The sequence below is a fragment of the Corapipo altera genome, unplaced genomic scaffold (genome assembly GCF_003945725.1).
Source record: "Corapipo altera isolate COAL_440 unplaced genomic scaffold, ASM394572v1 255, whole genome shotgun sequence".
In the NCBI taxonomy this organism is placed as follows: domain Eukaryota; kingdom Metazoa; phylum Chordata; class Aves; order Passeriformes; family Pipridae; genus Corapipo; species Corapipo altera.
Genome location: NW_020884929.1, coordinates 2,638,659 through 2,782,837, shown reverse-complemented (window position 1 = coordinate 2,782,837; position 144,179 = coordinate 2,638,659). Strand labels below are relative to the sequence as shown.

The window sequence follows — 144,179 nt, the reverse complement described above, 5'->3', positions numbered from 1 at the left end:
AAGAGTTGAAAGGAAAAATCTGTGCAGGTCAATCCTTAAAAGCATTGAATCAGGTCTTGCAATAAAGAAGAAAACAAGGTGGTTCAGAGAACGAGTATGGAGAGTTTCCATGGCATGTGATTGTGTCAGATGGTAAAACTGTTTAACCTCTGCTCAATTTAAAAAATAATTTAAAGTGAAGTAAATGGTGACATTTCTCAGTGTGGCCAATGCAAAAGTGCAGAGGGCAAAGGCAAGAAGAGAGCCAAGAAAAAATCTAGAGGGTCTATTGCCTCTTTGCCTGTATTTTTCACAGTACCCTTCAAAATAATGTTTCTGTTTAACCTTTCCCTGCAGATCTGCCACAAACAGCGATTTCAAAGCGCATCAGCCTCCTTTGATCTCCCAGTATTGTTTTGGAAATTACAGCTTTGTCTCCTTTTTCCTTCAGGCTGTTTCTGACATTCTCGTGAGTTTTCCTGTTCTCAGGTTTAATGTTTCCATTTCCCTTCACGTTTTTGCCCTTTGTGCAGCGGTATCAAGTAGAATTACTTGGCAGCCTTCAGAGTGCCATCAGTCCTGTGACTTTTCAGCTGGGCCCTCAGCATCGGGGAGGAGGGAGGGTCCAACCTGCAGAAGGGGAGATTTAAGGAGCTGCTTTTGATCCCCAGCATCTGGAACAGAACTATCCTGGGAGGGAGCGGAGGTGCCCAGGGCAAAGGTGTTAACACTTGTGGTTCACTGCTTGTCCCTGGCCAGCAAAGGGCAGGTGAATGAGGAGGACAATAAGCTGGGAAATACAAGTAGAGATGCAGTGGATAAGAAACCACCTAAAAATGCCACCCAGCAGGGATTTGAAGAACGGCAGGCTTAGCTACAAAGAGTAAAAAAGGCACTGATAGAGTCTTCCCAGGGGCAACAACAAAGTAGTTGTGTAATCCTTATGATAATCAGAACAGGAGGATAGGGAGTGGGAATTGATCTATATGGAAAAGAACGCTGAATCCTATGATATTGATTCTACATAAATTCTGGATGCTATTAAAGAAAGCTCATCCTTGTTTATCTGCACATCTCGGGATATGATTTTCAAAAGCCTCCATTGTTCTCGACTAGAAGATCTTCAGTGCCTCTTTGTTTGTCTCTTGGTTTCCCACAGGTTAGTTCAGAGAAAGGGCACTGTCTGCTCTGGGAACAGGTATCAACTTTTAAGTCTGCAAGAAAAATGTCCTTGCCCAAAAGAGTAGTTTTAGAGACCAATTTTACTATTGTCTTGTATATTCACCTACAGATGAAGTCATGTGTTTACTGCCTCAGGTTTCTGAAAAGAAAACACAAGCAGGACAAGACGATTTTACAGTCAAAGGTATAACATTAGAGTAACACTTATAATTATTTTATTTTTTTTTTCCTTGAAAAGGAACAACTCTCCTGGGAGGACCAATGAGATAGTAGCAAGGAATTAAAACCTATGGTCTTCTATTGATGTTTCAATATGGAAATTACTGAAAATTATTAAGATGAATCTTGCAGTCATCCCTCTGAAATAACTGTCAGTGGGTGATCACACTTTCAATCTTTGCTCACACAGAAGTCTCTGACTAATGTTTTCAGACAGATTTTTGTACTCCCACAAATGCAGTCAGTAGTTATTTTCACACAAGTAGTCGTTTCATTTATATTTCAGCAAGAAATTTGGTATTTTGAATTTCCTTTCTCTTCACCTTCATTTTCTGTACAGAGGTCTTTGCTCATTTTTAATACATTTCCGTAGGTTCACTAACAGGGAAGGGTGTATATTCTTCTGGGAACTTGCCTACCAGAGGCAAAACCATTGTTGGGGAAAACTCAGAAGTCTGGGCAGTCACTGCAGTCACTGCTCCCGACAGTGAACAGGATTTGCCAGTTTAGAGGCTCAGGTATCCTGTATTGCCACAGCTCAGCTTTCTGGGGAGTTACAGGACAGGAGACACTCACCAGAGCAGAAGGGAGAAGAGTGAGGGAAGGAATTAAGGCTAGAAGAGGTGGGTCCATGGCTTTCCTGGCTCCAGTTGAGTGATGCAAATGTGTTGGATGTGTTTCCACATACATGACATAGCGAAGATAACTTACTCTCCCCTCCTTCCAAATCCAGCTGTGCAGACCTGCCAAATCCCCTGCATCATCATCAGCACATTCCACCCTTGACAGTTGGACTAGATGATCTTGAAGTTCTGTTCCAAACTTCATGATTCTGTGAATCACTTCACTGAAAGTAGCATAAAATTCAATTATGAAAGAAAAAAGCACACAACTGATCAATTATGTTTTTGTGGGATTCCACCTGCTTCTGCTGCAGTTCTTTGTCCTGCCTTTAGATTCTTTAGTCATGGATTTACCTTACATGTAAACTTATTTATTTAGACCACCCGAAAGACCACAGATATTGCTGGTTACCTTAAGTGGTTTATTCTAAATTACCTTACTTAGCTAGTTGGGGGGTTTTAAATCAAATTCTCACTTGGAATATTTTCATTTTATAATGTCTGTGTCATTTCCCACAGTTAGCTACTCTGTTTGCCTCCACACTTGAAAAATGCTTTCCTCTCACATCTGGCTCTCTGTATTTAATTTTGATTTCCTTCTTAGACCTTCATCGTAACCAAGAGGATCTTGATTCGTCTCGCTCTTTGAGGTCAAAACATGCTCACAGTGCATCTTAAAACTATTTCCATTACTGTTTCCACTGAATGCAAGGAAAATATGTTGACTTCATTAAAAAAAAAAAAAATTAAACCAGAGATAATTTTCATAAATTAGATGTACAGATTTCACAGCTCAGAAACAAGGATGTCAAACGTGTCCAGCCTATACAGCCACCTACACAGAAACCACAAGGTTTCAACGACAAGTCACTGAAACCACACATTTTTATCCAAGACTACCTTTACCAAACGGGTGCTGCTGCTTCAGAGTGATGACTGATCACACAATAGTTTTTCCAAGGTTCGCTTAAGGTGCTGACCTGTGAAGAAAAACGACACTCATTATGCAAACAACTGTGCTCTAGAGCTTCTCAAATCTGTATGTGTGTGCACGTAACAGATAAATCTGTATGCACAGGCACATGCATTCATATCTGTTATATATGGCTAGTTATAGATAAAGACCAGAACAGAGACATCTGAAAAAACGAAAGTCATAACGAAAAGCTGTTTTTCCAAAGATACTCACGTTTTATCTGTTAAGGATAGCATGAGCTAGTCACCTCAGCACTCCCTAACCTGCTCTAAACAATTAAACAGAAGACGTATTTAAGTGTAAAGTCATAACGAAGTGCATTACATTCTCAAAGTAATTCCTATATAAGAAACAAAATAATTAGTATTTAAGAGAATTCTGTACTGCTATAGTTACTTCCACATCAAGAGATTTTATTGACATAACTGCCTGAAAAGCAACAACAAATCCTGCTCGAGCAATACTATTATACCTGCAAGAGTCTTAAATGTAGACCAGGTTGCAGAGTTAAGATTTCCCTAAATCCTCTCCCATAAACACCATTCTTTCAGAAACTGCGCTTCAGCCACAGCTGAAGGGCTGGATGCTGTCTGCACTGGCACCAAACTGCTGTTCCTGGAACGATGCTGCAGAGTGATGGCCCCCTCAGCCTCGCGTGCTAGGGAGGTACTCGCTGCGTAGGCGATCACAGTTTTGTTCGGTAGTAAAGCCAGCAGAAGAGCAGTTTCTGACTTCCAGCAGCTCGCTGCCGTTTGCAAATCTGTCAGTTGTGCTAAGGAGAAACTAGGGGTCATGGGGAAATGATTGCAATCAAAACAAAGGTAAACACAAAAACAAGCTCTCAAGGCCTTCGCAAGAGGGATTTTTAACCTGAATCACTTCAGACCCAAGGTCCTGTGACAGAGGCTTCTCAGGATGCACTGAACTGTGACGCTGAGGAGCGGTGGTCGGAAGTAGAAAGTTCATTAAATGGCTTTGCTGATGAAGAAAGCACTTCCATTACTACATCCTGAGAACGGCAGGGGTGGCTTCTGCCTCAGCCTTCCCCTGAGTTGCGCAGCAGGACACCAAATCCTGTTCTCTGCTGCAGGAGCTGAAGTCCAAGCACCGTCTGACGGCTGACCCAGTAGTTTGCAGCACAGTGGTGGAGCACAGGAGAAACTGAGGAGATGGTCTGCAAGCAGGTACTTGGAGTCACTCCAAGGGGACACACACTGTATTCTCCAGTGCAATCTCACACTGCTCCTCTGCCCCCACTACTTCTTGCTGTGCCAGAGGTGCCCCAGCACTGCATGACATGGCGCTGTCCCTGGGCCTGGGAACACACAAAAGAAAGGGCAGGAGAACAATGTGAATGAGCTTATAGGACTTGGAACCAACTTTATCATTAAAAACATAATTCTAATAGAAACTGTGTACAAACAGTAAACACATACACATAGATGAAATAGGGTACAATCTGTAAACCAGAAAGTGAAACTATTTAGAAATAAAAGTGGTATTCAGTCATCTGCTGCTACCAATAATAAAGATAATAAAAAGGAGAAAATTGCATTTTAATTTGAATTTAACTTTATGTAGAATGTATTAGTAAGGAAGGTAAAACCAGGGCTGATTTGCTGGGGAGGAGGGCAAAGGGGCCATAGCCCCTCGCTGGCTGTGCCCTGTGTTTTGCTCTAGACTATGTAAGAGAGAACAGCAGTTCTGCTGCAGAGAGCCCACACCAGCACAGCAGCCTCACCAAACCCTGGGAGTGAATTCCGAAAGAACCTTTAATTTTGTTATGAAAACACAAGCCGTAGTCTCACACTGATCACCACGCAGGACACGCCAAGATATAGGGAGGCCCAGCTGCCAGTGGAATACCTATGGAGCACATTACCATATCCTGCAGTAGACTGTGCACCAGACATGACCATCCTGAGCTGATAATGGTTTGGAGGTTATTTGTTTGGTACTACTGAATTTGTAACACAGAAGTAACTTCTGACTTTTGTTCCTTCTGTTCATGAACATTAGCAAATGAAAAAAAAACCAACATTTTGCCTTGTGCCATTCTGCATCCTGTCCAACATCTGTGTGTATCTCTTGATTTTTCTTTCTCAACATTTTGGATGAACACAACACAAACTGTAGCTTCAGCACTAGCACCTCCCTGCTTTTCACACCATGGAGTCATTGGGAAATGTGTATTATATACAGACAACACTCCTGTGGTAGAAACCCTGTGCCCTGTGGGCCACATTTCACAAGGAGACCTGCAGACCCTCAAGCACGTGCTTGTCTTGTTTGTTGCCCCCACCACTCCCCGCCTGTGGCTTTCAGCTGAACAACTCCTTTCTGCCCTCAAATTTTTAAGAGAACTGTGGTAGCCTAACTTCCTGTCAACTGCTGCCTTGCCTTCTGAACGTGGCTGTCCTCTGGTAGTGGCGAAAGATTATTATTAATACAGTAAAGAAGAATGAAGCTGCTGTATAAAAGCTGCAACACAGCTCAGGCACAGCTTCAAGCTCTTACTGTTACAGAGATCGAACTGTTCAGGCCTTATGCAGGAGTTTTTAATGAGAAATATGAAAGGAACTGCATGACATGGATATCTGCAGTGCCAGGAGACCAGACTTAATGACCCAGTGAAGCTTCTTCCATCCTACATGCTGAGAAAGGTGTAACCCAGAAGCTGGGAGGCTGCTCCAGCATTAAAGACTTAAAAGGACATTCTCTCAAGAGGATAGCTCTGAGTATCTGGTTCTGTGCACAGGGTCTAGGCTTGTTTCAGGTTCTGGGTGTTGACAGGATGTTTTCTCAGTGCAGTTTGTTATTACCAGCTGATAAGGCTAAAAACACATCAAACTAGGTGCCTAACAAGCATCACTGGGTTGACCTCGGAATAGAAACTAGCTGTAACTTAACTCTGAAGGAACCTTATGGAGAATGTCAGTGGTTTTATATAGTTGTCTATTAATATTTTAGTGTCTGTGTCACCACATTAAGGGTTATATTTAGTCTGATTTTTATAGTAAATAAAATTTAAGTACAGATTTTTTCCCAGGTTTGGTTTTTCTCTTTTCAAAGCAAAGTTAAAAGATACAAGAATTATATCAAAGCTTATAATGAGAAAACAAAATTGCAAGGGGGTACAACTAACTTGCAAGGTTGTCAGAAATATTTTAAAGACTGATCTTCCTAAATCTGTTGTACAGGAGTCTTCTTCCTAGTCTCCAATTTTCCAGTATAACTCTCTCCCCTTGCTTTCCTACAATCCCCCCCAAGTCACAGAGAGTATACACGTGAAATTCAACATACCTAATTCACAAAAATTCTTTGAAAGCAGCCCTGCACATTGCAGACTTTTTTGGCTGAGCCATAGCAATGACTAAGCAATGGGAAAAGCCTCCCTTCAGTTCTACTGTAAAGGAAAATGTGGGTGGGGGAACTGGGCTTTCGGGGTCAAAGTCACTCAGCACTTGGGTGGCACTGTGGCAAAGAGGAAAGAGGAGGACTGGGTCTGGGATGGGAGGTTTCTCAGATTTCCATTCTCCAGCCATCCCTGTAGGGCCAAGCCAGCGACGGTGCGAGAGAGGGTGTCATTATTTGACTCAGCATGTTCCTAAGCCACAAGAGAGAAGTGACGTATGTAAAAAACTTGTTGCTCACTCTTATCTGATAAGAGGGATATCAAGGAGTTTTCTCCACTGCCTAGACATAGAGGAAGTCCTTCTTTGTCCTTGTATTTCACTTTCTCTGTCAGTATGCCTTCCTTGATGCAATTATTGTGACTTTACAGCCTCTAACACAAGACAGGAGACTTCACAGGTTTAAAGACATGATATGCAACCACAGGCTACCACATCCCCAAATACCCATTGTTTAGCTTCCTATTTACTCCACCAGCTTCAAAACTGTTTTCTGATATAACTGATTTAATTTAGTAAAATCCCAGACAGAGCCATCTCACCTCCCATGAATTTGGTGGATGTCTGCCTGGACCAAATCCATGAATTACGCTGCTGGACCAGCAAATGAATAAAGTCTGCCACATTTCTGTGATGCTTCTGGTAGAAAATGACAGTGCTTCCCCTACTGCCCAAACAGTCTTTGGTATTACTGTGCAGCTGTTCTTGCACCATCTTAGCCACAATCAATTTTATCTCCTCTAATATCATAAACTGCCTTTTGCAGAGCAGTGCTGCACAACGACACAGACCAACTCCCTGTGTTGTCCCTTCAAGCCACGTGTGTCTCAGAAGACATGGAGAGTCATATTGTGAATTAACTGAAGTTTCACAGTGATTCTGAAGTTGTCTGGATCTGCAAAAAATCTGCAGGGATATCTTTGCATGAAACAATGCCAGCCACCAAATGACATCAGAACTATTCGAGTCTCATTACACATCCACGTGGAAAGTTTCCAACCTATCAACCAAATAAAAATGCATAAAATAAAGGCTGTGATAGCAGGACCACCTACTGCAGCCCAGGCTCAAAGGAGTTTCTCAAGAGAATCCACAGGTGAAATAATGACAGTAAAAATTAGAAGCAGAAATCATTACCAGCCCTGCTCCTTGACTACCAACACTTCCAACAGTACAGTCAAAAACTGGATTGGGAATAAATGCATGTACAGTCAAGTCACTAGTAACCACCTGCAAAGATGATGAATGTTCACTTCATGAGGAGCAGAGCTAAGTACTCTCTTCCTGTAAAGAACACCACTATCAGAAATAATCTCTCCATCCTCTCAGCACCCTCAGGGAGGTGTTGAATAACAGACGAAATAAAATTTTGCAAAGCTTCACAGGAATGGAATGAAAGGAGGTGGGATAAAAAGACGTAAGTATTGGCTACCATATAGTTTCTCAAACAAAAGATGCCGCTGATTTCCACTAATAACATTTAGCTATAAATTAACACAACTTTAGAATAAAACCTACTGAGATACTCTGTACTTCACAGTCCAACTGTGCTGCTTATCTAAAATTATTTCAAGACATGCCCATAGGAAAAAAAAATTAAAAAAAAAATAAAATCACACCACCTTTTCTTCAAGAAATGACTATGTGGTAGAAGGAAATATTATTTCTTCCTTATTTCGGTTTTCATTTTTCAGGATTTCTGTTCCCTTTCACCAGGAAAGATTCTGTGTGTGCATGCATGAGACTATGAGTGCACTGTGTTATCTACACCCCCCCCCCCCCCGTAAAATCTGTTCCTAAAAGCAATCCATTTTCTGAAAGATGAAAAATTACTTAAGCACCTAAACAGCAAACACTAAACAGTCATTTGTACACAGAAAACAAAACACTTGAGTCTGCCAGACAGAGTTCTCACCAACCTAAATGTTATTTTTAAATGAACAAGAAATAGGTGATCCAGCCTGACAGCCCACATTCATCCACAGCAGAGAAACACACAGGTGCATTTTATACATGGCAGCATATTACACACACTACCACACACCAAACTGAAGTCCAAACTCTGTGTAGCTTTTGTAAAGCATCTCCAAAGCCATCTGAAATCGTCAGGTTTTCAGAGGCAAAGATTTTCTTTGAAAGACACTTGGTCATCTTTTTATTCACCACAGCGAAGGTGTCCAAGAGACTTTAACTAACCTCTGCTAATTCTACATAGGAACCTTTTAATGAATACCATGATACTGATAATAATTTGTTAATTATAAGACATATGAGCCATTTAAAGTTGTTTTTTTCCTCTTTGTGATGAAATATTAGGAACAGTGACCTTAAAACCAACTGATTCCTAGAGCTGGCGCTATGTCCCTAATGCCTGAAGAGACTTTTGCTTGATTTCACACAACACAAATGCACTTCTACGTTCCAAAGTGAATTCTCAGGTCTCAGTATCACATCTCCTTTGAAGAGATTAAATTACAAAACTAACTTCGAGCCTAGCTGCTGAAGAAAGTGTTTAGCTGCCACAAGTGATAGTGTCCCTTGGGACTCACCAGGATTCAGTCCCTGATCTTCCAGTACTGCTCCCATCCCGGTAACGGGCATGGATGCAGGGATTCACCTCTCCCAGGGCAATGTATCTCCCTGCAATTTTCAGCCCCAGTGGGCATGCCCTCCACAATGCTGTTAATATATATGGTACTGGTTCCAAGCAAATATAAACCAAAATTCATATGGCTTAAATGCCAAGATGAGCTTTTACTCGCACCTCTAACAAGCTCTAACAAGCTGAGAGTGTAAAAGTGGTGGTTCGTAGATACCAGGGGGAACTAGCTAACAAACATCCCTTGGAACCATAAAGTAAGATAAATACATTTAAATTCTGAAGAGAAGTCTTGTCATATTTGTCCAGAACAGTACAGAAGAGCTTCAGATGGGGAGATTCATTAAAAAATGCAGCATCTTTGTTTACCTAAGCCTGTGGTTTCTAAGTAGCTACTTTTTACTACGTTTATTTCTTGACTCAAAGCGAAAATGGGAATTCACCCTTTTCTCTTTTTTTCCTGTCCAATGTGCAGATGGGGCACATTTTCTCTCACTCCAGCCATCCCTGCCCCCCCACGCACAAGCTTGCATAGATGCACCTAGCCAGTGGAAAAGAAAAAAGGGTTACTCATTAATCCATTCTACAAAGCTTTCCAAACTGAAATGGGTGGGGTCTGCATCTCCAGCAGGGAGCAATATATAGATAGGTGCAGAGCATACCTGGGCACAGCTCAAACTGGAGTGTTAAACTTGGACAGCACAACTTTGCTCCTGGCCTATTTTAAAACAAAACTCATCAGGATGGAGAGAACGATTATTTTCTGTATGTTTTTCTTCTTTTCCAGTACAGTGCTGGCTGCAGCTTCACACAGAGCAGTAAAATACAAACAGATTCTCCTGGTAATTGAAAAGTTAGAACACGCAGTGAAAGATAAGGTAAGCAAAGTATTTGTCATAATACTGAAATTGTTTTCAAGCATTATGTGTTGTTTAGTATGTAACTTGTGAGGGGCATCACTTTCAGAAGTTTCCTAACTTAGATTTGTTTCATTGTAGGATGTTGAATGGCTGCATACACCTGAAAACCCTGTGGTGAGACTGCTTTACCATTTCTTTAATTTTAATTTAATTTAATTTCTTTAATCAATTTGATTTTGTACTGGTTTACTCCACTGATAAGTGGCACATGCCTTCTTCTTCCTATCTCTGACCTAGTACTCTAAACTTAGCTAGACGAAGAAAATACTTCTATAAAAGTTTCTTATTTCTAAATATTTAATAGCAGAACTGCTTATATTCTGCCGTCCTAATTACTGTTTTACTACCATATGTGTATTCTAAGCCACACACAGATTCATGTGATCCATTTACTCAAGAAACAGTGCTGAGAGTGAGGGTTCATTCAAGACCCAGATGAGCAGCAGTACTTTTGGGGATGTGGGTTTTGGGAGTGGAAGTGCCATGGGCTCCAAAGGGACTGCCTTTCCCTCCCACTGAAGCAGAATGCCAAGAGTGGCACTGTAAGGCCGTATCACAGAGCACTTCCTCTCATATGTACTCACACTGGTCTCTCTGAGACTGTATGCAAGGGTTGTGCTATCAACAGGAAGACAAAACTGCATTCTGCAAATAATTTCTGTGGATTATAACTAGTTAAAAATACAAGAACAGCTCCCAATGAATCCCTTTTTAATACTGATATTTATTTATATATTATTTATTGCTAATATTTTGCATCTTCCAAGGTCAGGAACTTCTTATACGTAGTAAATTTATAATTCCAGACTCACAGAAAGTCTGTGCATACTCAAAAGTGGCAGGATGGAGGATGTGTCACAAAATTAAATGCTAATCATAGTAATAACATGTCTTAAAAGCTTAGAGGGTAAATGCATCCTGCTTTGATAATCCCCAACATGCAACAAAGGTCTAGAGCAAACTGTGGCTAATATAATATTATACTTTTGTTATCAGCTGTCTTAAATTCTTGAGCCCTGACAACTATTTCATAACACAAACAATGTAGACTGACATATAAAAATAACCATTATGGATTATTATGCTGTAATGCTGCAAGCATTCTTACAAAAACTATCTACTCAGGACTGCAAACTCTCTTGTAAAGCAGCTTCAAGAAGGAAGGAAAGAAACTCACCTCATTTCACACAAGTTTTGGTTAGCTTCCTCCTAGGCTTTACAGTTGGCTGCCTTTTTTTACTTGCCAAAAATATACAGAAGCAGGACCAAAACAGGGACGTTCCTTTGCATTGCTGGAAAGAACTGCTGTGCACAAACCCAACGCACTCCAACTAATTGCTGGAGGTTTTTTTCATTAACACTCTTTCTAACTTGTGGTGTCAAAGTGAAAAGGAGGAGATGATTAGCTGTCATTTTACTACAGTGTTTGCTGCTACCTCTGAAACAAAGCAAATACAACTAGTGACTAATTGCTTCATCAAGTTGTTGGGTTTGGTTTTTTTTCTCAAAAAAACCCATGCTCACCTCAGGAAGGAAGACAACATTTCACTTGCAGCTTAGGGCTTTACAGTCTGATTCTGGGAGGTCCTAAGGTACCTCTGCTGAAAACTAGAGAAGACAGAGAACTCACGTATTTAGAAAATATTGAATTGATACGGGTTCAACTTCTGATGAAAAGCATTTAAAAAATATTAGTGTGCTAATAGTAATTATCACCAGCAACCAAATTAATGAACTTTTCATCCTACAGGGTGACTAAGATATGAATTACTGTGTGCCAAAGAGGCACTTGGGGGTGATTAGGTGCCACCACACCCTAATGAAACTTGATTTAATCAAAAGTTGTTCATATAACTGTATTTCAAATATCAAAAATACTGCTTTTATGATAACCTGCTTACGCCAGATGTAAATTTGGTCTTGAATATTCAAGAAGAAAACTACCTTTTGTAACACTCAAAATTAGGTGGTTTATCACCATCTGTTTTGGCTTCCTTGAGGTTCCTCTGTGTGGACTGTTAGTCCCAATACAATCCCACACAACTTCCTAGGGATGTCAGGTGACATCAACTCAAGGAAAATCATGCTGAGGCTGAAAAAGTAATTTTAATGCTGAAGTGATTCCAGAGTACAGGGAAGATAAACTTTCTTGCTGGTGATTGACAGTGCAGCTGAAGTCATAACACAGTGCTGATTTACACAGGATCAGTATCTAACCCCGCTGGCTAATTCTGGAAGTGAGGGCTTTACAGGCTAATCTGTGAAGCTAGTTTGAGTCAGATGCAGAGCAGTGCTGCAAATTGCCTCTGAGACAAATATTTTACAAGCTTGCCTAGCCCCCCTCAAACATTTCCAGTGGTCTGTGCTTTTTAATGCCTCTTCATTGAAGTGCTTAACCCGTGACCACGTACCAAACCCCACAATCCTTGCCGTCGTCTGACTGTTGGCCTGCCTGCAGCTGAGTGTTAACTCAGCAAAAAAAGAAAGGCAGTAGAGACGAGAAATGCTGGTTTCTCAGCTCATCACGGATGAGACAGAAAACGTTTTCAGTTTCAGCTGGAAAATCGTTCTCTTTTTAAAAAACGAATGGTTTTTTTCCAGTAAGCAAGACTGGTTACGGTAAGATGCTTGAAACAAACATAAATGTGTGGCTTTTAAGGAAAATAAAATGTTTTCTCTAACCAATATAAAATGTTGCTAGTAAGATTTGCTATAAGCAACATACATGGAGGTTGCCTTCTTGTTGCCTGGTCCTTGCCCAAGCAGCAAAGTGCAGTGTCATCTAGCAAACCGAAATGAGACTCCGCTTGGGTAGCAGTTGGTTAGGGTGCAAAGCAGGGATGGTGGCTTTGGAGCCTTTCTAAAACGCGCAATCAGCAGTCCTAAATGTTTCCTTCACTTAGAAACTGGCTTCAATAAACACTGCTTTTGTTTCTCTCTTGACTATTAGGTTAGTTTTGGTGGTATTTCCTGTATTCGTTTCCCATGTTATCATGTGAGAACATTTCAATAGTTCTACATCAACTCTAATTATTAAGGAGGCAGTATTAGAAATGGCACAAAAATTAGGATGAAAAAGGTATATTCCCACATGTAGCACTGAGAGATATTTGTAATTTTTTTAAATAAAATGCTCATGCTTGTGAAAACCTACTACATGTAACATATACACTTCAGGAGCATTTTTTTTTTAACTGCTGTCATGATTAATATCCAAGTGGAAATTTTAGTTAGAAAATACTAAGTGTTTAAGTAGTTAATCCAAGATCAGGCAAAGTAAAGATCTCTTGCATATCTAAAACTAACTTTAAAAAAAAAAGAGTACAATCGAATATTCTCAATTAATATCCTGGATACTTACTTTTGCACATGGACCACAACCTAACCACATGCAGGAAAAAGCGCTGAAACATTTGCTTTAAAACAGTTCCTTCTTTTCCTGCCCCAGGAGGGATGCATGGACACAGCTCTGAGCTGCTTCAAGAATGGCACACTGCAATTACAACCCTTAAACAGCCAAGTGAACACTACGTTCACCAAAGCCATCAGAGTCTTCAGAAAATACACCATCAGAAGTCCTGGAAAGGTAGGATTTCCTCACAGTGCTCAGAATGGTGATCATTGCTCCTTATTTTCTATAGCAGACACCACCTGCAAGGGTAGAATTGTAGAAAGCAAACTCGTTAGGAAAAAACAATCTGCCTTTCATTACTTCGGAAATTAAAAATGTCCAATTTTTGCATTTTTGGGAGAGGCATTCACTGGGATCCTGCATCAATCACATGTATGTACTTGGCAGCCACATGTGTGCTCGCAAAAGGACAGGGATCACTGCAAAAAACGTGAAGGAAAGGTGTCATTACTAAATTCTCTCCCTTTCTGAAACAGCTTGTGTTGAAGCTTTTCCAGTTGGAAAAGGCTCTGCTTACAACCCTCTTGGTTTTTCAGTGAGAAAGCTTGAAGCCTGATTTATGGTTCTGATGTGCTGGTTAGAAATGGCATGATTTTCTTTATTTTCCAGCAGTGTGAGTCTTCATGTGAATCCTACAAGAAGAAACCCCCCAAAGAGTTTTTGACGAGCTTTGCAAAACTAATCCAAAAGGTAAGCAGAGCTGATTTCTCCTAGGTGCTTTCTACATTTTGTGAACTATTACAGATATCCTTATTTTACATTATTTCTAACAATGCCTTGTTTTTACAGTTACTCAAGAACGAATATAGCACACAACAGAGCTGAAGGCTGCTGAAAATCTACTTCTTAAAGCAGACACTATGTTATTTAAGATGTGAAAAATGTAAATATTTTTTAGTGCTCTTATGCTGTGTTGTGTGTGTGGTAAGTGAAAGCTTCTCCCAAAATATTAAGGAGTCTTTTCTGGATGGCTATTCATAAGGTGGATGCTGTTTTGAAAGTGATCCTACAGTGAAAATTAAATTGTAATTTCACAAAAATAGGTTCTCTTAAGGGACTTAACTGTCACCTTCTGCTGAACTAGAAAGACTTGAGATCCTATATTTTTGCTTTGATCTTACATGAATCCCAAGCAGAGATGTCTAAAATTTTTTAAAGAAAATGAACAAATATACCACACACACACAATTTGATTTATAAGCTCTGTACCTTAGCTAACTATGGAAAAAATATCCTGCATTTAACTGCCTTCTAAATACTGGGAAGACATTTACAAATGTTACAAATCCATGGCATGTATGGCATGGGTCTGACCTGTGATTAATGGCACAATCTGCCTCAGGTTTCACCAGGGAGTGGAGTAACCCATGTGCTCTAAGTAAAGAGAAACAATTTTGAGTGGAAAAACACAGTTCAAAAGGTGGAATTCTACCTAGACTCCCCCAACATAACATGATAGATACAGCACAGGCATGACTGGCTGGTGTGACCAGCCACCTCAAAAGGTCCAATAAACACAGTAATTGATGATTATTCAGAGTGAAGCAGCTCAAATGCATATTGCTCTTTCTCAGAGGACAATATTTTACACTCATATTCATGTACTATATTAACATTATTCCTTCTCTCTCCATTCATTTTAACAGTTTAAGCTTTATTTACAGTTTATCCTTAAATCTGTCAAGTTTTTTGTTATGTGGAAACCTGCCTGTACAGCTTCTCAGTCCTGAATGTTTCTGTGGAACTATGGCCAGAGATACCACTGAAACTTTTTGAAGTAAAAGTGAGTATCATAGCACTTAAAAGTACTTTTAGCAGCTTAATTATATATCACCATATTCTGCTTGCAATGATTCTGAACCTCTGGACTCATCCACCTGAGCAGCAACTGCTAATTTACCCCCAGAGAGATATTAGCCCCACATGAGGGAACTGCCCTTGGAAGAGAGGGTAAAGCCTTCCAGTAAAAATTAACCTTTCAGGTAATTTTTCTCTCTACTTAGTAGAAATGTGGTATAGACAGGAAACTGGAAAACTACATCTAGTGTTACAATGGAAAGTTACAAGCTCAGTTACCGCCACAAATAATGAGGCGTATTAAAAATATTTCCATTCCTACCAACGTGGGCCTAAAGGAAAACTAATACAAAAAGCTTTGCTGCCTCTACATTTTGCTGTCCTGAAATGTGAACTTCCTAATGGAGGAGGAGGAGGAAGGAAGATCCTTAGGGCAACAACAAACCAAGTCTCCGCAGTGAACTCTCCTTGTTTCTGGTGATGGCCATTTTGATTTAGAGCATCTTTTTCTTCTCCTTTTCTTTTCTTTTTTTTTTTTTTTCTGTTTCAAAAACCGCTTTTCAGACTCTGAGTAATATTCTATCTCACATCTCAGTGTTTCCATATCACTGCATGAGAATGAACATTCTAAACATGAGCTACCACTCCTATGTACGTAATCAAGCTACTAAGTGTAAAGGATGTTCTTTCTGCACCTTCTATCCCCACTTCTGACTCACCTGCCCATTAAGTCCCTTCTCCACCAATTGCTGAGCAATATGCAAGGCTGCTGCTGAGACTGCAATGCATTTTGAAGTTACAGAAGCAGAGAAAGGGAAAAATTTAATTTCAGATTTGGATAAAAACAACTGGGAAAATATTAAAGCAAGTCCTGCAGTTGCAGTGTACCGACATTCATATTTTTATGGAGGAGTTTAACTGAATGCCTTTATTGGGAATTAAGTGCCTTTTTTGGTGATTATTAGAAGGTCAACCAATAAACTAGCACTTTTCACTTACTTCCATGTGAGTTTTGCATATTTGCATATGCAGAGTTTTAGGGAAAGAGCTTTATTTTTGTAGAAAGAATACAGTATATATTTTTTTATTTGTAAATGTCTTTTCCAGTAACTTGCTAAATGCCTTAAATCAATATTCTAAAAGGGCCTATTCTAAAAGACTGAAAAGTCTTGTTGTGCAGATGAAATGTTTTTAGCATTTTAACACAAACGACATTGTACATTACCTATTTATTAGCAATCATTATAAAGCATTGAGAGGGAAGTTTAGTATCTGGGATGGATATTTTATGAATGGAAAGAATTCCCTACGGGAATGTCATAAGCTAACTGGTTACTCCTGCCCACACTGCAGCAATTTCTGGGTTTCGTGCAGGAGACAGCACGTAATGCAGTAAGCAATGTAGCTATTTCTGTTTAGTGACTTGCTCCAGCCTTTTAACTATGGGTCTTATCACACCTAGCATAGTGCTAAAGAGGTTTTCTTCTTTGTTTTAAACATAATATACTTGCTTGTTAATTGAGGCTATTTCTTGTACCAGCAGAACAACTTAAAATGCTCATTTGTAGGATTCAAAAAACTAGTGGGAAACTGCAACAAACGTAACTTAGAGGGTTAACTGCTCTGAGATCTTGCAGAAAACCAAAAGTATTGGACAATCCAGTCCAGTGATGTATGGAGAATATTAATTACAAAACTTTCACAGCTGATGTTCATTAACACCACGCTTCTGGGCAGTGTCAGCACAGTCACAGCGGGCAACTCCGTACACTTCAAATACGCTTTGATTCACACGATCCTGTGGCTCCGTGCTAACTTCGATTTGTCAGAGTTACGAAAGGCTGAGGGTGTTATTCAGTGTGCTATTTGAAGAACAGGATGAATGAAGAACAGGAAATCTGTGCACAACAAACCAGCCTTCAAGACATCATCTCGTTCTGCAACACCGTTCTCAGAATAAGAAATTAAGACACACCAGGAGGAACCTGTGATCCTAGGAAGGACCATATCACACATCAGGATGTGTACACAGCCTTGACTTACTTCCTTGTGTAAGATGGACTCTCTTTGTACTAACTGCACTCTCTGCAGAAATAATGTATTTTTCATTAACTGAGTGTAAGCCTTTTGTAAAAGCTCATTACCTCCCAGGGAGGCTTTACAATATATTTATGACTTTGATCATAAGTGCACTTTTCAGGTACTTCAAGATGTGTTTTAGCATGGTATATACAATTCTGTGTAATATTTACTTTTCCAGAGAAGATTATTTTTATACCCACTGACTCATCTAATTTAATTATTTATTGCATTTCTGTAAAGGGAATGTTCATACTAAGGACTATATGGTCTGATTAATTTATATGCCTGTGATATTAAACAATTTTACCTAACACAGCTTTCTCTTGTTCTATTCTTTTAGAACTTCTTTCTGTAGTTATCTGAGTGAGAAGTATTCCCTGGGGAATAGTTAGGGGTCTTCCATCCCGTAAATTACATACCTGGTTTGGAGTGGGGTGACTTGTTCCTGAGTATTTCTGCTTCTCTTCACCGAGTGAACAGATGACTCAGAACTGACTAATAGCTAATTCTGGCTCCCACTGAGATTGCTTGGATTAGACTCTATCCTGGTTTTCTTTGAAAACCATTCCTACCCTGACAGTGGCTGATAAGTGAACTTTGTTAGCCTACACTGTCATCAATTTATCAGATCAGGGACATGGTATACAAAGTTTATCTTCTTCATATAACCATTAAGAAGGAGTCGTTAACTTTTTATTGCTCCCATCTCACTTGAAAATATTTTTTAAAAAAATGGGCTTTTCGGGGTTAATAAAGTCCTTCTGGCAAACTCATGGCAGGTTCAATGACATCACCCAGATTTCTTTAGACTGCCATGAACAAAAATCGGATAACATTCTGTGTAGAGTCAAAACAGGAAAAGTCAAACACATGAACACATAACTATAAAAGTAACAATTATCCAGTCTGTTTTTCACTCTTCTCTCTCCTCATCTTTTTTTTTCCTTGCTTTGAAATGTCAATCCTTTTATCACAGCCCAATTTAACAGGATGTGCTGAAGTTCAAAAAATATGTATTATAGTTTACAATGGTAGCTATGTTTTATCTTTTATTAAAATGCCTTTTCCCTGAAATGTAACAAAAATGGATCAACAACAAACAAGCACAAAGTTCTAATGAAAACAAACACTAAACAGTTCAACAGCTATTCCTCTCCTTTTTAGAAAACACTGACTCAAATAGTAACTACTTTCATTGTGTTTTCTGTCATCCCACAACTGCATTTGTTGGGCCTGATTTCCTTTAAAAAAAAAATCCTTAAAAAATAAATGGAAACAGAGAGGAAGTGTCATAAAACACTGGAGGCTTCAGGCATGAACTGCTCCTGCGTCCAGGACAGAGGGTGATGTGCTCACTCAAAAGAAGAGCCAGCAGACTCATTCCCAAGGATCTGGATGTGCAAGCTGCCTCCTGCTGGCTCCCAAACAGTTCAGTGGTGGTGAACACCCGAATCTGCACCTTAGATCTCCCTGTGAAAGGCTTTGGAAGGAAGAGCAAAAGGATAGGGTCTAATCCTCCTGTCTTGGCACACAAGAAACCAGTGGGAGCCAGGGCTGGTGGGATCCACCCAGAATTAACTGTTAGTCAAGTCTGAGTTATCTGACTTCACTCAGTGAGAAGCAGAAATATTCAGGAACAAGGCACCCCACTCCAAACCAGGTATGTATTACAGGGGACTGGAAAAACCACAGGGAATAGTTCTCACACAGATAACTACGTATTGAAGCCCATGACTAGGTATGATCAATCTCACTCAAACTATGTAGGATTCAAATGCAAGTCAAAAGGTTGAGAGTACTTTCTTTGGCTAACACAGTTTCTCCAAGTGCATATTTGCTAAATACACCACAGCCTCTCTTTCCTGATAGAACACACTTAATTTTGCACAAACACACTGCTTTTATTTCTTACTTGCACTTTTCAGTATTTCCACCTACAGCTACAACCACCTTAGAAAACACAGGAAAGAAAATATTTGGAGTAGACATTTCTTTGCTTTTAACATGGAAGGAAGCTGAAACATAAATACAGATTAAGTAAGATTTCAGAAAAATTTTTAGTGTATTTGTTGGAGCACGTCATGCAATGTACTTTGTGCACTGCATGGATAGTGCTAATGCAAAAGGGAACACAGAGCCTCCCAAATCAAAGGCAATTATTCCAACGCTAGAATAACAACTAATGACTCTGCTGAGAAGTTCAGACACAGTTTTGCCCAAATTGAGCTAGATGTCTGTATATCTGTAAAAGATAAATCTCAAATATGCTGGTTCATACTGTGTGCTCTCTCAATAAGGTTTTTTTACACCCCCTGCATATTGTCCTAACAGCTGCGGGGGCAAACACAACACAAAACTGCCCTACAGTGTTCTCTGCTTGTGCTGATAAACCATGTCGTAAGAGCAGCTAAGGAGAAAAAGAACATTTCCTAGTCAAACATGTTTGCCCAAGCTGCTGATCTAAATTGCTGTGCTGCCACCTTCTGATAACTGCACGGAAATTTAAAGCAATTCCAGACACCAAATGGGTAAGTTGAAAATCATGCTCATCACAGTAAGCTCTGAGATACACCACAAACATAATAAATAAGTCCTCTACTTTCCATTTAGTTTTCCCCTTTCCTGCTTATACAGCTGAAGGTTTCCCAGTATTCTTTTCTTGTCCAGTTGTGTTATTGTTGTAACCCCATGAAGTGTATACTAAACTATCCCTCACCACATCACTTAGGCTCTTCAGCAGCTTCTTCTTACCTCTACCTCTTTTCACTTCTTGAAGATGACCTTATTATATTAAACTTCTCTCTCTACTGTTTCCTGTCCCCTCTCCATGCTCATCCTTGATTCTCTATCTTCTTCCCATTCTTCCAATTTCCCACATTTGTTTTCCAACTCCAGTTCACTTTTTTCCTTCTGTTATGCTGCCTCAAATTTCCTTTCTGTTTTCAAAGATTTTCAGGCACTTAGGTGGTGCATAATCATCAGCTGCACAATTCCATTAAAATGGAAAAAGAGTTGAACATAATGCTAATGTCTAGTGGCATAAAGTTAAATCTCTGGAAGAACATCCTGACAAGGAAGTCAGAAAGATTTTCACTTTCAAGCCAAAGAAGTGAGGGAACCACTCATAAACCAAATGTAGTGGAAGATACAGTACATCTCATACCAAGCGTATCACAACAGATCAGACAAATGCTTTAACACTGTGACAGAGCAGCTCTCTCATCCTCCCTCAAATCCTTAAAATAAATGGAAAGACAACAAATGAAAAAGGGGTCAAGGCTTGAACCAGTTGATACAAAGATGGGACTGAATGGAAGGCAGGACTTGCAGGGAGTGAAATATAGAAGAGCATGTGAGGTTGGCACCCCAAATCCAGCACTTCACCAAATGAAGAAGCAACTCCAAGCCTTTATGGATGGCCAGGACACACGCCGGTGTAAAGAGCCGATCATTGCACAAGAGGGCAGCAGGCAGCTTGCAAAAATTAATCTCACCAACACTCAAGCACAGGGAGCTTAACTAAAAAGACCTACAATGCTCCCAATCCTGAGAAAGAACTAATGATCAAGAGTTACAAAGTTGACTTTTTCAATACAAACTAAGATACTTCAGGATTTGGTGAACTTCTCCAGGAAGAAAAGGTGACATTTGCCTGTCCTTGACCCAAACTCAGTGACACCACACCTGTATGAAGACACATAGGTATGGGACCCACCACACACACATCATCCTCCTGCCAGCTCTCCTAGTGCCTTAGGAATGCTTTTCCCAAGGGCACCCCCTCAGACAATGTGCACTTGCTAATGCTAAGGCCAATTTTAAATTCAGTATCTGTAAGGAAGCAAGTTGGAAGTTTGTACAATATTTTGCTCCCTCCCACACATATGATCCCTCTTTTCAAGGCTGCTTAAGAAACAGAGTGTATAAAGATACCAGTGAATAAAGTCAGTACAGCAAGAAGCATCTGGCTCGCTTGCTTGTATTTTAAAAGCAGTATCAAGAACATTAAAGGCTCTTTGCCTGGGTTCTGTGAGCAAAGCACACACAGGAAACTCAAAACACCCATCACAATTTATTTCACCGCTCAAACATACTCTGTGATGAGACTGAACATTTTTGCTACATGGTGATGATGGGTTTTGGGGTCTTTTTGAGTAAGACTTCATTCTGTGGAAAACTAGTATTTTGAAGCAAAAATAGCTTGAGATCAAATATACTTAAACTGAAAAAAGGCATAAAACTATCTAGTTATAAAGTTTTAAAAGTTTGTTGTTGATTGCATTATGTATTCTCTTTTACAGGCACATTTCAAAAGACATCTACTTAATAATCCCTATTTCTTCTTCCCATATTCAGTTCTTTTCCAGTCTTAATTTACTCTTCCTCATTTAGTCTTTCTTCTGTCCTCCTTCTCCCCTCTAGATAAGCCACTTAAATGGTGCCTGACATTTACAGCTCTTGCATTAACACCAGACAGGACAAAGCATTGACAAATCTTGCCCCACCTTCCGTCAGAGGTGCATTCCTTATCAACTTCCTGCCTCCCTTCCTGGTGGATATTTTTGCTTGAACTCTGTCTGTTCAGGTGCTGCACTGCATTGCTACCCTAATTTTTTCCATCCTACCTTTACAGGAATATGTTTAGACAACCATACATGAATAAGCTTTGTTTGGAGAGACTGCCTTCAGAATTATTCTTCCTTTCCTCATTCTCCTCCACCTTTTTAACTCACTCAATCTCAACCCTTCACTGGGTTCACAATTTTGGCTGGGCAAGTGTAACTGCAACTGCTCTTCCAACCTGAAGTGATTCTGGTTAAAACCAGCCGGGGGGGTGTTCTATTTTATTTTTACCAGTTCTTTGCATTATCTATTTTACTCTATGGCCCTACAAAGACCTGGACAAACACCAGGTAACAACCTGACCCAGCATTAAGAATTTTATTACAAAGAACAAAGTACTGGGAATCTACTGCCTCAAGCTCCCTTTCCAACTGTTGCACTGGGCAGGGCTGGCTTGAACCATTCCCAGTTGCTTCTTCTCCCTGCCAGTTCCCACCAGTTGCATTTCTTGGAGGGGAAAGGGTGAAGATGCAAATTATATTTGCCCTGGGTCAGTTCTCTGCCCCAGACACATGCACTGCACCACCACATGGACTTGCACAATGACAGAAGCAGCCAGAGGATGGGAACAGGGATCAAGCATCAGGAGAAAGATAAGGTCAGTCACCTCAAGCAGCTCCCACTGTGTTGAGATCACTGCCCTGGCCTGACACCGGTGGCACCAACACCAGGGTGGGCTGCTCACTGCAGCACTCCACAAAAACACAGACAAGAACCTCCCCTGGATTTACTCATGTTTAACCAATAACTGCCTTTAAAACACGTCCTCCTGAAGTGTAACTGTTCTGCATCAGAAGACTTCCCTTAAAAAGATGTTACACAAGGTAAACTCAGAAGCAGACACAGCTGGGAATTTTTCAGTGCAAGTTTTTCCATTGGAGGACAATGATTTGGTGAAACCAAAACTCTACAACTTCCACTGAAAGTCTGACAAAACTTCAAACAAAAACCATTTCTCAGGTCCAGGATGGAATTTTTTCTGTTAAAAACAAGAGCATGTACACAATAGCAGAGCAGAGAGCGGGCTTTTGGGATGGGAGGTGTCTAGTCAACAGGTTACTGATGGCTATGGATCAGTCATGCTCTTTCTTGAGTGATTTTTTATTAAAACAGTTGAAAGCTTTCAAAATCATTTCAGAGTGACATGGGGGGGAAAATAGGCGAAAATTGAAAAAGTGACACTTGTGTGAGACAGGGAAGTATTTTCTAGCTGCACTATCTGGTTCTCTGGATAAGATTTGGATTGAGTCCATCATCAGCAAATTCGCAGACGACACCAAGTTGGGAGGGAGTGTCGACCTGCTGGAAGGCAGGAGGGCTCTGCAGATGGACCTGGATATGTTGGAGAGTTGGGCTGGTTCCAACGGGCTGAGGTTCAACAAGGCCAAGTGCCGGGTCCTGCACTTTGGCCGCAACAACCCCCTGCAGCGCTACCGGCTGGGCACAGAGTGGCTGGAGAGCAGCCAGACAGAAAGGGACCTGGGAGTTTGGATTGACAGGAGGCTGAACATGAGCCAGCAGTGTGCCCAGGTGGCCAAGAAGGCCAATGGCATCCTGGCCTGTATCAGGAACAGTGTGGCCAACAGGTCCAGGGAAGTGATTCTTCCCCTGGACTCAGCGCTGGTGAGGCCACACCTGGAGTAGTGCGTCCAGTTCTGGGCCCCTCAGTTCAGGAAGGATGTGGAGGTGCTGGAGCAGGTCCAGTGAAGAGCAACGAGGCTGGTGAAGGGACTGGAGCACAAGTGCTGTGAGGAGAGGCTGAGGGAGCTGGGGCTGTTTAGCCTTGAGAAAAGAAGGCTCAGGGGAGACCTCATCGCTCTCTACAACTCCCTGAAAGAGATTGTAGCCAGGTGGGGGTTGGTCTCTTCTCCCAGGCAATCAGCAGTAGGACAAGAGGGCATGGTCTTAAGCTGTGCCAGGGGAGGTTTAGGTTAGATATTAGAAAGAAATTCTTTACAGAGAGGGTAATCAGCCATTGGAATGGGCTGCCCAGGGAAGTGGTGGATTCTCCATCCCTGGAGGTTTTTAAGATGAGGCTGGACGTGGCACTTAGTGCCATGGTCTAGCAACTGTGGTGGATCAAGGGTTGGACTTGATGATCTCAGAGGTCCTTTCCAACCCGTCTGATTCTATGATTCTGTGATTTATGTCAGTTTTTGAGACAATTCTCTGGGAAATTTCCCAGTCTGACACATATGCCTTTTTTAGGCTTTAAGTACAATTCAGTGGGCAGCAGTGATAAAGGTCAGATGAAGAGCAGCAGAGGTACAAAGCAAACTGTAAATCCCTTTGGGGAATAAAAGAAACTGTAAGTTCTTTTGGCATTGTTATGAGCTGCCCAGGGAAGTGGTGGATTCTCCGTCCCTGGAGGTTTTTCAGATGAGACTGGAGGTGGCACTCAGTGCCATGGTCTAATAACCACGGCGGTAGTGGATCAAGACTTGATGATCTCAGAGGTCCCTTCCAACCCAGTTGATTCTATGCTTCTATGATTTTAGTCAATGGAAGAATAAAGACGGATAGTGATGTCATTTAAAACTTCTCCCTCTCTGGAAGTTTCTGTATGAGGACTGATCGATCAATAACCCATTTCACAATCAAGGGTACCCAGGGTGCTTTCCCAGTCCCCACAGATCTCTATTTTCCATCAAGACAAAGCACCAACACAACTAGTTCACTCCAGTGAAACTGCTCTGCACCAACAGCCAGATACCAGCACTCACATGGCTTTGGATAATTCACGCTCAGTTTTTAAAGTTAAAGAACAATGATTTATGTCTTTAAAGGCACAACAAATGTATTTTAAACTCTATAAGACAGATAGATAGCTTCAAATATTTGTAACATTTGATGCTAATTACCAACTTTATTTTTTGCCCCTTTTTGACATTGTTGTGTTTACGTAGTTCTAAATTCCTCCTTCACCACACCCAAGTTAATGGTAACCAACTAAAAACTGGTCATGGGTTCTAGCACATGACCTTAACAGGAGTCAGACAGTGATTAGATCTCAGACTTCTGATATGCAAAATCATAGCAGAAGTGGCCCATCTTTTTATTATTTACACAGATTTAATATAGTTCAGCTGCTTTGCAACAGAACAAATATGGAACCAGCTTCCCTGTTACTCTATATTATCCTTATTTTGCACTGCATGGATTTTAATTCCTACTCTATCATGAAAGATTTAAACGGAGAGAGTAAGTCCTCACTGGCAAAACAAAAGCACCACTGTCAACATCTCCCACTGAAGCCTGAGGGCAACTGCTCCTGTGCACATCTCTAGCCTGAAGACTGCAGCAGTAAAATATTTCAGTGCCAGAAGGTACCTTGTTTCTGCTAACAGCCATGGTCCCAGCATTCAGTACATACAAGTTCTTAGGTTCAGGAATTCCTTGGATTTTAGTACCTACAGACAGGCTGGACAGGCTGGTATCCTGGTATAGAAGCAGTGCATGTTTCTTCGCTCCTGTAAGCTGATATGAAGCAAGACAGCTGAAGTTTTATGACTTAGGATTTCAAGTTCCACAATTTCAGACTTCCCTGCCTGGCACTACAACCTCATTACAATCATGTCCTCAAGCAGCAATGATTTTTTATTCTGCCTGTATCACTATGGTTGGAGTCTAACCAGGCAATAAGCGCTAAGATGAAGTGATACTTTGCAAGACAAAGCCTGGCAAGTTGTTCTTCAGCTAGGGATCACAGCAGAGACAGGGGTATTTGGGAAGTGGAATAATGGAACATTAAGCAACAACCTCGGGCCAAAGTGCCACAACAGTCAATTCTTCTGTTCCTCTCTCCTGTAAACTCACTCAGAAACCATTAAAGCATTACTGGTACAATATATTAGTAGACTGAAATAACACCCAGTGGCCATCACTTCTTTGCTGTGGAGCAGACAAGGGACATGATTATACAAGAGGGGTAATGCCAACCCTTCACTGAAAGCAGAGGGATCTGTCCCCACAGAACTGCCATAGGAGAACACAGAGCACACCCTGTACCTGACACACAGCCACGGGCAGCAGCCAGAGGAGGAGGCACCAGCAGATGGGGCCTCACAACACGTACTGTACCCTCTCCTGGGGTTTCCTGAGAACCACACACCGGCTCAGCCTCAGAAGAAATGGCCTCCTCTGCACAGCTCTCTGCACGGTGCTCATGCCACTCAGTGTCCCTGAAAGTCAGGAGCAGATCGTTTCAGTTTCCATAGTTATCAATTTCCAAACTACCAATTCACTTAATTTAAAAAATACTTTCATTAAAAACTAATCACAGGAAAAGCTTACAAGCAGCAAAGTTCCTTTACAAGAAATCCTTCAGAGAATATGACTAATGTACCTGTACTTTTTAAATATAATAAAACATTGAGTCAAGGCCTACTCATATTCTTATTCTGATTTTTTTTCTTTTGTTGTTTTCTCCTTACAACCTTTCAATCCCCTTCTGGATGGAAAAAAACATCAACTTAGTTTCTGAACACAAGTAAAAGTCCTTTCACTTCTACTTAGAATTCAGGATTCTCACAAGTACTGCAGTGCAAGAGGCCCCACGCAACCCTTTTATCTGCAGCAGAAAGGGAAATGCTTTTCATTTTCAGGGCACTGCAGAGTACATCTGGAGTTCTCTCAAACACAGTGATCTTGAACTTGCTGTTTGCTTTGTTTTTTTCCCCTCTCTGTTTCTACTGATTCGCAGAGAATGTCCAGGTATACAGATTTAAAAATATTATTTAGACCTGTGTGTCCAAATTCTACAAATGGAAAACACAAAAATCATACTAATTGTCTTTGTAGAACACATTAAAACGTACCAATTAACACTGCTATTCATGAGTTATTACAGAACATCAAGAATAAGAAGCTACATATACAACACAAACTTCAGATAATATTAGTGTTGAAGTGGTCAAAGAGTAAACACAACCCCGTTTTTAACACTGGCTAAGCTACCTGGCTACAGGACTGGGTGATGTTCCTCCCACTAAGTGTTTGGCAAACACAGATTTTTCTTCTTGTTATTTCTTTTCACTCACATAATTTCCAGTTTAAATATTAAATTAGGTGGCTTAGATCACTTTAAGTTTCCCATGAAAAGAATAATAATCCTTGGGGAAAAATGAGTGAGAAAATTAACACGTGTACATGTGTAGAGTTCTTACTGATGCTTTTGCAAACACTTCTGCTGAATATTTGTGCTTCCTGTTTAACATCAGAAATTTCTCTCCCACAGATCTTAGTTTCACTCTTCGTTTTTTCCTTAGGCATTTAAATGGAACCTTTTGACATTTTTGTTTAGCCACACATTGCTAAGAGTTTCGGAGGCAGTAATAATACTGTTCTATGAGATATGTCATAAATTATATGTCTCATAAAATAATATAAAATATATAAAACATTATATGTCTCATAAAATATTGCTCCAGTTTCTTTCAATGTAGAATCTAAATGTACAGATTTTCATAGATACCAGACAAGTAACCACATGTAAAATTTTACATGGATACAGAAACCAGCATTAGGGAAAAATCATTTAGCCATATAATAGAAAATGCTCTGAAAGCAATGTCATAAACACAAGAGCTAAGTTGGGAAGGTAACTGCCCCTGGATTATGACTGGAAAAGCCCTCTGATGGTCTGAAGCTGGATATATAGAACTGGTTGATCAGATACTTTTTGACCACAGCAATCCAGGAGTTAATTGTAATAAAGCAATAAAATGACTTTGGGAACGAAGGGAGATAAGGTCTGGAGATGAGTGTATTTTTTCAGAACTATGTGTCACCCTTACTTGTATTATTAAGAAAAAGTGCATTATTTTATCACTAATTCCACTGGGGAAAAAAAAGTGAGACAAAATCAGGAGACAGAATTTATAAGGTAAATGCTCCAAAGCTGTACATCAAAATGAAGAAACTCCTCAATGCAAATCACTTCTTGGTTTCTGTGAGATCAGGATTAGGACTGGATTATGCAGAAGGAGGCAAAAAGTTCCTGCAAAATGTAGCAGTGAAATTTCACTCTCATTTACTCATGAAGATGTTTAAAGCAGAGTCAGCACCTTCCCCAGGTAACGAGGGAGGCAGTGTCATAGCTAGAATGACAACATGGGAGCCTCTAAACCACATCTCTGTTGAAGGTCACACTTCACCACACCTGGTAATCCTACATCAGGACTCGACAGAAAGGGAGATATTAATATACAGTCTCCTAAGAGAAGAGGAAGAATTAAGACTGTACACCCAGGTAAAGAGGGAAAACCATCCATTGCCCCACACAAGGACACACTACCCAGCATAGGGGGAAACCCCTGAGTTCTACATATGAATCACATTTGTTAATAATGAAATTGTAACCCAAACCACAAAAGGTATTCTGCATTCATCCTTTTTCTTAAAAAAAAGATAGGAAATAGGGACAAAACTACTACTGTTTCTCGCACTCTAAGAGAAGCATGTTTCAATCACACAGGTTTTGTACTTCAAGTTTGGGAGAACCTGGGAGATCCGTTTGGGCATGGAAAGATAACATTTGGAACAGTAAGTATTTAAAATGAAGCCCTTGGTCCTTCTCTCATTGTCTTGCTTCCTGTCTCACACAAGTGGTTGTGGAGCCACGGGAACAACTGCTCCCTTTAGTCCCTAAATACCAACATAACTTAGGTTGTGCTGTATTTGCAATGTGAAGGAGAGGATCTCAAAGACTCTGAAACTGTTTTACTTAATAATAATCATGAACACAGCTGCAGAGAAAACCTGCAAGCCAGTACACCATGAACAGTCAGGCCAGCCTCCACCTGCCCTGGCTGTGGCCAGGATTAAAAGCAGTGATTTTCTCTTTGGAAAATGCAGCCCATGAGATGAAAGAACTAGTCTCCACGCTCTTGGTAAAACATCTCACCTGCATGCTGCACTCCATACTCACACTACCCATATGCATATCCACTTTCTAAATGACCCTCCTGAAACTACACTCATTGAATAGTGTAAGATAAGCTACAGTCTTTTATTCCACAGACAAATGCACCAAATTTCACGTGCAGAAAGGTCCAAGGTGAGAAACTCCATCTAAAATTTGATCCAAATTTCTACTCCGTACCATTTCTGCATTACCACTGCCCTGTGCATTATCAACTAGAATTCCTCAACATAACTGGGTTCCTCCATGAATCTGGCAACACAGTTCAGGTCTAGGTTTAAAGAGTGGAAAGGCAGTGAACTCCTGAATTTTGAAGCCTCAACCAGTGTTTTCTAAGGAGTGATATTTTTGGTTTGGGAGTAAATGCACACAAACAAACAAACAAATCTACTATGATCTTTTGTATCAGTGTCACAAAAGGCTTCAGAAAAGCCCACTGAAGACTCTTACTATTCCAGTTGAGTCCTGTTTAACATAAAGCCAAATCACAATGGTTCCAACGTGACAGTCACTTCTGATGGTTTTGGTAGCAAATGCAGTACGAATCTTGCTATTATACTACAAAAAAAAAGGAAAAAAAGACATTTTGTAGCCCCAGTGGTTCACTGTCACGCTTCCTAAAAAAACACGGAATGGACTCTTGGATAAAAAGAATCAGAGAATCCTCTTGCCATCCTCTAGATGCTGGCATCCTGAGAGGTGACATCTTTCCAAGAAGTCCATCCTATCCATTACATTTGCTTTTTCCTCTACTGCTTTAAGAAACAGTTGGTCAGTTCAATTCAGCAGTAAATTTTCTCATTTTCTTGAATTCTCAGTATTTTCAAGAGATTTTAATGTCCAATATTATCAGCTGATATCATCTCCCTTTTTCAAAGGATAGAATCACTTGCCTCTGCCATCAGGGGAAGTAATTTTCAGCCATAAAGTGTTTTACTGAATTCCAAAATACTCAGAATTCCAAAACTAAAAACATCTCACCAGAAAGAGAAAAAAAAAAATCAACAAAACCCACATATAATTCTATCAATAAGTTTCAATTTTCATATGCTTGTGCTAACAATGGCTAAGTCTGACACTCAGTAACCAATTGCACTATCTTGACAGGACAAGAAAGAATCATCAGCATTAAGTGTCCATTTAAAACAGGAGGAATCAAAATCTGAGAGTAATTTCACGTCAAAATACAAAAAAAAAAAAAAGAAATAAAAATCATATTACACCAAAACAAAATCACAAAATCTTTCAAACAGGAGATGTTTTACAGTGATAATATTTCATTTCCTTCTGGAAACATCAAGAGCTTTTTCTGAGGTCCTCAAAAGCTGCTCAAAGCCTCCAATTTTGCACAGAAAGCTAATTACCAGAAAGGCTTCTGCAGAGTAGGGATTGGGAACCAATGACAAAAGGCTGCTGCTTTACTTCAATACCTGGTTCAAATCTTTACACCTCAATCTAGGAAAAAATGGCTTGTGTTAGATCTGCTCATTAAAGGCTGAAAGAAGAAGAATTATTTGCAATAAAAAGAATATATTACATACATTCAGCATCTAAAGGTAACTATCCCTATTTAAAATCCTGAAGTGTCCAGGATATTTACACCCTATTTGTATTTACAGTATTAATGGGCAACATCCTGCATTACACTGAACTCCTTCACTTTTCCATTGTCCAGAGGTGGACAGTACATTTACAGTCACCTGTTTTTATCTGGGTTTTTTGGTCCATCCTGTTCTCCCTTCCCCCCCTTGATTCTCCCCTGTGCAGTGGGGTCATTCCCAAAGAAACGTGTTAATGTTTGGATGCAAATGTCATTCCACTGACAGCAGCACGATGAGGTGATTACAGTCCAACAAGCCGCAGTCGTTTTTACACATCTGTGACTGGTGTTCTCTGTGGTTAAAAAGGGAACTTTTCACTGGTCACACATTTACTGTTCCCCACTTTACCTCATGGTTGTACTACTGACATGCCAAATCCAAATCTTTTTTTTTTGAAGGGGCACGAAATGACACGTTCAAGGACTTCTTGGTTCCTATTACATCAACTCCTTTATATAACTAAAACTTTTAAACTGGGATCTGAACAGCGCAGGGGGACAAAATGCTTACTCTCTCATGCATTTGGTTATGGAATCTATGACTGAAGTTGCTATGATGCATTTGCCACCAATAAATCACTGTCAATCTTTCCTGCAGCGAGATATGGAAAATGAAAAGTACAGTAATTTGAATAACGGTGGGAAGGCCAATACCCCAGAAAATTTCTCCATTGCTTTGGCTTCCACTGCCAAATCTGTCACTAAGAAAGTCCAGAGACCAAGTGACAAACCAGCACTAAAATTTCAACCTCGCTTTCCACAGTACATTCTACTGACCTTCATATCTGCCTGCTGAAGCAGAGAATCATCCAGAGCAAGGCTACACACTGAAATTGTGTAATTTAAACTTGCAGTCTGTGGTTTAATAGGCTTCTCATATGCTATCGAGATGGTGAAAATCGAGCAAGAAGAGTATAAACCCTAATCAGATCACTGTGGTCCTTTGTGAAACCTCTAACTACATGATCGAAGTTTCAGTTTCCTGCACTTTTTATTACTGGTGAGCAAAAGTTAACGGTAACAGATATGATGAGGTCACAGAGCAAATGGCTTTACGGTATTTGGATACTTTAGCCCACTTGCCTCAGATTATCACCCATTGCTTCGGAAGAGCAATTGTGAAAATCAGTCCTATTCTTTCTGCTACTGTGCTGTTCAGTCTTGCATTTCTGCACACTGCTTCCAGAGCTGCAGAAATGCAAAAACTTCTTTCCCAAACTCCAAAAAACTTCGATGTGCAAGGCTTAACTCCGCTGAACACAACTTTTCCAGGAATCGTTATTACCCATCACTACTTAGGAGCACATTCAGTGTAACACAAAGCAGCTTCTCTCCCGTATTTATACAGTTAACAGAAAGGATCTGGATTTCACTTGTCATGGCTGGGCGTTATTATAACATGAATAACAGGAATAGTGCACACATTTAAACTGAAAACATGTTCTAGGTCTGAAGGATTTCCCACCTCTTGCAATTCTGCCACCTAACCAGTCTCCACTGGTTAGGAATTTAATATTCCAGTCTCCTCACTGGCCGAGTACTGCAGACATTCACTCTCCCCATTACAACACAGATCTTGGGAAAAGTTGTTTCTACCAATACCTACAGATTTTTCCAGAGCATTCCATGATGCTCTTTCGGCACTAAAGGCAAGAACTGCACTGTAATTTCTGAGTTCCCCATTTAGACTGAGAGATGGGCATGAGCTGATACAGGTGCTACACTGATGGTCCAGATCACGACTGAGTAAGAACACCCAGATCTCCTCCCAGCCCACACAACTGCATTTCCTTTCTGAGAAAACCAAGGCACAGAGGGAAGGTGACGCACGTACGGGTCCTGCACGGCCACGGCGTCATGACGTGGCTGGGGCAGACATGTAGATCTTAGGGCAGCTGCTCTCCTGAAATCACCACATGATGAAATGTGCTCTTACCACACTGGGATCTGGAATTTTTATTATGTGCTCACACACACTGTTGAGATCTTGAGCAGCTCTGATCACTGTACTGACATTCTTATGGACAATCAACTGACTGTGATTTTTCTACACATAAAACACTTGTGTTGAGTTTATGTTTTTTAAATGAACTAGGGATACTGAACTGCTGTGCCTAATACGAACAAATGCAGAGTAAACTCGTAAAACTTATCAAGACAGGAAAAAATATTTTAATAGTAACAAAGAATTGCAGACACATATGAAATTCAGCTTGTCTACTACAGCACTTGTGTTAGGACCAAAGATGGCTTTGCTCCATCTGTGTTAGTAAAACCACCTTCAACATGAATGAAAAAACCAGGAACACTCCGTAGCTCTGAATCCCCCTGACACCCACAGAAGATTTTTCTACAAAAAGATACCTTTTCTTCAGTTTTATGTTTAAACTGATATCATGCCAGTTCCCTAGTATGGAAATTTGCCCTTATAATCACTATTAAATTTGCATTTATATTCATTACTTCTGTGGTGTATCCCTTAAAACTCTCACTCTTAAAAATGAAGCAAATTACAACTATTAGTTGTTTTTGGTGAAATAGGGGAAGGGATGCAGTGCCCTCATTTCCAAAGATGAACAGCAGAAATTCAAAGGGCTCAGGCAAGGACAACAAAACGAATCAAATTTCTGTTGTTTGGTTGGTTTGTACAGTAAATAAGTAGAACAGGAAAAAAAGCCTAGAAAGTTCCACATAATTTTGAGTGTCACAGCACAGGTAGACAGGAAGACTCACCACCTTTCCCAGTACAAGGACCAAAAGGTAAAACCATCAAATAAACCAGGATCAAAACAAGCAGAGCTGCAGTAGGTTGGAACGCAAACCATTTGTGCTGTGAATCTAAGAGTGGTTCAAGGCAGAGCCTGGACATACACTGTGGGTTAGTTAATACAAAGGAACCACTTCCAACTGAGTAATTCCTCTGAGCTGAGAACAGCTGGCTTTGGGGATAGTTCTCAGGAGCACCATATGCCCTGAGTTTCTGACTGTGGCTACCTCTGGAGAAAGATCCGAATGAAATGGACTCTTCAGTTGACGATGCAAAGCTTCAGAATTTAAGAAAAACAAACTGTTATTCTCCTCCCAGTGTTGTTTAGACTACGTCAAAACAAATCCTTTGCCACTTCAACAGAACTCCACTACATTCCACAGAGAGAAGGTTTGGTTAAGATGGACAGAGTAAGAGGAACACAGTCTTTGATCAGACACTTCTGCACTAATGCTTGTAACACTCAAGGCAGTACAGGAATACAGTGCTGGCCTTGGGTTTGACAGTAGGCAAAATAAGTACGTGTGGGGAAGCCCCTGCTCCTCCCCGGTGAATTCCACACAACCGATGCGAAGCAAGTGGGAAAAGTGAGCAAAGGGAAAATGGAGTCAAGAAAGTGAACTTGAAGAGAATGGGTACATTGACATAACAATGCCCATATCCAATTCTGAGCCAACCAGCACTGAGGTTGTGCCTCAAGACCTTTTGCCCCTATCTAGTGACAAATCTAGGCCATCTGCTTGGCACATGCATTATCAGAGCCCTCACTAAGGTGAAACACCACTTTCTCTCTGTGGTTTGTTAACTTCCTGTATGCTTATAACCTGACACTGGCCTTTTGACCCAGCAGGGCAATTGCCATTTGCATTTTACCATACATTTCTTAAACCCAGGCACAGAGAAGAGTTTGGCAACAGCCTAGCCTGTTACTGTATGTGCCAGTCTCTTCTCTACTGTTAAACAGTAATATTCAAAAGCAGAAATCTTTTGCCTTTGGGCTTTTGTCCACTTCTCATTTCAAAATTAAAACAAGTATTGTTCTTCTAATTTGACCTACACAGACTATTTGACAGACCTCAGCTTCTTCCCAGCCACAACAAAGCACCTCTTTGTCTATTAGGTTGACCAGGATGCTCTGATTTGATTTCCTCTCTTCAGGACACCTCCACTTTGCTTTCCCTCACAGAACTGTGCCTCATCAGCACTGTGTTTGGGTTGGTCTCTGCAGTTCTGCATCTAAAAAGAAGTGTGAAAGAAAAACTAGCAGAGGTTAACACTTGTATTATTTTGTGGGCATACCACGAACACTTTTAGCAGTTTTGGTGCACATTGCACTAAATAGGAAACTGGTAACTAAAGTTTTGATATGGGCAACACTTCGCCGAGGAGACAGTCTAAAAAAATCCATTTGGATATAAAAGGAAAACATGAGAATACAGAACTACTCATCCTTGCAAATGTACGCTGGACCTACCGAAAACAAATTATCCCTTGACAAAAAGAAACCATTCAAGTTCACCCAGAAATCTTGCAAAAATTAAACTATTTCCTCTGTAAATACAGCACAAGTGTTACATCCTGTCCTAATCCTTCCCCTTTATTAATGAACCTTCCTAACTTGACATTCAGCTATAACTCTCTCAGTAATTCACTTTGTCATTCAGACTTGCAATCACCCCAAATTTTACCATAAAACAAAAGCCCTGACTCTGAAGTCCACAAAAAGCAGACTATAGTGAAAGGAAACACCAAGGCTCCCCACAGCTTAACTAAATCCACAGCTATTAAATAATTACCAACAAGATTTTTAGAAGAATGAAACTTGTGCCAGTTCCTAAGACATTAAATGACTTTCCCCAAGGACAGGCTAGTCTATAATCAGAATTTTTTTTCCTTCTAAAGTGTTCCCACTTACTGTTGGTCCTTTCAATGAAAGATTACTCCAAACACAGGTTTTGTGAAGAGATTTCCAATTGTCAACTATTTTCAGATCATTTTAGTTAACCCTCCAAAATGAAAAGTCTTTCTCACAAAAAAAAAAAACCCACTGACACTCTTGCAGGGGAAAAAAAAAATCCCTCTAAGAATTACTCACTTTGGGATCGGTTATTTTCGGCATTTTCTCCTGAAACGGGGGTACTTACCCTAATCAGGGATGACATTCAACTAGTTTAATCCACTATCCATTCGTATATTTAAATACTAATACATTGTGAAATCCATTGCATTTATCTGAAAACTATTCTACTTGTAGCATCTATCAAACAAACACACTAACAAAACACTTCCTTGGAAGTGTTCAAGGCCAGGTTCAATGCGGCTCTGAGCAACCTGGTCTAGTGGAAGGTGGCCCTGTACAGAGCAGAGGGACTGGAACTAGATGATCTTTAAGGTCCTTTCCAAGCCATTCTATGATTCCATGAAATACAGACTGCAACATGGAGACACAGATTACTGGCTTAACTCGGATACTGCCATGGTTGATCTTGCTCAACAAAAAACACAGCAGCCTCCTATTTAGCAGGTTAGAGATTTTGAGTTTCACAATCACAGGGACTTGGGAAGTTTCCATTTTTTAAAATGAGAAGGATGGCAGGATCACGAACCTCTGCTAACACTTGACTGAAGAGAAAGATCTGCAAGCAGAAGTCATTCAAAAATTCTTCAAAACACAGCTAGAAAGCACTAAATCAACAGACCATGACCAAAAAGTGATTCTAACCTTCACGAGACACGTGAACTCTGCTGTGGTTGCTGTGACTCTACGGACAGTAACCTTGTACGAGCATATTACTACAGTAGGAGTCTGAAAAAAGCCTGCCCATGAACTGAAGTACCAAACAAGACATTCACAGTGACTCTAGCTGAATACTGCTTTGTTCTGCTGGTGGAGAAAAGAGGCAAGCACCTTGATCAACAAGATGCCAAATACCTCAATGAAACCACAACCTGAATGCAAAATTCACCAGTCATCACATTTGCAAGGGGAGAAAGAGAAAAAAGAAAAAAAAAAAAAAAAAAAAGAGATGCAAGCTTTCAGATCAGAAAGACACAAAAAAATAAGTCTACACTGAGAAAAGTCAGATCCTATGTAAAAATATTTCCAGGCTTTGAAGTTCTACAGACCAGGGGTTTAGTCAGCATGTGTCATTTACTTTTACTCATTCTCTAAAAGAGAAAAGGAGCTCTTATTCTTTTTATTAGGCACAAGCACTACCAAAAGGATAAACAATCCACTAAAACAACAGCAGGAACAAACATTCTTCTCCCTTTCCCGCTCCCTTATCCACAAGTACTGCTTTCCCTTTAACATACATGGTTTAACTCTTCCTTGAAAATTTAGGTGAGGCTTTTAAAGTGTTTCCTAAAGCTTTTCAGGTAGGGTGCATTTTCTTCTAACAGTGTTTTAGTGTAACAATATTATATTCAAAAATAAAATGAGATATAAATCAACTAGCCTTTCATATTAGTCCATTAAAACCAAAACCAAAACAACCACAGTTATGACACGGTCACTGTTACCTGCCCCCAAAACTTTTAAAAGGTAGGATTTGGGGACTTCAGCATTCATAGAGGCATTTCATTTCCTGTTAAAATGCAATCAACTCTGTGAAGTTGGGAGAACTATCTAAATCGCTGTACTTCTGAATAAAATCCCAAGTAATTCCTTGCCCAGTTATAAGTGAGCTCAGACTGTGATTCCTGAAATCTGAACAGCACAGTAAATTGAGTGTTTCCAAATGTATTTCCATGAAATATTTTATAAGGAGAGAAACCTCTGCAGTGTTATAGAGTTGACACAGAAAAGACTGAATAGTGCTGAAAACAGTAAGAAAACAGTAAGAACAATTACAGACAAAAATGTGTCTTGTGCTTAGTACTCAGCTATTTTTTTAATGCTCTACAGAGTCAGAACACAATAATTTAAATCAAACACCTAAAACCCTTGAATAAAATGGCCTAACTTTATAAACACCCTGCAGAAAAGCTGACAGTCAAGTGCACAGCAGGTCACCTCTGCAGGTATAACTCCTGGTAGAAATTGGTTACTATTAAGAAAGAAGAAACAAATATAAAGCGCCAGAAAAAGTTTCATACTGCACATGCACTACATACTGCAAGCTACAGTAGCTACCAGGACTTCTGTGTGACCACACACATGAAATGTTTGTACTTATTTCAAAATGAGGGAATTAAGACCTTATCCAGGAGCTTGGATCATGCTGATATTGACACCAATTTAATGGTTAACAGACAGACAATTGCTAATAAAAAGAATTACAGAAATGGACTGTGTTTAATCCAAGCAGAAGCATATTCTAACCAACTTCCAGCAGCTCCACTGCCCCTCTGATGACATGACCAGAACACGTAATGTGGGTTTGCACATGTAGCTTTATATGCAATGGCGGATGAAGGAGTTACCCCTGCAAGTCCTGCACATCCTAAATCCTACAAAACTTCAAACCACAGCAGTGTGCAAACCCAGAATGTATTCCACACAGCTTCAGCAGCTGAATTCACTGAGCAAAAGAACCATGTTTCAGATAATGTCAGAGACTGCCGGGCAGCAGGAGGAGTATTTGGCTCAGAACTACACCCAAAATGAAGGAAATCTTGAATTCCAAAGGTATCAGCCAACAGACTCCTGAACCAGAAAAGAATTTAGCAATACTATGCAAGAGTTCAGTGTCAAACGAGTGCCTGCTCTGAACTTCAGTACTGTGAGACACACCACAAAATGCAGTGGGTTATTTATCAGGAAGAAAATCTGTAAATACTTTAGAGCGGTGCATTTTCACTGCAAGCTGGAGAAAAGTGAAAGTCGCGTACAATGAAGAAAAGAACAGCATTAAGATATACAGCAACAGAGAAAATGGTTTAACGTCCCAAAACAAGGAATTCTGCTGGAGTTTGTTTCATGAACATCTCAAATTTGGGCACCTAGGCTTACGTTGTCTTTGCGAACGATGACAGGTAAAACCACCTTCAGACAGGAAGCCAACTTTCTTCCTGTTGTTTAATCAACAATTACTAAGATTAGAAGGCTTCTTTCTTCTTAAATAATGCCCCAGGATATGTGAAAGGGTAGCTATATACAGACAAACAAACAGAATGATTATACATCTTTAGGACAACATTTTGTGTACTGTGGTAGTAGTTTATGCTATGGCATGTTCTCTGGGGGAGTGGGACATCCCAAGAGGGAAAAAGTGTTTCATGCAGAAAGCACAGACAGACTGCCCAAAGTGAGTGTGGGCTTCTCTTACAGCAGTCAATGTAGGTAAAATCCCTCTTGCTTGATAAAAATTCCAAAGTGTCATCAGGGGAGGAAAAAGAAAACTAATGATTCTTGCCATACAGGTAGAAGACATGAAAAAATGTGTAATAAAACCTCTTCTACATGACGCCCCCAACTTTTTCCCCCCCCCAAGAAAGAAGAGTATAAATACACTGAACAGCCTAATGCCAACTTACCAGCTGTCATCATATACCACAACTCTAATATTAGCACCCACATAACACTGACATGATGTGCAAAGTTCTGATCTTTAGCTGTATTTCAGCTGTAATTCTCATGACTGCAGCTTATGGAGCACCTCTTATGGCTGAAGATTGTAAAGCACATCTATCAACTGCTGAGAAAGTGGGCCTTCTTAAAGCTTTAATAAGTGATTTAGAACTTCTGAAAGACATGGACGATGTAAGTGGGGATTTTCTTTTATCTGAAGATTCTTTCCTATTTATTTTTTCCTATGTAATTTTGTTTTTCAGAAAAACTAATTTTTTCTCCCTCTTCTCCACAGATGGATCATCTTGACTTTTACACACCAAACGACAAGCAGGTGAGTTGAAATTTTCTGTTCTCAGAAGGATCTCTAGGGTATGGCTACTTTAAAATGATACATTATTGAGTTAGATCGAAATAAGTTGCTCAGCAGATAGTCAGATATAAAAGAAAAATCCAGGCAGTTTGAAGTCAATGTAGGGAGTGCAGTTTCTTAAAGAAACTTCCGCTTTTCATTTTTATTTTTGAACATTAACAGGCTGATACGCAATATTATCTCATTGTTTTGTGCAACGTAACACAGAATGAGTGCTCCCTATTCATCCTGCTTAGTACATGGCTGAATTCACAGGAAAAACGTGTTTTATAGATTATTTAAAGCTGTATAAGACTTGCAAGAGGCAATACTGTTGTATTAATTCTAGTACGAGAAGAATTCTGAGAATGAAATCAGACTTAGAAATGGATTAAATAAACCAGTGTCCATATGAAAATGCCCATAGTTTATCCAAACTAGATCCAGAGCCACCAGCAGGTTCTGTTTAAGACATTTCATGTCTTCTATATCCCTCCAGTGATGAAACTCAGTTATGCTCTACTTAATTCTTTTCAGGAACAAAACTTTATCAAGCCCTTCTGGACACATAAAAGTGATATATCATATTTTATGGGACTGAGTTACTACCTGAGACTTAGTTCCATAAGAATACCATTGTGGTCACTTCTTTGTGAAACACTGCACATCAGAGAGCAGACAGTGTTCTAAGTGCGGCTTTACTTCAGACAGGCTGCTGATTGTACTGCTTTTCGTTCACTATGCAAATAGGCCAGTGAACAAGAGCATCAATTATTTAGAATTGGGAAGTAGTTAAAATCTTTACAGAAATTATCTGTTAACTACTTTGAACCTCCAGATAATTTTTTAATTCAGAAGGATTCTCACTTAACAGCAATTTTGTTTCAGTGGAGATCTTTAGTCAGATCCTGCAACCACTTCCTTATCTGCATCACTTTTCTCTCATGCCAGCAACATGAGAGAACTGGCAACATGACATAACTATCTCAGAGCTCCAGTGCTTCAATGCAAATGCTTGAGTCTGATTACTAATACACTGTCACTGAGTGCCTGAAACAGCTTGTAAAAGTGATGTGTAGAGTTATTTACCCTGTTCAAAAGCCGGGTCTGATGCAGATATTAGACAGAGTAACCAAACTGCACTAATTGGAAATGCCTCTAAGAAAGGCCACCTGTTTGCTAAGACAAGATTTCCAGATGACAACCAGGAGTGAAACTCAGTTTAGGAACAAATATTACAGCTTTTTGTTCCCAAGAGATATTCCAACTCCTCAAGTGTCCTGTAAGGATTACTCACTTTTCAAGAGCTACAACAATCTACCACAGAACTAAGGTCACATGTAACATCTCATAACTTTAAGGGGAACACGCTGTAGAAAACAAACAGCTCATTTCCTGGTACGAGGAAAAAAAATAACGGGTAATTGGGATTTTTCAAATGGCAATAGTTCCACACATAACAATTTTGCTGACTGTTTTAGGAGTGTGGCCAGACAACTCTACGCTGTTACCAGAGAGAACTGACACTCCTGGAAAAGGAAACTGAAGGCCAGAACCGCATACATCTTCAAAATATCCAAAAGAATCTCAGGTGTCTTGAGGTAGGCAACGGTCTTAAATTGATGCATTATAGTTAAAATCAGCTAGCAAGAGTTATCACCAACAAACAGAAATATCTGTATTGCAGGCAAATACTTCCTCAGGAACTGGATGCAAGAAGTGTGAAGCTCATGACAAGACAAAGTTTCCTGCATTTCACCAAGAACTGCTCACCGTTCTGCAATCTATGCTAAAAGCAATCTTATAACCATTTTTATTTTTACTGCTACGTTATTTATTTGAATATTTAATTATGACTAATTTATATATTTTGCCCTGGGGCATACAACTGGCTTGCTGTCCATTTTGGGACCACTGTATGTTCTTAGTGTGGATGATAAGACAGTCTGTTCTAAGACCGTGCTTGATCCTTTCTGTAAGCCCTACGGGCTCAAAATGTCCTTTGGAAAACTTGTCAATAAACTGAGAAGCAACTATTTATTGAAAAAACTACTGAAAGTTTTTTGTGGATTATATTTAATAAATTTCAATAACATAAAAAATGTCTTGAGTCTTCTTTGTTAAACGATACAGTCTTTTTTTCACTAGTGACTTACTACTCTACGTTTTTTAACACACTAAAAAACCCCAATGAAGTGTTTAGCAGCGTATCAAGTGTACAGATACCAAACTCAAAGCAAGACCCCTGCAGATATCCTTTTTAAAGCAACATAAAATACCAGTTTATGCTGGCATACCAGCACAAAGCGTAGAAGTAACAGCATCAAGTTGCTTTCCCCCCAAAAATCACCAAAACCCTGTTTTCTGTGAGCTGTACTCCTCAGCTACACAAGCTTTCTGCAGGACACGTTTCTCATTGGCGTAAGCAAAACACGTACTTCTCAAAAATCTTCAGAGACAGGAAAACATCACAAAAACAGTAAAACAACTGAAATAACTGTGCAGGTAACTGAGGTCCCAGAACACTTAGATACCCAATTCTTTCCAGTTACAACTGATGTAAAATCGATGACTAAAGCGATAACTCCATGTGAACGCGGTACTGCTTTAGGTATTGCCAGAAACCTTTCTGTGGAAACTCAGAAATGTGCTTACTTCAAACGCAGATGCAGTCAGTTATGTGACATTGTAGCTTTACGCAGAAAGAAACAAGTAAGAGCGTGTTTTACAATGCAAAAGCCACAACTCAGCGCTAACAAGGCAGGCTACAATCGATGAAAGTAAGCCTACTACTAGTTATCAGCCTATCGTTTAGTCTTTGATGTGTTTTCCTGGTGGGTGCGGTATGGAGTACTTACACTTCAAACCAGACTAACAGTGGAAAGAACATCAGTTTCCTCGCCTGCTGCAAAGAGAAAATAGGCGTTAATGACAGCTTTCTGCCAAAACTGGGAAAATACTTACAGCACTGCTGTCTGTTGCTCTACTTTTCCTCTCTTCCCACAGCGAAGGAGTGCTCTGTCCCCACCCACAGGGACTCAGGAAAGCAAAATACTGTCAGTCACCTCAGCCACAAACAGAGAAGCTCCACCCTCTTCTCAAATCAGATGACAGGAATAACAGAAATACCTGAATACAGTATGACACACAAGACAGGCAACAAGTGTCTTCATAATAATTCTACCTTGTCAATCTTTGTAGAACAACCCTTCTCTTTACATACATTCCTTCTTACTCGATAAATTGTTAAAAGCAGACTGCAAAAATAATGAAATTTTAAACAAAGTGAGACTATAAGTACTGAGCCTCTGAAATAAAGAGAAATTAGTCTTCAAAACATCTGTAAGAATGTAAATATTGCATGAACATGAACTGTATGAACGCTACTGAATTCTGGCTACCACTGCCACCTGTGGAGTTCAGTGTGCAGAACCTTGGAAGACATCCCACACCTAAGTGACCACAACAATAAAACTGAGTGAGGTCGAGATTGCCTAGCACTGGCACTAACCTGCAGAGTCAAATCCAGACAATCCCTTGAACACAGTTGCCAGCCTCCCCATCAGGTCTGTGCCTGAAAGATTTAGTGGGAACCTGATCCAAAGGGTGCTGACTCGCACTCTATTGTTCAGTATTAGGGAGAGAATGGGAACAGAACTGTAGTTCAACAGTATACTGAAAATATATACGTTTTGGCATTTGGTCTGCATGAACTTCTTTGGAGTTGGGATACGATATTTGAGACAGCTGCAGACTTACAGTCATGGAAAAGGGAGGCTGTGGCTGTCCTGGTCCTAGTTCTGGGGACTGACACATCACTTTTCCTCAGTAGCCACACTCTGCTGTGAATTTTCAAGACATTTTCAGGTTGGCTTGCTCCCCAGGTAGCAACTCCAAAAAGTGCTTCAAGACATCACTGCTGATGTATACAGCTAACTGAACTGTGAGGAAGATGCTTGTGATACACATGGTTGTAGTTGCTTTTGTCTGTCAAATTTACACCTAAATTAGAGGCAGGTTCACATACTTTAATAGTATTTCCATGATCAGCTCGTGTATGGCCCAAACTGTAAAAGATGTCTTTAGAGAAAAAGGATATTAAAAGCATCTGAAAATGCCTAACAAGGTGAACTTTAGCACACATACCTTTACCCTGGAAGTTGTAAAAAAACCTCAGTAGAACCCCTTAAAATACTTACAACAATTGGTTTCCTGAGCTTTTTTCCTCCTGCTTGATTCCCCAACTCTAGTATCACACAAAAATGTATGACATGCGTGTGACATGAAAGGTGTCACGTATGTGGCATGTGACATACATGGGACATGACATCCATGTGACATTTATATGACATGCATCTGACAAGCGACGGTGTGAAGCCTGAGATGTGGCGTGACATTACACACGTGACACCTGTGTGACATGACACGACGTGACATGAGATGTGGCAAGATCTCTGTGACCTGTGTGACATGCCAGATTTGCCAAAGACGTCAGATTCAGCAAGTATGGCATGTTAGAGCTATGCTGCATGTATGTCAGACCTGACGTGTGCCCTGCCTGTGGCCAGGGCAGGGTTAACTTTCGCAGTAGCCAAGAGGGGACACAGCTAGGACACAGAGTTTGGTTATTTTATACCACTTCACATTCCCAGGGGCAGGGAAAAAGGTGACTCCAGGGAGAAGGGGTTCCCTCCAGTCAAGAAAACACGGCAGAGGGAGCTGTCCAGTGCTACCTATTAGCGTGGGGTTTTTCCCTTGTGTGAATAATTTCTTTTCTTGTACCCACTGTCATCAGCATTGGTGCTGTTTCTGTTCCTTTTCTTACCTCATTGCTGTTTCCGACAAATAGTTCTTACCTCAAACCATAATCTTTTGTGCTTCCAATTCTCCTCTCCATCCCCCCGGCAGCAGGAAGGGGAAAATGGGAGAGAGAGAGCAGGGTATGGTTTGGAGTCTCAGGGGGGACACTGAATAGGGGAGCAGTGTTCCTAAACCATGCCAAGGTGTGTCACTTAAGACGTGAGTTACGTACAGTCAAGTACAGGTGCAGCAGGTGTGTCTGTACGTGTGTGTGCATACAGAAAGGACACACAAGTGCCCACCACCACCCCACCCTTCCCCATACACATGCATGTGTGCACGTGCTGTCACCCCTGGACCTCAGTTCTTCTCAGGCAGGGAGAGAATGAGCTCAGCCCCAGTGGCTGCCGGGGCTGTTCGTGCTGACAGACCTGTGTAAGCACCATCTGTGTGATGCACACCTGCTCTGTGTGCAGGTACCCGCCAGGAATCCATCCTCAGCCTCATTACCAGAACTGCAGCACTCCTGCTCCTTCTATCTCAAGCTTGCAGGATCACACTCTTTGGAATTACTGAAGCAGCTGAGGAAAACCTGGATACAAGACCTACATGCTTCCATTTACTAGCTCAGCACATTCCACATATGCCTTTACTTAACCGAAGAACGATCCAGATCCATGCTGGTGTCATGAACTCGTTCCTCAAGGATACAGCTGTCATGCCCAGCTCAACATATTGTTTTCACAAGCCTCTGTCTTCCTAAGGTAGCACCTGACTTCTGTGGAAGTTTCAGTTCGCTGTTCATTCAACAAAAGCAAAACTGAGCAAAAAAAGCTCAGTACTTGTACATATTTAAGGCTTCTAAGGCTTTCTACAGGAAAGAGTTTGGTGCTGATATATCAGCAAAACTCTAAGCCCGTGTGGAAAACCAGTCCAGAAGTGTATAGAACACTAACACGCATGTGGTATGTTACATGTGTGTCAGATTTGACATGTATATGTACGCAGATATAGTTAAAACATTGTCAAGGAAATTTATTGAGCTTTTAACACCCCTGGAAAAAGGCAACACTCTGCTCTAGCCTGGAATATGATGGCCATGCTCTGGCATTCTTAGAAAGAATTACATGGAGCCAAGTGCCACAAAAAAAACCAGAACAGCATCACACAATCTCCCAAGTTAACCAAGTAGTAAAACAAGTCAGTGAGTTTCAACAAGTTGAAAGTCAGCATAAGATCATTCCCAGAAGTGACTCCACATGCTAGTTACAAAAACAGATTAAGGAGAAAAAAATACTAGAAAGAGGAGTTTATTTACAACAAACAAGAAGCTGAAACATGACAACAGCACTAATATCGATGCAAAAGAACACTACATAACAGCTTTCCACACTTGGATGACGCACAAAAGTCAAGTAACATAATAAAAGTGTATTATCTAGCTTAAACACACTAGTATTTCACAACACCACACAAAGCCCAAGTATGGCATTTAACATCCTTTTCAACTTTATCCCAGTGCTGCCATATTCCCACCAGAATTCACAAGGAAGCAACTTCCCCCTTGACAGGTACCATTTTTCAGATCATTATGTTTGCAGGCAATTTCGTGAGGACTCATCAGCACAGTGATGAAGTCATCTGAGAGCGGAGGAGTCCAGCTCATCCACAGGCACTAACATTGATGGGTTCTGGGGCAGCCCACAAAGGCTGAAGGAGCCTTGTTTCTGGTGACTTCTGTACCTCATCGTGTTATTTTCTTATTTACAGCTGTAGAACACTTTAAATCTGCTACCAAAACCAGTGATTGTCGCTTAACAGCTGATTAACAGCTGGTAACTCCAAGTTCACTGGAAGTACACAATTACTTTTTAACCCTTCAACCACAAACAGTACATGGTAAACTACAAGCCACTTGGCAAATCCACACTGAACAAAAAACTCTTAAAAGAACTAGCAAAGGGTGGATGCCTACAGATAAGGTACAGATTGTTCATTTTTGTTTCTGAGAAAGACACTCTCATTGGGATGCCTTTTTTTTTTTTTTTAAGAAATCCAGCTTTTACTGATCTTTTTTCTTTCTTAAATGAAATATATGAAAAAGGTAGGGAAAACAAAGAAATCAGGATACAGAAATCCTGAAACCATCAAGAAAAAAACATGTAACTCCATAAAGTGAAAGGAATTCACCCCCACTGGGTGAGGGTGAGGGGGCTGAAATGAGGCAGCACTGGGGAGCAAAGCAAACCAGATTTACAAAGCCTCTGGATGCTCCTGTCTATGAGAAAACATCAACTTCTGGAAAAGACTGAACTGTTACAAGTGATTTAACAACTGCATTTAAACTGAAGAGAAGCAGTTCTGGAATTGTTTTCTTCCTCTAAATACCAACCTACAGTTAAACATTTTACTAATCAGAGCATTACTTCACCGAAATAGATCATCCAAACTGACTTCACACACAACCCACCTCACGGTCAGTTACTGAACTGCTCAATATGTGGAGACTTCACAATCCAGGATCCATAGCTGTGCTGCTCTAAGTAGCTCTGCAGCAAGCTTTTAGCTTCTTGGTACAATTGAGATTGAACCTAAAACAAGAAAAAGGAAGACCCTGAAAAATCTCAAGAATGATGGTTACAGAGATGATGGTTACAGAAACCTGTGCTCTTTACCAGCAGCACATAATATGCACAAGCACAAACACTGTAGAAAACAGTAACTACAGATCTTAAAATTCCCTCAAATGTTGACAATGGGAGGAAGTTTTAGACTCTAAAAACATATTCCTTTTATATTTTTGTGCATTTACGGGGACGAGAAAATTGTTCTGATGAACTTTTTTTCAGTGTGTTTTCCGTTCCAGTATTATCTTTATACAGAAAATAAACATTCACTATCATTCAATACAAACCTAAACACATCAAGACTCAATTAGCAAGTGATTTCTTTCTGAAGTAGTTTTTGAATCATTTAAAAAAATGGTCTCTTGCGTGTTTTGACAGGAGGAAAAAAAAGATACAGATTGTTTACAAGCTGTTCGGGTGAAGTTGTCAGCAAAACAGAAAGTCAGCCGTGGCAATCACACGAGCTTTGAGAGCAGACAGTAAGAGAGGACTCACCCCAGCTCCCCCTCCCCGCAGCAGCTCACCTTGGCTTCGCGGTACGTTGCCATCTGAAGCAGATCACTCCGTCCTGCTTCCCTGCAGAGCAGCCTGAAGCGACTGAACATGGCTGCCTTGCAAAGGCGGCTGGCCATGCAGGTGCCGCTCCGGAACGGGGAGCTACGGCCACGGGGAGAGAAAACAGTCAAACTCAGCAACAAAATCATCACGGGGAGATTGCTCTGATCATCACAGGGGTTTTTTTTTTCTCCCTCTTAACACGTTGTGAACAGCACCGAACTGGAATTTGTCTCAACCAGGATGCTAATTCACGTACTGTGAAAACTAAAACATGCACTACAAGAGATAACAGACTGCAAATATCTCCACTCAAAGAACTGTTTTGTTTCATACCTTGGTATATCCCACTGTGGAGTTACAAGAGCTCTAAAACTGCATCTAAATCATAGGATGCATTCAGCCAACACAGGAGAGAACGTCTCTCATGCTGTGGCCTCCATGCACAGCTTAAAAACTGAATACTCCAGTGAACCAGTACAGAACAATCGGACTAACCATGATTTCCAATGACACCAAGAGAAATCCTGACCTTTCAGTGGTTTTTCCACTTATCCCATCCACGACCTCCACGGATGCATCTGTCCACGTCCAATTCAGACTAAGAGACCACCGTTTTAAATCTGTTTGAACTGGTTGTGCAGCTTTCACCAAGTAAATATGAGATCTGTTGACCAGGTAAGGCATGGGAAGCTTCGACACAAGCTCATCGTCAAGACGCTTCTTTATACTTATTTCTAGTCCTTTTGTATCCTTACAATTTCCATTTCCTATTAAACAGAACAATATCAGTCACACGTGAGTACACCAAATTGAAAAAAAAAAAAAAAAAAAAAAGCTAAGAATGCAGGTGTTTTGCATTCTTAGAAACTACACTACAGTTATTTTTTGACATAAAATCAATGTGTGGAAATATCAGCAGATGAGTTCCAATATTCAATTTTACAGAACAAAAATGATTTCACACTTCCTTCTCCAGAGGCATCATTATTTTCACTGGATGCCTTCTTTTTTGAACAATTATTTTTCATCAACCCTTCTTCTGTTCCCTGCAGAAGACACCACTAAAACAGAACTTGGATATTCCAGATCTGAAGATATGCCAGGGAGCTTGCCCACATTACTCCACATCCAACAGCACTGCTAAATAAATATACTTTGGTCCGCTGCATGTCAAGGAAGGGTCAACATTTCTATTGTAAGGGCAATAGTAATTACAGATTATTATGTTTACTTTGAATACTACTTAAGTAAGCATTTGAGAAGTTTTTCTATTGCTTTCAAGTAATGAAATTACTAAAACTGTCACCTTAAAGTCACCATTTGACTGAAGAGTAGACGCAGCATTTGTCACATTTGATGTTTTCTCAGTATAAAAAATGTAACTCATTAGAAAAAGCTGAATTTCTTCTGTCACTCAAATACACAGAAAAGGAAGGGTTGGAAATCTGGCAAGCTACAAGAAACCCACAGTGTCTGAGTTTTACATTAGGGCATTTCAAAGATGAGTAAAAAAATACATACGCCCTTAGTACACCTTTTCAGAAAAATACTGTAATTCTTTAGAGAATCATCCAGTTTAGTTAATGGTTTATAAAATGTTCATCAAACCGGAACACAGAAACATACAAAGACCGCACTGAAATTTGCACTAAACTTACCCACAAGAATATTGTTGATATACACTGGTTCAATGAAGTGACTCAGCAAGGCCCCCTGAAGACCAACCACCTCCCACTTGGTGAGTTTGTCACTGCCTGACATGCTGCTCACTCTGACAGTTTTAGGGGGACAACAAACAGCCAGGTAAATCCTGCCTTCCAGAGCGACATGGAGACTCAATTCTTCACTGGCTTCGTAAGCAGACAGAGACTGTGGACCCAGATATCTACAGTAAGATGAGAATGGCTTTCAGTGACAAAGCACTCTGATTAGAGATTATTGTAAAGTGATATCTAATACATTGCTAGACAACAAATGCTTATTTTTGGCTTAGGTAACATAACATCACCTGATAGTAAGCGGCCACACTTTGCTACTGAATGCATTACTTGCAAGTAGCTCCCTCCTAAAAATACCTTTAAATAACTCTACACATAAGCCAATCCACTGTATTAGAAGAAAATACTTCTCTGAGTTTGTCTCGAGATAGGACACACCAGAAGGGGCAAAAAGAGAAAGTGGTGAACCTGTGACCCATCAAGTATTTCAGGGTAGTTTACAAATACATCCAGTCTCATCAACCAAGTCTGGGCAGGAGCTACAACACTGAAAGTCACCTAAAACCTCCTGCAGTTCTAACAGAAGGAGCTCCTGCAATGAACTGGCTGTTTCTTCCAGGTCACAAGTCTGCCTTCCCAACCCCCCAAATTCAGCATGAAAGCAACTACCTGGATGTACGTATGAAAAAGTTACGATAGTATGACACTACCCTACCAATAAAAGGGGACACAAAATAATGTTGTCCACAACTTGGTAAACCAATGATTGCTGCTGTTAAATATCGAAACCATTCCAAAAAATCCCAAACTTTCAGAAATTTAACAAAAGTTAGAAGTGTAAAGATAAGCATAGGGATTCATCAGGGTTCTCTCATTACCTTTTATCTACAAAGCACAGCAGTAGACTTTGGTTTCAATTCAAGCCTTTTTGTACTCTAATCTTGTGGTGCAAAGGATGACATTAAGTCATCACATCCACTTGATCAGTGGTTAAATTCATGATTTATTAGTATTTTAACTGATGAGAAGGGGGCACATAGTTATCTGTAATAAACAAAAGCTCATCCTGAATCTTCCACTACATCATCTCTGAAAACCATGGTACTTACACATTTGACTTTAACTGAGCAGTTCCTTTTGGAAGCTGGTTCAGGTAGAGAGAGAAAGTTGTGTTTTGCTTCAGGGTGAGCAGTTTCGAGCCTGGTGTTGCACAAAATATGGATCTCTCCAACTTTGCTGGATTTTTATTATAGAACAGCAAGAGATTCCTATACAAATACCTATGAAAGAAAGCGTTTAATAGCAGTAAATGTGAAAAAAAACTACTTTGCTTACTAACACGCAGACGCATTTAATTCACGTGATTTGAAAACAGTCTAAAAGATACTAGCCACAAAATGCAAGTGCCAAGGTAAAACTGAGGAGAACTGGCTGCAAGGACACTATTTTTGCAGGCACCTCCTCACCTAAGCAGGGAACGCCTGGCGGTGACAATGGCGTGGCTGTCGTGCAACACTCTGCCACAGGACTCGAGGCGCCGGCTGTAATTACACTCCCCTGTTCCCAGAGCCACAACTTCGTGCTGCCCACCTGAAAAGAGACATTGGGGGAGGTTCACCTCCTCTGGCAGCCAGGTGCCCACCAAGCTGCTCTCTGGGAACAGCCCAGGTTTCCGGCTCCCCAAAGCTCACAGTGAAAACAGACTCGCCTTTTTCGATGATGAAGGCAGCCAGTGAGCTCCCACAGCTTTGGTACTCGGGATGTTGGGCAGTCAGCCTGGTAAATACTTCTTCCACTGTCTGTGAAAGTTTTGAATATATAGACCATCCCCCTAAATAGAACAACAGAAAACAGTAGGACAAATTTGCAAGTGGGGGGGGGGGGGGGGAAACACACATGAGCAACCACTTGACAAATTTTAAACCTGACCACACGGTGTAAGCACTACTATCAACACATACTTTTGGGATTCTGAAGATTATCGGAAATAAAAAATAAGTTCAAGAATACCTAAGCACTTTATGCTTTTATCAGTCATTATAAGGCAGTATATTGATCAATTTTGATCACCTACTGCACACTAGTTCAAGTAAGGACAGAAATACTTTTTATTTATACTGTTTTTACTTCTGTCATCAGTTCACCACCTAAATTCAAGCAATTTAATGAAGTTTCCATTTATGCAACCGACCTAGTGACACTAATTCTTACAGCCTTCTTCAAAGAGAAGATGTTTAAAATAACAGTACCATATGGAGGTCACTAAATGTATTAAAAGAGGAATTAAAAAAGGGATCTGCTGGATAATTTGAATCAACAGAGAACAACAAGATCATTCCTTACCAACACAGGTCCTTGAAACACAAGCAGAGTTTGCTGGAGTTTGGAGGTCGGCAGGAACACAATGAAAATCTAAGAATTTAAGAAAATTTTGAAGCGGGATGGACATTGCTAATTTCTAAACATGAATCTCAGGCTTACTTCCAGCAAGTCAAAGTTTCTAGTTCCCTAAGAATTTCCTTTTCTATCTGAAATCCTTGTAAACTTACGACTTTTTAGACAACAAACCTTGAAAGAAGATAAACAGCACAGTAACTGAATTCTATTTAAAGCAGTACATCAGTGGGGAACCCTTATAAACATAAAAATTCAACACCACTTGAGATGTACTTCATGTTGCTGTACCCAGTGAGTAGCAAATCAAGTGAAACAACAAGTAATTCCTTCAGTATTCTTGGTTCTGTACTACCAACTGATAATAAACAAATGACAAAGGAAAAGACCAGTTTCAGAATCAAAAGACATCTGCCCAAAGGATTCAAAAAACCTGACAAAGGCCCTGATGCTGAAGCATTTAATAAACCCACAGAGGTTTTTACACAGGAAACCTTTAGGCCCAGCTTTTAAAATCCTAATTAGGTGTTACAAGAATATTTACCTGAATCTTCAGATGATTTTGCCCCTGTATTCTCCAAGCTAAGTAGCTCAGCAAGAGCCAGTTTAGCTGCATTTAATTTAGATTCCTTCTTGTTTTTTCCCAGCCCAGTCTTGTAGGAAACACCATTTATCACAGCACAAAAGGCAAAATAAGGCCTTATGATATCACCTTTAAAGGAGGAAAAAAAGCAGCCACAATTACTGAATTTATTTTAAGATAATTTATCCATAGCTTTATGCCCTTATATTAATGCCCAGAAAAAATACAAGAGAAAAAAAGACAATTTTGGCAAAACACAATTCATATCTTTCACCTCCACGAGAATTTCAGTGGCTTTTCACGTCATGCACATTTCACAGAGTTCTGGTAGCAGCCAGAATTCTACATAATTCATCTGATCAAATTCTGTGGTACTTTATCATGAGATACATCTGTGTAGACAATAAAAGGGCAGCCAGAAAGCAAAGCAACATGTGTGAAGAGTAGTGCAATCAACAATAAAAAAAAAAAATCATCTGTACTAGTGCCACCAATACTAACTGGAGAAATTCAGATAATCTCAAGGATAAGCAGGTAATACTTTATTTAGGAAAAGAAATATTTACCTGCCACACTAGTTTCTTTCAATTCAAGTTGCATGTTATGCATTTGGGCAAACTGATGCAAGGCAGATACTGAGTTTATTGCTCCCTCTTTATATTTTGCGATCAACTCCTTTAGCTGCTTCTGTGAAGGAGGTGCTGACAATGGTGGTGCATGTGCCCCTTTAAAAAGAAAAGGTTATTAAACAAAATTGAGAACTGAACACACTCTCTGACAGCTTAAATCCGTTTACAATAAATGCTTTTCAGACGCTTCTTAGAAGAACAAAAAGCAACAAGATGTACTGTAGAGCACTGTTGCTTTGTATGGAATCCTACATTAACACCACCAGCAATTCCGAAACGGTATGCATATCCTCTTTTAAAAGCAGCAAAGCTCTTCCTCCGAGTAGTAAACCCAGGAACCTCTGAATACAGACAGCTATTACAAATAAACACAACCTATATCCCCCTCCCCACTCTCGTAAACCAGTGATCCAACAGAAGTTGCTGACGGCAGATTCAAAACAGCAGAGCCTGTGGTTTTTCACACTAAACTATGCAGCAGAACTCCCTGCTTTAAGACACTGTAAAAGTTTCACCAACCGCTAGATGGACAGAATCACCAGCTTCAGGGGTGTGATATACTCAGACACAAGTACCTCCCAGCCAAGAAGAACTAAAATAAATCCTTGTTTACAAGTCTCATAAATAGATGCCTTTATCTCAATACAGCTATTCGAAGTGATGGAACTCAAAACACATCCTGGGACATCTGGAACTGCAGTTTTCTCAACGATATCTACTAAAACTCATGCAACAGAACATTGCCAAAACATAGCCTATACCTCTACAGTACTTTCAATGTCTAACTTGAACTTTATAATTATGAAATGCTGCAGACTATAGACAAACTACAAAAGCCTACAACAAATCAGTAGGCAACTTCCAACACGCTAAAACATAGCAAGAAGAGGAACAAGTAGGAGAAGATGCTAAGAATGTCACTAAAGAAAACACAGTGATAAGAAAAAGCAGCAGAGGGTTGCAACACTATTAGCAGCTAATCCCAGTTTATAACTGAAAGCTATACCTGGATTTTGCATCACCTCTGGTTGCCTGCGCCACTGAGAAGGTGGAGGATTCAGCCCTGGAGTCACGGGCTCCGAGAGTTTCTTCCGAACTGGCTGCCTGAAAGCCTCAGATGGCAAAATCCTTTTTGGCGCGGGGTCGAAGGCGGGCATCCCAGCACCCTGAAACCAGCCATGGCTGCTCGCCATTTTCTACCAACCTAAGGAACTTTTAACAGTAAACCCGTGAATGGTAAAGACACCCCGCAAACTGCAGCTTTCCTAGCTGAGCTGCTTCGCAAGAGCACTACAAACAACTCGCGCTCTGCCCCCCACAGGCCGGGGCAGAACCCAGATCTAGTGTCCTTCCGACCCCTTCCTTCCCTGACCCGGTGTATCCCTCCAAACCCTCCCTTCCCAACCGGCACCAGCAGGCTGGAAGCCACTTCACCCTTTAGTTAACCACCTTCCCCGACGCGACCAGCTGGAAGGACACACCAAATCCTCAACCCGGCAAACCAAGAATGCAGCAAAGCAGATCCCTCTGAAATTTCCGGGACGAGTTCAAGGGTTTGTACCTGCGCTCCTCCTTTAACTCGGAGAACAAACACCCTCACCTGCCGGGCTCGTCCCGCCGTGGGTGGTTCCTCAGCGCCTGCACCCGGCGGGCAGGCGGAGCGCGCCTGAGGCGAAACGAAGGTCGGGGCACGGGGAGGGAGGTCCCTGCCGCCCTGAGGCGATGGGTTCGGCCGGCCCAGGAGCCCTCACGGCACCTCAAACGGCCCTGACAGCACCTCTGCCCGGCGGCGCTTTAGAGGCGGGGACGCCGCCGCGTAGCCCCTCCCGCCATTTCGTGAGGGGCAGCTCCCGCCAACGGGGAGCGGCTGAGGGGAGCACGGGGCTGCGTAACCTTTCCTTGATAAAGGGTGTTCTTTAATGTTTGATCTGTGTACACGTTCAAGCCTAATCAACGAGAACGGGGATGCACTCCGTGCAACAGCAGCTAACAAGCTCAAAGTGATGTCCAGCTGTTAGGAAAACAAATCACTTGTTGGTAGAATTGCCTTATTAAGGTTTGGGGCGGGGCATGCTTCGATCGTCTCAGACCTGGGCGGAGGTAAACAAAGCTGGGGGAGAAGGATGTTCCAGTGGTAGTGGGCACAAAGAATGCAGAATTTATCAGCAAGTGTGGTGAAATCTGCCCCAGCTGGGTAAAAGGTAATTCCAGCGTGGGCAGATCATGATCACCGAGTCACAGACCACTGACCCAAGAAACTCATTAACTTAAAAGTCAAAAGAAGAGGAAAGACTGAGCGTGCGGAATGATTAGCGTGACAGGCGACAGAATAATTAACCAATAGAAGACAGAATACTAATTAATAAGAGAACTATGTAACTTGTAGCCAATGAACGCTAATTCCTTTGTTGGATAAGATGTATAAATAGTAAAAAGTTTTGATAGTTGGTATGACTGATTTATGGAATACCACCGAGCACCCAGGCTTGCGCACCTCTGAAATAAATAATCAGTGTCTCTCTTGAGTGTGTAATTATTGGCTTGTTGCACATGGGGTAAACAAATCCGGGGGTTTTTTTATGGTTGGGGCCACACGTCCTGGCTGCTTTCCAAGAAAGCTCCTGGCACACAGCCAGGATTGGGATTTACCTCACTTAAATCACACTCTGTGCAAAGTTACACTTAAAACACTTTCTTCTTGTTGTTCACCTTTCTTCACTGAAAAAGAAAAAAATAAAGTCCTGTACAGTAGTTAAATTTTATTACAAGTGTAATAAACTTCATGATTTTTAGCACTAAGGCAATCACAGTTTCATAAGTTATATATATATGTATATATATATATAATTTACACCAGTCTACATTGACAAATCAATTACTGGTCACATCAACAAGGGGTTTGTGTTATGGCAAATAAAACTTTTAAGAAAATTCACAGTTAATCTGCAAGTATTGTAAAGATGCAGGATCATATTGCACATAATAAAACGGACGCTGAGGAGCAGATTTACAGTGTTCCAGCTATTCCTTCACAGAATTTACATTGGTCATCATCATCATGCAATAACTTCAAATACAGAATGGTATCAAGTACCACAGTAAACAGTTACTCACAATGTAAGTTTTAAATAGAGTAGCAAAAAGCTGTTAGGTTTCTCTTTAAACCATATTTAAGTTCTTAAAATATAATAAAACACTTTGATAAAATCAAACGGAGTTACGGTTGTCACATTGTATTTTTAATATTCTTCTTTGTCTTTTCCTTTCTTTTCCTTTTCATCCTGTAGTGCAGTACCAAGTTTCTTTATAAGGACTGACAAAACTTTGTCCAAAGGATCCATGACACCACGCTGCAGCCATTTAGGGATAGTAGTCCTTGCATGGTGAAAGCCCAGCTTTTGGAGGATGTAGTCAACACCAACAGGATCAATTTTTCTCCCAGTCCAGGATATTAATCTGAAAAAACCCAAATAAATAGAGGACTCGATCTCAAATATACAAATATAGCAAAAGGCATTTGTATAAACAAAAATCGATTTTCCCACTGTTACTTACAACCAACCTAATCCCAACAAGTATGGTTTCAAATTTGATTTATACAGATAAGCTCAAGATGATCAATGGAACATCCTCTCGAAGGAAGAGAATGTTCAAAGAGATGAAAAACCAGACTGGGCTGCCTGCAGATCACGTTTAAATTGATTTATTACCACTGCTAACACAAAATGCCAATTGTCAAGATTTGTTTGGCCTGATGTGTTGTTTTTATATGTGAATGAACACTCAGGTGCTCCAGCAGAGGTTAAAAAAACATAAACAAAACCTACACAGAGAAAAGTCAGTGTCAGTGATTATATACAGAGTAGTGAGTTGCTGCCATTCACACTATTCTTTTGTGCTAAGTTTGAAGTACCATATAGCAACAAGTATATTATGCTTTTTTTATTTTAAGGTGTTTAAAAACTAAAACTGGAATGCTAAAAATGAAAAATGAAAAACTGCATGGCTGAAAGTGAATGGGCTATTGTAGGACAGAGTGAAATTAATGAGTTTAAGCTTCCTGTATCCTATTTTTGAAGAGCCTTCAACAATATCCTTAATCTGCATAAATTCTGATCTAGAAGTTTATGCATAGCCAAAGAGACTGCAGATAAAGCAGCTTATTACCTGAGTGTGGGTTCCAAATGCCAAGTATTGCACATGAATTCTCTCCAGTCGACTGTAGTGTAAGTAATGCTTTCCTCTGCCTCCTTGTCGGCGGAGCTGTCCTCCAGAACACCAACTGAGTTCTTCTGCCCTGGTCGAGCAGCCAAAATGCGAGGAGGAAAAATTGCTGCAAAGTGGAGATAGGAAAAACCCCCACACTAGTCAGTCTCAAGCAGCTCAGTTGAATTCTCTTTGAATTGAAATAAAACAGAGGCACAAATCTCAACAAAAAGAGAACCACTTTGTGTTTTAGTTTTACAGAATTTCTGGTGCAGACCACATATTATTTAAGAATGAACACACCAAATTTGAATGCTGCAACTGAACATATTCATGTATAAAAATAAAGCATTCTGAGGTCAGAAAAATGCATGTCTTGAAAGGACTCTGCTGGTGAAAGGATTACAATAAAAATAATAAAGCTTCCTAAAACAGTTTGCCATTTGTCTATACCAAAGAGAAAGTTAAACTAAACACCAGGTGTCAAAATAGGAGCAAAATTATGACAGACTATATTTACTGTCAAATAATCTGACAACTGCAGATTGTCGGAGAAGTGTTACCTCATAAAACAACAACTCACCTTTTTCTTTTTCTTTTAGATAAGCAGACACCAAGTCATGCAGAAACATGATCAATTCAGCATCCATAGTTACACAGATGTGGTCTGTAAATTCAGTTACTACACTGCATTCCACCTTTGGTTTAACACTTGTATCTACAGTCAGATAAAAACAGTATTAATACACTTACAAGCACATACGGTATATGCAAAAGTACATAGAATTTGAATACAAATCATTTAAAGATTTGAAGTCTGAAGATACCATTTTGAAAACAAGAGCATAAAATTTAGGTTCCTATCTCATATTCCCTTTTTGAGAATGGCCCTCCTCTTCTCTAAGATTTTAATAAATATAAGAAAACCAGCCCCCTAGCCACAGCCAATCTAGCTCAAATGTTCATATCAATTCTCTCACTAAATTTTAGTTTATAGTCAGTGGTCTCTGGACTAGATCTTCACTCTCTCAACAGAATTCCCTCTATGTTTTATGCAGAAACATAAAATGAAATGTCCCTCTACATGAAATTTTATCCTTTCTTGCAGATCTACAGGAATTCTCAGATTAAATCCTCTTCTCTTACCAACATGTTACCCTTGTATTTAACTCCTCATTAGTGAGAAATAGTTTTAGACCAAGAAAAACAAATTATGTAATTATGTTTACTGCACCTTGTAACGAAGGCTCTTGGGGCTCTTGAACATGGATAGATTTAAAATCCAGCTGCATCCTTGGCAATGCAAAGATGGTTTCAGTTTCATGGTTGTAACTGGAGCCACCTCTGAAGCCACTTAGCAAGCTGGAGCTCTTCACTGTTGTGCTGCTCTCTGGGTTGTTGGCATCAACATTCCGAAGCAGGTTCAACTCTGCAGGAACAATGGGAAATGTTTAATTGTGACAAGGCAAAAAAGTTAAGAAAGGTCACCTGTAAAATTGTATAATTATTAAGAAGATTATATCTTCGAGCCTGCTCCCAAAAGCATGGCTAGAAAAGATCAAACAACCAAATGTTGTTGTTTATATACTTAAATCCTTCACAGAGCTACACAAAAACATCTAATAGACAGGCCCTCCGTTTTGAACTTCAACCACTACCTCCTCCTGGGTCTTTCTAAAGGAATAAATATTAGAATAGTATATCAATCATTTAAAAACACTTTTCCAAGAAATTATCATCTGTTCATTTCTCACTATATGCCATATATATTTCACAGAACTCCTATTAATGTCAACTACTGATTCTACAGTTTGTGACTGAAATATCAACAGCTGTATTTTCAGATTTATTTTAACAGCTTGAAGCTTTTATTTTCCAATTAACAATGATTTAAAGACATGATTCAAAACGTTTTAAGGCCTAGAAACAGCTCAAGGTTGAAAAGCTTTAGACAGATGAATAATTTGTTAGCTGTAAGTGGTGATGGAAGGCTAAAATATATTCCTACTTCAACTTAATCCATAAAACCTTTATATACAGTGAAAATATATCTTTACATTACAAGATCACAACTGAATGTGAAACAACACTTTTTTTTGCATATAGTGAAAGAGGAATTTCAGCATATTCCACTGCTTCATTCCACAGTTAACCATAAGGTCCTCAGGAAGAAACAACTTCCATTCTCCCTGTAGCCCACTTCAAGTTTAGCAGCTTTTAAGCAGAAACATCTGCCAGCAGATCAATCCCCAGACTTAATGAACATGGCTCTAACCTTCATTCCTTGTGGCTGTAACATAATTGAACCACTCTTTCACACTGGCAACTCCATGGGGTGGATTTTCGTGGCGGCGCCGTGTTATCTTTGTGATTGTGGCCATGGGGCTTTCGAGGGCTCCACAGGGTTTGGTGACCATTGTGTTGTGGCCCAAATGAAAGTCCAAGGTTTGCACAATGTACGTGGAGTGTTCACTAGTACCTGGATTGAAGGGGTGGGGTGGGCAGCACGGGGTGAGAGATTAAAAAAAAAAGGAAAAGCAGCTTGGTGAGGGTAGTAGGATTTTCTCTCCCTCTCCTTGTACAGGTATTTAACAGAAATAATTAGTATGCCAGTGGAATAAAAACTGGTATAAAGCTTGCAAACAACAGAATAATTACATCCTCAGTAGCTACAGACAGTAAAACTTCTTAAGACAAATACAAGCAATAAGACCATCAAAATTCATCATACAGAGAGAAAGGACTACATAAACACACACAAGCAATTAACATGTCAGACAATCTACTTTGTAGGCATATTATCAGGGACATATCCAATATATTTGATAAGGTACTTTGCATTACTCCACAGATAAAGTAAATTGTGCTAAAGATGGAGAAAAAACAGGTTATTTTTAGGTAAGTGGTATATTTGTGGGAAATAATCTTGATTCAGACTTAAAGAAAATTTTTTCTTTGATTTCTTCTTATGTATCAAAAAATTTTAAAAACTCATTTAAAGGAATTTAGAGAAGTGAGGAAAGGGTTTAAATTACCATCTTCCAAAACTTTCTGGGCTTCTGTCCAAAATGCAATATTTGGTTCTTCAAGGTGAAATAAGGCCCATGATTTTGAGCGGAAATTAGGCCCATGAAAGCAAGCCAGTGTCATATGGTTTCCATGCAAACTCATGGATCCTCCAAATTGCATTCCATCTTCTGGCAATGGCATCTGAAACAAGGATATATGGCACCCCGATACCACTTTCAGAACTCCTGGCCAGTGGCGATGATGGGCTGCATCCAACACTGGAAAGCAAACAGGAACAACATTTCAGGAAAGATGCAGAAAAGATTGCTGCCATAATTATATTTTTAGTAAAACATGGGATTATGAGTGATATTTTCTTATCTGTTTCATTGACACTGTTGCTCAGAGGAATTTTTGCAATTAAGACATCCTAATGGAAAATTATGTTATTTTTTCGTGCCGCTTACATTGCTCTTGTGAACTTCTCTCCAAGTTGTTGGCTATTGTCTTGGGAGGGAGATAAGGAACAGGTCCCCAGGTGGACAGAGCTCGCTTGCTTGTGTCAAACTGCTGAGTGAAGAACTCCTGGAGTTTCATCCCTATTTTTATTAGGTCTGGCGTTGTCGACCTTGAAATCATCACTTGGAAGATATCCCATTTCAAGTCCCCATGGACAAAGATCTCACTAGATATTGAAAATAGCAAGAACATTAGCAGTTAATCTGTTTCCTACTGGCAACCCAACCAAATACAAACCAACCCCAAAAAATGAACTGGACAGAAGTCATTTGACCTTATCAAACATTACACATTTTAAACATAGGAAACATTATTACCTTTTATCAGTCATGCTTGAATCCAAAGTATTATACAGATTAATTTTCCACTCATCCTGCAGTTTAAGATCAGCATTACTGAAGATTCCCATTAGGATACTGGATCCCATATAGTCAACACGTGCTTCCGTAGAACCCATTGTAATTTGAATTTTATGATTGGGCTGCTGGTTTGGATGCTCAGAAATATGAGCTGAAATAGAAGCAAAGCAATATAGAAATGCAGTATTAGAGGTAAGGAAATCAGTTTTTCCAATGATAACACCTTTATGCCATCCAGAGGATACAGAGGGGACTGAGAAAGCACTGGGTTTTTTTCCAAATGCATGGGGAGGCTGTGACTCTGGTGTAGCACCAGAACACCCAGCCCCTTTCCAAAGCTAGTTTGGCATTTCCCTGACCATAAGCACTTGTGAAGGTCTAGGAGGAGCTGAACTGCTGTCAAATCCTTGAGCTGCCATCTGTCCAGACAGCTGAAGGGTTGCACAACTAGATAGTGTAATTTTAGTGCAACCCTGAGACTGACTTAGCCCTGATTAGAAGGTTAACCCTTCAATTCAAAGTAATTGAATTCAATTCAATTCAATAACCAGGCAGCTTTCCAACTTACCCACCATCTCCAGGGTATTAACATCTATGGTACCTCCAACCACTCCCCCTCTGGAGTCCAGCTGGGATCTTCCCAAACCCACAGACATGCTAATTTCCCGATCTCGGCTGCTTCCCACAGATAGACGACCCTGACTTTTCAAACCACTGGTGGTCCACCTGGAACAGAGGTGAAAATAGACAACAGTTATCCAGGCTGTCAAAAGAGAGACGAAATATTATTTACTGGAAACCAGTAAATAATGTGGTTTAGGCACATGGGACTTCAGGATTAAGCATCGACAGTATTCATGAGAGGATTAACAGTTCCAAACTGAAAAAGTTAGGATTTTAAAGCTAAAAGACAACAGGCTGTTAACAGTCTGTGGGGAAGAAGTTCCTTTGCCCCCCAAACAACCCCATATGTTAAAACGTGCCTGATCTTGTTTTATACTTACGTAGTATTGCCCATTACGTTGCTCATATTCATTTGAACGTTTAATTGTTTCAGGTTCATAGCAAAAACAACCAGTGTTTCCCATGGTGTTCCCTGCTGGCTTCCAGCTTTATTTGACTTATTAAATGGAGTTGACGTTTTTGAGAGAGCATCTAAACAAAAAAAAAAAAAGTAGACAAAAATTTACATTATTCCACATGCTAGGAAAAACTGACAGAATATATCCATAGTGAATATCACAAAAGGACTGACAAACACCATATTTAAAGAGCACAACAAAACTATGAGTGAGGATAAAGGAAAACTAGAGGATTTGCAAGATGTGGTGCTTTAGTTGTCACAGATATTGATTCACTTTACACATACCAATAATGCAATTTTATAGAAAGTAAGCTAACACAGTACACTTTAATTCATTCATTTCAGACATTTTCCTCTCTCTAAGCCATTGACTCTCCACTCCCAGGCACTGTGGAAAAGAATATTTTATGATTGCTTTTTGCAAAGCAGTGGTGACAATTTTTTTCATACAACTGATAGAAATACTTAAAAAAACCCTAAAGAAATCATTGTCTACTCACCTCTCTGAGGCACTGAGGAGTCAGACACGCTCCTGGACCTTGTAACAGCTGGAGACTTTAGGCTGTGAGATGCTGTCCCAGGTGACATACTGCTGCTTGCACTGTGTTCACTAAAAACATTAGGTGACTGTGCCATGTGAGTAAAGGAAGCAGACTGGCAGGGCTGCTCCCATGTCCTACAGTAGGCTTTCCGTGAGGATTCAGGAGAAAGATGCTGGCTTACTCCTTCAATGGAATCTGGTGTTCCAGGACCCGATGCTGCTGGAGGAAAAGCAGCACGTCAAATGCAGAACCACTATTTCACTTTGAACTAACTATATCCTCCCATATAATTAGAAGCATTGGAGAGTGTTAAAGTATATTTAGCTTAATGTAACTAAAGGTTTTCTACTGTCTTCATTAATATATTATAGAATCAGAGAATGGTTTGGGTTGGAAGGGACCTTACATATCATCTAGTTCCAAGCCTGCCAGAGGCAGGGATGCCATCCACTAGATTAGGTTGCTCAGGGCCCCATCAAACCTGGATTTGGAATATGCTCTTTAAATTATTCAATGACCTATTTTATAAATTTTTAAATTCTTCCTTCTAGGATTTTTTATTAAACTTCTTTGAGTGACTGCACATGGAGTCATTTATGATATGTTTGTATCTAGTCACACACGTGATAAGACACAGGTAATAAATGCTTATAAATAACGCATCGCACAAAAAGTTTTTTCATGATAAGCAGTCTCTTACTTGGCAGATTTATAGTTTGATCCCCAAGGAAAAGCCGCCTAGCAATGCTTCTCCTGTACCAAGCCCTGGGAAAGGCCAGAATCTCACTGAGTCGGCGCATGTCGTATTTGAAAGAAGCAGATCCTATATCACAGACAGCTGAAAAATAAAAAGCATATACAGACAGCTGTAAATTCTCCGTAGTAACAGGTTTTGGTAACCAAATGTAATTAAAAGGCATTCAATATAGTCAAAAATCTTCTTCACCCAGCAGTATTATCTCTGCTGTAATGCAAAAATAGTTTTCCTGAGGCTTTGCCATTTCTCCAAATCCAATATTAGATACAAATATGTTTCATAAATGCAAAAAGGAACCTAAGAATATAAATGATGTCGAGTCCAACTTCTTTTGGATGTGCCTCAGACTCCTCACGTGAGGGCTTCAGTGGCAGATTAATCACAACCATTCAGCTGTTTGCCCAGTAAGTCAGGGGCAGAAAATGAGTAAATAAGTCTTTAAACCCCATTTTTACTTCCTTTAGTATTCAGGAATCTAGCTTGCACTGCAGCTTCATAGGCAGCAGGTAGCAAGGGTCACGTTAAGTGGGATGGACTGATGTCAGGGATGTGTTTGAGCCAGTCCATTTAGTTACATTAAATGGATCAGGAGGCTAAAAAGGCACACCTGGCAAACAGATACTCCAAGCACCATTACATTTAATATATCAATCCCTACTTCACTCATAAAGAGCAAAAATTTTACTACACTAACTGCAAGTAGATGGTTCTCAATAAACAGCTACAAAAGCTGCCCGGGGTAAAGCCCATCACTGGAACAGCAGTTCCCTAATTAGCTGGATAGATGGGATGAAAATGGAAGCAGCATTTACCAGATATGTTTATCAGTGTGGTATCTATCTTGCTGGTAGCTTTGCTCGCAGACTGACTCTCAAAAAAGGAGGAACCTCCTGAGCGCCTTATCCGTGACAGGCTGACTTTCACGAACTCGAGGTTGATGCTCAAAGAATCCTTGCGGCCCGTGACCGAAGTGGGTTCCTCATCCACGTTTCCTAGAAGCAGGAAGGAAAAAAAATTCAATCTCCTGTGAGCTTTTGCAATCTCCAGCTCAGAAAAGCATGCCAAAGTTGAACAAGGTTCGTTGAAGCAAACAACACCGTGCCGTGTACCTAAGGCTCCTGATCCGGGGGTTAGCACGGTAACAGCTGACTTTTGTTTTCCAGCTCCATAGGGATGGAAGACGTAAAGGGAGAAGTCGGACATGCAGGCGGTAAAGCTCAGGCCTGAAGAGCTGCTGCTGGAAGTTGTCAGGTCTGACTGACTGCTGCTGTGCCGTGTCCTGCCAAGAGGGCTGCCCAGCCCAGGTGAGGAACCTAAAGTCAATATTTTTTGGCAAAAAATTAGATTTTGAAAGCGTTTCCAAATGTGAAATAATACTTAATGTTAACAGCAATATTAAACAGACCAAGTACACTTCAAATTATGCCCTTTAGCAGCAACGTAGCTGAAATATTCTGGGTATTGATGTCAGCCACAGCAGAGAATCAACATTCCTACACATATTACCTGGTGCTCCAGATTTGCTAACTGAGTTCTTTGAGCCACTCTGTGAAGTACTGCCACCAATGGATACACTCTCTGAGGGGTATGTTGTGCCTAAAGTTTCCAGTTCTCCTCGGTTTGAAGAGAAAACGAGATCCAGGGAAGGCAACTTCAGCATACATTCAACTCTTGATACTGGCAAGCAACTGAACTTGATTTGAGAGGGCTAAAGCACAGCAAGAAAAGAAAGCATTCAGTGAACACATGTGAAATACTGAAAACATCTCAAACTTGGATTATAACATGCTGTGGATTGATTTTTAAATCTGAGCATATTACAGCCTTTTCAGACTGGCTTTAGAATTAGTAAGGTAACTGTATACAACTTGATATAGATACATTAATTTCACCAGGGCCAACATTCTTGGCCAAATGAGTTTCCAGCTAAAAGCTTTTAGAGGGTACAGATTGTTGTGTCTAATTTTCAGAGGCAAAAAAGAAAGCGTTAGAATAGGGTCTTCAATTTGGCAACATAATCAAGTTTATGCCAGGAAAAATCGTTGTTTGAGAAAAGTGGAAAAATAGCAACATTCAGATCAAGCTCAAGTGCTCTGAATCACTCCACAGTAGCACTTTTCTCTCTTACACATACAAAAATCCGGGACACATCAAATATTAAGCAGTATGGACGATGCCCCGTAGATCCTAACTGTATATTCCTACATTTTCCACATAAACTGAGAAAATCTGAAATTATTATTTTTTGTTTGCAATGGTACCTATAAACAAAGGATAGAAAGAGTAGCTATGAAAGATACTTTCAAAAAAAGTCCAAAACACAAGGACAAAGTGATGACAGAAAATGCTCAGAAATTTCATGACTTCTCAAAATAGTTCATTTCTTTGGTCTCCAAGAAACTAAAATATGTCAAAACTCCTATTTCATCATCACACTATACATTAATATCCCAGAAAGGACACTTGAAAATGTATTTTATTTTTTAAAAAGCAAACTTAGAAGCATAGATTATTTTAAAAGCTGTGACTAAAGTTACTAGCCTTAATGTTGAGTTAGAACCTCACCTGAACTCGTACATAAACCACCACATCCACAGGGAAGGATGAATATGCTGATGTTGAGGATGATACTAATGATGTTGTGGACTCTTCTAAGGGATCTTGTATATCAAATTGTCCCATGTCTTCATCCTGTGAACTGACAGCTTTTAACAAGCACAAGAAGTCATTAGAAAGTGGAATCTAAAGGGAAAAGCAGCTCAGTGCCATCAAGAGACAAAAAAAAGCATAGAGTAAGAGACCATAAATGCTCAACTTACCTGTGTAATTCCTTTCAATGGGTGTAATGGGAATGGTTTCCAGAGCTTTCTCTAGGAAATCCAGTAGGCAGGGGCTGATCACCATCTCCTCTGGCAGGGACTGGAGTGCAACCCACGCATAGAGTTTAGCAGTTTTCACTCCACCACTTCCTTTCCCTTTGGCTGCAACATTTAAAAGATAAATTTCTCTTATTTAATATGACTGAACAACAACTAATAAACATTACAAGAAACTTGATAACTATCAGCTGTCCCCTCTAATTTTCTGTATCATCTGAAGAGACATAGATCAGCTAGAAAAAAATTCAAGTCATTAAGTTTTCACTAAGAAAGCTGTGCAAAAACAACTGTTAGTCTGTAATCCTCAATTGTAGTAATTCCATTGCTCATGTTCTTGACCAAACACTCTCATGTCATTGTCACCACCTCACTTTTTAAAAACTAGCACTGGAAGCTGATACACACAATACCCAATGCAAAGTAACCACAGCTGACTGGAAATCAAAGTGGAATTAGGAAAACTAAATGCACGAGTCTGGAAAGAATGTCAGTTTAAACAGAGAAAAATATATCAAAAACCAAAACTGTAAATGGCAAGTCTACTGTATTTATGCAAAGAATAACTAAAGATTCTAAACCAGGATTTTTAAAGGCTTACACTATAAAAGTATTAAAGAATTGATCTTTTATAATTTTTATAACTTTTAAACTTTTATAAAAGTTTATACTCTGGAACTAGCCTGAGTATAAACTAATATAAAGGTTACTGTCTTGTAAATCTGTGGAAGAGGCTTGAATCCATGCTCACCAAAATATAAATATGCAGAGAAGATATTAGTACCAGCTCCATTACTGTCTCTATGTAATATGGCTATTAGGATCAATAGATATAAACGGAGATATGGATTTTAAATTCTCCAAGAAAAATATCCAAACTACTAATCCAAACTACTGAAATGGAGCTTAAAAATCCTTTTATTTGTTAAAAAAGCAAGCACTGAATTTTCATTCTATGCAAACTATTCTGTCTAGGGCTTTTACTGGAAACCAAAGACAGTAAGACAAGGTGGTTTCCATTCCAGAGAAATGGTTTCCAGAGGAAAAGCACTATTTAATAAAAGTAGTATAAGCAACAATAAATATGTTTCAAAACAATTCCGAACTAATAAATACTTATAGAAATACATTGCATAAAGAAATAAAGTAATTACAATCCAATCCCTAGTTTGGGGAGACATTTATATTATCATACAAGTGCAATTCCTGTAAGCTCCCCACTAAATGAAGAGTTTACAGCCATAAAACCAGCAAGACTCAGTAACCGGACATGATATGGTAAAAATTCAAAGGCAGAGATTAGAAAGAAGATAGGAAAGTAGAGAACAAAATTGAAGAGTACAATTACACAACATCTGGTAATCATAAAGAAGATGGTCACTTAGAGGAGTAAGAGCTAATGGTTCAACAACATGGAGAATTGAGGAAGGTGTCCCCTGTTCTCTCCCAGCACCTCCGGTGATTTTATAAGACAAAACCCCCACACACCAACTTTCAGTCATTAATTTTGCCTGCTCATCGAATTCTGACAAATTTTCAACTTTGTATTTCAAGCCATATCCAAATGCTGAAGGAGAGAAAAGTGAACGTCTCAGAAGTTGGAGGTGCAATCTACATAGCTCTAGATCTGACACGATGTAACGACACACTCCTGCTTGAGAACAGGAATCACTAGAGATAAAACAGAACTTTTCAGTTTTAGAACTCAAGTTACTCCAAATCACAGTTCTGTAAGGGCCTGCAAGAGTTTACAGATGTTTAAACTCTGCTTTCCAGCATCACTCTTTTGTTAAATGAAAACAGGGAGGAGGCAGTGACAGGCCATCACGGGGATACGGTGATTATGGCAGAAACATTACTGAGACTGCTTTGGCAAACAAAGTCTAAAAATGCAGCTTTATGAACTGCATTCTTGCTTCTGGGATCAGCTTTCTGCAGCCAAAATTAAGGCTTGATAAACACAGAGCATCAGGTAACGTGCAGCCGGATCCAAAGCCAGTAGATTACACCAAGGAAAGATATACATCCATGACAGATTCAGAAAGTTTGTCTATAAGTACCTGATGGGATGGGTGGGGGTTGGGGAGGAAGTAAGGTGTTAGTCTTGCTGTGGATAGTGCTAGATAAAGGAGGAGATGTGGCAGTGTCTTTCATACCATACAGCTTGGACTCTTTGGAAAGAGTTCTTGGCAAAGACGATCCTCGGGAAGTGTTTGGCGATTCAGTCTTTAGAGTCTTAGAGTTGTAGTGCAGCTGGAAAGCAAAGAAAGATCAATTTACTTCACAGAAAGAACTCAATTTCTATACAGCCATTTGGTATCACTACTTCCCTTCAAAATTTATTTGTTCTCATTATTTACACAAATACCATTGTAAGATACATCACATTCCAATTCATGTCCTACAAATATTAATATCTGAAAATTTAGTACAAAACAAAAAAATCAGTTCAACTCTAAAAAAAAAATTTAACTGAAACACAGAGAACAGGGTAAAGTAATTATTTAGGAACAATGTCTAAAGCTTGCTTCTCTGCTCTGTTGTGTCTCATGCATCCTGTGCCACCAACTATTTGTTCCTGTGCACACAGCTTTCTTTCTGTTTTACTGCATGGTGGAACTGTTCCACTACTAAACACAGGCATACAGAAATCTGCTTTAAAAAAATAACAATAATAAGATATTCCAAGAGTTCACACCTCCTCTTTGTGCATAATACACTATCAGTGAAAATACATTACATAACAAAAGCTGTAGAGAATGTTTAATTCTTCATAAATTTGACTAAAAGCAAAAGGCAGGACATGAGGTGTAACTGCTAATCCTGAAGACAGTTTGGAATCCTGGAAAATGGACACACAGTCTTTCCATATCAAGAGACTAAAAGCCAAGTTATTTCAAGTGAAGAGCATTTGATTTATGCTCTATTCGAATAGCATGAAGTTTCCATGCAGCAGTGACTGACTTTTCCTGTTTTTTACTCCACAGGATTTCAAATCATAAAATACAAGAACATTTCTGTTGAGACCCTTTCTTACTAAGATCTAGAAACAGTGACTGAATAAACAAGGGAGTGTACAGTTTGATGGTGTTTGAGAGAAAACATTGCCATTGCTTCCCTGCTGAGTTACACCCTCCTTTTACCTTTACATCCACCCCTGGAATATAAAACACTGTTGTTTCCACATCACTAGATTTTGTCTGTAGAGATGATGGTACTTTCTTGCCAGCAAGTAAGTGAGTAGTAGATGCATAATTAGTTTGAAATTTCTTCTTTTTGGAAGGAGACTCTTGATCCAAACTTCTGGAACTCCGATCATAGCTCCTAAAAGAAATATCCTCATGTTATTAAAGGAATTTCCCATGCTATACACGGGCAGAACAATTGCAACTTACAATGCTGCTATGAGGTGATAAATACTACAAATAAAGTGATGCAAACAGGTCAGTGATTAGGAGTCATTAATTATCGTACAGGTGGTTATAATTTAAATGATGGCAATATCAGGGGAACTCAACAGCTAAAGCAGAATAAAGTACTTACACCCTGTTCCTCATAAGGCAACTAACACATTCCGTACCTCCGTAAACTGATGTCATCGTGCTCTTGCTGGAGCATTGTCGGGTGCAGCACACACTTCCCACAATCGATTTCCACCCTGATGTCAAGTTCAAAGTCGATGTTTCTCTCCGTGGTTGTGCCAGTCACGCTCCTGTTGGTGGGTGTCGTTGGCCAGCGCTCGGTGAAGAGCTGCTGGACCGCAGCAAAGCCTGTGGTTTTCTTGCGAGAGGTGCCCCTGCACAGGATCAGAGCACGAGCATCACATCTACCTGCACAGCTGGTAGGAGGCCTTCTTGAACTGTGCCCACACTCAGTGTATCAGCTTTCAAAAACATTTTGGAAAAGGCCTTATCTGATAAAGCAGCAACACACTGACCCATATCTTCCATTAACACGTTACATTTGTTAATATTTAGGGTGTTACAAAAAACTAAGCCTTTCTTGAATTCTCAATCAAGAAACGAAACAAAAATATACCCAGTAATTTGCATATTTGTAAATATTGGCATTGATGCATGCACTTTGTGGAGGTATAATCACTGAAAGTTATGCTGTATTTGACTAATCTGTCATTTGGTCCCACTAAAACCTGTTCTGTGCATCCAAAAAGAACTTCCCAAATTTTTTTTTTTCTGTTCCAAGCTCAAAAACGTCTAGCAGTTGCCTCCTTTTCCAATCAGAATTCCTCCTTCCCACACAGTCACCTCTGCTCAACACAACCTCCCCTGACTTCCACATACACGCTCAAGGCAAAATTCAGTATTTCATCAGTAGCACATTTTGTAGCTTTAAATGCAATATTTCAAGTTTGAAAGTCTTGAAAGTACACTCAAGTATTTTCTTCACTTCTGTGTTCTTCCTTAGGGCTGTTACTTACGGTGGTTTCTTATAAAAGTAGGTCCTCTCTCTTTCATGGTCGTCCTCCTTGTCAGAGTCCTCACTGCTGGATGACAAGCTGTCATCCCGGCGTCCTTCTTCAGGCTGGAAGGGAATGCCGGGTGAGAAGCCTACTGGAGTTTTGGGTGAAGCAAATACCGAGCATGAGCCTTCACTAGTAGATGAGTAATGGGAGGGACCATCAATAGTTACAGACAAAAGGTCCATTTCTGTCTCCTCTGGAAACTGATTACAGAAAGACAAAAAGATATTAAATTTTCACAGATAGGATTTCCATCGAGAACACAGTAGATAGATCTGGAAATAAAGAAGCAAGAGTGCTATGAGAAACTCTCAAGTTCCTCATAATAAGGAGAGAGCAGGTAAAGGAATTGCCAGACAGATTATGAAAAAGAAAGCAATGAAAGCTTGGTGGGGAGACGTTTGCCATCGCCTAGTGATTGATCTGGCAGCTGAAGACGTATCATGCTCTTATCAATTTACAGGATCAGAAGGAATGGAAACATCTAATTTAACAAATATTTGACAGAAAAGAACAAAAGACAGCCAAAATCATCATGACTTGCAGAGGGGTGATGCATCCCAGAGTGTTAGTGAGGTGGGAATACAGGATGCTACACAGAATGTACGGCACCGCTCCGCGGCTCTGGGCTGCACTCCTGGGCACACTCAGGCCAAATTCCCAAAAGGAGCCTCCTGTCTCTCACATAAAACATGCCACAAGCACCATACAAGCAATTTTCCAACATTAAATTCTTAAAATGCCTGTGAAAGGTATCTGTTAGTGTTAAACACCAGCACTGCCTACACAATGTTACTACACAGCTCCACAGTCGTCGTCTGCAAATGCTAATTAGAGCTCTGCTGAAGAACTGGCCTCATACTGTCAGAAAGATGTATTTTTTTTAATCAGCATTTTTTTCATCATTCATTTTTTATATCAGCATTTGATACTTCTAAGTGTTTGCTAGCATTTTGCCATGCCAAAACAAACTAAGCTAACTGGGCTTATACCTAACAACAACAGGTAGGAGAGCTTTTATATGTGAACATATTTAAATGTGCAAAGCACATTTCCAGCTTCTATTTCTACCTCTCTCTCAGAAACAGGAATTTATTTCCTGGGACCATGAGGCGAGTTAGAAGGGAGAAAAAGTACATTACTGTCTCTTCAGTGTGGGGTTTTTTACTTTTATTTTGGCTTGGTTTTGCCTTTGTTGGTCTGTTTTGTGTTTGGAGTTTGCTTGGTTAAAAAGGAAAAAAAAAGAATCTTTACTATTTTCCTTGAACAAAAAACTGTTTTTGAAAGCAGTTAAAAAAATTCCACCATCTGTTCTCAGGGTATTAAGTTTTGGCACATTCCCTACTCCCTATTACTTGAAAATATCTTATTCTGCATTAAATATAGGGATTTCAACACAAATAAATGTGTGAGATGATGTCCTCCCACCTGGTAATTACTTTGTACTGGTGTTGATTGCTGCAAACTTGGAACACAATGTAACAGATGAAGGCACACACACTAAAATCCTCTTCTAAAGCACATTTCAAGGTTTGACTTAGGTTACTTTACATCAGCCTTGATCAGTGTCCAAGCAAAATCCCAATAATTCATTTTACAAACAGTTTTAGGTCTACATAAGGGTGGAGAAGCACTTTGATTGGTGTTCATCTCGTAAAGTAAGTTCTTCTGCTTACTTTACATACTTAAATAGTTTGATATACATTCTGTTTAGCTGAGTGCAAAAGAGATGAAATATTGAAAAGCAGCTCCCTGTGAGATAAATTAGTTCTCTGGCAAAGAATACTTGTTTCTTCTCAGAAATACCTGAAAATACCCTTCCCCTGGACAGCTGGATTGTTGTGCAATCCCCAAAGCTGTTTGATTCAACTTAATAGGAAATGAAAAAAAATACATAAATTAAAACAATTACAATAAACTCAGCCATGCAAAACAACATTTTAAAAATAAGAAAACATAGCAACAAAAAAAGAAAATCAACGATTCAACAATTCATTTCAAACAGTCAGAAGGATATACTTGTTGGGCCACAGCAAACTGACTAATACCCATTTCCAAAACTCTCCTGATTCAATTAATTTGTAAGTTAAGAAACTAAAACATGTCTGTCTTGTCGCAAAACAAGTCTATCTTCCAAAAACACATCCATAATTTGAGGCACACACTAATGGAAACACACACACACAAAACCATTCAGGCAACTCAGGTTTCCTTAGATATTCCTGTCTCAGGAACTTGTGACCAGCTGGCACAGGAAACATAATTATATGGCATATAAAGTAATTCTTACAGAATCTTGGATGTTGAAGGTCACTCTTGGCCCAGGAGATGCAGCATCTACACGGATATCTGGGAGGTCTTCACTGTCTCCAAGTCGAGAGCTGTAAGCAAAACCAAACCAAAACAGCTTGTTGGGTTTTACTACAGGATTTTAGGGTCATCCAAACATTTAACAACATAAATAACACTTACAATTTTGTTGTGGAACAAAGTATAAAATTTTAATTGAAGCACTTAAAGTACGTGAAATACTCCTGCAGAGGTTTTCCAATTCGAAGCAAATTTCTGTTATAGAAAGTTCTATTCTCATAAGAAAAAGTCCAAAGAACTCTAGCACACCTCTCCACCTTTTTAATTTTCATATATTTTTATATTTAATACTTAATAATGCAATTTTTAATTCCAAATTTTGACTGCTTCAGCTAGATCTGCAGAGGCAATAAATACTTTACTAGGAGACGTCATTATACAACTACAGTTGGCTCAGCAGCCCATTAAATGATGAAACAAAACCAATACAGGTTACAACAGGTGAAGAGATGAAATGCAAATGATCATTCACACACAAAAAAGCATCTCCCTCCCTTCTTCTCATTAAAACAGGCCTTTTAAAGGCCTGCAAATCAAGTGTAGAAATCAGAATTATTACACTCTACCATTTTTGCTTATATACACTTCCTCCGCATGTCTTGAAAGCAGGATTCTGTAGGAAACCCTAAGTTGTTGTAGAAGTGGAATCTTCTCAGCATTTTCAAAAAATGGAGAAAAAACTCTTTTTACAACATGCCTGCCTTCCAAAATGACCTCTCCCATCCAGTTCCACCAAGTACAGCTGCTGTCTACAGTAAAAGGACTCTTAGAGCTGAAGTCCAATGTTTCCTCTGTTCCCTATGTTGCTATCACAGATCCCAACTTCCCAGCAGCTCACCTTGCTCTGTCCATTCTCTTCAGAGGTGGTCTTCCGGATGCTGAAATACTCTTAGACCGGCTATAGCTGGGTTTGTAGCTGAGACCCCACTTGTCTTTCAAGGAGGCAGCCTAAAACAGAAATAACATTTAAATGCAACAACTGAGAACAAAGAGAAAAACTCTGGAAAGCTAAAATATTATTTTATACAGCTGTGCCAGTAAAGTAAAAAGGTGGTTTTGTCCCCTAATAGCTAAAACGGATTCATTGGTCCAGCAAGCAATTATTTGTTAATATGTTAAGAGAATGAGTAAATGACATCTTCAAATGCATATTTTCTATTTCTTGTGAGTGTGCAAATAGCCCATTTACATTACACCATCTGTGAAATATCAATTTTCCTATCATTATTATTATAAGGGAGAAAAACCTTTCCCTGCCCCTCCTACAGGTAAAGATGGTGCTGAACTATTTGATGCTTTTAAACTTCCTTTTCCATTACTAACATTTTCCTTGCTTTAATCAACATGCAGAAAAAGAAACATTCAACACAAGGGCTACAATATTTTTAAAGTAACTTAATCCTGCTCACCCTCATGCTGGATCTACGGAGCTTTTTCCGAACATCCCGGCGGATATCGTTCACAGCCACCGACTCCAGCTGCTGATAGCGCTGGATCTCTTGATTTATAGTTCCTTCACTTGCCCCTAATTTTCTAGACATAAATAATGGTTGAGTTATCATACCAGCCATTTAAAAATCTGTGTTGTAACAATGCTTGCCCTGAGAATTATCCAATTTTCTCATTTATTCCAGCAGTTACTTATGATCAGTGTCAAACAGAGCTGCAGTAGTATTAGAATAAATGTTTAATCTAAAATACAAAGTTGAGATACAACTGCCCTTTGAATGGTGACAGCAATCTCATTACAAGTACAAGCAGTAAAACATGTCTCCTCTTCATTATTTAACATGTAATGAACGAGTTCTGTATTCTCATCCCAGACAGATCCATATATAATAACTCTGTCAGGGGGAAACGGGAAAAAAAACCCCAAGCCCAACCAACCATGCCTGTGGAAAACTATTAATAACATTCACAGAAGTTCAGGTGAAATCTGGGACCTTTGAAATATTTTTTCTTCAGGGCTTTCTCAGTTATAGCACAGGAGATTAAAACAGCATGTCCAAGAAGCAAAAACCAACTTACTTTAAGTCATCAATAACTTTAGCTTGCTCATTGAGTTCTCTAATATCCACCAAACGTTTCATGAATTTCCTTCCTCGCTGTTCTCCAGTCTGGATACTGGAAGGTCCCTGCCGTCGGTGATCCACAATCTCCTGTTTAAAATAAATGTCTAATTAACACCTTCATCAAAAATGGGCCACGAGTACAATTTAACAATTGGCAAAGTGAATTTCACACCTCCAAATTTGGACTAGTGCATGCAAAAGAATCAAGTTTCATCTCCAAAGGATTGGATTGGATTTTTTCCAGTGATCCAAAGCCCATCATTCAGTTAAGACACACTGTAGCTACTACATACATGTCCCCACGAGCAGGACCTGCCTGCTTTCATATGTGATCTGCTAGACTGGAGAAAATCCCGCTTCGCTGACCCCAAAAGATATTCTACAGGAACAGAGTATCGGTGGTTTGGGGGGCTCAAGCCCAGCAGGTGATTTACAATCCGCTGCCCAAATGTTAGCTTGGGTGCCTCTCCACACAAGGAACCTCCTCCACCTGATTTCTAAACAACAAACAGGAACATTAGTGCTCTGGGATGATGTTTTCACTGCTGGCAGGCAAGAGACACGTAAGATACACATTAAGGAATATCTTATTAAACGTTTTGTTGTGAAACCAAAAGGCAAGATCAGCAGCATATTGTGTACAAGTACCAAAATAGACTTTTTGTTAGTTTGCTCATGCCAATAATTTACTCTCCTGTGAAGAAAACCTATATCCAGCCACAGCTTTTACAATTCAGGCATCTGAAGTTATGTGCTGTGTCTCCATATTTTCAAATCCAGATCAGTATTTCCACAGAACATCAGTAGAAACATGATCTGTGATTTCTTGCCTTTGAAATAAGGAGTAAGAGAACACAGACACACATTTTTGATTTGCAACAAGACTTAAATGAGCTACAAGGAGTAACACGCCAGACTTGGGGCAAGACTAAGATCTCTCCATTTGACTGAAGACTTCATCACAGCTCTTCCAATTAGTAGCACTTATTTTGGTTGATTCACTTACTGCATGTATGGTGGGAGACATAGTGTCAACCTCGTCCTCATCTGAAAGGTCAGCTATGTTCACAGAGTTGAGGTCAGCAATGTCATCAATATCCTCCTCTCCTGTCAGTGTCGTGAGGGTGTTGCCCAAAGCGTTCAGTCTTTTCCCAATGTTTGGATCCATGTGGACATCAATACCACACATCTTCCACAGCACATTCAGTGTCCAGGTTCCAGCACTACTACTTTCTGGGGAGGGGGAAAAAAATTAAAAAAATTAACCACTTTTTCCTCTTTTAAAAAGTCCCTTATACTGAATTATGTATTAATTAGCTAAGACAGTGTTTGTCAGTTACAAAGAACTGTCTTTTTTGCCTGTTCTGAGAGAAACATATTCCACAAGTGAAACACTTGCTGGAAATACTTCCCAGCTCTGAAGTTAGTCTTCCTTTAGCAAGTGATATACACAGGTAGAACCAATGAAAATATATTCCATTCAGCCAAGCTGATGACAAGGAGAGACCACCTCCAACTTATTGCAGCCAAATTACTATTCCAAAACAGAATTTCTAACAGCAGGAAAAATAACAAATACCTTTCTGTATGTACAAATGCTGACCTATTTATTCAAGTCTTGAACAACAATGCTGGAAGATTTTTATATGTGTAATGTGCCTGCTGAATATCCTGTCTTCCCAGGATTTTTCTAACAAGTGCTACCTTTCAGCATCAAAATACAGAACTTGCCTTAAGCAGAACTACAGAAGACACTGGTCTCCTTTCTAAATGGATTCAGCTTGTTTGTCATCATTCACAAATCCATGTGAGGTAATTTTTTAATTTTTGGAGCATATGTTTCTTTTTTTTTTTTTCCCTCAGCACAAAAAAAGCAAGTGAGGGACAAGGAGCAAAACTACAGGAGCAGGAGACACTGCAGATGCAACCACTGGGCAAAGAGATAAAGAAACAAGCAGCAGGTATGGTGACCAATATAGAGACTTCCAGCTATTTTTGAGGCCTCTGGAGAATGTCCAAACTACTCAGACTGGGAAGAGAGGGAGTTTGGGAAAAATACAGGTTTCTCTGCAAAAGGTAAGGGAGGAATGAGAGTTCAGGGTGCAAAGTCTCAGCACCAGAAGGGCTGGAAGATTTAGCAATCTCTAGGACAGGAAGCAATAGGACATTACTGTTATTGCAACTATTGCTGATTTTTCTCCCACCAAGGAACAATCACATCTACACTCTGTCTTTTCCTGCAGGTAAAAATCTGAAGCCAGTGTTGCTGATGTGACTCAAAAGCTACAACAGCTTGGAAAGGTCACACAGATGAAAACACTGAGGATTTTACCAGGAAAACAAGACACTAAGCAAAACAAAACAAAACAAAACAAAACAAAAAAAACCCCCAAACCACCAATTAAATTAAAACACAGTTAAAGGATTCAAACGTCATATTTTATGAATGTGTTATTTATATAGGACTTGATTTATTAAAAGAGGCATATTACCTGCTGCAGCTTGTCCTGTTGTCCTAGAACATACCTCATAGGTACCATCTGGCACAACACCTATACGAAGGATACAAAGTAGAATCTCTGGTTAGGGAGGCAGTAAAAGTAGTTTTAGACCAGCCCTTCCAAATCCCACCCTCAGTTTCTTGCCCTCTATAATTAAAGCATGAATGGTGTTGGATTGGAGATTTAGTTTGAATTCCCATTGAATGACTTTTTTTATTTAGTGAAGTGAATCTACTTGGTAACATCCAAGTTTATATCAACTTAATACTGCATAAAAATTCTAGAATTTTCACTGTAATGAAATATAGATATGTATAAAAATTATAATAATCTGTATTAAACTATTAAAAACTTAGTGAGATCTTATGAAATTATATAAAAGCAACACATCCAACTCTTCCAACGTCACCCAGACAGAACTTAAATTATTACAATGAGATATAAAGTAACAAAGTTTATTAATAAAGGAAAACAAAGGAATACAAGGTGTTAGATCCATATTATTTTGGTTTCAGAAAGTCTTTAAGTTTTTTGGGAAAGATCAGAAGTTTTTAAAGTCAAAGGGAAGGGCAAAAGTGGATTTGTATCTGAAATAGTATTGTCCAGTATGAAATCCCACCCACTTACATGCATTCATGACGAGATCTCCTCTTATTTCTGGCTTCCAGTCGTCCCAACTTGTCTCAAAGCCATCAGCAAAGCGGATACAGAAGTTTTTAAAATGACCTTTGCTAACTAAAGACTCTGAGGAGCAGGCAGTGATTAACGTGCTCTCAATAGTCAGGACTAAAGCAGAGCCAGTGTCAAGATCTGCAGTGTGGTTAGACTGGAAAAGAAAACCACAGGGAGAATTCACTGGTCAGTGCCATGTCAAAGGGATACTGTACATGTATTAAATGACATTTATCTTTCCATACTGGAAACCTGATCCTCTGTTTGTATCTCCATATGGCCCATGACCACAGAACACAGGATCCATTCTTTTCTTTATGAAGAGTCACATGTGAGCTGATTAACATGACAAGAAGTAGCTTTAATTTTTATGTGATTTGTTTTGTGCTTGTTTTGATATCTACAATTACATACAGTCTTAAATACACAGGTTGACTCATTATTTTCCAGCCTTGTATATGAAGATCCATTAATAAGACAGAATTATTTTTCATAATTTACTATCATTTGTAACACATAAGAGCATAAAGAACCATTGGGTTTGTCCACAGCTGCCATATAGAACATTCACAACCAAAATGTTATGTCATTGTGACTTCCAGGTTCTTGGTCTCACTACTTCTTCACATTTCTATGTATCGTGACCATTTCCCTCTACGTCATTAAAATGATTCATTTCTGTTCTGGAATTATTCCCCATTAAGAATATTCCCAGTTCGATGTTCCCTTACAGAACAATTTGCATTAACACAACTGCACAATGCACTGTGCAGCCATTACTTTAATAGAGAAATTATATTAAAGTTAACTGCACACTAAAGAATACATAATCTAGTGTAACATATTAGACTTACCATGTACTACAATAACACAAAACTGCATTTTAAATATCTTTTCTAACCCAGTCTGAGTTCCTAAATAAAACTGTTTGAAAAACAGATATATATATATATCTCAAATAGTTATTCACACTCTCTTTCCTTGTTAAACAATCAAAAAAAGGAGTCAAAACATCCAGTTAAAGCCAAGTTTTCAGAGTTTCTTTATCTATAATCATATGAAAAAGAAAGAATTCATTGGAATTTGTGATGGCAGCATTCAAGAAATATATTCCACTGAAACATTTTCAAGGCCTTTCCAAAGTGCTCAGCTCATATACGGTATAAACAAGAATCCATGACATTACCCCAAAGCACATAAACCAGTTGAAACACACATAACCTAATTCTTCTACAAACAGGAAGAATTACAAGCCATGCCACTAGCCTATTTATCAGTCTATGTCTTTTGTATTGGTGTGAAGAAAAATTACATTTATGGACATAAAAGCCATGTACCACATAGAAACAGATATTTTAACAGACTTCTGATGGGTCAATTTTGCTTACCTGAGGTGTGTTTGTGATGGGCAGGCAAATTCCTAAGTCATTGACAGTCAGCTGAAGGAACAGGGTCCCAAAAGCCTGTGCAGAGGTTTGTTGGATTCCAGGCAACATATCTACTACTTCTTTTGTGGCCATGTGAATATCTTTATGTAAAGCCATTCTCTGTTCATTCCAGTTGTCATAAGCAGCCTTGTAGTTCAGCCAAAACAGGACAGCTTGAGGAGGAAACCAGAAATGCTTCATTGAAATCAACACATAGAAAAAAAATAATGCACACTGACCAATAAAGTTGTGGGGGGTTTAAATTTTTTTTCAGCTTCTCCATTACTTTAAGACAGTGGATGTATAACAATGGAGAGACCCTCATTCAGGATGCAGTGATCAGGCTGGTGCTGCAAAGGACAAGATGGATAAATCTGATGATTTACCATTGAAATTAAAATACAGAAGGTGTTGCTGCTTTAAGCATTATTCCTTTGTGAAGATTTACAACTACCTCCAAACCATCTGCAAACTAATCACCTCAGCAAGTAGAATTTTTAATGTTTGGAATTATAAACCCATTGGCATAGAGTAGATCTCCCAAACTTCTCAGCTACTTAACACTTTAACTTAACATGAAATACGAGTTTTGAATAATCAAGAAAAAAAAAATCTTTAGTATGAGGACAAATCTGTAGCAATTGTCTCTTCAATACCTCTATCAAAGGCCACAGGCTGAGCAAAGACAATTGGCCTGTTCAGAGTAATGAGCACAGCTTCTCTGTCTGATGAGCCACTGATTTCTTCTCTTAGAGCATTTCTTAATCCAATTCTTGTCTTGAAATAGGCAACTTGATGAAAGTCTGAGCCAGCTTCTTCATAAACCTTAAATGTTCAAAAAAATGGGATGAGGGAAAGGTTTGGAGCAGGGAGGGGACAGGGAATTGAGAAAAAGAAATAATGAAAACAGCAAGTTAAGATCTCTCTTTTCCCCTTTTTCTCCTCTAGCCAGGAGGAGGCTATTTGAGGATATTCAATATTTGAGGATATTCAATATTCTTGCATTAAATTCTAATCACAGTGTTATTTTCCTTATTTATCATAAACTGTTAACTAAAATAATTGTTTATATATCCAGATCCTCTATTGTGACAGTTGATTTCTAGGTTTTAAGATTTCTATTTGTTTCTAGGCATCACAAAATACTTCCATGTCAGAGAACCAGTGACTCTACGTAAAAGTGGGTTTAGGAATACAAGAAGTACAACTGTCAAACCAAGACAGACAAACTAGGTCAAAATGTAGGTCTAGCCATGTTTGGGTCTTCTCTGATCTTATTATTTCATTCAAATACCCTAAAAATAAAAGCAATATCAACAAAAATTTTGAGTTGGACTCAGCAGAAAGGTTATTACTGCTATAAAGGGCTAATAAGTTCTAAGATATTAATAGTATGGGGGAAAAAACCAAAACAACACCTCCATACTTGCTCCTTCCATCTCTTATATGCATGTACACATTTGATACCCACTCCACAGTCAGATCAGGTAAGAACCAGCAGTGTAAAACAACTCTTGGCTTGGTTATGTATTTTTTTAATCCCACATTACTAAGAACACCACGTGCAAAGATGTTGAGCACTGACCTGATGTTTAACAATCTGTCCTAGTGCCAGATTTAAATCCACCTGGCATTTCCCAAACAGTTTGAGGTAGCTGCTGCTTCCAGGCATTGCTTTGGTTTGCAGTCTGTTTGAGAGCTCAAGTTCAATCAATCCAGTTTCAAATCTCACAGCGCGCATGGAGGGAGTTGTGGCTGTCACTTGAATTCCCTAAGGAATAAGGAAGGTACAAAGTTATCAGCATCTGGTTCGGGGACATAAAGAGAAGGAAAATAAAACAAACCACCAACAAAACCAATAAAAACCCTTTTCCACTGTGCAGCAGTAAAAAGAGGACATAATCATTTTTCCCACTTGAAAAGATTACAGGAACCAAACTTAAGGTCTTTAGGTCTTTTTCTTCATGCAGAGTATTCCTGATTCAATAAACTTTGAGATAAACACCTAAAAGCCACTAATAGCATCTAGGGCCACTGTTTTGTCATCATAAGATTACCTTAAACTGCAGGCTCAAGGAGTAAAGAAGAATTTTTGGTTTGTCTCCATCTGTTGTGCCATCATGTTCATTCCAAAGAGGTATCGGCTGCTCCCCTCCTGTACACGTTAAATATACACTTTCAGAGTTTTAACAAAACATTTTAAAACCAATAGATACAAAAAGGTGAAAGTGAAGGAAGCCTCATTTTAAACAGTGATTAGTTGAAGATCTATACAAACAGATGAAGGTTGAATGGAAGACAACAGTGCAGATTCATCTTCTTATGTACAATTAATAGCTCTCTACTAAGAAGGAAGGCAGAGAGAGTCACGTTCCTTCCTCCTGGGAAACTTTCCATAGGAAGGCTCCAAGCCTGTAAGGAGTAACACCTAGTTTTCCAAAATATATTATCTGCCCCCTGCACCAATGTATTCCTAATTATCTGACAATAAAAATTGAACACTTGACTAAATACTATGCAAACTGCATGAAAAGAAGAACTGAAATTATATCAGTATTTTCCAGTGAGAGGAGGAAAGAGTATTCTGCAGTTATTTTATTTTTGTGTTTAATTCCTCATCCTGGCACATTTCATCCCAAGTTAGGTACCCCCACAGGCCCTAACTTGAAGGAGGAATCCTGGTTTTAATTCTCCCTGAGATGTGATCTATATTCCATCTTAGTTTATAGGAAGAGCTTGTTGCTGGAAAAAGCCAAGCCATTAATTCTCTCCATACATGCCAATTCTTCTAATTACAGTTATTTGGTGGTAAGAATAGGCAGTTAAGTCATGAATTAAAAAAAAAAACCCAAACAACAACAGTAAATTTTTATCACTCCATTTTGTATCTGGATAATTTTCTTCTTTTGATCAACACTGCCTTCAACTTCAAGATGCAATTACTATAGCTTTCAATCTGTGCAACTTCACCTTAAATAACTGGTACTTATTCAGTTTTTATATAAGGATAATATGCAAACAATATTTTAGTGCAACATAAACCAGAATTAGAAACACCACTCTAGTATATTACGCTAATTGGTATTTTCAAGCCATGTCAATTATTTTGCTCCATGGCAGAAGGACAAAGCTGTTTTCTGCCCCCATTGTTCTGCATCCAGCACCCAGCTCATGGATTGCTGATTCCTGGTGAGTTCCCCCAATATGGAAGGTAACAGTCACATTTCAAAAACCATCAGGCTGCTACTTGCCACACAAATTTACAGTCCAGAAAACCAAAGAACAAGTAATGGTAATAAATTCCTCACATAAAAACACAGGATAAAAACACAGGGGAGATCAAACTCCAGAGACTAAGAAATGTAGTAAAATCTAATATAGGGTTCATGGTTTACCACTGTATGTTCCTCCATAAAAAATATTCTAATAGAATAATGACAGCTGATGAGGGTTTATTCTTCCCCTAAGCATTTTCTTACTACACAATACTAATATCTTTTGAAGGAAACAAATATCAGGGTGTTTAAAATTTGTTTCTTCTTGTCCTTCAGGGAATCTGACATTTTCCATTTCTTCCACTGTATCTTTTAACTGCCTTGAGGGCACATCATCTAAATCTGCATATTTGTTTATTACATATGTATACATGAATATAAATACATATATAGAAATATATAGGTGGTAGATGTACACATAGACACTCCTTTCACTTAGATACCACTGTTTAGCATTTCTTTCCTCACAATGTTTCCAATTATTGATGAATCTTTCCACTAAAAATTAGCTATATTTCTGTAACAGCCTTTTAGGGTAACCCAAAAAGTGTTCCAATCAAACAAAGCTGAACAAAGTGAATAGAGAAAGTAACCCAGCCAAGGTCATGTCATGGATAGAGACACAGAGAATAATGTCCAGAATGCCAAATTATCCTGCTTCCCAATAAAAAGTCTTGTTTATGACAGAACTAGAATAATTTCCAGAACCTCTGTTATTATTTCACACTCCAGCTCTGCTTCTTGCTGCTGGAATTCTAGATGTGAAATGATGCTGTCTCTGAAATAAAGAGCTGATCCTGAGAGTTAGATCATGTTGCCATTAAACAAGGTTTAAGGTTCTTACTTAGAGTTGGTTTTAAGTGTTCTGCTTACCTGAAACCTTCTGTATGACTTCATTTACTTCCTTCATGAACACTTTTTGCACAAATACCAAATGGTTTAAAAGGTCAGTTGTGAGATTATGTTCAAAGGAGCCAACCTGCAGAAATAGAACATTTTAGAACAAAACTTAAGTTTTCAAAAGAGTGGATTTTTTGTTTTCAGGCACATCTTTTCAAGTCCAATTCTACAGTTATTGGCATAAAAAAAGACAATTATATAGTTTTGTATTGCAATTTTAAAGTCAATTCTCTTGGTTAAATTTATTTAGACAATAAAATGCAGGACTTGGTTAAGGTTCATGGAATATGTGAAATGCTACTTAATTACAGCTAGAAATCCATTATCAGAAGAAAACAGAAATTAGCAGCCAGCCTCTAAAAGTACATTATTCTAGTCACTTTAGGTGAACAAATTTACTGGCATCTTCAATGGTAAACTTACTGTGTCCAGTCTAATTTAAAAGAGTATTTCTAAGAACTGGAGTCTGTCTAAGATTGTTTAAATTTGCCACTAAGATTTTTTAACTAAAATTAAAATACAGACATTTTCTCTAACTAGTTGCACTTGGTTTTTGCCTTGGCTAGGCAGGCCCTCCCTTCAGTTTTTCAAGCTGAACAAATTCAAAGACCCAAAGGCTTTTCTTCAGCCAGGAAATAACATAGCACCTAATTACACTTCTAATAAAGATACAAACATCAGAAGTCTCAATTGTTAGACTATTTTTCTGACTAAAGAATCACAGTAAGTAAAAAAGCCCCACTTTCCCCCCACAAGGTAGGTTGCTTTGAAGCAGCATCACTTTTCTCCCTGTGAAAATTAACTGTAGAATTGGTACACAAATAGAACTTGTGAATAGAATAGAACATTTTATATCATTTACTAAGGTTATATATAGCTTCTGTCTATGGAGCTGTCTAATCATGAAAAGACACACTATAAAAAAATTAAATTTTCTTTAAATTTTTTAAGTGTTTATATTCAACCTGTAAACCTGAGAGTTCTGGAGCAGGCAGATTATTAAAATAATATGAAGATGCACACACAGAAGTGTAACAGAGTGGAAATAACAAGTTATCAAGAATGTCTTACAACACCTACCTCAGCCACACAGCGTAGGTAGTTGCCCTGTAGGTAGTAGCCTTGCTTAGCAGGTAGCTCATCTATGCTCCAAATTTGGTCTGAGTAAGTGTCGTGTTCTTCCATGACATATTTCCCTGACATAGTGACAGGAGGGAGGTTGAGACTTGCAGAAGGAGGAATGGTTGACATGTCAGTGGCAGAGACTTTGGAAGTGAAGCGCAGTCTGTGGTTTGGAAGCTCGAAATTAAATCTGGTTTGGGCACCTGTAAAAGGAAGGCGGGGAAAGAAAAGGTATGAACTGGCAAAAGGATCTTTTATTTATCCTTAAATTTAAAAACACTTTTGGAATTAATACAAAAATAAAATATTTAAAATGTTACTGAAGTGCAGAGACCTAAAGAGCTATAAATATCCACCCAAATGACTCTGGGTTTTCTTTGTTTTTAAAGAAAATGAAGACTTCACTGTAATTAGATGGAGAGTGAAGTCATACAAACTGGAGTCATAGGGAGTCATACAAACCACCTCAGGTGTAGTGAAGCCCTATAAAAGTATTCTCAAATAGACTTATGAATCAGAATTTAATTAATCAATGATCATAAACTGATTTTAGCAGCCAGGGGGAAGCTTCCTGGGAGGAAGCTATAAAGGAATGTACACATCTTCATCTGCTCTTGCATTATCCCTCTGGCAATTGTGTATAACAACCACAATGTAAGTTCTCTACATAGCCCCTGATTGAAGTCCACGTTAAAAAAATAAGCTGCTAGCCACAGATTCAAAGCTCTAGCTATAATTCCAGCAGAAACACTGAGTGCTCTTGGATGCTTATCGGAAGGGCAAACTAAAAGCAATAATGTTTCTAAAGTTTCAGAGAACTGTTACCTGTCATTCCATGACTCCTCATTCTTCCCATCTTATATTCCGCCTTCAGAGAGGGCAGGAGCGCTGCTCCAATAGCTATACCATCTATCATGGCACTGAACTTGAGCACTATGGGTTTCTTCTCCAAGCCTTCTGGCAGCTGTGGGAATTCATTTGTTTCGACCGGCGTTTGATTAATACTCGTTGGAGTCTTTTCAGAGGGCAAAGGGGTCGCGACGTCTTCTTTGGTCGGCTGGGGCCTGTTTGCCAAGACAAAGAGCAGAAAACCCTTTTTGTTGTGCTATCAGGGATATATGAGTAGCCTGACTGTCCCACACAAGTAGCACTGGGTGGCCACCAGCAGGCTTTGGAAGTGCCATCCAGGGAGCACTCACGCGGTGGAGGGCTGGCGGATGAGGTCGGAGATCTGCTTGGAGAGCTGGTGGGAGCTGCGCACCATCATGCTGTGCAGCGTGGCTGGGTGCTGGGGGATGTTGATGCTGATGGCTCCAACCTTCACCACGGCAGCATTGTTTGTTTTCAGCCCTCTCTGGGCACTGTAGAGGGCCTGGGATTTGGCAATGCTGCACTTCACGACAGTCCTAACGGAGAAAGGGAAGAGGAGTTATTTGCATGTCTTTCCAAGCGGCTACAGTTTTAGGTTAAAATGAGTTTTTAAGTGTTACCATAAGTCATTTTGTTTATAAACTCGATACACATTCCTTTTACTTTCACTTGACACACACAGATGCACTACATGCCACAAACAACTATGCTATGTTTAAGAGAACTACAAGTCATGCATTGCAAAAATACCTGTTAAACTGTTACTCTTGCACAAAGTAAGATGGTCCCAGTGCATACACACTAGACAGACAAATTTGCACACACAGAAACAAAGAAGAGCCTTCCATTTCAACTCCTTTTCAGGAATACTCTCAAATCATCCTTTTTGTAAGAAGACTTAGCAGAATTTCATTTTAGCATCCAAATAGGTCAATGGAGGAAATGCTCACTTAACATCCAATACACAGCAAGTGATAAATGGATTTGTGAATTAATACTGCTGATTAATTCAAACACGCTATTCCAAAATATATTGTCTAAACTTTATTTTAATGTTGAGGAGGATATGGTTCACAATGGTTACCCAAGATAAAAATACAACTGCACAGAACTGACAGGTTTTTTTGTCAAAATGAAATTTTGGCATAGCAGAATTCACTAAGGTCCTATTAAAAAAGATTACAGGGGTAACACATTAATGTTTCCCATCTGTGGTCAATTCCTGGAGGGTTACCCAATGGAAGTATTTTAAGCAGCCAACACAATATTACAGCCTCAAAGAGAAGGACATTGTAGCTGTGAAGATGCAGTACATCAGCTCAAATGGCTGAAAAACAGACTCTATAAAACTGCAACATTACATGCAAGTTTCTGAAATACTATATTTTAAGGAGCGTCACTAAAATACTTTTAGTATCACAATTTAAATTGTTCCCCAGGCAACTGGGTTTCGTGGTGGAAGCTACAGTATTCTACGAATTTTACTCCCTGGTGTAAAAAAAAAAGATATCATCCTTCTGCTTATAATAAAAAAATAAACAGCACTGTAAGGCTACCACAGGCCTATCAACAGCAGATCCATTGACTGAAGCTCAAGGAACAGCCTCAGATTTTCACAGCTATGCAAGGGCTACAAGTGACCTGAAGTGGTTATGGATAATTTTTTAGGGCAGACTCAAGTAGAAATGATTTCAAAATACATGAAGAATTTACACAAATATGGAGGAGGAAACAAATCTTCATTCACAACTATTTTCAGAAAAACATTATACAAATAAACCTTAATTAAGAAAACTCCAGACTTATTTTACTCCATCTCTAATTATTTCTCTCTTCATATTTGCTTATTTCCTGCTCTCTTCCTGCTACCATTCTGGCTCAACTGTTGTGAGGCCAATCAAGAATACATTTCCATCCCCATCTATAACACAAAATACTACTACATTCAAACCATTTTAAAACATTTTCTTAATTAAAAAAAGTTACACCAACATAGATGTTGCAAGACAAAAATATTTCAGCAAGATTAACTGTGCTTTTCTGCTAAGATATTTCCATATTTCATGCAACAAATTAATTTCACTGTTGCTTGCCCGCAAAAAAACTACTTCCATGACAGAATGAAATGTGGAATGACTGTCTGGCTATACATTTATTTGGATTGAGGACTGCACATGAATTATCTACAGTTTGCCTACCTACAATGATATGCCTATGACAGATCTGGTTATATATTATTAAAATCATTAATCAGTATTTAAGTTATATGCCAGCAATGCTTTCTGAAAGAATTCTATGTTCTCACATCAATTCCTTGAGTAATCACTCTCCAGACAAACTCGTGAAAAAAAGTATTTGTCCCATTACAGAACTGACTACAAGGCCACCACTTAAAAGATTTTTGGGAATGTTATAAGAAGGGAGGGAGAAAAAGGTCAGCAGGAGGTCCATAACACACAGGAACTATTACAGAGTCAGTTGAAAACTCAGGCAGTAGCAGATACTTGAGATTTGAATAAAGTGATTCTTCTCTTAATTCCAGCATTCATGACTCACCACCAGACCTATCCTCCATGGATTTATGCAATCCTTTTAATCATTTATACTTTTGTTAACCACATCATAAGGCAATGAATTCAACTGCTCAGTGATGTACTAAGAACAAAAGTACTTCCTTCTCTGCTGGTTTAATGTTGCTCCCAGACAAAGAGGAACACAGATCCCAATATTTTCTCTACATCACTTGCAGTTTTACAGTTCATCACCTCTCCTTCCAGAGCTACCTTCTATAAGGACATTTAAAAGTTAATCCTGTATTATCACAATACTTGAATATACAAAGAAGACACTGCATCTTCTGTGAGGGAGACCAGCACCCACATACAGAGATCTGGGGGACATGAAGAGGGTCACCTTCATTAGCAGTAAAAGCACAGGCAGAGTTTTAAGCCCCCACAGTTTGATTGTTAACATTTATAAGGGCCTGTTTGGACAGATATTTAGCAGGCTACATTAAAAGCTTATCTAGGTAATACTAATGCTAAACTAAAATGTATTCAAGCAACATCTTCCTACACAATCACACACAGTAGGAATGCAGCCATTAGCTACACGACACAGAGTTAATTGCAAGACTATTAAATATAATAGTATGACATACAGAAACTCTTGTTTGGCTGTGCTTGTAGGAGATGTGGGAAAATCCTCCAGTCTACAGATGAAGGTTGAAGAGAAAGCAAGAAAAACAAAAAAAAAGCAAATAAAGAATAAACATCCATGCAAAATTAGTCAGTTAATTACTTGTAACCCACAATATGACATTTATTTTCAAATTTACCAAGGTGAAGGGTTTGGTTTTGTTCAGGTTTGTTGTTTGCTCTTGTTGCTTTTAAGATGTATCAGTATTTCCCCTTTTCCTTTTGTACCCTCCCTATATGGAAGCTCAGTAAGATGATGATGTAAAGCAGATGTGAAGGGCCTCAGTCACTTTCAGAAACCCTTCATGACTGTCTGATTAAAACTCTTATTTATGCCTCTGAAACACTTTTATTGGAAGCAATTAGGCTGAGGAAATCATAAAATTCTCTATATTTTAAGTTCTTTGTAGCATCTTCCAAACAAACCAGGAATTCAAGGGAGAGAGAGAGAGAGACTCAAGTCATGTTACTTAGCCCCTTTCCTACAACATTCATATTCTAAAACCAGATCACATACTGGGGGTTACCCAGCTAATACCCAAACTGTGTGAGAATGATCTACAACAAAGAGTTGTGGTTCAGCTGTTCTGCAATTCAAACAGAAAGAAGTTCAGCTAGGAACAAAGAAAAATAATGCGTGGCCTATTGGAGCTTGTGAGCCTGGCAAAAAAAGAAACCAAACCCAAAAACAATGTGGATGCTGAGCAAGTCATTCATGACACCCATGCACAAGAAGTGATTCTCTCCCCCTCCCCTGCCAAGTTGTGTCCATTATATAAAGGGTGGAAAAGGCATATCTGAAGTGTAAAAATAACATGAAGAATGGAGTATGATGGGAGTTCAAAAAGATATCTATTAAAGAAACACTATAGATTTTAAACGGGAATAATCAGCATCAGTAAGTTAACTACTCCCTAAAAATCTTACATGGTTTGAACCTATACATTTCAAAAACAATTAGAAGCTTAAGAGAAACACCACACAAACTCACTTCTCTGCACTTGAACAATTTTAAATTGTCAGGTTTCCTACTTACTGGATATTTGGGGTAATTCCCTCCAGCAGGACAATATTGACACCTCCTATGTGAGCAGTGGCACATGTCTCAGTCATCTTTTGATGTAGTACATCTTTAAGAAAAAAAGGTATTTAACAGCATTTCATTCAGTAAAATACTTCCAGGTATGCCTACTGCTTGCAAAAACATAGTAGCAGGAAATTAATTGAAAAATTACAGTTAAAGTAGTTTTTTCATGTTAAGTAATATCAAATTTAAATTGTGACGAGAAAATGAAAGGAGTGACTATGTTTTAATATCTTCCAACAGAATTTCCTCCATGGCATTTTCTGAAAATCTTGCATCCTTTTAAAATCCTTCAGCACCCTACTAAGCTTTTAAAAGAACTTATTGCACATTATTATACTACCACCACACATATTACACACGCACATAACATGCAAAGCTGGCAGTGCATTTAAATTACAGAGAACACTGTAGCTCATCCCACCTTTCATTTTCTCTTTCAGGGTGAAACTGCCATGGATCCTCTTCAGTTCAGACTCCATGGTCAGCCCCCCAATGTCTGCCTCCAGGTGGGTCCTGTTCACCATGCCTATCCCAAAGACTATGAGGGTCACGTGCTGCGGCTCCGACGTCACCAGGCTGCGCTTCCTGCCATTCTCCTGCTCGTTCTCAAACACCACTCTGCAGGTGGGGTCGGTCGGGCTTCGAACACCTGCAACACCAAGAGTTATTTAAGGAATTATTCACCATAAATCCTTGGCACAGCTGATTTATATTTGTATTTGAAACCGAGGATCGCGTTAGGCAAATCACCTGTGCCTCGCTCCTTCCACCCTAACGCCACGCCAAGTGAACCGAAGCACGTCCCCAAGGCACGATGGGGACAATAATGAGTGATGTGATTTCATTACTATTCATAGATATGTTCTTATGTATATTCATAGCAGCCCAAGTTTGCCAACAAAAAGAACGATGCTGTCAGCTCTCAAATTTACTCTGCTGTGCTAAAACACGTCGGAAATAGAGAGCAATGATTATGCCAGATCTCAAAGCTTTGGCTGAAATTATGACCCAAGCACCTGTAACCTTTGTGGGACTTTACCAAAATCAGTATTTCATCTTTCTTTCTCTCACAGCCAGGTTCACAGATTACTTTTTTTACTGTCAGTCATTCTCAAGGCAGAAATTTTCACAGAATGGTAATATACTAATTTCCAGTAGTCCCTTGAAAACAAAACAGCACCTTGGAAGGAACAAACTCAATCCGCACTACACGATTAGTGAGAAAAGTTAAAACTTTTCATTTGTACACCATCTTGGTGAATTAATTACAAGCTCCCCCTCATCCTCACCACTTTAACCCCTCTGATCCAAGTTTGATGGGGTGGGTAACTTCCAAAAACTGAGTTATGATCAAGCTTTAGAAGAACACATTTGAGCAAAAGCACATGCTCTTAATTCCTCGGATTACCTGTTGGCCCAAAAGTTTCAGAAGACTTTTCTAAAATCCCAGTTGGATCAGAAATGAGCGAGTAGAAGTTCAACAGCTTATACATGTTCTGCCAGCACTCAGCAGAAGGTTCGCTCTGTTCCGACACGGTAATAGAGTCCGAGTCATCCATGTGAATAGTCACGTGGTCAACTACATCTTTTGACCCTTTCCTGGACACTTTGGAAGTCCTTCGTTCTGACCTCCCCAGGGAATTCTTGTTCCGAGACTCTTTTTTGTTGTTCTCGTTGTTTGTCCGTTTGCTCTTGGTGTTGTTCACTCTGTTGACCCCGTTGAGGCTCCCTCGGGAGCTGCGGCTGAAGTCGGAGGAGCGGAAGTCTCTGTGCTTGCGGGTTTTGAAGGTGGGAGTGGGAGAGGCTGATCCAGCTGTGTATCTGCTAAGCTTGATGTCTGTCTGTGTGGCTTTGATGTCATCAATCATGGTGCTGAACTGATGGATGAGCCGAACCAGCGCCATGTCCACGTGCTGGCTGATGGATTGGCAGGAAATGGTGAAATTGCAGTGGAAGGTGTTGTAATAGCGTTTGTTCAAGTCGTGGAAGGAGAGGGCATTGGTGGAGTTATGAGGTGTGCACATGGACTTCTCCATCACAACAGCACTAATACTGAAAGTTTCCAACATCAAAGCTGGTTTGAATTCCAGAGGAGGAAGATTGACAGCTCCTTGCCTAAGGAAAAAAAAAATGGTACAAGTTACTGCTTTATTTCTTTTTATGCAAGTGAAAGTCACATGTTTTTTACACAGCCTTTTATTTCTCTTAGGATATCACCTTCTTACCATAGTTCTAAATATAATAAAATGAACTTTTACAGCTTCATACTGTGTGCTACTGACATAGCAATCATTCAGTTCTGTGAAACTTAGTTTGGCATGCAATCATTCCATCATATCCTAAAGCCTTGCCCAAAATTGGCCTAGGGGAAGATTCAGCATTTACACAGAAACTAACATCATTTACAGGATTAATTGTAAAGCATCATTTAATAGCCACTGGAATTTCCTCCACTATTATTCCCACCAGCTCTCCCTTCCCCAGTCTCCAATTTTCAAAAGCAGCTGAGATTCCAATACTTACAATTCCTACACTATTCCACAGAAAGATTAAAAACATATTCTAAAAGGAAGACAAGATGTAAGATTAAAAGAATAAAGGCTGCTCCTTGTTCTGGGGAAATGCTTTGGAATTCTGTATCATCATGAAAAACGTAACTTGTGCTCTTTAACCAATATACATATTTTCAAGTATCTCACAACATACCTTCGGGCTCGCTTGCTTTTCCTTTCCTTTGCTGTGTCTGAATCAACAATATCTGCTCTGAGGCAGTCCAGAGTTCCTGAGAAGGAGAGGTACTCTCCAAAGTACATTCTGTAGCAGAGGGGCATTGCATCCTGAGACTGAATTCCCGTGTAACTTAGGAGAGGTTTGAAAACAACCTGCAAACCAAAACCCACTGATTTAGTTCCGACAGTCTAGATTATTCCTATATTCTTGCTCCACCATTTGTTGATGTGCAACCCCAGTTACCTGTGCATCTGCCAGCTGGACAGCAGGAAACCCCTGGTTACCCTCTTCCACACCTGCAATGTCATCCTGACTGGTGCTGTGCTGCGAGTGGGTGCCATCCAGGGTGTTCTGGTCACTGGACAACACTGTGTTGAAGTCTGAAGCAGAAGGGATAGTAGGAAGATTGGGTGCCACACCTGAAAAATAAATACCCATGGAACACTAACACCACAGCAAATTTTATCACCACCAACTCCATTAATTCAGCAAGATTAACACCTGCACACATAGAGAAAATCAGAGACACAGTCAGGTCTGTAACCTCACAAAAGTGGTATTTAGGATAAACAAACAGTCTGATATTCCTGAAACAGTGTTAGTGAAAAAGAAAAGTAAGTATTATTAACAGTGTTAGTGAATAAAGAAAATTAAGACACACATTTGAATTTTATGAATGATGACAGGTTTACAAGAATAACAAATAAGCTGCAATAAGTTGTTACACATCTGTTTCTTTAATATATATAAGACTTCCAGTAATATATTTTTTCCTCCATTCCCTTACACCAGTTAATAATTCCCATTCCTAAATTACTCTCACAGTAATGTTTATGTTTAGTCTCAAAATAATGTTTATGTTTGGTCTCAAAATTGAACTGAGAAAGAGGAAGAATTCCAATGTACAAACTACAAAAAAAAAAAAGGCATAGGCAAATTAGATTAAAAGTAGCCAACAAAATCCAAGGAACTCTGCAACAGATGATGATTTTATGGCTTAGCTTTTGGCACCTACATATGGTTTTGGAAGCTACACTTAGAGTTCCAAATATAAGAAAAAGCGAAATTTTGGAGGCAGGGTGAGGGAAATGAAAACAACAGTTTTGCTTAAATCACAATTTTTCATTTTCTGCTTTGCTGAGAAGTCCCACAAGTAGCATTTTGAAATGATTAAGTTCTGTTGAACACAAGTCACTTGCTCAGTTACTTTCAAAAGAATGTGGCAAACACAGGACCAGCCAACCCCCCAAAAAAATCACCTCTTCAATTCAGCTGTAATTAGCAATACCTGTTGGAAGACTGTTGTGTCCAGACTTAGTGGCAGGACTTTCCTGCACCACACTTCCTCTGTTGCCCACAGCATTTGACATCCAGTTATAGAAACTCACAGAAGATGGTTCAGACAGCAAGGGATGCTCAGACAACATGTCTGTGGCCATGGTGTTTCCTACATGGATAAATCAGGAGCTTTAGAATTTGTTGTAACAAAGTCAGCAAAACCAAGGAACACAGCACAATTTTACTCACAACATCTATTTACTACAAAAGGAAGCCTAATTCTCAAGGTTTATTCCACTAAATTACTTGTCAGACAGCACTACAGCTGCTACCACAGAAGTTACACTATGACACTGGTGGATGTTGCACTACAAGTGTCTTTGCACTTGTTTGTCTCTACCACGAATTAAAGGAGAGGAGTCATTAAGAAACCAAAATACCTTTTTTTCTGAACAATATTTCAGTCCCTGACAGCAAAGGAGAGAGGTTTTAGAGAAAATACAGTATCAAACTTATAATTTACATATGAAGAAAAACAGATAATAACACACTGAACAATAACATGGAAGATAAAAATTTCAATATATGCATTTCAAACTTCTAACTCATTTGTTCAAAAGACCATTACTAAAAATCTGCAAATTATTAAATGCAAACTAAGTTACTGGAATATTAGTTTTAGTCCACTTTTTGAGCTACCTACAAGATCGAGAAAAAGTTACAAATACAGAATGATGACTATGTTTCTTTATTCCTTCAAAAAGGCTCACTTAAGTAATTATGTAATAAACTCAAAAATTAAAGGTAAGGAAAGGGAAAATATTTTATGTATTTTATTAGTTATAACTTCTTTTCCCAACCTGATGCACTTGCTGTTTGCTTCTAGGAAATGGTATCATCAATGTCTAAGAACTGTTAATAAAAACTGTGATTCTTATTTGGAGGAAAGGAGGAAGGAGGTGGGACTTTAAACAGACATGATATTTCATAGTGACAATATAGTACTTCTTTTAAATCATTAAAATCAAATCAATAACCCCTTTAGCTTACATAGGCTACATCATACCTGTTCTTGTTAAAGAACTGCTTTTAACTGCAGCTGTACTTCTTTGAGGAGTCCCTTCCAGAAGGTTGTGCAGGCTTGGAAAACTCCCAGTCAGGTAGCTGAGCAGACTCTCTTTCCTTGGACTTTCCTTGACGGCCATTCCAGAGCGGCCAACGTGCACCGGGGAATCCGTAGCTGTGTCTCCACTAGTGTAACTCAAGGAATGATAGGGATGTATGCCCTTTGGGGAGAAAGCAAAGAAAGCAAAGAAAGCAGTGAAGCACTGTGTAAACTGCAAAAAGGAAGGGACATTCGGTCTGAATATGAGATTGGAACACAATAATTGTACTACAAGTTATTGAAAAGCTTTGTCAGTCTTAGGTTTGGTACTGTGATAGTTAAATCCTCGTCTCTGCTTCCCTAAATAGATGAAAACACACAAAGGTTTAGGCATATCCTTAAGGGATGCACATATATATTGCTTTAAGCATGTCTCTCACGTTAATTGACAAGAAAAACAATAAAGAACAGATGCAGAATATAAGTTAACTGATGGAGCATCACTTTTATAAGGTCAGGAGGATACCTTCCATGTGTTACACTTATAGTTCCTTTTTAGACATGTGATTATTCATCTGCAGCCAACAGAGCTGCTACAGAACACCTTCCCCCCCCCCCCCATGCACGGCGCTAGAAACTCACCTTTATTTTCAGAACAGAATCACTGTGAGTGTGAGTCTTGGATAACTTCCTCATGATCTCAGCACCAGTGACAGGCCCAGAGGAGCCGCTGGCTGGGGGAGGGCGGTTGGCTGTTCCTTCCAAGAGCATCGTGTGCTCACTGACAGTGGCTGGAACCAAGTAAAACCATTTTTCCTCATTTTTATATATATATGGGGAACCAAGATTATCTATTTTTAGGCACATTTATTTACAGGCAGTCATGAACTTCCAAATTCTGACACACACCTACACACAGCTGTCTAGGCAATGTTAAGACAAATGAGAAAACTTCAGACATGGGCCTACTGCATTTGGTTTGATAATCCAAGTGTTTCTGCTGAACCAAAGCAGATATTTTAGAGAAGGGAGTAAAAACTTCCATCATATTGTATGATTACATTCAAGTTTCACACAGAAAGATCTTTGAGTTTGCTCTCTTTAAGCTGATAACTGCTGCCAGGCTTTTAACTAAAAGCAGATTCTCCTCCTGATTTTTGAAACTACTTTTTCCTCAGTTAATGTAAATGACTAAGTGAACTCAATAAAAAAAGAGTGCTCCAACAACATGTATCTATTTATGCCCCTCCTTTCTGCAGGTCTTACGCCAGCTCTATATCAAATACAAACCTAAATGCTTTGATATAGATCAAAAACAAAGCTAAATCAGCAGCTTATTTCAAATTGGGAACATGTAAGACAACAATAGAAATTTACCATTTAAGTAGTAAAAATGAGGGGGGAGAATAAAAAGAAGAGAAAATGTCTTCACAAAGAACAAATAAGAGGGTAGGTTTAAAGCTATGCCTGGAAGAATTCATTAGAATTGCATCTTACAACTCTTAACAAAGGTCAGACCCTGCACAAAAAAATCCTAATTCCAAGGTAGTAGATAATTAGGTTGATGTGTTTTGTGCAGGAAATAACAAGACAAAGCATGTGGAGAAAGTGAGGTCTCCTGTTTTGTTTTTCCCTGAACAAGTACTAATTATTGTAATACTATAATTATAATTGGTAGCAGCAGCTTCAGAATGAAGATGATTTTAAAAAAGAAGCTTGATAATTCTAAAAAATGAAAACCATAATGTATTCAAGCATTAAAACTAAAGAAATTACAAATGCTCTGAGAGGATCTACTTGTCTCCATGAATTTTTTATGGAAGCAGAAGAACACAAAAGTACCTGCATCAAATTCAAATTCTGCTCCATCAGCACTTGTGTCACTCTGAAGACCCCCTCCATTGTCTAATCCAAGTCCATCCTCATGCTCATGGCAGGCATTTGGCTGCAGTTTCACTGGCTGGGTTGGTCTGTGCAAGCTGACTCCTTTAAAGGCTGGGGTTACCACAATGAACTTCATCCACTGCCTTGCTAAGGCAACTAGACCTTTCTTTAAAGTCACTAAGGCAGGAAGGCCATCACTCTTAAAAAAAAAAAAAAAGATAAATTAAAATTTATATCACAGCATTTTGAAGTAAACTTGGAGGGAAAAAAAAAGTCAAAGCTCCCTTAAGTCTTTGTGCTCAAGAGATTTATGACAAATATGCTGGCACCACGCCACGGTAATTCAGACAGAAGAAGCCAAAGAGCTGAGAGATAAAAATTACAGCTTCATTGAACATAGTAGATACATTTATCTACATGACCTGAGGAGCCAAAAATAAACAACAGGAAACAGGTTTGTTAATATAGAAGTACTTAAGTAATTATAAGGCTCTGAACTACAGGCTAAAATTCATAGCAACGCTAGGCTGACTGTAGAAACAAAACTGAAATTGAAAAGATGATGGTTTCTCCCATTGTTGGTAAGTAGTATTTTAAGAACATAAATTTGAGGCCAAAAATAGGGATTGTTTTGATTACATCACTGAATTGTCCTAAAGAAAAAAAAAAATCTTGTTATTTTGACCGTAATTCAAACAGTGCTATTTCCACCACAAACTGTGCTATTTCTGATCACTGGGCTCTCAGCTGAATGTCACAGAATCATGTTGAAAACCAGAGTGTTTAAAGCTGACAGCTGTGGAATTGGATTATGGAAATGACACAAAATCAGGAATAAACACTCCTCCTTATGCCTAATGTTTGTTCAAACAACTATTTCCCACTACAATCTAGGCATTTACATTCTAAAGGCATCATGATTCTCAAGCCTTGAAGTTTGTGCAATTCTAGTTCCTTCCTTACACTGTCTGCATTATCCAAGTATTTCTACAAGACATGAAAACTAGTTCCAAGGAGAGCATCTCGAATGAGCTAAATGGTTCATGCACTTGCCTTAACAAACTTGGGATTTATTCAATTTTAAAACCATGAAAAATGAAATCTGATAAAAAGGCGAGTGAAATCTGATAAAGAGGCAATGAAATCTGATAGAAAAGGCCATTAATAATTTTAAAGGCATGCTTGTTTGGTTTATGATTTGTCATGTATTTACTAATAAAACAGCTTGATAAACATTATGCATATATACAGGCCACAACAAAAAATGGTAGATGTGAAAGCAAACAACATGAGAGAAGCCATATCTACTTATCATTTTGAAGATATATAGGAGTTTGGGTTATATTTCCTTGCCTGTTAACTTTCCTTAAACTGTTACCAAATTTAAGACAGTAGTATTGGTACATTTGAAACTAAAAGACTGAGCTATTTCCAGTTTTACAGGGTAACTCACCATGGTGGCATCCTCAATAATGGAGTAATTTGCTTGATGAAGGTAATGGTGCAATATATTACACAGTAAACAAGAAGGATTTTCTTGCAAGAAACGAGCCACTTTGGTAAGCCTGTTGTACTTGCTTCTCAGAGGGAAGTGCACACTTTTATTCTAGAATAAAATAAAACAATTTTCAGCATAGGAACATCCTTGCAAACAGAGCATGAGCACAAATGACAGGATTTCACCCGTGATACAACAAACTCTAAACCCATTTTAAACAAAGATTTGCCACATGGATACTCACCTTACTTTCAACAGTGTATGTGAAAAATCATACTTGATGCTTATCTGTTTATATGAAGCAATAAAACAAAAGCCTGGATACAAATAGCAGACTTCTGGACTAACAGACATATATGCAAAGCTAGCTGAGATTTTCAAAGAAACTATTTATTTGAAGACAAAACAGGCATTTTTGTAATTTGGTTTAATGCTAGAAAAAAGGTAAGAAAAAAATAGGAAGGGAGGTATGAATAAGAGACTGCTGCAAAGGATGACTTTTGAGTACAGCAGAAAACTAGCCTCACGCATCAATTTTTCAGTGCAAGACAACCTCAACAATGGGCACCACCTTGAAATCTTCCCACTAGATGGTGCCAACCAAACAAACAGTAGACAAAAATATTTCATTACCAGGCACTACAGCCATATTTCTTACTACTTTCATATTTCTTACTACTTTCATATTTCTTACTCTGGGGAGTAAGAAGCACAAGGCTTCCTCACTAGTAACACCTATTTTTTATTCTGAAATTTACTGGGACTGTGCAGTGAATTCTTGTGACCAGTTCTGGAGCTAAAGGTTCACAAGAGGTGCTGTAAGTTTGTCAGTGAAAATACCCAGAATTCCAAACAGTATATATTCCTTATTGCACTGTTCTGTCCTGATAAGCCTATGGATTTTACAATTCACCTCTAGAGCCTCTGTCATAATGCAGCCCATGACAGCACAGATCCGCAGGGTCCCTTCGGTTTCGAGTTTGTTTAATGACGATTTCACCTGGTCAATAGGAACAAGCCAAGCACCAACTGCAGGTGTTGCAGTGCTCAGGAGGTTCAGCTGCCTGTGAGGAAAAATAAAGAGAATTAGGATTCACAGGCAGCAGCAGTAATTAGCAAGATTTTTCCAGTGCTGTTATGAATGACAGTCAAACAGGTGGAACATTGATGCAAAGTAATAAACAAAGATCTATTGCCCTGAAGGTGAAAGCTGGCAAAAGGTACCTGTGGTGGTTTAGAGTCAAAACCATTACAAGTACCTAAGGCAGTTTTTGTTTTAGTCATTTAGTCACATGCTCATGATTCCATCCACTTTTGCTACTGCTATTCCTTCCTTTTCCCATTGGTATTCCCTACTGAAATCATACAGTTTGAAATTGCCATCACTGACTGACTCCCACATTAACTGTTACTAACCCCTCATAAAGGACTGTTGCTGAAGGGCTGAGGTAAGAATACCGGAATATTTTCTTATTTATAGCTCTATACTGACCTTAAACTGCTGACAGATTTACATATTTGGCTTATTCTACATTCACCATATGAAAAACTATCTTAACAAACATTTATACTGAAATTCATAGTGCAAAAGAAATATCCTCCCCTTTCTCCTTCATACATTTCCATCTCACCAGAAGCTTTTAGTGAGGGGTTTTTGTTTGGTTTGGGTTTTTTAAATCTTCCTTTTCTTCTTTTAATTGCATCTAGCTAAAAGTTTTCTAGCAACACTTCCACATAAATTACAACAATATATAACTGAAGAAAGAGTTACTGTGATAAATATATAATCCAAAATTTTAATTTCCAGAGAAGTTTCAAAATTTATTGAAATTACATTCAGAATCTACCAAACACAACTGAAATTTAACAAGGCAGAAGTACCATTTTTTTTTTCTTTTAAACCAGATAAAAGTATACCTTGAATATATATGGGCTGGAGAGCGCACATTGGTTGGAGCTGCAAAGCTAAACCAAATTTCTTTGATTGTTAACTTCATGCTGCAAGAGTCAGGGGGAGGAGGCATCAAGGGTATATCTTTTTTTAGATCATCAGATTCAACACCTTCATCCTTAAAAAAGAGGAAACACAAAGTCAAAAGTGAAATTGTTTTCCAAAATTATTACACTGAAAAGCACTACCATACCATAAAAAAATTGTTTCATGTGCATTTAGGCAAAGAAAAATAAACTAATGATGTCAAGTAAGTCTCCCAAGGCAAAGCCAGGAGATCTTACAAAAGGTGAAAGACATACCTGCTCGTCTGAAACTGAATTTCCATTAATATCTGAAGAAGGACTTATTCTATCACAAGGGAGGTTGTCTTCAGACACATCAGTATTATAACCACTACCAGTTGGGGAATCTGAAGAGTTATTCGATGCAAGCAATCCACCTCTCTCTGTGTCTCTTGATTTCCCCATGACTCCAAATGTATTATACAACACTGCTCCAGACTGCCTTCCTCCTGCAAAAATACCAAGACTGTAAAGGTTTGCAGGGCATAAATATCTCTAAGTTACACCCCATAGAAAAGATCTGCACTTAAGAGGAGAAATACACACCATTTGGGTTAAACAAGATGCATTAACATTTGATACAAGAATTTATCACTACAATTTCGAGCTTCTGATAGTTTGTTCCAAGTAGATAAAGAGTACTCACATAAAAACTGTTTTTAAATACTATTCCCTGAAAAAAATAACTTGGATGACAGACAATGCATATATACTGTTGTGGATTTTTTTCTTTTTGAAGCTAGTTCTCCCCTCCCAGAACGGAACCCTGGCCTTATATACAGACACTTACTGTGGGTAAGGTCAGGATTTAAGTGATCAGTGAAAGCATCAATTTCAACAATTTCATTTTAAGTTCAGAAATGGATTAAACCAGTTTATATGGAATTATTTCATATACTGTTATAAGTTGTATTTACTATTAAAAGTTCCTTTACTGTATAACCTATCTAATTTAATTTATTTATCACAGACATGTACTATTTCGTACCACCTATATTCAACAATTTCTAATCAAATAATTGCTAAACTGGAAGGTCTAACAATCGACTTGTTAGCAATTTTATCAGACAAAACAATATAAAGCTTTACCTTTTATAGTTAAATTTTCTATTCCACACTCAAACATTATCCAACCCCACTTCTCTTGACTAGGACCAATTCGAGCTACATCTGGAACAGCTTGCTGATCTGTTTCATCCACAAAAGCAAACTCGTCCAACTCTTCCAAAGTAAAAAGAACTTTTGATTTCCCAAAAGGAATAGCTGTTATTGCACAAGTTCCAATATCTGTGAAAATAAACATATTTACTACCTGGTTACAAAACGAAAAAAACTTTCCATCTTCAAACAGCTCTCTGAAGTTTACAGTGTTTTGGTAGTGTTATTCCTTTAGCACTCCTCAAATAGAAGGAGGGGGGAAAAAAAAAAAGAAAGAAAAAGATTAAAGTTGAAGCACAGGCAAGAAAAAAAGAAGCATGGAAGGAGGAAAAAAGACCTTGCTCTTGGTATGTTAATATGGGCACAATATAATAATATATAACATAGCGCACTGAAGGATATTTAAAAATGAAGTTGTACATTTAATTCAAAGACTGCTTCATGGTTGGAAGTATGTCTGTGTCTGTACTGGGGAGATGTAAAGCACTAAGTCTCACAGATTCCCAAGAAAATACAGACTGAAGCAGCTTTTAACTGATTAAGAACTTGGCTGTCAAAGATCCAGGAGGGTACTATGCCACCTCCATTTCTTTGATGTTAGGATGTAGCTTAAGTATAAATCCTTTCTTTTAGTGACATTCCCAGATGAAACATTTTAAATAATTTTATACCTCCTCCCTATTAAGTCACACAGGGGCTAAATGTCAAATATCTGAGGAAAAGAACTATGCTGAGTCACTTCATATCCCTTCCAATCCTCACTCTCTGCCTCCAATTTAGAACCATATTCACTTTTGATGTCTACATCGAATGCTAAGATCCTTAGAAAGGCACTTCTCAAACCATTTAAACAGAAGATGATGAGTTTTCTTGGTTAGAATTCCAAAATTAGCCTTCTTGAATGCCTGCAGCATACCCAACAGAGGGAACTGCTGCTGAGATTCTCCCCATCACCAAGTGAAAATGGAGTTACACCATTTTAATGTCCTCTTATTTCTTTTGTTTTCCTCCAATTCCATTTGCTCACCCATCTTGGCACAGCAGTGGACTGTTTATTTATTTGTGGTGTATTTTTTAATCACACTTGCTTTACTTCCTCCTGTCCTAAAGACTCTTATTCTTCATGGGACAGAGTAAAACATGGCACCAACCAGTATAGATTGCATCAAAACTGACTCAGTTCTAACAAAAAACTGCCTCTACTTTTCCTGCTTAGTTTTTCCAGGATCAGGAAGTTATAGCAAAACATAATTCCTAGCTTCTTGAAGGCAGTTCCTTAAAACAAACAAGAAGGAAGTCCATTGGGCAGATCTCATTCTCAGTTTTAGAGTCACTATAGTTGAAAATCTACAGTTTGTCATGCTGAAATTGCTTGGACAACAGGAACATTATGTCTATCTTCAAAGTGTTAGAAAGAAGTAAGAAAGCAATGAAGTATAATTTGTTCCCCTCATAAGGTGACAAGAACTGGTAACTGAAAAGAGATGAACTGAGAGGAAAGGATCTCAGGCCTGAAATTCCACCAGTGCAGGTCAGTATTTACAATACAACTTATCTGCCACACAAACTGCTTAGAAGTTTATCTTGATAAGTTTTAAATCTGCATACATTTACATCCAGCACTTTGTAGAATAACAGAAAATAATTCAGTTACCATCCTAACCTTCTTTTTAAAGTATCTGCAAAATCTCCAGGTTTAATAGTCTTTTTATCTGTGTTGATAAAAACACCACAAACAAATTACACGATCGAGACTAAGAATTGTTTAATACCTGTTGTATCAAGGCCTCTAAGTTGTCCATGAACACGATGGATGTTCAATTTAGCAGCAATTTCTTTTCCTTTTTCTGCCCCAGAATTGGATCTCAGTGAGCCAGAAGACTGGGGCTGCATTTTGCTGGTTTGGATGTAACGATCGAATGTGACAGAATTCCTCCCAGTTTCTGCACTGTTTGAAGCCTCCTCAACTATACCCCTTTGAATATAAGGGAGAAAAAAAACAATGAAGCAAATCTCAGTTGGACATAATTCCCTTGATTATTTTTGTTTAAAGTTTATTACAAACAGTGCTATGTGCTATTCTTACCTGTTCATACGAACTTGTGTGGCAATTCTATCAAAACACAAAGCTACCAACGAAACGTGAGTCACGGTTTTGCTGGAAGAAACCCCTGGGGATTCATCCACAGATGCTTGTAGTAAACACAGGTTCACCTGGACAAAAAAATTCCACCAAAGAGGAAAGAAATTTAGAAAAACATGTCACAGTAGACATCACTAATTTCTGATACCATCTTGTCTTGTACTTCTCAGCTTTGGAGAACTAACAGGGATAGAAACTAAGGGTAATTTTTGAGGTACATGTCTACGAGTAAGCTAAACAAAAAGTTGTTACCTTTGGTACCGTAACATTGGCCTGAAGACCTTTAATTGTCACATTATCTTGCTTTAGGGAGAGATTGGTCTGTGCTGGTCCCTGATTTGTTGTTCCTGTGGTGGTAGTGTCTATTTTTGTTCCTCTGATATCCTGCTTCGAGGATAACTTGGAGGGGGAAGAAAAATCAGTTGTTAGCACTGAAACTCAGAGCTGCTAAGCTCAAGAGTAACAGGATAGTTTATTAGCACTGAAGCAGCAAGAGATTCTAACTTCATTTATATCACAACACCATGATTTCCAGAGCAAGGGCTGTAGCACTTACAGTAGGTCTAGATCCATAGGGGCAGTAATACTATTCTGCAGTAAACTTTCTAATGATCAGATTTAAACTGCAAGTTTGAGTTCTTCATATCTAAGTTGTATAAAACAACTCATTATGAAGCAAATAATTAAGTGTCTGCCACATTGTGAAGTCTAAGAAATCATAAAATATAAATATGGTCATTACCTTGGACAGAAAGGACTCCTAATTCTGTAGAACTACCATACAATTCTTTTCAAGCTACATTAATTTTTTAAGGTATCAGGTGAACTGCAAAAAACCCACAGGCACATTCACAGCTCTCCCTAACTACTGTAAAATAATAAATAAAGTCTTGCTGATATGAATATAATACTTGAGAATATCAGTTTTCGTAATTTCAAAGAACAGAATGCACGCTCTGATCTCATGCAAATTACTGTAGCTATGACTAGGCTGTCCAAAACAGAAAAACTTCACTTCAGTCCTGTGAGAGATTTCTGGTCACTGACAGTATATAACAGTTGATTATAGAAATGCATGTACATTAGGCACAAGATAAAAATAAACATCTATTCCAAATTAATATAGCATTTAGCTACTATATCACAAAACACTGAATTAAAGTTTTTTCTGTGTAAAATATAGAAAAGAGTATTCTTTCAAGCCATGTACATTCTTCCAAAGTCCTTGTTGCCTTCCTTACATTTTCTGAGAAGCTGGTTTTGCTGTTCTGCACAGCATCTCTCAGGACTTTGCAGTGCAGATCATCCACGATGGCTGCCGGGTGGCGAGAGCTGGTGCAGTGCACCATCGCCTCGATGTACCTGTGAGGGGGAACAAGCCACAACAGACCACTTCAACTTCCAGTTTCACGTGACACACCATCAATCTTGTGTCATTAACACTACAGGGGGAAAAAAATAAGCACTGACAGACATAAAGGGCACTTCCCAGGTGAGCAGAACATTCTTCCAGCTGGGAAATGCAGAATTAAATTCAATGGGCACAAGGCCCTCCCGCTCCATCAGCTACGGTATTCAATACTTTTAACCCAGACCAATTTTACCATAGACTGCAGTAGTAAAATAAAATTAATTTTACCTATCCAGTGCCTCTGCTACCAGAGGAGTCAGAACTACATCTACAGTTCCTTTCACTTCTACTATTGCTGTCGTCCGTGTCTGGAAGACAGGGTGATCCAATGTCCATTCCTCTGTGATTGTTTCATCATCTGTATTTTCTGCAGACTTCTTATCCAAAGGAGTGTAAGGTGTGCTAAACAGGACAAATGCAAATTAATAATCAGGGTTTGTAAAAAAAAAAAAAACAAAAGCATACTGGTATCATTTTAATTATTATTAGAATTATTAGGTTTCTTCTACCATATAGCTTAGAAAGTACACAAATATAATCCCAGGCAATCCCTAGATTCAAGTTCAGCTTTTGGCAATGCAATGGACACTTGCCATTACCACCTCCCAAATTAATAAAAATTAAATTGTCATTTTCAATCTTGAAAACATACAAGTGAAATAATTTATTGTGTATTTTCTCTTTGACCAAACCCAAATATTTCATAATAGAATATCCTGTTCTAAAATATATCTGGTACTGAAAACTACTGCTATAAATCAAATTTTGGATGGGCTAGCAAGAGCCAAAATATTTAAAAAGAGCATCAGGAAAATTCTACTCTTAAAAAATATGCTAATAATGTTAGACAGTATTCAACTTACTTAGATGTTGATCCTGTGAGCTGCATGCCTCTGTCCAGTAATGAATTAGCTGTGAGACCCTGTTTAACAATCTAAGATAAGAGTGCAAAGAAATTTATTACATTCCTTCCATACATGGAAAAAAAACAAACACCAAGGAGTCTTCAAACATTCCCTTTGCAGTTTTTTTCTTGAAAGAATCCCTCATAAGCAGATTCTCCAATACAGTATACAGAAACTCCTAGGTTTATTTTTTAAATTACTTAAGAGATTACTGTGAAGTTTTTAGATAAACATTAACTCATTGCTTTTAAAAAAACCTCAAATACTAACCTACAAGAGGTTTCTATGAACACAAAGCTTTTCCTGCAAAATGAAGACTAACTGAATTCCAGAGGTCAGACACCTATTTTTTATCAAGTCATTTCCATTATTTTTGATGTATTTCCTTTCAGCTCCTTCCTTAAGCATGTATGCTTCTGTCATTTAAAAAAATCATTTGCTAAATCTGAGTTTCAATTTTACTCTGAAATAAAGCACTTAGAGCAAGGACTATACTTGATCAGTATCAAATATACTCCTATAGCAATTCTGTATAACATAGTTTAAACAAAGCTCACATAAATATCATTCAGCTGTGTATCATTCAACAGGCAACATTTTTAAGAGCAATAATGACCATTCAGAACACACATCTCATCCACTCAATTCTAACTCCATCTTTTCTTGTCCACAACTTCTCAGCCACTCAGCCCCATGATCTGAAGTCAAAAATTCAAGCTATTCCTTAACAAAAAGCAAAGAAATTTCAAGTTTCTTGTAGCCTTATTTACACAACAGGCGTACTAAGCAACTTTAAGTTATTTTGAGTTCTTACTCCTTTCTCTACTCCTCCATCTTCCATACCTTAAAAGTTGGGACAGAAAGTTGCTCAAAAGAGGATGAACTTTCTTCACTTGTTGGTGTGTCAAGGTCTAAAGGGCGATGTAATGAGGATTTTGAAGTTCTTTTGTTAGTTGGGTGCTTTACTGACCAGTTGATCACCTGGAACTGTGTAAGATAATTTTGGTAACATGCCATTACAGGCTGCTGGGAAGTTATTTGCTCACGTTCCACAGTCTTCTCAGAGTCCATGACATACATGTTATCAACATGCTCATCATCTCCTCCCAGAGCTGAAACAAATGAAGCCTGTGAAGGATGAGTCTTAATTGGCAACGTTTTAATATCTTGGCTAATTTCTCCATGGATTGTGCTTGTTAAGGGCCCTTCCACACTATGATAAATAGACCCTCTACTGTATTCAGTTTTCTGAGCTTGCTTTTTTCTCTTCTTCCTCCCTGGATATGTTCCTGGACCCTCATCACTACTTATTGGCTCAAACTCCTCTGCTGCAGAAAAATAAGCTTCGCTGTCGGCCATCGACATGCTGGAGTCCATGGAGCGATACTGGTGGAACGAGTTGGAATCTGCAGAGGGAGTGTATGGAAAAGAACCAAAGCTCCTCCTCTGCTTTGGGGAGTCCAGGACATTCTCATCACTGCGAGACACATCGCTGCTGAACTGCACCCCCACTGGGACAGGCTGCTTGTCCCCATAGAAGGCGGCCGTGAGGCTCTTGGTGCTCCCGAGCCGGGCGGAGCACACGGACGATTGCCGCTTCAGCGGAGACCTCATGGGAGACTGCCCAACAGGCCTCTCCTGGCTGCCAGGGGACGCAGGACGGCCCTCTGCAGCCTCAACTGCAACACTGGAAACAGAAATCACAGGTTCATTTGCTTGTATTGTTATTAATGCTTCTCTTTTTATATTGCAGAAGCCTTCAGATGCATCAGTGGTTCTGTGACTTTCTATTAGTGTGGTCATTAGTTTCATAATGCTGATTATACACTACATTCTGCCATTTGTTAGTCCATTTATCTACATAGAGAGGATGTAAACCAAACATTAACAGCAAGTGCTGTCGTCTTACATGCTGGATTTTCTACCATTATCAGCTAATCATCCCCTATCAGGGATCCAAACTGACACTCAAAGTAGGAAATGCACTTCAGCAGCACCCATTAGAAAACAACCAAATGCTTTATAAATTGCTAAATCCAAGGCTTATTTTCCATATTCAGAGAGTACTAACCTTCCATGACCATCTTCCCTTTTGGCACCAGACAAGAACTCCTTCTGTCCCAGGTGATCCTCCGTGGTGGATGAGGGGCTGTCCTTCTCCCCTGCCAGCAAGGGCAGTGCAGCGCTGGAACTGCTCGTTTCCTCGGAAGAAGATGAGGAGCTGTGGGAGCGCAACGGCACTTGGAGGCTTAGGTGTTGTGCTTTCCTTTCCATTTCTATACCCATAGATCTGCAATCCCAATCTTTCCTTTTTACACCATTCGCTTTCCCTAGGATCAGAAACGGAAAAGGAAAATTGAGTATCCGACAACACACCTGCGATGGTCTCTTCCTTGCCCACTGAAATAAAAATCCTCATTAAATAAAAGCATCCTAGCATGTTGTACTAACAAAAATTAATAACATCCCAGCATCGAAACATCAGATTGTCTTGGTAGGCTGCTTTCTACATAAGCAGAACAGACAAGTCAAAAAGCAAGGGTTTTACTCAGAAAGGAGTTGCATGTTAATATAAAAATTCAGCATATGAAAGCTTGCTTACTACTTTCAAGCTCTGTCAGCTCTTAGAAGGGCCCACGCCACAAGAACACAAGTAGTTGTGGTTATTAACCAGAATTGTAAACATTATAAAAAGTTAGGAAATTATGTTTGGCCAAAATAAAATAAAAATACAGTACAATGCATTCTCACCATCTAAAATCTTAGGAATCTCTTTAGTAATTATCCATTCTCCTGGCTGCAGTAGAGACTGCCCGTAAAACATATCAGATTCTGCACTTGTGCTTGAGAAAGCAGAGCTGCTTGAAGGTGTCAGCTCCTCAAGTTTGAAAAAATCCAGTCCTGTTAAGGTGCCACCAAAGAATCGACAACCACCGAGGCAGCCACACTTGTTCTTGCTCCTCTTGTTTCTCAAATTATCATCAGGCCACAAAAACCACAACCTATAAAGGCAGAAAAACAGAACACAAAAACATGACCACGTTTAAATTCAGCGAAAGCAAGATGAAAAGATCTCTCTCTCTCCAATGCAACTCCTTCAATGGTGTCTCTCACCTCTTAGTTCGGTTGTCGTGCGTTTCTAAGAAGTGTCTCTGCACCTCATGTTTCGAGGGATGATCTGCAGCCAGAGCAATGTCAGCAGTGATGAGCCCCAGGTTGACAGAGCCAGCTTCCAGCCAATATGCCCTCCTTAATATGGGCTGGAGACCAGTCCTGCAGTTGTTCACCTGCTCCACGTACTGTCTCAGCTGAAGGTCCTGAATGGCAGCACTGACACCTTCTCCAACAGACTGGTTGTGCAGGTTGCAGTTGGCAATGCGTATGGCACCCATCTGAAAATAGGATTTAAAGCATGAACTCTGTTTATTTGCGAGTCAAACAAAGAGAGAGTAGTCTTAAACCACTTACCACATACCATATAGTCCAAAAAGATCTCTGTGAACTCTTCTCTCCAAAGAAGCAGTTTTATATGCACGTAAGCACGTGCACAAAAGAAGGCAAGCTTAGAAATTCATTTCTGCCAGTTTTTAAAAAATAAAATCTTTACTTAGAAGTCTTTGTAAACAGATCAAAAAAGAAAGCTCGACTTTGGACAGATGTTGTAATGAAACTTTAAAAAAATTACATCATTAACTTCTTCACTGTCATGAAAAAAACTAAGAAATTAAAACTTTCAAAATCAGATTGTTTGATATGGTACATATCGTGCTATGTCCTTAGACTAAAACTGCAATTATTTACTTTGAATATAAAGCTGTATTAGCTGTACAATTAATAAATACCTCAATGAGACAATCATGTTAACCACTGCAAAACTCCAGATCCTAAACCTTAACTGAGATCCATATGAATTGTGTTATAGTAGCTCCTAATGATCACTCTTTATTTCTTGTTTTGATGCAATTCCAGTAGTTTTGGTGAATCAAAAAGGAGGTTGCCCATCAAAGATGAACCAAAAGCTCTTGCTGGGAAAAACTGGTCGCTATACAACTAAGCCACCTGCCCAGACCATATCAATCCTCCCCAACACTGGTGTACACTAAAATAACCACAACATAACCCTGCCACATACTTCAGAATTCAAATAATCTGAAGACATTGGACTAAGTTTCCTGCACATTTCGGTCCTCTCCAAAAAGTCACCATGGAGCACCTGAAATTTCACATCGAGTTTCCAACTTGAAAGCAAGAAAAGCTGAAACATAACCCAGCCATGGAGGAGCAACCCACAGGGTTAATATGAAATTATTACTTCTCATCTCTGTCACAGATTATAAAGAAGCATTGGAAACCTTTTTTTTTTTAAATTTGAATGAAACACATTCAGGATATAATTTTCTAGAGTGGTTCAGGTTATTAAGCTGCCTTTGAAAATACTGCCATTCATATTTATGCCTGCAGACACAGTTAATATTTGTGATGGTGCTTTTTAATATTGGATTCAAAAGAATTTGGAGGCTCAAATATATTTTTTTACTGCCACAGGGCAGCAAGCCATTGAAATGATGAGATACCACGTCATTAAAAAAATGTCTAAAATAATTATCATAGATTCTTGCTTGTAATGTGAAGCCGTGCCCAAAACCTTACATTTTAAGTCCACTGTTTAAAACTGAATTTATTAACTAACAGCACTACTCTTAGTTATATCAGCATAGCAGTTTTCTTCTTTTCTGTTGTTGCCATAACTCAATTACCTCTAAACTTATATTTTGCTACACCGAGTAAATTATTCCAGATTTTTCCTGTGCAGCAAGATAATGGAAGAATTTCAGCTCTTCTCTGCACAGCTCTTTTTGAACAGAAGATTCAGTCAGGCAGTGGCACTAACACTTCTCCCTTCTCTATCAAAGATACCTCTTAAAGAGCTGTATCCCACAAGAGGATCATGCATTACCAAGCACTGACTTGTACACGATCCACAGCAATCATTTCCATTTGCTGAGTTACCAACTCACACCACAAGTTCTTAGTAGTTCTCAGGTAAAAACACTGAGATTTACATTACCCAGCGTTTTCTAAATTTTTTACACCACTCCTGCAGCTTCCACTTGTATTTGGGCAGATAAGTACTCCTCCTTACCATTTTCCAAAATCATTAAGGGAACTAATGAGTAGAAGCCAAACTGACCTAACCCTGGCCCAGCCCAAGCCAACCTTTCATCACTTCAAGTTTCAGAAATTCTGATTAGTCCACTGCATGCAAGCAAGCAATTAATTCAGGTACCTATTCTATCAAAAACCACAAAGAACTCTGCTGACAAAGAAGCATTTAAATTGCTGTTAAGAGAAATATTTTTACCTTTATATTGGTGGCACAGCCATGTTCTACCACGTACAGATCTGCTCCATCCATGGCCAAGCGAGTCATTGTGTACTTTAAGTCATCAGATGTTGGGCATGGCCCAGGCACACAATTCATCTGGAAAACAGGGAAAAACAAAAGGGAAATACATGTAAGCATCTAGATCAATTTGTGCCAATCCTTTTGTTTATTTTCTGTTTAACAGAAGCCTAATACTAGAGCAACAAGGAGTTATTTATTCTACAGTATCAACATGGGTATGATGTGGTGTTTCTGTGCTGAGGTTCATTTTCCCTTGTGCATGTCTAATTCTTCTGTCCAGCAATGTCAGTGGACCCAGCTGGCTCTCCTGGCTTCCACTGTGTGTATCCATGGGAAAATCCAAAGAGAATCATTTTCCTTTTAAAACATAATTCTCATTTATCAAAGGAAACATTCAATCTGACTATATACTCCACGTGTCCTGATAACATTAAGGCTCCATTTCTGAACTGTTCCAACCTGTGCACATATGGTGAGCAATTAAGAAGGATGAAAGGGTACCTTTGAGTCACAGAATCGACGATCAATCCCATGCTGGCAAATCACTACGGATTTGGGCCTTTCCAGTTCGAACTCCCGGCACACCACATGGAATACAAAGGTCTGTCCCCATTCCAGAAGACATGCCAGCTGTAAGCAAACAACAACAGCACATTGTCTAACACCACCTATGCAAACTGAAATTTTGGTGTTCAATGGAGAGCTGAAAGAACAACACCAAAGGCTGGGAGGTGGGCAGGGGTAAAAACAAAGACCCCACCATGCTCGCTCTTTACACAAAGTCTATTTCCTGATTTTTATTCCTATGTGCACCACAACATGCAAGTCTGTAGGTTTTTCATGGAAAACACTGTGACACAAAACAATTTCCTAAATTATTTCCTAATAAAAGGCAACAGCTTTTCCTGTTGCAAACTGAGAACTTCACTGTAAAGACAGAGCTCCCCATGTTTTACCACAAAGAATACCTCAAAGTACTTTACTACCATTCATAATTTAAATGTCAAACTTGCTTATGTGTAAGCAAGTTACATTTGGAAAGCATAGGAGTGCTTTCCAAATGTAAAGTGGCTCAACAGAGCACAGCTGATTCTTGCTAGACCTACTAATTAGCCTATTGTTGATTTAAGTCTTTTATAGAGTTAGCTCGCTCATAAAGGAAATGATTCATGACCGTCTGTCTCTGTTGTGAGAGGGAAATGGGTTTTCTTTGGCTAGCCAAAGGAAAGGGCACTTAAAATCAGCAGTAATTTAAATGGAATTTAATACAGCTGTGACTGTCCTGCACAAAACCTCTCCTCCTCCCTTTAGTGTTGTCCCTTCACAAGTTCTTGCAATACATCACACTATGGGAGGAAAAAAGCCAATGACCCTGAAACAGCAAATTCAAGTTCTGCTCCATAGCAGTGCTGACAAGTAAAAATATATATAAACACCCTAGATGCTGCATGCAATTGAGAATGGCTTTGTAAGGAAAGAAAATCCTTAGGTTCCATTAAGCATTTAGAAATGTTCTTTAACCTTAGAGTACTTCGAATCATCTATGTTTAATTTTGAATCACAAAGCAGTGCAGTTAAAACTACAGATTATTTCAATCAGTGGCAGCATTTTGGGAAATATCACTAGTAATGTCTTAATATCACTAGTAATGTCTTGTACATATAGCATGAAATTGTATCTGGAGTCTGTTCTTTAGATTTACTGAACTTGTTTCCTGTTTATGTGCCTTATTTTGATTTTATTTGCTGCAGAAGTCTCAGGATGAAACGTGTTCAATCCTAGAAAACAATGCCCATTTTTAGAGGAACAAGAGGATGTAGAAGTGTCTTAAAAAAATTAAAAATAAACAAAGCAAGTAGTAATCAGTGAATAGAATTTATGTACTTTTCTCATGCCTCAGAATACACTGGCAAAGCAAACTTCTTTAAAGAACTGGCAGATCACAGCAGAAATAAATCAAAGTGATCTGCTTGGATACATTCATCTATCATCCATCATCACTTGGAGCCACTCATCTATCTGGAAAAATAAATGTATCATAAATGGCACAACTAAAAGGAGTTAGTGCTAGGACTGAACTAATAAGATCCAATACTGGGAAAGCAAACTGTGTTCCTGTGGGACCAAGCAGCAGAATTTATGCAGTGAGCAGCATCACTGCCTCCGACTTTATAACGTGACTTGGACAATACCTCATTTGGCACCTCCTATCCATTTATAGAAATTATTAGATTTTCAAACTATAAAGGTTACTTAAGGCACAGATGCATCCAAATCCAGCTAAGACCACGTGCTTTCCAAAAATCCATGCCATACCAGTTCTAGAAGAAAGAAGAAAGGTAATACTTCAAAGTAAATAGTTTTTAGATGGTACCTGTGGTGCTGTAACTTTGGCTGTAAGGCTCCCAGCCTGGACATCTATGAGCCATGCATATTCCAGAGTATCACTTCCAAGGGGCAGACCTTCTGCTGAAAACATGGCATGAGCCCTCAGCTGCAGCCCTGACAGGCTGATGTGACCCTCCCGAAGAACCTCATCCACTGCAGGTCTCTGTCAAGGACAAGGGAGTTAAAAGGCAATTCTTGTAAAAAAAAATAAAATTCTTAAAAATAATATTTCCTAGAGAACCTTCTCCAAAATGTTTTTAAGCAAAATTAAGGAAATGCAATCTTGTCTTTTGTGCATTTCACTAAAACACAAACTGGACAGAAATAAAGATTTTAAAACAGGATTTTCCAACAAGAAAGTTCCTAGGAAAAAGGAATTCAGTTTTAAGATCAACACAACTTCCACAATACAGACACACACATGGAAACATGTAAAAATCAGATTACTGACTACCTGATAGTTGTCATTAAGGAACAGATTCACTGGAGACAGTACAAGCTGAAGCATTGTTTCCCTAAATCCTTTCTTCATCTCGAAACACAACCTTTCCAAGAAAGCTGTAGGGCACTCTGGACCATCTGGACTGCAATGCTAAAATAAAAAATAACCACATCTGTTTCAGAAAATACACAACATGGTTGAAATTTTGAGATTAGTGGCAAATCTCTGAGTAGGAAGCATGATAATTTTCCTTCAAGTGGATACTCAAAAAGAAGCCTGTGAAACTTTTGACAATTGCATAAACAGCAATTCAAGACTATTTGGGCAAATCCAATCTTTTATTCCTGGGGACCTCTCAGAACACAGCTGCACACAGCAGAGTGCACCATTAGAAGACAGATTTGCTAATTAGCAGAGAAATCATAATGGTCAATCGAAAATATCACACAAATTAGGTTCAGTGAATAAAAATCATATAAAAAATTATCCAGTTCTGCCTCCCAGATAAGCAAAACAAATGATGTCTCAAATCAGTTTAGCCACGGTTTCAGCAGAGAGTATACACATGCTTTGGTAAGCACCACAGTGAATAAACATTCCAGGGAATTAAATTTAGCTCCAGATTAAGAAACTAAAAAAATAAATAAATTAAATAAAGCAAATTATTTTAGGATTTTAAAGCACTTACCACTGGTAATCGTCCGTGCACTTTGTACAAATTAACAAGCACAGTGATATCCCAGGGGCGTAAAGTGAGAGGGTGAACTGGTTTGACTGAACTTTCATTCTCTTTTTTATCATTTTCCACTCCCACAGCTGTCCAGCCAGAGCTTGAGGATGTTGACAGGGACAAAACAGGGCTTGAAATAACCTCCTCAAAATCAGTGTACATGTCATCTTCCCCGAAGTAATTTTCCTAGGAAAAAGAATTATGACACGTAAGAAACAAATGAAAAACATGTTGACAGTGTGTTGAAATACAAATCCAATCTTCTGTCTGTCAGTCCTCCCTAAAATAAGTGGTATAGCAACAACTTACAGCTAAAGAAACATATATATTTTAATTTTATGAAAACTGGATAGCTTAAATGAGCAAATTTAGGCCATGTGCTTTCATAGGAAATGAAGGGGCTCAGTAGTTTTTGCAGTACTGGTATTTTAGATGAACGTAATACAAATATTATTATTGACATCTTTAAACAGATTTTGTGCTTTTAAAGACAGATAACAGAGTAAGAACACAAAACACATCCTGCAGGAAGTCACCCTCATCCAGTCTTGTTTCCAGCAAACTTAAAAGTCTTAAACGTGCTTCTAAAATATTAGATCATAAACATTTCTCACTCGGGTCTAAAAGCCACCTTGTTTGTAAGCAAATCCTCCTCAATTATCTAAAACCAAAGTAATGTTGCCAAATTCTACGGGCAAAATCTATCACTAATAAAAATTTAAAAAAAAAAAAACACACCTTCTTCTATTTTACTTATTAAATGCATCAGAATCAGATTTCTGAGAATTTGTCATGTCCTTGCCCTTAAAAAAAAAGCTGAAGAAGAATTTTCTTTGGGTTTTTTTTTTATAAGGCAGACCCAGCAGAGGGTAGTAAGAAATCCAGAAAGTCCTTAGTAAGAAACAGAGTGTGCAACACCAAAAAACTACTTCCCGAGATTACAAGGCTTATGATGCATGTACAGGAAACTCCAGCACGTGTATTAGAAAAGATAATGAAAACAAACTGAAAACAACATTTCAACCACAAATCAGGAAAACGAACATAAAAAAAACCTCTCCCAAATTCTTCCAGAGGTGCTCCCAGCACAGCTGGACAAGAAGATCAAAACAGAGCCACAAAAATTATAAAAAGAGCAATAAATGCACATTTTTAAAACAAGGTATTAATCTAAATTTTCCCTTGAGATTTAGAAGAGAAAAGCTAGATTTCATCTGAGAAATCTGCACCTAAAAATTAAATCATTATAGAAACAAGGATCTAATGTAGCACTGCTTACATCTACCTCCAGAGGCCAAGAGCACTGAGAAGTGCTGCTTTGCTTGGAAAGACAGAACTACCTCATGAATTATGGGTTCCAAAAAAGGGGCTCAATCAACAATTCAAACATGGGGGCTTTTCCTCTGCATCAGGAGAAATCAAGCCTTCCAAGATGCAACACCGGCCTATTTTTAATCTTATTTATTTTATCAACAACATGAAAAAATAATGAGCTTATTTGCAAGTCCTATACCCTAAAAAACTGCTATCCATTGCTTACATGCAATGCTTACATAAATTCATGAAAATTACTGTTTCAGTAATCCCCTGCCTCAGAAAACTCCTCATCCTCTGACTCAAAATAACAGCCTGGAGAGCATGACCTTAGCCTAGATCTGCATAGGTTGAAACAGACCTCCAGAGAAAACAAACAAGCAAAAACCCACCAAAAAACCACCCCAAAACCACACAAAAAACCCCGAAACCAACAACCACAAAAATCAGCTAAACCCCAAGTGTTTCACTGGTACTCAAACAGTGTTCAACTGCCTCTGCTTTTGTCACCACAAGGGAAGGTGAGGGAGGTGGGAAGAAATTCAACTGTTTCTAGACACCCTAAAAAATCAGGAACGGAAGAGGACACAGCAAAAGCAACACAAGCACATTGTAAAGAATAACAGATTTACATCAAGGAAAGGATGAATCATTCTTCTTCACTATTTATTGAAGTAACTTTTTAAATTAAGCTTATTCTCCTGGCCTTCCCCATTCCCCTCCATGATCCCAACTTCAGAAACTTGACAGAATCTAATTAAAACAAAATCAGACAGATACTTGGGGCACTCTGCAGAACTTAAAATGCACTAAAAGTATGAGTTCTGCTATAACTTTCCATAAAAAGGGTTGTTTATATAAGCTCTAGTTATAATCACGATTTTATTTTGTATTTTACTGCTGCAAAACTCCAAGAAGAAATTTTCAGCACATGTCCAGAGCACACACTATGCCTTCAAAGGAAAATTATGCAGATGTGGGTCTACATATATATATATATGTATATGAATTTTTCTCATAAGCCTGTGCCAATTGAATTCATCCCTATCAAAGTCATTCCAAACTAGTGCTTACAAAAAGTTTCCCTCCAAATTCACGTCTTCTGCGGAATTCCAGTTTTCCATTTCAAACTCATCGTTTCCCTTTCCTACACGTGGCCATCCACAACTGTGTTCCCATGCCTACCTTTATGGACAGAAAGGCTTTGAGCAGGGGTCCATACAGGGTTATCTGGGAATCTGGGGAGAGTTCCAGTTCCACGTGGAGTTTATCCGGGGGCAGCTCGGAGGGGTCGAGGGGCAGGCGGGTGGAAGCTGTGGGAGATGAAATCACACTGTCGGTTGTTTTCTGCGACGGCCTGAGCACAGACAACATTGTTTCTTCCATTTCTGACACTTTGGAGCAAAATAAAGCAGAAAACAGATTTTGATCGCAAGTCAGGCTTCTGTTGAACAAAATTCGGTGAATATTAATGTGTATTAAAGATATAGCTTGTATTATGTGAATGTGTCTATGCTACAGAACTGGTTTCTCATCTCTAGTAACTATGGGAAGACAAGAAAATATAGAATATTTTAGTCCATGTTAATTATGCAAGAGAAAAACAATCCCTCGAGTTCTGAAAAAATATTCCATTTATTTATCTTGCTTTTGAAGTTAAACAGAGACATGCTTTTATTTCAGCAGCGTAGAAGATTTCCCACAACCCACATCTACTGCAGAGTAAACAAAAGGGAATAAACATGAAAAGTGCAAAAGTTGTATTAAAAAACTGACTCCAAAAAAAAGAGAACCAGATGTTGCTACCGCAACAAACACGTTCTATGAGCAGCACAGATTAGAAGTAAACTGGACTGTGCTGGATTATTCAGTGAAGGAAGCTGCAAAATTACCTGTGTATGCACCAACTTTCAAGTGCAGGTTTCAATTGCTACCATTCTGAGTAAATGTTTTCAAAATGTGAAGAATGCACATTTGACACGAGCTGGCAGTCTCACAAGAGCACTGAATGAACATCTGCAAAATCAATCTTACCTTTTCTGCTTCGTCCTCTAAAATTTGAGTTCTTTTAGATGTGAATTGTTGGAACTCAAAACCTAAAAATGCTCTCCAGCATATCTTCTAACACCTGCTGATTGAGGTCCATTCAAATTAGCCCTCATTATTCTTCTAATACCTCTCCTTCATCAGTTCTGCTTCTACCGTCTCAACTTGAAAGAGTTTTATGTCACCCCATAACTTCCTGCATACCTCCCTCTGCATTTAAATTAACTTACTTGTATCTGTGTTTAATGTTTTATAACTTTTTTTGCAAGCACATGCTTAGAGGATATTTGTTATTTAGAAATATTTAGACAGATAAATTTAGAAAATTCTTCAATATTAGTGCTAGACTGACCAGTTTAACACTCATATCTGGTGGCCATGGTTCTTCACTTCAACAGGGCTACAGTGAAATCTCAGAGTTTCATATCCATAAGAGGAAGACAATGTGATTATATATCATATATAATGTGTTTAAACATTTAAATCCCAAGACAACATCACAATATCTGAAGGGAAAAAAAAGCTTAGAAAAGCTAAGAAACGTGATATTACCAAAAATATCGTACTTCCTATTGAATATACCAATATTTAATATACCAAGTGGTATTTTGTCTTGTGCAACAACCCATTTAAGAGATCCACTTTGTTAAGGACAAGGAGAAGGGAACTACAGACAGTATCCTCTTTTTTCCACAAGGAACTGGGACACAGTCTGAAATTTGGCAGCATGAAATGTTGTCAGTTTTTAAATCAAAGCTGGTGCATTCTAAAGATCAGCACAGTCCCATGAGACATATAACAGCAGTGGAGTTCCAAATTCCAAATGTGATCCAACCTCATAGCAGCTTCCAAAATGAAACATGTTAACAAGAAAAAGGTAGTGACACTTACAGGATTGTTTTAGCTGCTCATCTGCCTTCTGAGGATAAATTGGGTGCCATGAGTAGTCGATTGTAAACATCACACTCGGGACTGTCCAGCATTCAACCCATCCAGCCCTTTCAAAAAGAGACATCATGCTTTTATTTGAAGTCCAATACTTCCATTAAATATCTTTCATGAACTTATGAAGTTGCTTTAATCACGAATGAAAGAAGCAAATATGATCAGCCAATATAAATATAAATCCAAATAAAAACTCACTCTTCTTGAGTGATGTTCCTCCATTTGGGTTTGCCTGTTTTCTGACCACTTTGACATTCTGAGGACATACAAGACTCAGGATTTATTTTATTAGGCTGACAGTCTTTCACCAGCATGAAGAGGGAGTATTTACTAGGATGGCAATCTGGTAGGTACAAATGAAGATCAACATCTTCTCCCTAAAATCAAACATTAGGAACAGAAAAGTCACTTTCATTCACTTTATGCACAGTGCTCAGGCTATTTGCATATGTATGTGCCATCATCTCCACTTTACAGGCAAAGTTAGACAAGAAATCTTTGTTTTCCCACCAATTTCTACTACAAACTCAAGAGCTCTATAGTTCTGAACACTTACAACTCCAGTAACTTGCACATAAAAACACACCAAACAATCTGTAAGACATAGGGGCACAGCTTTCAGTGATTCCTGCTCTTTTGTTGTTCAAACCATACTGTTAAAGTTATGTAGCAGGCCCAAGGCTACCCTACATTCCAACTAAATCACACTTAAAAAAGAAAAAAACCATAAATCAATGCTTTCTTTGCTATAAAATTATATAAAATTATCAACATCCCCATCAACTAGTTTTTTATTTTTAGTAGTAGCAGATAGCTTCTATTTTAGGGAAGACAAGAAGTACAGTCTTTCAAAGAATTATCTGTGTCTGCTAAAAACACTTTATCATCATCATCTATTCTACAGAACCTCTTAAAAATCTGGAACATGGCTCTGGAAAATGGTTTGGGGGTACTTGCTCCAGTATTTGATTCTATCATTGAACATACATTAGATTTCCACATTTCATAAATAAAAAGAAGCAGAATTTCAAGTGATAAAATACACACACTGACTCAGAGTCTATGTAATAAATATACATATTAAATGTGTGTATATACATATGTGTGAAGCACATGCTTGTATATATTTTAAGAAAGATTTTTATTTTTATATATATAAATAAAAACAGTCTATGATTAAATGCTTCATACAAGCAAACTGAAACCATTTGCCTCTGTGTTACTCAAAGAAAAATTCTATGAACTTAAATGAAGTGATACAGAGTATTTTTCTTTCAGGAAAGAAATAATTAAAAATGTCCTGATTCAAGAAGCTATCTCATATTTAGAAGAAAAAAGAACTTACCCTTAAAGAGAATCTAGTATTGCATGTGGTTGGAACAAAATCAGTAAAAGGCAGGCTAAAAACAATGTTCAGTGTTTCTCCACAAGCTGCCAGATAAACTGGGAGAGAAGAGGAAAAACAAACAACAAAAAAATCTGTCAAAATTACTGCCTATTTTGTTCTTACACAAGTTATCAAACACACAGGTAAAAATAATGAAAATATATTAAAGAACTCAGAGGAAATTGCCATTTTACCTACAGTGTATTTACAGTAATAAATTACTGGTATAAATTATTCTCAAACTATTTACTCCCCACAGCTTGTCCTTTCTAGAAAGACACTGTACTTAGCACTATGAAATTGCAGGCAAACAATAAAAATATCTGTAGTGTCTGATGCTTTTCTTTATTGCTTCAGATATCAATTTTTAGACAAGAAAACACACACTGAAAGTTCCTCCGGTTTCTGATGAAGTGTTGAGCTCATTTTTAACTAGAACACAATTTAATGATTTTTAATCCACCATCTTCTTTCTATGTTGAAATTATAAGATTTGAGCACAGTGTAAACTACTGAAATGTTGAAATATTTGAATTCTATTACTCTCTCTATATATACATATAAATATACACTGTATATTTTGTACATTATTTTGCAGTATGTACTACTTCTTCCAAATAAAAAAAATGATCTCACCATTCTCTTGTTGTTTGGTGGAACAGTCAATCCAATTATGTTGATTTGCTGCCCAAATCATTTCAAATTGATGAAACATGACTTTGAAGTTCCACATATATGGAACAAATGAAAAAATATCAGGTGCACTATCACTGGACCAGTCTTGGATCAAATCTAAACCCACACAAAGTAATAAAAGGCAAGTTAGTAGCAATCAAGTGAGAGATTTCTTCTTTTAAGATTTTAGTGTTGTAGAAGTTCATGATTGCCCTGAACACATCAGCAAACAACATTAAACAAATCAATAACTGTGATAAGAGATCTTATAAGAAATAAATTTAAGATCACTTAACATAAATGCAGATCAAATTTAGTTCAGATATCAGAAAATTAAATTATGTGTATCTCTACTGAAAAGTAAGAATATCATGAACTTCGACACACAGAAGCATCAGGAACTTTGTTCTCAGAAACAATTTGTTGTCCTAAATATGTGAAACCAGACAACCTGACCTTGCACAACTCAGCAAAATTTGACAAGAAATCCCAAAGAAAGAATATTTAATTTGATATGTAACTTATTTAGTAAAGAGGTTACCTGTAAAGAAGCTTTTCTGAGCAAAGATGAAGTGATAGGTTGCTTTATAAACCTCAAGCTCACATTGCCACGTCTGGGGCATGTTCCATATCCGGGGATAGCTGGCATTAATATGGAACTGTGAACAAGATATTAAAGCACCAGAATTACCTCAAAAGATGACAATGCTTGACCCTGTAGCTCAGCAGTTTTCACATATGTACCCTGCTGAATAATTAAAATTGTTCTCCTGCTGGGATGAACAGAAGGCCTCTCCAGTTCCTTAATAATTTAATCTCTCTTTCTACATTTGAAGGTCAAGTGTTAGTATATTAATTTATTTAGAAAGGTATATTATGAATCTGCTGTAGTAGATGTACCAAGCAATTTATAAACAAAGTTTTCATCAATACACCAAAGAAAATCCCCCAGAATACAATATTTTTCAACCATTAATACAACACACAAAATCAAACATTAAAAAATACGACCCTAATAAGGTCATTTAAAAAACAATAAGAAGGGTAATCTACAGAATGACAGTATTGTAGAAGTGAAATACTAGGCAAACAAAAGAATAATACAGTATTAGACCTGTCTCAAGTAGTTCAGGCACACTTAAGTACTTTTAAGTACTTTTAAAGTATTTATGTGCACACATTCTATAGCAGAGTTAGTGAGTGTAATCATTTATTAAGGCAAAGCCTGTACGAACATGTGGCTACACAGTAAATGAGGCAAGATCTGTAAATAAAAAAACACTAACTTGGTATATAAATTATGTAAGCCACTAGAGTTGCATGTATGGTTATCTGTGTATATATAAATTCTTATATATATAGTCTTGCAAAATACATTCAAAAGGCATTTTTCTCTATTGTTTAAGAACCTAAAGGCTGCTCCATAGAAAAATAAATATATATTCTTCATAAAAAATCTTCTAGAGATTGAAGCTCTATGTTTATTAATGCAAACTTACAGCCAGCATTTCTGCTTCCAGGAGAGTCCTGTACTGCATACTGCTCGTGGCATCAACATGCAGAAGCTGCCCTTTAATTGTGGGTGAATAGCCTGGCAAACAAAAGTTATCAAATAATCATTCAGACATAAGAGTTACACCAATATTTAAACATCCTTCACCAGCGATTTCAGCAGGCCACTAACAAACAAGAAGTATCCTGATGGATTCACGCCTTAATGTCTTGCAAGGCAGTATTTTTCTTCCTTTGCATAAGAATATACATCTCCAAGTCACAAAGGAAGAACACTACGAGACATTCACACACACAGCAATTAAGATAACTGCTCAGGAAAAAAAGATTAGGAAAAAAAATCAGGCTTAGCCTTAACTCACCGTTTTCACCGACTGTCATGGGAATATTTATTTCCAAATATGATCCTGCACCAACATTTACATGTACAGCATTAGTTTCCTGCATTGCAAGAAAGGAAAACGATCCAAACATTATTTCTAGGTTTGTTGCATCAACCAGTGTACTTCATACCTCTGGCTCTCATTACCCACACCTGGATTAAGAGACCTGATGATTCAAGTCCTTCCTGCTTTTAGAAAAATTCCCAATGAACTACCTATGTGCATCAATACCAAATAACACCATTTTTAGGCTTAACAAATGCTGAGGTCCACTATTACAAACAACATAAGATACTCTCATCCAAGGTATGGGAGGGCAGATGAATATGTATTTCTAACATCACATTTCTAACTCGTTCAGTCCCTCAAAAAAGAACAAAACAGGTGTACAGTGAAGTTATGCTATATCCCATTTATAAAAGTAGCAACAGGGGAAAGAAAAATCCAAATCCCTACACATACATGTTTTGTCTCCCCCAATATCATCTCTCCAGTACTATTAGATATAAATTCAATATCAGAAGTTATTATCTTTTCATCATGGTGAGCTTCATCATAACTTAAGACTGCCCAAGAAATGTCCAGATCATGAATTCCCAAGACTGTAGGAGCCAGCATGGTTTAAGATGTAACTTGAAGGCTTAAAAGAAACTTTAAATAAGCCAACAAGTTAATGCCTCTCAGAAAATACTACTCTTTGAATGCTTTACTCATAATTACTGAAGACTAAGGCAAAAATCACCCAGCTTTTAAAACCTGCAATAAACACCTGAGACAAGTAAAACTGTGCACAACCACAAAGCACAGTGGAACCACAGAAGACAAGTTAATTTCTTGATAAGGTTTCATTATTTACCCTATTTTTGGTAAAAAGTAAATCAATGGTGGCATCTGCAATAATATTCATCCGCAGTTCAAAAGCAAGGATCTGTCGTGGTTTCCCAGGTTGAGCAATTTCTGAGACTTTCATAACTTGGTAGTCTGGTGGGAAAAAAAACTTCCACAAGCAATCCCTAATGGGAAAGAAGAAAAGAAAAAAAAAAAAGTTGTCTTTTATTCACTGAAGAAAACATACATATATTTATGCATCTATTTGGTTCATTTAATTATTTTCCTTTTAGCTGAATTTTAAGACAACCAACGGGTGAGATAAGAAAGAATGTTTGTTTAAAATCTTCATCTTGGGAGCCTTCCAATTCATGACTGAAATTTCCAAAAGTTTCAATGACAAGAAGTTACTTTTGGACAAAAGCCATAAATGGATTAGAACAGAAATATTTTAATTCAGAAGGTAAACAAGGTATTTTTTCTTCCTATTTCTAATCCTCAACAAATCTGCTACAAAAACATAGTAGGAAGTAATCTATTTTGCTTCAGTTTGTGTACTAATAATTGATGTAATGCCCAGAAATAAACAAAACACAAACTTTAGGACCTCAGAACGAAAATCAAAGTTCTACAGATTTATAGATGAACATGCAACTACGTGACAGGAAAGGCACAGCAATGAAGCACAGACAGCAGAGCTTACACAAGTCTCAAGAGGATTGAAATAAGCCTTTAGAGGGGGTTAATAGTTTCCTGCACCAAGCACCTGACCATTGTAGCAGCTTCAAAGTTTCCAAAACTCCATGTTCTATCCGTGGCACGATGCAAAAATTCCCAGTATGGATCTCTGAACTCTACATGCACTGCACAGGCACCAAACTGCCTTCTGCCAAGCCAGGTAAGATTATAAAAAGCCTACTGTTATAGGGCAGGCTTTCTTTAAAGTATCATTAATGATTCACTGCCCTCATGTTGCTAGTAAAAAATTGTAGAAATTGACATTTTCTCTTAAATCCTCTAGGATTATTTATATATATATATATATATATATATATAAAATGACCACTCTTTGGTCTGCCATCCTCACACTCCTAAGGGACAGTTAATCATAATAGTTTCACAGGAGAATTAGTGAAGGCCAAGGAGAAGTATCAGCCTGTAATTATCAGGGGAAAAGAGAGAAAGCACTGATGATGTCACTTTTACTTAATAGTCCTTTATTCTCTCAACAGTCCTATTGTCCTCACCACAAATACTCATGTGCAAAAGAAGAGTAGTAGAGCTCTGGCCTAATATTTTGTCACTAAAATAACTAGATAATAAATACTTTGCAGATCACATCGAGGAATTGATTATCCTAAGCAGGAATAAATTATTCCCCCCTCATTATTTTCATAGTCAGAGTTCTACTTCTCTACCATTTCCTCACCAATATGTAGTGTATTCCCACCCACAGAGCTTGATAAATCTAAAGATCACCAATTAAAAAGTTAAACCCTGAGTATGTAAAACTTGACAAATAATAAAACTACTTTGTTCACAAAAAAGGGGACTATAACTTGTTAATTTAATAATAAAAATTCACAAAGTGATCCCGACTTAGGAAGATCAACAAGATAAACAGCAAGGAATTTTCTAATCTTAAACCACTGGGGCAGGACTCCTCTTTCAGGCTGTCCAGTCCACCCCAACTCACACAAATTAGAAGTCTGAGCAATCCCACGATGGAAATTAATGTTTTCTCGGTAATATTAGATATCAAAGATGAAAACTAAAGCTGTAGATCATGGTAATACCTCTGCCTATCAGCCCAAGGACCGTAGTTGAAGTCTGTTCCTTTGCCACACACAATGTCCAAACCCCAACAGGGTGGCAGATCCTGTAATTTGCTGTCTTCGTTGCTGGCTTCTCCATCATTACTTTCCTCTGTCTCCTCTGGTACAAGACCTATATCACATAATATAATAAACAGATTATTAAAGGAAGCTGCTTCAAATTAGCATGAAAAATGTTTGCTAAGCACAAGACAATTAAAGTGTCCTGATGTCAGTTTTATTTGAGATCACCATACTGTGTAAATATCAAGACATAATTCAGTGCAGACTCCCAGTGGAAAGCCAAGAAATATGACCAAAAATCCTTGGGATTTTCTTAAACACAGTTCACCAGTGTCAGTGATACACACAGCAGTTTTTAAGGATGCTTTTTGCCAATACATTCACATTTAGTTCCAAATCCTACTTACAAATCTTGAAAGAAAGATTAGGTTAAAATAATTTCTACAGACAATGCAAGCAAATGAAAAGGAAGACTTAAATACAGTAGAGCCACAATTAATCATAAAAATTCAAGAAGTCATTCAAAGAAGAAATTGTCTAGCAAGTCCAGCAGCCTACAAAAATCCCTTGAAGTGTTATGTTTGTATTTAACAGAAGGTACCTGGTTCATCCATATAATAATAGATGTCAACATCATTGGATTGCATCACAACAAAACCTTCACCCATCAGCCTTGGTGGTCTGTAACGAAAAAATGCAAAGATAAAGGTTAAAAATCCATGTGCTCAGATTAAGCTTTATGAATTCAAGTAATGTGAAATGCAACATATTAGGCATAATGAATTTGCATAATGATTTGCCAAAAAAAATACTTGTTCATTATGTTGCTATTATTATAATTATTACATCAAATAACTTAAAGTTTAGTTATTTTAAGCATGAGAATACCATGTTCCTCTCCACAAAGACATTGCTCAGATATTATAAACCACAAGTAACTACCGAAGTTTTACTTTCATTGTTTCTTTCTGTCAAGAGTTCCTTTCTCCTTGTCCTATATTGTTCTTTCACCTGCTAATTGTTTTCTTACTAAAATAGCACTCTAAACCAAAGGGACGAGACATTCAGTAATTAGACCATTAGTTAATAAAAAAAAAAAAGAAAAAAAGCTCTTCTGCCTCAATAACACTTCCCTCAATATAAAAGGATGTGATAAAACTGATAGACAAAACACTTCTCCAAACACTATTATATTGATATATTATAATCCCTTTCTTATAGTGCTACCACATGTTAATTTACATATTAATATATTCTATAGTAGTAATACTACTGTAATGTGAAAATTCTGGTTTTACTGCAAAACATGGTTTTGCAGCTTTTCAGTCACTTTCATAAGTTGTCACTTCTTAACAAAAAAAAAAAAAGCCAATTCAACAACAGAAACACACAGTGTAAGAGTGAGACCTGTTAGAAGCACATTGCCCATTACCCCACAGCTCATTTCAAGGGCAGGACAGCTTGGAAAACACACAGAAGGCAGCAGATGCAGAGACCATGCACTGCCAGAAGTTCTTCAAAAGCAACAGAGCAGGAACCTTGAAATCAATTTTACTTTGGGAGTGAAAGACTAAATACTTTAACAGCAATTAGATAATGGCAATGAACGATAATGACATTAGCATCATCATTTTCAAGTATTTCCTAATATCTATCCTGAACTTCCACTTCAAGCCTGCTGGCTTAGCTGCTGCTCTCCAAACTTGCTCTGCTTTGACCTGCTTTTCCTAGCACAGTTTCTTTTTTTTCTTCCTTGGATTTTGGAGGATTTATTTGCAAAGGGCGATGGAGATGTTGAGGTGGGTGTTTGTAAGATAACAGGACAGTTTTCAAGGTGAGGTTTTGATGTTTGTATTGATTAGGCAGTCTCTTACAAATTTCACCAAGTCACTCAGATGTTTGTCACACCTGCATTGCCTGCAGGAAATTTTGAAATTTAAAACACCCAGCTTAAATTTTAAGCCAAAGAAGCATAAGAGGGCAGAGTCTAAAGAGTTAAACACTCTCCATTTCCAGTGAACTGGGTAATTTGTTGAATCTGCCCAGTAAATTAGAGCACATTTTGTGCATCTTTCAGCCATCAGGAGCTGCAGGGATGGTAAGAGCACAAAAAGAAAATACTGAGAGGAAGCAGGAGAAAAAGCTAATAGTTTGAGTATCTTAATCCTATTTTGTTTTAATCTTGTTTGTTTTCAATATTAGTTGGAGAAATTTCCTTTGTCGTCATGTTGGAAGAGCAAGATTCTGTGCACATCCACAAAATGCCCTTTGGAAAATACATAGAGGCATATTACAGACAGCAGTATTTGGCTGATAAAAAGCCAATTAAGGTACAGTCAAATGATGTACAGTTTATTTTATTACTTCATGCAAGCCCTCTTGCTTGTGTTTGACTTACTTCAGCTTGTTAAAGCTGCATAACCCCACTTATGCAGAATACACAGAGGTAAAAGGATCAGCCATCTGCCTTCAACAGATAACGCAATTTCCACTCCACCAAGTATTATGCAGCTTTTGCCCATTTTTTTTCTTAAATATTTTCCAAACCATATGTGAATCAGTTTTACGGAAGTCAAGACCTTAAACCCTGCATTTAACCCACAACTAGAATATTTACCACTGGCAAAGCCTGTGACCAGCTGTAACACCTGAAAGAAGCAAAATACAAGTTGAATGTGGGATGCCCCAACCTTGGAAACATCCAAGTCCAGGTTGGAGAGGGCTCTAAGCAACCTAATACAGTTGAAGATGTCCCTACTCATTGCAGAGGGGTTGAACTAGATGACCATTAAAGATCCTTCCCAGCCCAAACTATTCCATGATTCTGTGTTTAATCACAGAGCACAACATACACAAATAAAAACTTAGATAGATATAAAAAACCAGTACTTTTCTCTACACATAAAATTGTTTCAAAGATCCAAAATTTAAAACCTTCAGAGTAGTAAAAATGCCAACTGTCTAAACACGCTAAGTAAAATACAGAAACAGAAAGACAACCATCATTCTCTTCTTTTTACTAAAATAAACAATAAAATAACATGGATATAAAAATACCCCAAACTTACTCATCGTTTTGCAGACCAACATATCTTGGACTTGGAACCAGCATGACTCTAACATTTTCCAGTTTTCCTTTCACAATGTGCATAAACTGATCGAGGTGGCTCGAAGGTGGTTTTGTGGTGTACGTCAGAAAGGCATCATCAAAGTTAATGCAAAGTGTTTGTGGCTGATAGTGATTCCCAAATGCCAAGCGACCCTACAGCAAAAAGCAAACCCAATTTCTCATTATGCACTCCTCTTTTATATATATGTATCTATTTACCTATAATAATGAAGTGTAATCAGATATATGCAAATAAAGACCATGGACAAAAATCCTGACCATAATCTGTGCATTATCTAAAAGTACTACCTTGTACATTAAACTCTCCATATTCTCTCTAAGCATCTCTATTAAAACATACAGGAAGAAAAGAGAAAAAAACAACAACTCCAAACACCTCTGAAAAGCCCAACACCCCACACTTTTTACAACATTCATTACCTAACTTAATTACTTGGTGATATTCTTGAAATCCTTACAAGTCTAAGACAGCGGTATTTCCCAAAATACTGAGAACATTACCACATTTCCACCAGCACCAGCAGGATTTGTGACTCTGTCAGGGGAGTGCTGGTGGTGTAATTTTAAAACTTTATTAAAGCATGAAGGAGAACAAAAACCTCAAATAGAATGGATAAGAAAAATGAATGGCAAGCTTAATTTTTAAGGACCTTGTCGCTTACCGTGCTCACATTGACTTTAATGACTGGAATAAGTGACCTCCACGAAGAAGAAGGGTCTTGAGATTCTGTTTTTACTTTAACACTAAAGAAAAAAAAGAAAAAGGAGGGGTTATTATTTTGTCTTTTCTTCAGAAGAACTAACCAAATTATTCTTCTAGGGATCTTCAGTGCACAGATCTTGGGGAACAAGATCTTTCCCCAGCAGATTACTTGCCAATTCCTCCCAAGCCTAGAAGAACAGCAGGAAGCACACAGAGTTACACCTTGGGTGCTGACACAGGTAGAAAGCAAGCTGCCATGGTCAACTCAGAGCAACAATAAAATAAATCTTCCTCGGGGGAACTTGGTCTGTTCTAAATACTCCTATTGAGGCTCAGGATTTTTCATTTCCCAGGACATTTCCCTCCTCCTTCCTGTGCCTGTCAGCTTAAGATGGAAACACAAAGGGACTGGCTCAGAGGCACAGTCCTTACTCAAACTCAGGATTGACACAGCATCCTGCACCTGCCCACTAGGTAATTTAGTAACTGGCCAGCAGCAGTGAAAGGACCCAAGTCTCATTAGATCCTTCCTGCTCCTGACAATAAATCAGTCTGGTGTGATTCTGCTCAGAGAGGGACTTACTATTGAACATCTGACTCCACTACACGTAAGCCACATGGAAAAACTCCTTATATACCCACACCATGTTTTCAGGAGTACGCCATAAAGAGGAATTAACAGAAGAAAGTTTGTGTAGCTACCCACAATACCAGAGAGATCCTCACATTGTGCCCATTCAATGTCTTGAGCAGCTGTTACTTCTACTGAGCAAAACCATCATTATTCTGCCAGCACAACCCTCTTCAACACACGCTCCCTTTCTACACTGTATTTCAAATAGATTTTTCAACCCGTCTCTGATCATTAAACATGAGTGTTTGGTTTGGTTGGTTGTGGGTTTTAATTATTATGGTAGGAAGTCTGAGGAAAGGGAAGAGATTCAGACTTTCAGGCTTGTCAGTGCAATTTCTCTCTGCTGTGCTTCGATCATTTGGCCTCCAGAGCACACGTTGAACAAAACATTACCCAATTAGTTCAGGTCTTTGCAGAACAAAGCATCAACAGAACAGCAAAATGAATAATAATTTACCTTTCAAGATTGGTATGTGTTCTCTGCCTCCCATTTACTTGTGCTCTTTCATCATCTTTCTTTGCTGGAATTATTGTGGGATCCAAGCCAAACAGTTCCTGAAGTTGTCCATAAAGCTCAGAACGGTTGTACACATGAAATTCAAAGTCATTCACCATAATATACAGTCGTGTTTCTGCCTTTGGATCTAAACAAATAGAAGGAAAAGAGTTTCTCGTTCTTTTTCAACATTCCCTTGGAATATTTGCAGTTTCTCATAAATGCACATTTTGCAAAAACAATCCACAGAGTACTGAACAAGCTGCTGAAGTAATATTAAAAAGCAGTAAAAAACTCTACAAAATAATTACACCATCCCAAGCAAATCAGTAAAACTTGGCAAATAAGACAGTTGCATACACAATATAAAACCTGAAAGGCATTTCACCCTTAGGTCACAATCCAAAAATAAATCCAGGCAAGAACTGCACAAAATGGTAAACAAAGTCTATGAAAACAAACAAAATCCCTTTTGATGCACAACACAGAAGCCTCAGTGCAAACTTCTTTTTAGCACAGATATCAGCACTTGAGATCAGTTCCATCTAAAAAACCCATGTGGTTTTCTAGCCAAGCTCTCTGGTACAGCATGCCTGAAATGGGAAAAAGCTTTCTTGTACAGAGAAACAGGAAATATTCATATGCAGACCTAACAAGATCATACTCATTTTGCTCAATCAGTCCACATTTTTGCAAATTTAAAATTCTAACTAATATCAGCTTGACTCTCTGACATTTAAAACCTAGTTTAACATCTGCTGATCATATACAGAGTTGGTTGGGACATACTTCGACATACTTTTGCCTCAGATAGTATGACCTAATTATGGAGTTAATGTGAGGGAAAAGCTCGCACCATTTCCCCCTAATTACCCAGTTGAAAGAGTGCCCATTACACATTCACTCCAGAGACCTGAGCTGCTCTAAAAACCTCATCTGGTCTTTCTAAGTCAAATAGACTTCAGGAAACTGAAGCATCAGTGGTTATCACAGCAATCTGTAACTCAGGGGGTAAAAACCGAAGGCAACACTTCCCAAAGATAACATAAATTAAAAAGTCAGAGCAAAGTGTTGTGATCAGGGTCAAGAGAAGAAATGCAGCTGCCCAAGAGCCAAAGTTTAGAGACACCTGCTTGATTAAATGCACTCTCTTTGCTAACAAATCCATTTGTCACCCAAAATGACACATCTGTACAACACTCTGTCCAAACACCAGCAACCCACCTTTGACCCCTCACACCCAAAGTACCAGAAATTTCCATATCATTATAAAAAAATAAATGTACAATAAATCTCCAGAAAGCACTGGCATCACAGTTTTCTTGAACAGGAGACAGAGAAAAGTTAATGAGCCAGTTTCAGTTCCTTCCTGTTTTCATCAGAGCACCATCAAATCCGTTTGTTCCCAATGTTAACTTGCATCAATAAAACACAGGCAAAGAATGTCATGGACAAGGATTGGGATACACACCAGCCCACCAGGGAGATCTAACTATCATCAAGAACACAAATAAATATAATTTTTCAATTCCTGGAGACAAGCATTAGACTTCATTAACTAAATGAAATCATAGGTAGTAATTCATTTCTTTAAAGGAGATTTAAAGAGACAAGTATCTCTTTCTCCTAATAACAATCCTCCACACATCTATTTGCCTAAAACACTTTTGGAAAAGAAAACTAGAAAAAAGGCAAGGAAAAAGAGACAAGGAAATCTAAATATCATCTTACTGAACGATTCAAAGAAGTATATATGTAGGTTATGTACAAGTAACTACCAGATTGATAGCAAAATACTGAAGCTTTATCAACAGTTGTTGGAATCCAGGTGACTAATGCAACTAAGGGTTTGAAATTTGCCTCCTACAGAGTTTAATCAAGATGCATTATTTATTTATTATTTTTTCAAATGTTTGTATCATGCCCACCCAAACAACTCAAATACTAAATCAAACCTGATGGGGACATGACAAAAGCCACTCCTGACAACAAAAAGTAGAGCAACTGCTTCTCAAAAACAGTATTTCCCCTTCAAAACATGAACTACATTATAAGGTCTTACAACGTGAAAATTGATAATGTGCTGTGGCACCTAAGCCAAGACATCTGGGTGTGCCCTATTCACAACCTGATCCTCCAGCTTTTGTCCCTAAGCCACTTTCATTTCTCAGGTATGTACAAAACCTACTCTCCAGTCCCAGTATGATTTAACACTGAAGAGGATTTTAGTCACGTTACTTTGTTGTCAAACCTGTACACCTCCTGACTTCCTTGGTTACTTGGATGTGGTCTTCAATACCATCAGAAAACTTTAAAGCCTTGCAATATTGCCATGCAAAAATAACAGCATAGAAGACAGACACAACTATCTCTACTGCATTAAATTCATTTCTTCATTCTGTGAGCCACTAGAGAAATCTGTTTTAACTAGCAGATGAAGGCAATTCTATGAAATCCTGTTGGACAATAACCTGTGGTTGGAAAAATCTAATTAACTCTAAGACTAGGTTCCATTTCTTGAATTATTTTTCTTATGGTATAAAGAACTGGAATTGTGCCCTATCACCTCAGAGGGTTGGTAGTGCCTCAATAAACAGGAGTGAGCAGCTCTTAGTAACTCCTATCACTGTAAGAGTGGTGTCTCACATTCCCCTGACTAATTGCAGTGCTGCTGAGTTGGTACTGACACAGCAACAGCTGTACAAGCTTGCTGACAAGTCTAAGAGGCTTCACACCATCAGAAGCCACTTCCAAAGGCAAGATAGCAAAAAAAACCCCACAAAACTCCAAGGTTCAATGACCCTCTCAACTAATGTCCTCAGCTGTAGATAGCTGCCATTTCTGGACCTCCTTGAATTAGCAATGGAGCTGTGATGGCTTCAAAAGTCAAGAGAGGCAGGACCCGAGACTCATTCAACAAGATTCTAATCCTATAAATTATTAAGTACACATCCCTGGGCTGCTTATGCTTTCTCACAGTGTTTTTTGCAGATACACTTAATCTCTTGCATCTGGGGTTAATCATCCTTCTTCAGCCAGAGATAAGGAAGAAAAATAAATCAATTTTTCACACTTTCCCACTTCTACACCCACAGATGTCATCAAGACACAGGCTTATCAAATACTAAAGAATACTTTTGCTAAATACTGAAAGTACAACATTAAAACTGAGAAATTAAAATCACTTCCAGAACATAAGATGTCTCTATTCATCACAGTTATAAACTTCAATACAGAGGCAATTATGCTTGGACTACAGCTAATGAAGGCTACTATTAAGATTAATGGTTTGACTTAAGAAGGGTTCATGTCCCTGATAATGAATCCTGCATTTATTTCATTGTGGTGTTCTAGTCTGCAACCAGTTAAAAGAACCTTCTGATGATTCAGTGTACTTTTGGCACATATTAACAAATCAATTACACATTTGTGATTGAGTAAAGAAAGCATTTTTCTGTTGACTATCTGTAAATTTTAACTTTGAAACCTTTTTGGGAAACCTACCGTGCTGTTTCTGCTTAGGGTTGTACATCTTCCACCAGCGAAATATGATAAATCCATCCTGAATCCTAAACCAAATAAATGAGACAAAACAGAAGTTAAGAGAGTAACAATCCAACATCCTTTGTGCAGCTGCATGACACGTTGTCTTATGCAGAGTGCAGAGATCTGCAATCTTAAGCAATATTAAGTGCATAAGCAATATTAAAGCACAAAGGGTTACATCATAAAGGATACAGTATAATATTATACAGCTCCTGCATTAGCTGAAACTTGTATAGTACTCCATTGCCTTCTCAGGGCTTTCCAAATTTGACAGCAAGAATCAAAATTACAAGCTATTTGCTAGTGTGCAGTTCATGGAACAAATCATTCTGAATTCCAGTAAATAAATGCAAACTGCTTGGCCAAGATGAATCTTCCAGACTGAAGAGCAGGAGCACGGGGGAGTCAAAGACATTAATGAAAAAATAGTTCTCTTTCCTACTCCAAAGTGTTTTCTTTTGCAAATATTTAGCACAACTACAATCTTATCCAGTATTCACTTCCAAATGATAATGCTGAAGCAGCAGACAAGTAACAAGCATCCAGGAATGTTAAATACTATAACCAAATGAGGCAGTTTAACATTTATAAACATACTGCTCGTTTGTAAGGCTGTATTTTGATATGTGTTATTTATATGTATACATTTACTGTATTGAAAATTGTTATTTGGAAGAGGGATTGCCTTGGAAATCTGTACCTGATGGACATGTCTTCTGTGATGAAATAGATTTCACGCACCATGACTTTTCCAGAGAGCACAGAGAATGAAAAGGAACCTAATGTGGAAAAAAGTTTATCAGACATTAGCCTGAAGCTGTTGATCCTTTATATTCTGAGCGGGAAGACTATAGTATTCAATATCTGAAATGGTTTAACTGGCTATTTTGAGTTTTCCCTTTGAAGGGAAGTCGGAAATTAGGAACAAAAAGTACACAACTAAAAGATGGTGGGTTTGGCACTAGCCAAGAATACAACCAGCCCCCTGAGGCACATTAGTCACCCAGAAACATTCAGGTGCCTTGCAAAGCTTGTGAAAGGAGTTAGAAAAGCTATTTTCAACATTTATAGTTTCAAGCCATTGTTTGCAAGACTGTAATTGGAGAAATAAAGATTCCTGAGAGACTAATCTTTTAAATTTTAAATGGCTATAAGGACTTCTGTCCAATTATTATGAGAAATTGTGTTTACAGCAGGAAGGATTAATAAGCATGAAAAGACCAGCAGGTAATGCAATAGCCCATATTTTTCCTAAGGCTTTTCACCTCACCCACAGAAAGTTAAGTAAACCATGATTTAAAAAAAAAAAAAAAATTAAAAATCAACATTAATCGACTGAAACTAAGCTGTAAATCATGGCATCTAATTAATGTTATGTTCTACTTACTGATTGAGTTTATAAAGAATACCATATCTTTGGCCAGCTATATCAGCTGTCTTTATTTAATGGTAGTTTCACAGAGAAATTTTAATAAAAGCCTATAGATCAAGTGCAGCAGCCAATAAGTATTTCATCTATATTGCTCTTCAAAAAGCTGGATTTGAAGATGGTTTGGAATACAGCTCTTAGATTCTTGAGGATACAAGCAAATGAATTGCAGGGGTGTCTTTGGCAGGCAAGTGTGGGTGGGGTTTTTTGGGTTTAAGTTTTCACTACATTTATGGTCAATCCTTGGAGATAAAGTCCAGAACTAAAGTCACTGCTGTTCTGTGAAGCAGACAGAGGAAGGCAGAGGAGTAAATGAAAGAAAATTCAAAGTGTGATTGGAGTGAGGTTGTGGGCTATAGCCCTCTGTGACTCAGCACCAGATATTTTTGTAATGTGGGTGAGTGCCCGAGGGATTTGTACTGACCTGTTTTATACAAAAATGTTTGAAATATTTTAATAAAACGTTAATGGATTTTGATGCAAATGTTCTAGCCAGTATCAATTCTACATGTCACAGTCCCAGTATGGATTAACATGGTTAGTTGTTCTGACAGCTTATTTAGAAAGCAAGGACAGTGCTGGAGCAGGGATTCAAGGCTCAAGACTCCACTCCACACCGAACATTTTCAAATGACTATAACAAAGGAACACTGATTTTCCCTCGAGTTTTTAACAAGTTGAGGAATAATAAAAAGCAGTAAACAGTGCCTCATGGTGATAATGTAGGAAGTGGCACTACATTAATCACAACTTACCAATATGGATGTAGCCATGTTTATATAATCTGTTAAGAACCAGCGTTAGAATGAGTCCAATGTTCCGGGAATTATAATAAGTTAGGTAGATAATCCATCCACAGGACAATATTGTTGCTGTTGAAAGATTACAATTAATTAAAGCATTTTTAAAGTACACTGACCTAGATAAAAACCTTACCTATTCAGACCATCAGGCATAACAGTGTTCTTCCTAATCTCCAAAAAAAAATTGATGGGACCATTTAATGAGTGTTTTCAGAGTGAGGGTGTGAGAAGGGTGTGAAGAGATGGGGGGGGTGGAACAGGAAACTGGAAGTCCAGAAAAATTTACATTCTTCACTGTTCTTCCATTCCCCAATATAAAAAACCTGTCCTCCCAGAGGACTTGCAGATTTCATTACATCATTACAAACCACATGTTTCAGTATATCACTCATCATCTAAGAAGTCAGGTTTTATAGACTGAACCACGTGGTCATTGATTTCAAAACACCTTAAAAGAAAACCCAACACCGCAAAAGTCTTACTGCATTCCTTCTCTACTCTTCTCCAAACTGTGAACTGTAATTCAAACTTCTAGTCTTTCATATCTTATCACAGGAAACAATATTATCACATCTGAAATCGTTTCCTGAGCTGCTGCATCCTGAGACAAACACACCAGTCCTTGGGTTAGCAGAAATCTGTCAACAGCTCAAGCACGGAATTTCATAGGAAAAAAAGGAAATAGCAATCCAACGAGAAAAATGTAAAAAAAAGAAAAAAAAGTAGGTCTGCTAATCCCCAGAGTAATTTTTACTTTAGTTGATTAAGAACTAGTAATCTATTTCTAACTACAAGGGTTCTCAAAGCTTCCAGAAGGACAAACCCAAAAGGAGTGGCACTGTCAGGGAATGGACTAGTCCTAATTCACTTTTCTGATAATTACCATTCCATTTCATCCAAGGTAGAGTAGGAAAAAACCCTGAACTTTGTAATAGAAATTTTTCATTTATGTGTATGTTGCATGCTGAAAACCTCAGATTTATTGTGACTTTTATGGGAAATAAGAAGTACAGAAAGGCATATGGGTATGATGCCTTCACTTTGCAGAGAGTTCAGATGATCACTCAAAGAAAACCCCCCAAGCAAACTTACAAAAAACTTATAAAGACAACCTGTCCTTTTACTGCCCCTTAAGTTTTTGCAGTGCTCCATAACAATGCCTGTGCCTTGTTGAAAGATGAGGTGAAGGGAGAAGAGAAAGCCTTGCACAATAACTTTGTCTTTTCCTTAGTGGAAAAGTGTGACCAAAATTCAAGTAGCTCACACCCTCGGGCAGTTCAACTGCTCCACACGTCAAAAACAAAACTAATCTGTGGGGGTGATTAGACAGGAACAAAGCAGGGAGGGTTAAAGCTACATCCCAGGAGAGAAACTGCTCTTGGCATTCAGGAAAGGCACACTCCAAGGACAGTGTTTGCCTCCCTCACTTTCAGATGAGTAACTCACTGCAGAGCCTCTATCAGGGTAGGGAAAAGGGTGGAATGACTCACCCTCAGAGGGTTCGTTCCAGCAATAAAGCTTAATTTCAGATTAAAGGTCAACCAGACACCTGGGGTCAAGAAGGTGCCCTCTTGAGGTGACATATGCTGAGAAAAATCAGCAAACTAGTGCAGTTTTCAGGCACTACAGTTCTGATCCACTGCCTTTACTGCTAGACCTACCTCTGCCTTTTCTTTTCCCCTCACCAAATTCAGTCTCCCCTCTCAAGTGATGAATCCCACAAACTCTATTCATTTCATGGCTGTATTCTTGATTTTAAAAGCATCTTCACTGAAACCACGTTTTGGAAATTATATCTGGAAAGTTGCACTGCATGAGATTTTCAGAAATTATTCTAGAATTGAACAACATGTTCATTTCTGGAATTCATCACCACTTTTACTGGGATCAATAGCTGTTCCAGCATTCAGGAGAAGAAATTACTGGTGTCTTTTTAATGTTCTCTTATAACAGGATGCCATAGGTCAGCAGATGAAAGCAAAGGAGGAATGGCTGGTTGGAACTAGGTCAGTTAATAAACATCACTTGAATATGCTTCTATCCAAACCTCATAACAACAGGAGGCAAGTCAAAGCTTCTGGAGACAAATTTTTCAGATCTGTTCACATTTGTTCCATGTTTTACCAGTGAATTCCCTTATTTTCATCTTGATTACACTGAGAATTTTATGTTGAGTCCAAACTTTTTTTGGCCTATGGCTTTTTCATTCAGTTTGACCTACTGAAAAATAATTCCAGTATGTCAATAGCCAACAGACTACTTTAACCTGCTGAAAGTGAAAAAAACAAAGGTATTTTTCCTGTGCTGCCCCTCACTCCAGGTCCCAGAGTCAAGGCTGAAAAGCAGGCATTATCTATCTTTGAAAAAGTCTAAATTCATTACACACCTTAGGACTCTCACCTGGACACAAATACAACTTAATACTTATTTTGCTGTCGTTCATCCACCTATCCATACATTCAGAAAATGAAAGTACTACACAAATATAGGCAACAGCACTAGTGTTGTAAAAAATTCAGCATACCCCAATCAGGCATGTTTACAAACCCAGCTCATAACTGATTACACAATAGTTTGGCTTAAAGGCTTGTTGTGGCACACAAATTAGTCTTGAACTTGTGTCATTACACACAATAGTCTTGAGATCACTTTTCAAACTAAACCATATTAAATGGCAAGTATGTACAGACTGGTATAACGTTGTTGTATCTGCTTGTCATGCTAATCCTTTGGTATGGTATTACAAAAGAACTTTAACCAGAACAAGATAGATTAACCTTACCTACTAACAGCCAAACCACGTTGGAGTCATGTTCTGTTAGGAAGTCTTCCAGCTGTGTGATACTTGGGACAAAACTATCATTTTTTCTTTGATCCATCGCTACACTGTTTTTGCACCAGCACCTATAGAACTGAAGGAGAAAAAAAAACCCCACACATCAAAATCAAAATGAGTAACAAGCACAGTGCAGAATTACGAATTAACTTCTTTTAGTCCTTTAATAACATCTTCATGATTCTCAGCTGCCTCTTCTTCTGCTCTAGAAACACTTCCATTCATCTCTGCTGGAACAGTTTCCAGGCACATGCCTCCCCAAAACAAATCACAGGTCAACAGAATGCCAGAATATGCTCTCCAAATTTAGCACCATGAATGTCCTGTACAGCACATAAAAGCAAATAAATGTATACGACTGTTGTGCCATAGCAGTAAGTCAAAAGATAACTGAACACACAAGTGAAAATTAGTCTCTGTTAAACCTTCTAACATGCAAAAATGTAATATGAGACTAAACTCCTGCCAAGAAAAGGCCAAAGCAGACACTTTCAGGAGTTATGGAAAATTCCCATAACCTTCTACTCTACTGTGTCCATTAATTCTTCTTCTTTAGATGGATTTGTTATAAAAAGTGACTACATGGTGTCTGTGTTATAGAGAGCAGAAAACCAGTCCTTCTGATCTCACACACTTATTCAAACCACCCATAAATCACCTTGCAACTGGGTTATATTAATTAAATGTGATTAACAGGGTGTTGCTCAACTCAACAACATCTATAATTACAAAGCAGTATTTTCCTTGCATTAGTTTCATTGGAATTCTTTTCCCTTGTCAAGCTTTCTTACAGGAAGAAAAGCATTAATTCTGCTTTATCTTTTCTGTTATGGTTTTTTAACACCTTCCAGCTCCTGGCAGTCTGTCTTCCTGTCAGTACTCCATCCTCAAAGAATATGAGTAGATTTTATTCCCCTCCTTTATCAAGACTCTCATGCTCTCCATCAAGGGCTCTAGAACATAAAACTAAGTAACATCCTTAGTTTTTCAGCAGCGTAACAGCTTTGGAATAGTCAGTATTTAGAAATGTTAGCAATAAAAGTAACAACTTATCCAGTTTTTCCTGTAATATCCACACTACTCTCATTATTGGAAAACAAAATGTGGAAGAAGTTGGAAAAAAAAAAAGCCTTTAATGCACTTGTTTCTCTTGTTGTACCTTGAGCCAAGAGCCTGTGTTTTGAACTAAAATACGAGTTCCAAGAATAATTGCTATTAATTTGTCCACTACCCTTTCTGTAAGAAGGAGTAGAATAGGGAGAAAAGAACATGAAAGCAGTAGACAGAAGCAAAGAAACAACAACAAACCCCCAACCAAGCCCAGTTTCCAGCAGTGATGATAAAGAAGTGACTTACTCCCCGACAAAGAAGGATAATAAGTATCACACACACGTACACAGACTTGAAAACAGAAGCTGTTGTTTTAGAAGGGACGTTACAAGAGCAAATTAAATCACATAATGGCACTGTGATTTGCTTTAAGACATCCACAGTACCTTAATAAAAAAGCCACATGTCAACTTGTGTTATGAAGCAGACGATGCCTCTGCGGGCAGCCTCTGGGAGCCTTTAACCCGTGAATCACAGGGTAACGGGAGAAACCCAAACCAGCACTTCCAGCATAAAGGAAGGAAAGAAGGAAGAACAACTTGTTTTCTCCCTTTCTTATCAAGGGACAACAGGGTCACTGTTGTGATCAAGACCATCACGGAACTGCTGTCAGTAGGTGAGGACTGCCTATCTATTGCCTCAAACACCACCATTATTTAATTCCTCCGTGAAGCTACCTGGGGCTTTTTCCTAAGAAATTATCACCCAAAGTTACATGATACTGAGACAGGACTTTAAAAAACATTAAATAGGACTGTGGCAAGACAACTCAGAGGCTGCAAGTATTAGTCTCTGATATTTGGCTACTTAAACAAGGACAGTGTTCATCATGTTTTGTCATCACTATCCATAACCATAAACTGGACGTCCTTTGCATTTTTTTTTCCAGGAATACATTTGCTATTTGCACGCAAATACACTCAGGAATCCTCCATCAGTCATCATGTGTCAATACATCATATTAAGAGCTTCACAGCTGATCCTTTAACACCCCACCCCACTGATTTTTTGTTTGGGTAGCCTTTGCCCTTGGTCAAGTCACCTGAGGAAGATGACGCTGGCAATGAAAGTGTAACCACCCAAAACCAGGCAGCAGCAACACTTGCCCCAGATGTGAGCTCTCAGAGGAAGCAGGTGCTTACTCCACTTAGATTATGAGGTAATTTTGGCCACATTAACTGGTGTAATAGAAAGGGGATGCAAGCAGGGACTGCAGGAGTACACACTGTTGATAATGTCCCCGTGCAATTCTGTGGCCTGGAGGATGGAGAGGCAGGATCTGGATCATCACGATGCTTAAGAGGAAGAGATGTAGCCTTATCAGGACAGATATTTGCTACTTTCAGTAACCAGCATTTCTTTCTGTGGAGACTCCTGGACTTTCCAGCCTTCATCTTCCATACCCTATATACTGTAACCATATTTAAATCCTCTCACTGCCTGCAGTCTGTTACATTTATTCCTGAGTGCAAACTTACTTTGCAATCAGACCCAAGAGGAACTGTTGCACCCTCAAGGAACACTGACCCAACAGGTTGCTGAGCCGGTAATTTTCTTTCATGCTACTACTGTATTCTTCTGAAGTAACAGTATACTTTGGAAACTACTTTTAGAAGGATGAGAGCCAAGTCTGGGTGTGAAACTGAGTCTTACCAACCATGTTAGTACACAAAAGAAAATGCAACAAAGAGGAAGAGAAACCCAGAACTTCCCATTTACATCTCTGCATTTATTTATAATCTTTTCCCAAGGTCTCTGCTGTTTTGTGATGAAGAGCTCAATTAACGTGCTGAAATATAGTCCAAAACCATGACAAGTGTTTGGATTTATTTGCCTTCCCCCTCTGCCTTATTTTTTAAGCACATCTTGACTATTCAGTATGTCACTTGTGGCTCTCATTTACCACACACCACATTAATAAACAGAACATGTATAAGCTTTCTCCTGGGAAGGGGACAGAGAATAGGAATATTCTGTGGCACTGAGGTGACAGAATCCCAATACTCAGATTTATTATCAGCAGTCCCTTAGGGCATCACGTAGTCGCCTTTCTGTAAGGGAATCTCTGAAGCAAGGAGAGACAAAGGCCAAATCCTTTATTTTTGATGCCCAGACTGAAATACTCTGGGCCTGCTTTTCAGGTTTGGAGCACTTAGCAGGCTCACAGCAGACACTGGATTGGATTGATGATGTGAGGGTTCAACAGTGCTATAGAGTTACACCTCCTGGTCAGCCAGGCTGCCTTTATAGCAGAGATGCACACTACAAACTTTTAGAATGAATTTTAATTACTTGTGTCACACATTAATCCATTCTCCACAGCACTAAAAAGATGCAAGGGAAGTTATAATCCTGGGGGGATGCACTTCATTGCCAGCTTGCTTCCACTATTACAACTCAATCCAATTTTCACTGCAACTATTCCATCCCTAAAAAGCCAAATACTCACAAGCAGCTGCTCCAAATCTTTATAAACCCGTTTCAATCGCATCAAACAGGCAAACTAGTTTTAACCTCAGCCTGGCAAATTAACACAACACCAAGAACAAACCTGTGCTTGAACTGAGCCATTAAAAATTTACAGAAGGCATGAATATATGTAAGAGCTGGCAGGAAAGAAACCAGAGGCTCGGTCACCGGGCTCTGGGTCACCAGAGTGCAGTTGCTTGGCAGAGACAGCTGCAGCCTAGGGAGGAACAGCCCACCTGGAAAAGGCCTGTCCTGTACCTACAGCTCAGGACAAAGGCACTAAACGTTTCACTCAGTGCCTGGGAGCATTAGGGTAATGTGGGTTTTGAGCTGCACAACAAAAGCAGAGAGAAAAAGAAATGTCTGTTTATCACATCCTTTGTAACACTGTTTTCCTGGCACACTCAACAGCTGAATAATATGAGTGTTTAAAGGTGGGGAAAAAATTAGCATTTCATATCGAGAAGAAATACTTGTATATGGTTACGAAGCAGGGAGGGACATAATGGACACTGACAATTCCCTTATTATTGCAAGAATTCATGTGGGGAATAAACCAAGAGTTTAAATCTGTCAGACATATTCCTCAGATCGTCAAAGAAATCAAGTGCTTATTGAATGGATGTTAATTGATATTATTAGAGGTTAACTACCATTCCAAGGATACCCAACTCCAAACTTTCACAGCAATTACAAGTCAGTGGAGTCACAATTACACCCAAAATGACACATTAAACAAGAGGAGGCAAATCCCCGTGGTCTAAATAAATGAACATAGATAATAGGCCTGGATACTTCACATCCCCAGCAAAGAAGCTGTATCCAGGGTGGTTCCAAAGAGAAAAGGAAAAATAAAAGGCATATTTGCACTTTACCCACTCCATCACTGTCATTCAAAGGGTGTCCAGCAACAGCTGCTAAGAAATCAAAGCTTTGGTTTAAATTATAATATAAAGGAGCCTCACAAACGTATCACAACTGGACTGAATTTTCCTCGAAGGGTGTCCTTACACTGTCAGCACCCAGACACACATCAGGCACATCTCACTAAACAAAAAGCTGCCAACCTTGGCACCTCTCCCAAAACATTCCACGCAGGCCCTAAGACTTCAAACCCATCCCAGCACTGCTTAGGAAGCTCAGCTACTCTTCAATCAACAAGCAAGTGAAAGAGGAAGGAAGGGAAGGAAAGCCTTTCTCAAAAAACACATGTACACAAAAGCAAGTGGAGTGACAGCACCTGCACAGCAATTCGGCCACGTGACAGGTTGCATTGCCTTCATACCCGATGCCAAATTAAACATTAGCAGTCCTTTTTTTAAAGAAAAAAAAACACCTAAGGCCTATTTTCCTCCCAGTAGTCTTCTGCTGCTTGAAGTCACTCTAG

General features: G+C 38.8%; 3 protein-coding genes across 20 annotated transcripts; 1 reads left to right on the top strand and 2 right to left on the bottom strand.

Annotated features, from left to right (window-relative positions):
* Positions 1–9,682: 9,682 nt before the first annotated feature.
* On the top strand, positions 9,683–16,990 carry IL21 (interleukin 21). Its single transcript, XM_027658881.1, has 5 exons — positions 9,683–9,869; positions 9,990–10,025; positions 13,360–13,593; positions 13,933–14,013; positions 16,826–16,990. Exons 1-5 carry the CDS (start codon positions 9,735–9,737, stop codon positions 16,988–16,990), a joined length of 651 nt encoding a protein of 216 aa, XP_027514682.1. The 5' UTR covers positions 9,683–9,734.
* Positions 16,991–45,905: 28,915 nt separating this feature from the next.
* Positions 45,906–67,892, bottom strand: ADAD1 (adenosine deaminase domain containing 1). 7 transcript variants are annotated; one of them, XM_027658868.1, is made up of 12 exons: positions 67,796–67,892; positions 53,294–53,387; positions 52,225–52,383; positions 51,620–51,787; positions 51,025–51,093; positions 50,390–50,512; positions 50,148–50,271; positions 49,791–49,961; positions 48,622–48,848; positions 47,493–47,730; positions 46,930–47,062; positions 45,906–46,369 (listed from the first exon to the last, which is right to left on the bottom strand). In XM_027658868.1, the coding sequence occupies exons 1-12, from the start codon at positions 67,796–67,798 to the stop codon at positions 46,256–46,258; spliced, it is 1,623 nt and encodes a 540-aa protein (XP_027514669.1). In that variant the 5' UTR covers positions 67,799–67,892; the 3' UTR covers positions 45,906–46,255. The 7 variants fall into 7 exon arrangements, with proteins under 7 accessions (XP_027514669.1, XP_027514666.1, XP_027514667.1 ...); XM_027658865.1 differs by lacking the exon at positions 67,796–67,892 and adding an exon at positions 54,065–54,158 and having other exon boundaries at positions 53,294–53,499; XM_027658866.1 differs by lacking the exon at positions 67,796–67,892 and adding an exon at positions 54,044–54,065 and having other exon boundaries at positions 53,294–53,499.
* KIAA1109 (KIAA1109 ortholog) lies at positions 55,032–139,289 on the bottom strand. 12 transcript variants are annotated; one of them, XM_027658849.1, is made up of 86 exons: positions 139,160–139,289; positions 136,330–136,446; positions 134,846–134,924; positions 134,104–134,168; positions 130,561–130,747; positions 129,429–129,510; positions 128,705–128,898; positions 126,238–126,317; positions 125,595–125,745; positions 123,827–123,983; positions 122,950–123,028; positions 122,575–122,666; positions 121,617–121,734; positions 121,037–121,192; positions 120,359–120,456; positions 119,212–119,390; positions 118,960–119,066; positions 117,208–117,416; positions 114,667–114,894; positions 113,991–114,128; positions 113,523–113,699; positions 111,649–111,777; positions 111,103–111,222; positions 108,855–109,132; positions 108,492–108,742; positions 107,812–108,070; positions 106,584–107,427; positions 105,699–105,769; positions 105,064–105,237; positions 104,666–104,786; positions 103,677–103,823; positions 103,368–103,495; positions 103,054–103,256; positions 101,213–101,410; positions 100,361–100,572; positions 100,025–100,176; positions 99,021–99,171; positions 98,063–98,215; positions 96,568–96,808; positions 95,368–95,516; positions 94,687–94,906; positions 93,631–93,789; positions 92,586–92,761; positions 92,319–92,494; positions 91,021–91,727; positions 90,034–90,261; positions 89,562–89,655; positions 88,489–88,539; positions 85,658–85,864; positions 85,284–85,522; positions 84,417–84,661; positions 83,310–83,415; positions 81,219–81,316; positions 80,747–80,932; positions 79,818–79,986; positions 79,123–79,334; positions 77,690–77,888; positions 77,054–77,113; positions 75,568–75,794; positions 74,855–75,058; positions 74,518–74,648; positions 73,899–74,022; positions 73,328–73,437; positions 72,410–72,500; positions 71,926–71,988; positions 70,078–70,322; positions 69,220–69,435; positions 68,783–68,963; positions 67,700–67,892; positions 65,583–65,744; positions 65,329–65,468; positions 64,270–64,471; positions 63,873–64,076; positions 63,576–63,755; positions 62,707–62,844; positions 61,965–62,225; positions 61,385–61,535; positions 60,949–61,106; positions 60,339–60,531; positions 59,970–60,187; positions 59,529–59,780; positions 58,769–58,972; positions 57,728–57,922; positions 57,077–57,211; positions 56,455–56,620; positions 55,032–55,743 (listed from the first exon to the last, which is right to left on the bottom strand). In XM_027658849.1, the coding sequence occupies exons 1-86, from the start codon at positions 139,254–139,256 to the stop codon at positions 55,527–55,529; spliced, it is 15,264 nt and encodes a 5,087-aa protein (XP_027514650.1). In that variant the 5' UTR covers positions 139,257–139,289; the 3' UTR covers positions 55,032–55,526. The 12 variants fall into 12 exon arrangements, with proteins under 12 accessions (XP_027514650.1, XP_027514651.1, XP_027514656.1 ...); XM_027658850.1 differs by having other exon boundaries at positions 61,965–62,222; XM_027658855.1 differs by having other exon boundaries at positions 67,796–67,892.
* Between the last annotated feature and the right edge of the window lie 4,890 nt (positions 139,290–144,179).

Excerpts from the sequence above, each read along its gene's own strand:
- ADAD1 (XM_027658865.1), bottom strand. The coding sequence starts at position 53,480 with ATGGCGAGCAGCCATGGCTGGTTTCAGGGTGCTGGGATGCCCGCCTTC. Across the intron at positions 50,513-51,024 it reads TGTTTCAAGGACCTGTGTTG|GGGGATGGTCTATATATTCA; the intron begins GTAAGGAATGAT and ends TGTTCTATTTAG. Across the intron at positions 50,272-50,389 it reads TGCCTTCATCATCGAAAAAG|GTGGGCAGCACGAAGTTGTG; the intron begins GCGAGTCTGTTT and ends GTCTCTTTTCAG.
- IL21 (XM_027658881.1), top strand. The coding sequence starts at position 9,735 with ATGGAGAGAACGATTATTTTCTGTATGTTTTTCTTCTTTTCCAGTACA. Across the intron at positions 9,870-9,989 it reads AACACGCAGTGAAAGATAAG|GATGTTGAATGGCTGCATAC; the intron begins GTAAGCAAAGTA and ends GTTTCATTGTAG. Across the intron at positions 13,594-13,932 it reads GAATTGTAGAAAGCAAACTC|CAGTGTGAGTCTTCATGTGA; the intron begins GTTAGGAAAAAA and ends TTTATTTTCCAG.
- KIAA1109 (XM_027658849.1), bottom strand. The coding sequence starts at position 139,256 with ATGGATCAAAGAAAAAATGATAGTTTTGTCCCAAGTATCACACAGCTG. Across the intron at positions 123,984-125,594 it reads CCTTGGGCTGATAGGCAGAG|GGATTGCTTGTGGAAGTTTT; the intron begins GTATTACCATGA and ends CTTTCCCATTAG. Across the intron at positions 81,317-83,309 it reads AGTCATACAGAAGGTTTCAG|GAGGGGAGCAGCCGATACCT; the intron begins GTAAGCAGAACA and ends TAACGTGTACAG.